The 144,179-nt window shown below is 43.0% G+C and overlaps 2 protein-coding genes and 1 non-coding gene across 7 annotated transcripts; 1 reads left to right on the forward strand and 2 right to left on the reverse strand.

Moving 5' to 3' along the window:
• Nucleotides 1-26,106: 26,106 nt before the first annotated feature.
• Nucleotides 26,107-26,270, forward strand: LOC135173743 (U1 spliceosomal RNA). The gene has a single exon (XR_010301413.1). It is a non-coding gene; the product is annotated as a U1 spliceosomal RNA (small nuclear RNA).
• Nucleotides 26,271-31,714: 5,444 nt separating this feature from the next.
• Nucleotides 31,715-40,159, reverse strand: ISCA1 (iron-sulfur cluster assembly 1). Its single transcript, XM_064140252.1, has 4 exons — nucleotides 39,922-40,159; nucleotides 38,457-38,510; nucleotides 36,841-36,946; nucleotides 31,715-34,109 (listed from the first exon to the last, which is right to left on the reverse strand). The coding sequence occupies exons 1-4, from the start codon at nucleotides 40,000-40,002 to the stop codon at nucleotides 33,961-33,963; spliced, it is 390 nt and encodes a 129-aa protein (XP_063996322.1). The 5' UTR covers nucleotides 40,003-40,159; the 3' UTR covers nucleotides 31,715-33,960.
• Nucleotides 40,160-44,947: 4,788 nt separating this feature from the next.
• TUT7 (terminal uridylyl transferase 7) lies at nucleotides 44,948-89,490 on the reverse strand. 5 transcript variants are annotated; one of them, XM_064176276.1, is made up of 29 exons: nucleotides 89,229-89,484; nucleotides 86,742-87,265; nucleotides 82,618-82,793; nucleotides 81,924-82,040; nucleotides 80,840-81,017; nucleotides 80,296-80,384; nucleotides 79,285-79,336; nucleotides 76,981-77,050; nucleotides 75,995-76,121; nucleotides 75,178-75,297; nucleotides 70,084-70,215; nucleotides 69,211-69,391; nucleotides 67,712-68,835; nucleotides 67,437-67,587; nucleotides 65,392-65,478; nucleotides 63,932-64,032; nucleotides 63,427-63,484; nucleotides 62,615-62,718; nucleotides 61,549-61,638; nucleotides 61,350-61,463; nucleotides 61,164-61,241; nucleotides 60,462-60,639; nucleotides 59,781-59,828; nucleotides 59,578-59,669; nucleotides 59,015-59,130; nucleotides 48,770-49,095; nucleotides 47,272-47,348; nucleotides 47,028-47,091; nucleotides 44,948-45,966 (listed from the first exon to the last, which is right to left on the reverse strand). In XM_064176276.1, exons 2-29 carry the CDS (start codon nucleotides 87,232-87,234, stop codon nucleotides 45,899-45,901), a joined length of 4,611 nt encoding a protein of 1,536 aa, XP_064032346.1. In that variant the 5' UTR covers nucleotides 87,235-87,265; nucleotides 89,229-89,484; the 3' UTR covers nucleotides 44,948-45,898. The 5 variants fall into 5 exon arrangements, with proteins under 5 accessions (XP_064032346.1, XP_064032344.1, XP_064032345.1 ...); XM_064176274.1 differs by having other exon boundaries at nucleotides 86,730-87,265; XM_064176275.1 differs by lacking the exon at nucleotides 89,229-89,484 and adding an exon at nucleotides 88,236-88,542 and having other exon boundaries at nucleotides 86,730-87,265.
• Nucleotides 89,491-144,179: the final 54,689 nt, after the last annotated feature.

A 144,179-nucleotide genomic window follows, 5' to 3' on the forward strand; every position in this document is an offset into this window, starting at 1 on the left:
GCTCATGGTCTGCTTCTTCCAGTGGATTCTGCTGGAGTAAATGGCTTCAGTGGTTTCCAGGCACTCGTGGATTACTGGTTCCCCGTCACGGCCTTGGAGAAAAGAGGCTGGATTGACAACATTGGTTACTTTTACTTCCACCTTCCACATCATCTTGCTCCACCAACATGGCCTGATATTTAAGAAACCTTTGAGGTGACAGACAATGGATCCGTTTTCCTCCAGGGCTGCTGACACTGTATAGGACACCAACACCATGATCTTCTGTCGTGGTAGTGAGATCCATAATGATCTTATTTATTGCTCTGAAATCCTAAACCAACCTATATCCACTCTCCAGCTTCCTTACTGGTAAAATGGGTGTGTTACAGGCAGATTCACATTCCTTCAGTAGTCCAAAATATACAAATTTCTGGATTATAGGCAAAATCCCTTCCAAGTCCTTTTTCCTTAAATGATACTGCTTGATTCGAATTGGCTGTGCCCCTTCTTTAAGATGTATTATAACTGGAGGGGCATTTTTAGCTTTACCTGGATGGTCTGTGTCCCATGCTTTGGGGCATACCTGATCTTCTGTTTCCTTCCTCTTACTCATTTTCTGAATAGATGTTCTATAAGGGCCAAACTCAAAAGCTCGATTAATTGATTATTTCCCATTTTAAATTAAATATTCCCTTTATCAACTTTGATTTTTGCTCCCAAGGCTTCCAAAAGATCCCTTCCCAATAGTGACTTAGGTGCTTTGGGCATATACAAAAATTTATGTATGCCTCGAGATTTCCCCAATTTATACTTAAGAGGCTTCAGAAAGTAAGCTTTCTCAGTTTGGCCAGTAGCCCCTGCCACAGAAACACTGCTTTCATCAAGAGGTACCAAGGTGTGGTGGAGGGTCACAGACAGGCCCCAAATGACCGTGTTTACAAATCTATTCATGCCCGGACATGTTGTCCCCCCAAAAGGTGTTGTCCTGCCCAAACCTGGGGAAAACAAATCAAGGGGGACAAAGGAGCACAATAGCACTGGTGCCTTCGAGTCTGGGCTGCCTGCTTGCAAGATTGAGGTAAACAGGTTGTGTAAGCTCATGTGCCTAGGGTGGGGACCCACCTGAGCCTTCTTCATATTTGGGGGTACCGGACCCGTGGACTTCACCTTATTTGGTATGTTTTGGCCTGCTGCCAGACCCTTATTGGACAGAACTGTAGCCAAGGACCATCAATCTCGGGCACACTTATCATAAAAGGGACAATTCAGTGTTCCTGCTACCTCTTCTCTCCTCCACCCGCCTCTCCTAGCCGCTTTGCCGCTTCTGGGACCATCGCCGCTGTGTGATTCTGACGCACAGCGCTTTGCATCGGCCCAGGGAAAATTCGACTAAGGTGCTCCTGGCTAGCTGCTGCCCCAGCCCATCGTTCCCGTCTCGATCGTGCCCGTGGAACCTTCAGACAGCGCGCCCCAATAATCCCTGAACCGAACTATTTAAACCCACGAGGGTCAACAACGTGGCTTTGCCGCACATATCTGGGATCACCGAAACTGACTCCAGCCAGTGAGTAACCGAGCAAACTCGATTTAAACCAGCATAGACTTTCAGCAACTTTACCTGTGGCACTCCAATGCCACAGAACTCTCTATCTAAATCTTCCCAAAACCTCTGCTAAATTTCTGATTTTTGCTGTAAATAGACATAGAATCCACATAGAATCCACATAGAATCAACCAGGTTGGAAGAGACCTCCAAGATCATCCAGTCCAACCTAGCACCCAGCCCTAACCTATCAACTAGACCATGGCACTAAGTGCCTCATCCAGGCTTTTCTTGAACACCCCAAGGGACGGTGCCTCCACCACCTCCCTGGGCAGCCCATTCCAATGGAAAATCACTCTCTCTGTGAAGAACTTCCTCCTAACATCCAGCCTATACCTACCCTGGCACAACTTGAGACTGTGTCCCCTTGTTCTATTGCTGGTTGCCTGGGAGAAGAGGCCACCCCCCACCTGGCTACAATGCCCCTTCAGGTAGTTGTAGACAGTAATAAGATCACCCCTGAGCCTCCTCTTCTCCAGGCTAAACAACCCCAGCTCCCTCAACCTCTCCTCATAGGATTTGTGGTCCAGGCCCCTCACCAGCTTTGTTGCCCTTCTCTGGACATGTTCCAGCACCTCAACATCTTTCTTGAATTGAGGAGCCCAGAACTGGACACAGTACTCAAGGTGTGGCCCGGCCAGTGCTGAGTACAGGGGAAGAATAACCTCCCTTGTCCTACTGGCCACACTGTTCCTGATGCAGGCCAGGATGCCATTGGCTCTCTTGGCCACCTGGGCACACTGCTGCCTCATCTTCAGCTTACTGTCTATCAGTACCCCCAGGTCCCTTTCTTCTTGGCTGCTCTCCAGCCACTCAGTCCCCAGCCTATAGCGCTGCATGGGGTTGTTGTGGCCAAAGTACAGAACCCTGCACTTGGCCTTTTCAAATCTCATCCCATTGGCCTCTGCCCACCCATCCAGCCTGTCCAGGTCCCTCTGCAGGGCTCTCCTACCTTCCAGCAGATCAACACCTGCTCCTAGCTTGGTGTCATCTGCAAACTGACTGATGCTGGACTCAATGCCCTCGTCCAGATCATCAATATTGAACAGAACTGGGCCCAGCACTGATCCTTGGGGAACACCACTAGTGACAGCTGCCAACTGGATGTGGCACCATTCACCATCACTCTCTGAGCTCTGCCATCCAGCCAGTTCTTGATCCAGCACAGAGTGAATCTGTCCAAACCATGAGCTGCCAGCTTGGCTAGGAGCTTGTTGTGGCAGACAGTGTCAAAGGCTTTGCTGAAGTCCAGGTAGACTACATCCACAGCCTGCCCCACATTCACCAGGCGGGTAACCTGATCATAAAAGGAGATCAGGTTGGTGAGGCAGGACCTGCCCTTCCTAAACCCATGCTGGCTGGGCCTGATCCCTTGGCCATCCTGTAGGTGCTTTGTGATGGCACTCAAGATGACCTGTTCCATGCCCTTGCCTGGCACTGAGGTCAGGCTGACAGCTCTGTAGTTTTCTGGCTCCTCCTTACGACCCTTCTTGTGAATGGGTATCACATTGGCAGCTTCCAGTCTTCAGGGACCTCTCCAGTGAGCCAGGACTGCTGATAAATGATGGAGAGTGGCTTGGCCAGCTCAGCTGCCAGCTCTCTCAGCACCCTAGGGTGGATCCCATCCGGTCCCATGGACTTGTGAGGATCCAAATGACGCAGCAGGTCCCTTACTGCTTCCTCAGGGATTAGAGGGGGACTGTACTGGTCCCTGACTCCATCCACCACTTCAGGAGTCCAGCTGTCCTGGAGACAACCTGTCCCACTATTGAAGACTGAGGTAAAGAAGGTGTTAAGCACCTCTGCCTTTTCCTCATCTGTACATTCTGTAATATAATTTCACAACCGCATAAAAGAAGTTGTGTGGGGTTAGCTGTATATAGTTTGGGGAAGGGGGGGGGGGTTCCTTGTGTATATAATATTAAATTATTGAAACCCTTTTAAATTCGGCCTCATATTTCATCTCCCCAAACCCCAGACAAACCTCCTTCGCAACACAAGGCTTGATTCAACACTGAAAAAGTTGCTCCTCTATCTACTAAGAATTCTAGTTGTTTTTTCCTTTTTCCCTGGCCTTATTACAACCAGTGCTAGGGTAGACCCTCCTGGTCCTCCCTATTCTGCTTCTTCCATTTATGCTTGCAAATGCCGCTTAGACTTCTTTGTCTCTGCGCATTCATTTTTCCAGTGCCCTCTCTTTTAGCACAATGCACATTGATCCTTTTCTAACCTTATTCTTGTGACCTTTTGCTTATTCACTCCTCCTTGTAGTGCTACTACCAACATCTTTTTCTCCTGCCTAGTTTCATCCTCTCTGTTTGAACATACTCTCCAAGCTACATACAGTAATACCTCCAGGTCCCTTCCCTCCCTTGCAGGCAGCTTTTGAAGTTTTCTTCCAATGTCACTAGCAGCCTGTCCTATAAATAGTGACACTAGCTCCTGGATCCGTACATAAGAACCTGGGTCCAGATGTGTGTGTTTCCTCATAACCTCCTTTAATTTGTCCAAAAGTTCAGAGGGTGTTTCTGTTGGTCCCTGTTGTACTGAATACAGCACTGACCAATTCATTGCTTTGGGTATTGATTCTTCGATTGCTTTAGTAACAATATCTCAATATTGTCTTAACCGCTCACAACCTGCAGCTTGATTCATGTTGCACCCAGGGTCTTGTAAATAAATAAATCCCTTGGGTTATGCTGAGTACCCTCAGCCTTTTCAGTGGCAATTTCTAATATTTTTTTAAGAATCAGCTGCTTCTCAGTTTCAGTCATTTGTTCCAATGGCAACTGCACATTGTGCCAGTCTGGGTTATGTTGCCAGATCAAAACCCAAAAACATATTGCTGTTCCTATCAGATCATTTCTATATTCCCTAGTTTTCACCCTCCAACTGTCCAAATCTTGGGTGGTAAAGGTTATTTTTAGCCAAACTAGTTCACCGTCTGGACCAACCGCCTGTTTTAAAGGTGCCTGGATAACTGGACTTTGTGCCCTAGTGTGTGCTGCCACAGGGCTTTCCTACCTCTGAACTGCTCCCTTCATCTGCACTATCAGTTTCTTCTGGCCCCTCAGCCCCCCTTACCATATCTTGTGCTTGCGTTGGGGGCTGGTAGAATTCAGACAGATCCCTGGGATTCTCCCTAGAATTCTCTAGTTTTAGACACCTCTGTCCAATACTGCATGCTGAAGAACGCCTCTGTAATCTAGCCCTTTTCTTTCTTTCGGTTATCTTTTTCCAAGGCCAGAACCAGTGGGACATATGGAGCTCTGAGCCCATAATCTCTCTGGTATTTAGGGCTACAGGGCTTCTCACAGATTAGATAAACGATAATCAGTGTTAACAACAAACAGACTAACATCAATTTCTTAATCCCTTTTAAGATAGTGGTTTTCACTAGTTTAGGCAGGAGAAAAAAAACAAGACTTTCTCTAAGATTGCCTGGTTTTCACCCAAATACATTCATATGCTGGCCCTAATTTAGCACCAAGCTCACAGTTACAACCGGTCAATTAGCATTTAAAAGCATTTAGCCAGTCACTTTGGCAGCAGCTGACAACTACCCAACCCCTCCTCCTCTTTCTCCTTGAAAAGGGAGAAAAAAAATCTTTCAAACTGCTACTGAGAACCCAATTTCCCCTCCTTTACTCTCCCCAAAAGCAGTTTCCCCGCACAAATGGGAGAAAGAAATGAAAGAGAAAAAAATTCCAAGCAGTGTCTCGTTCACTCCCTTTCACTTCGTCTTTTCTCTGGCCGCGCCTGTGGCGAGACAACGGAACGGCAGATTGAGACTCTGCACTTGCTTCATAGGCAAGTGTCTCATTCACACTCACACAATCCACACTTTCAGAGCTCTGGCTGGTATTTCAGTTTCTTCACCGGGGAATAACCTTCCCTTTGCTTATGCAAGGGGTCTTAACTCGTTTCAGAGACCCGCTATATCACCACCTATGGCTTTTTTACCAAGGACAGAGGAACTGCTCTTACTTCAATCAAGGAGGTTGGAAGAGACCTCCAAGATCATCCAGTCCTAACTATCACCCAGCCCTATCCAATCAACTAGACCATGGCACCAAGTGCCTCATCCAGTCTCTTCTTGAACACCTCCAGGGACGGTGCCTCCACCACCTCCCTGGGCAGCCCATTCCAATGGAAAATCACTCTCTCTGGCAAGAACTTCCTCCTGACATCCGGCCTGTACTTCCCCCCAGCACAACTTGAGACTGTGTCCCCTTGTTCTATTGGTGGTTGCCTGGGAGAAGAGACCAACCCCCACCTGGCTACAGCCTCCCTTCAGGCAGTTGTAGACAGCAACGAGGTCACCACTGAGCCTCCTCTAGGCTAAACACCCCCAGCTCCCTCAGCCTCTCCTCATAGGGTTTATGTTCCAGGCCCCTCACCAGCTCTGTCGCTCTTCTCTGGACATGTTCCAGTATCTCAACATCTCTCTTGAATTGAGGAGCCCAGAACTGGACACAGTACTCAAGGTGTGGCCTGACTAGTTCTGAGTACAGGGGCAGACCTTCCTCGTCCTACTGGCCACATTGTTCCTGGTACAGGCCAGGATGCCATTGGCTCTCTTGGCCACCTGGGCACACTGCTGCCTCATCTTCAGCCTACTATCTATCAGTACCCCCAGGTCCCTTTCCTCCTGGCTGCTCTCCAGCCACTCTGTCCCCAGCCTGTAGCGCTGCTTGGGGTTGTTGTGGCCAAAGTGCAGAACCCTGCACTTGGCCTTGTTCAATCTCATCCCGTTGGCCTCTGCCCACCCATCCAGCCTGTCCATATCCCTCTGCAGGGCTCTCCTACCTTCCAACAGATCAACACCTGCTCCTAGCTTGGTGTCATCTGCAAACTCACTGATGCTGGACTCAATGCCCTCGTCCAGATCATCAATAAAGATATTGAACAGGACTGGGCCCAGCGCTGATCCTTGGGGAACACCACTAGTGACAGCTGCCAACTGGATGTGGCACCATTCACCACCACTCTCTGGGCATGGCCTTCCAGCCAGTTCCTGACCCAGCATAGAGTGAATCTGTCCAAGCCACGAGCTGCCAGCTTGGCTAGGCGCTTCTTGTGGCAGACAGTGTCAAAGGCTTTGCTGAAGTCCAGGCAGACTACATCCACAGCCTTCCCCACATTCACCAGGCAGGTAATCTGATCATAAAAGGAGATCAGGTTGGTGAGACAGGACCTGCCCTTCCTAAACCCATGCTAGCTGGGCCTGATCCCTTGGCCATCCTGTAGGTGCTTTGTGATGGCACTCAAGATGACCTGTTCCATGACCTTGCATGGCACTGAGGTCAGGCTGACAGCTCTGTAGTTTTTTGCTTCCTCCTTTTGACCCTACTTGTGAATGGGCATCACATTGGCCAGCTTCCAGTCTTTGGGGACCTCACCAGTGAGCCAGGACTGTTGATAAATGATGGAGAGTGGCTTGGCCAGCTCAGCTGCCAGCTCTCTCAGCACCCTAGGGTGGATCCCATCCGGTCCCATGGACTTGTGAGGATCCAAATGACGCAGCAGGTCCCTTACTGCTTCCTCAGGGATTAGAGGGGGACTGTACTGGTCCCTGACTCCATCCACCACTTCAGGAGTCCAGCTGTCCTGGAGACAACCTGTCCCACTATTGAAGACTGAGGTAAAGAAGGTGTTAAGCACCTCTGCCTTTTCCTCATCCTTTGTCACTATATTCCCCTCTCTGTCTAATAGGGACTGGAGGTTGTCCTTGGCAAGTAACACTTTTTATTCTCCTTATCAGCAGTGGCAGCCTAAGCTCCAAATGGGCTTTTGCCTCTCTAATTTTTTTTCTACAAGACCTAGTAATATCCTTGAACTTTTCATGGGACACCTCCCCTCTTTTCCAAAGGTGATACACTCTCTTTTTAATATCTAATTCCTTCAGCAGCTCCCTGCCCATCCAGTCTGGCTGCCTCCCTCATCAGCTCGTCTTCCGGCTCAATGGCACTGCCTGCTCCTGTGCCTTCAGAAATTCTTTCTTGAAGTAGATCCAACCTCCCTGGACCCCTTTGTTTCTAAGGGCTCTTTCCCAAGAACTTTCTGGGTTAATTCCTTAAATAGGCTGAAGTCTGCCCTTCAGAAGCCCAGTGTGAAGGTTCTGTTAATGCCCCTCCTGGTTTCTCCATGTGTTGAAAACTCTATAATTCCATGGTCACTGGGCCCCAGGCAGCCTCCAACCACCACATCCCCTACCAGCCCCTCTCTATTTGTGAGCAGCAGGTCAAGCAGGGCTGCCCCCCTGGTAGGCTCACGTAACAGCTGGGATAGGAAGTTGTCTTCCACACATGCAGAAACCTTCTAGACTGCTTCTTCTCTGCAGTATTTAAGTCCCAGCAGATATTTGGCAGTTTAAAGCCCTCTCAACAAGCCCAGCCAGCTCATGTGCCAGGGTGCTTCTCCCTCTCTGTGCCAGTTGTATCTCATCTGTTGCTTGCAGACCTGTGGCCGTATAAAGTTCCCCAAGATCAAAGAATCCAAAGTTTTGTTGGAGGCACCAGCCTCTGAACCACTTGTTAATCAAATACGCTTTCCTATTCCTCTCTGCATTCCAACCTGTGACTAAGGGTAAAGATGAAAAGACTACCTGTGCCCCTGCTCTCTCAACTGTTTTTCCCAGTGTCATGAAGTCCCTTTTGGTAGCTTTTAGCCCTCTGTTACTTCTTGTATGGAGCATCCTCCATGACTAAGAGAATCCCCTTTTTTCCCCCCAAAAGGTACCTGTTTTGCACTGATGGTCCTTGTCTGTCCCTGTGGTGAGCTGTATGAACTGGGGAGCTCTCTCTAAAAAACATCTTTGGGAGGTGCCTTGAGCGGTCCTGGTCTCAGCAGATCATACAATCAGACAGAGAACATCCCATTTGGAGGTGCCAGAAAACTGACCTGTGAAATGAACCCCAAAACTCATGCAGAGTTATGAAGTAGATATATTTTATTACAGTGCTGGGTGCAGGCAACATATCTCCATCAATCCTGCACACCCCATGATGGCACAAGCCACAGTTTATGTTACAAGAGCATGCATATTCATAATAAGAGGTAGGTTTATTAGAATTATTTCTTGGGGTTCATTAACATAGGTATTTTTCCATCTCTGCCCTGGTTCCAATCCACCCCAGTGGTCTTGAATGGTTATCTGTGATGAGCACCAGCACAGTCTTTCTCACAGGGTCTTTTCATCTCTGGTCAGCAGACCCCTCTTTATTGGTCATGTCAGGATATCTCTGCTTCTCCTTTAACTCCTTCCTTGTTTCCTTAGTCACTACAGGCCTGGATCTTTACAAAATTACATATCACAGATCTCCAACAAGTAACTGCAGACACTTCTGCAGTAGCCATTGTTTAGGTTTGCATATTATCAACTGAGTACTATAAACAAATATTTCTACAAAGTTTGGTATTCTGTGGTTTGCCACAGACACCCTTGAAATGTGCATCTGGTCTTTAAGGCCTTTTCCCAGCACTCCTTGATTTTTCTTGTATCGTAACCATGTGTTGATTCATAAAACCATGAAGCTCAGAAAACAGCTTGTTCTTCTTTGTCAGTAAGATAAGAAGACATTAAGAGTAAACATCAATAAAGTAATAATCAGGAATAACTGTGTAAACAGAAAAAAATGAGGACTGTCTGCAGGTGCAATCACTAATTTAATTTTGCCCTGCTTGCCAAGCAAGCAAGCAAGCAGATAATATTTCTGGAGACATAACTCCATTATTTTTCTGTGTCTTGTGAGACTGTCTTAAGGAGAGACAGTTCTGTCCATCAGATTGGGATGGATAGAAGGGGAAACAGAAAGATAGAGAAATTATTGATAAGTTTCAAAAGTCTTAATTATAAAGACTGACTCTGATAGAGAGAGTGAAAATATTATTAAGCCCAGTACTGTCTGCAGTATGGAAGCAATGAGAATAAATTAATGTAATGAAGTTAAAAAATACAGCATGATGTAGTCTACAAAAAAGTGATTAAAAAACATTTCAATGCATTGGCAATTGGCAGAACTAGTTCAAAATGTTTATCAGCAGTCACCACTTACCAGTGCTTTGGAAAATATTCAGTAACTGATACTGGCAGAGAGAGAGTTGTGAACAGCTCAGATGCTGCAGAGCAGTATATGAAAACCAAAACAAAGCAAAACGAAATGCTCAGTTCATAGCCATCATTTATTTTGCTATCAATTCTTTAAACTACAATAATAAACAGTCTTTCAGGGTCTTGGGTCAACTGGTCAAGGGAGTGGGCGCACAGGTAATATTCTTTCTATCCTCCCTGTTGAAGGGACTAATTCAGAAAGAGTGAGGAGGACTCACCTGCTCAAATCTTGGCATCGAGACTGGTGCCTCCAGCAGGATCTTGTTTTTTTTGACCATGAGTTCCCCACATGATGCCAGGTCTGCTGCCAGTAGATGCAGTGCACCTCTCTCCAAGTGGAAGATTTGTATCACAGGGGTTGGCTTGGCTCATTAATCATGCTTTAAACTATATGCTTTAAACTAAGTTGAAAGGGGGAGGTTGAAAGCCAGGCTTACTATAAGCAAGCTTGAGACAATTGTGTGGTGATATGTCAGCTCTACAGCTGTCTCAGGGGAGGTAGGTAACAATGAGTTGTGTGCTAGAGAGGGTACAAGACATGGTACATCAAGGTGGGAGGCTAACAAGAGCCTTCAGCCTGTTACCTTGAAGCATGCTGGGGACACACAAGAACTCTTTAAGTCTTACAGAGATGGACTACAGGAATCAAGTATGAGGAATCAGCACATGCAGAGTTCACTGCTAGATTGGTGGACATGGAAGAGACTGGGAATGCTCAGATTGCATGAGTGAAAGCCAGTAGATTAACTCCCTCCCTGAAATGCCTATGTACCAATGCCCGGAGCATGGGCAGTAAGCAGGAGGATCTGGAGATTTGCTTTAGGCTGAATAACTATGATATAATTGCCATCACTGAGACACGGTGGGACAGCTCCCATGACTGGAATGTTGTCATGGATGGCTATGTACTGTTCAGGAAGGATAGACCAGCAAGACGAGGTGGGGGAGTTGCTCTCTATGTACGAGAACAACTGAAATGCGCCCATTGCCATGAAAATCTGGTTGTATTTACACATTTTGTATCTTGTTTTCTCTTTCCTATACATTTGTAGCTTCCCTACCTCATATACCTTTTATTTATTGTCAAACTTTTCTTCTTTTAACTTCCAAATAAAAGTGAGATTATTCATTTGAGTGTGATTACCTTTTCTCTCTCTACATCTAATTCCTTGTCTTTGAGAAAGGAGGGGGAAGAGGGAAGTGCATCCTATAAATTGTTACTAGTTCTGTTAACTGTATTTGAGTCTCTGGGAGATTTAAACTAGAACTGAGACATACAGAAACACAACACCCCTCCCAGAAGCCAGAGTCCCCAGAATGGGCACCCAGACACCCTTCCATCCTCTTTCCCCCCATTACCTTATTCCAGACTTTGCCTTACATGCAAGGTGAGTTTGGAGGATCGGACAGGGGAGTTAGAAAGCAGAAGGACTAGTTACATGGGAAGCAGACCAGGGGAGAAAAATAGTGACACCAGCTGCAACAGATTGCCACTGCACCTGTGTTATCTGTAGAATCATAGAATCAACCAGGTTGGAAGAGACCTCCAAGATCATCCAGTCCAACCTATCCCCCAGTCCAATCAACTAGACCATGGCACTAAGTGCCTCATCCAGTCTTTTCTTGAACACCTCCAGGGATGGTGCCTCCACCAGCTCCCTGGGCAGCCCATTCCAATGGCAAATCACTCTCTCTGGGAAGAACTTCCTCCTAATATCCAGCATATTTTGTGTTCCTGTTTTTGTAACTCTCAGCAAGCCTATGAGTGAAGTAGACATCACCACTGTTTCCTTTTTACAATTTTTGATTCTTCTCACCAAAATATTCCAGATAGTCTCAAACTAGCACAGTGCTGTTTTTTGACTTGAAGATGTGGATAAATAAATTAGAAGATTTAACCCATGTGAAAGGTTGTTCTTAAGTGTGAGCCTACTGTGTTTCCAGATGGTGACTAGTATGTTTATGTGGTGTTTCTGGTATCTCCATGAATGGTCAAAACTAATGCTAAACACTCTCAATATAATTTTATCTTTTCTATTTTAGAAAATCTCTTCTAATTTTGCATTGTACTTTTTTCCCCCTGCATTAGCTGAAGTACAAGGATGTACAAGTATTTACCTTTCTAACATATGGCGAAAGAGGTATAGCATGTTTAAGATCATATTGTTACTATTAAAAAGGAATGGGTCAAATTCTGCTCAATAAGCCCTTCTTGATTAGCTCAGGCTTTTCTGAAAGTTTATTAAGATGTATTACCTCAGTGACTTGGACTTCGAGTACATCTCAAATACAAGAAGTGTTTTCCATAGTTCTATGCAATCTTGTACGTTACCTGAATTCCCTAGTGCCTTTTAAATGGATTGTAGCTGTGACTGTAAGAGCTGTTGATCATGCAAGCAGCTAAGCGCCTCTTTGATCTGCATTTTTAAACTTTTGAGAGATGTGGGTGCAGCTTTTACTTCAAATTCCATACTTTTCTGCCTACTTGTTAGGAACTGAGGTTTGTTGGTTTGTTTTTTTTTAAGTCACATTGCCTTGTAGTTAGAAGTGAGAAATAAACATCTTACTGTTCCTTACAAAACTAGCAGTTTGATAATCTTGATCCTGAGAAGTTCACTCACAAGTTCCTTGAGCTTTTTCCTGACATTCTTTGTGGTCCTTTGTACATGCATACAAATTCATGAAAATGCCTTACTGCTGTAACCAAATTTGCTTAGGTTCATTGGAGTATTTATGTTTCAATCCATATACTCCCACAGATTGTTGTGAGCTCCACCTCTCTTACCACCTAATACTAGAGAAGCACTGTAGTATTGGAGAGAATACTCTGCTTTCTGTCTTTAAAAGATATTTGAAGTTTTGTTCTAGCCACACTGATAAAGCAACAAAACATTAGTCTAGTAGAGAAAGAACAGACATTAAGCTGAGAGAGCTGGCAGCTGAGCTGGCCAAGCCACTCTCCATTATTTATCAACAGTCCTGGCTCACTGGAGAGGTTCCTGAAGACTGGAAGCTGGCCAATGTGATGCCCATCCACAAGTAGGGTCAAAAGGAGGAAGCAAAAAACTACAGAGCTGTCAGCCTGACCTCAGTGCCAGGCAAGGGCATGGAACAGGTCATCTTGAGTGCCATCACAAAGCACCTACAGGATGGCCAAGGGATCAGGCCCAGCCAGCATGGGTTTAGGAAGGGCAGGTCCTGCCTCACCAACCTGATCTCCTTTTATGATCAGATTACCTGCCTGGTGAATGTGGGGAAGGCTGTGGATGTAGTCTGCCTGGACTTCAGCAAAGCCTTTGACACTGTCTGCCACAAGAAGCTCCTGGCAAAGCTGGCAGCTCATGGCTTGGACAGATTCACTCTATGCTGGGTCAGGAACTGGCTGGAAGGCCAAGCTTAGAGAGTGGTGGTGAATGGTGCCACATCCAGTTGGCAGCTGTCACTAGTGGTTGTTGTGGAGGCAGGGAATTAATGTGGCTGAGTCAGGAATTTTTATACAAAAATAGAGTTATTTTATTTTCCCAAAACCTGCCCCCAAAACTATATATACAAAGATTAATTTAGTTTAATTAACAGATTCAGTTGCTTGAGAATATCTACAGGGATGCCATTGATAATCTGACTGTTTTGGCAGTCAGAAGTTTTAAAAGGCTTTAGCTATTAATTAATAGCATTTTCTTACTAATAAAGTTGAGCCAAAATAACTCACGATCAGGCTGACTTCCTCCTGCGGCCTGGCCCCCTGTTCCTTTTCAGCAGCTGCAGGTGGATCGTTAAGGGTGGTTAGGCTTACAAAGGGTGTCAATGGGTGAAGCAGTCCTTGAAGCTCTTTCTGTATCCAGGCCAGGCAAGAGCGGGGGGGGGGGGGGGGGGGGGGGGGGGGAACTCTCAGGCCGGCATGAACGTCCAGGCAGTAACGAACTCCAAAGCGGGAACCCCCAAAGGCAGGAAGCCCCCAATATTTGTACCCTCTCTAGACAAAGAGCAAAGTTACCACTTCCTTAGGCACGAAAGTGCACAGCCAATCCCAGCCCGATTCCAGCGCAGGTACTGCATGGGGCACTCCTCGTGCAGGCAGGACCCCTTTGCTCACCCCCTTCATGCCTGCAGGGCAGGCGAGGCGGGGGGTGGGGGGGGTGAACCAGGCGGCTTTTCCTCTCCCATTTCAAGCCACAGAGGGAGAGCAATTTAGGGGTATACAGGACAGTGGTGTTCCCCAAGGATCAGTGCTGGGCCCAGTTCTGTTCAATATCTTTATTGATGATCTGGAAGAGGGGATTGAGTCCAGCATCAGTAAGTTTGCAGATGACACCAAGCTAGGAGCAGGTGTTGATCTGTTGCAGCATAGGAGAGCCCTGCAGAGGGACCTAGACAAGCTGGATGGGTGGGCAGAGGCCAATGGAATGACATTTAACAAGGCCAAGTGCAGGGTTCTGTACTTTGGCCACAACAACCCCATGCAGTGCTACAGGCTGGGGACAGAGTGGCTGGAGAGCAGCCAGGAAGAAAGGGACCTGGGGGTACTGATAGATAGTAAGCTGAAGATGAGCCAGCAGTGTGCCCAGGTGGCCAAGAGAGCCAATGGCATCCTGGCCTGCATCAGGAACAGTGTGGCCAGCAGGACAAGGGAGGTTATTCTTCCCCTGTACTCAGCACTGGTCAGGCCACACCTTGAGTGCTGCGTCCAGTTCTGGGCTCCTCAATTCAAGAGAGATGTTGAGGTGCTGGAACATGTCCAGAGAAGGGCGACAAAGCTGGTGAGGGGCCTGGAACACAAACACTATGAGGAGAAGCTGAGGGAGCTGGGGTTGTTTAGCCTGGAGAAGAGGAGGCTCAGGGGTGACCTCGTTGCTGTCTACAACTGCCTGAAGGGAGGCTGTAACCAGGTGGGGAGTGGTCTCTTCTCCCAGGCAACCATCAATAGAACAAGGGGACACAGTCTCAATTTGTGCCAGGGGAAGTATAGGCTGGATGTTAGGAGGAAGTTCTTGCCAGAGAGAGTGATTGGCATTGGAATGGGCTGCCCAGGGAGGTAGTGGAATCACCGTCCCTGGAGGTGTTCAAGAAGAGACTGGATGAGGCACTTAGTGCCATGGTCTAGTTGACTGCATGGAGCTGGGGGATAGGTTGGACTGGATGATCTTGGAGGTCTCTTCCAACCTGGTTGATTCTATGATTATATGAACCTTGATTCAAATTCTATCTCTGCCATTGTTTTTTGTGCAGGTCTGGGTGAGTAATTTGAAATCTTAAGTTTGAAAATTAAGGTCTGTCTCATAGCCAGAGAAATAGCATAGAGCTGGTGTATAGTGCATTTTGGGAGTCACTTTTCACTTTTGTATGTGTATATCTATGTATAGATATACACATATATATTTGCCTTGGCTCCCTCTTGACCCACACACTCATACTGCATACCAGCACACCACGTGGCAGCCACGAGGCAGAGACACCATCACATTGCTCGGGTTGTATCCATCCCTTTTTTGTATTTTGCTGTTTTCCCTTCCTTATCCTTTGTAAACTCCCCTACCTCCAATACCTTTTCTAAGTTATTGTTAAACTTTTCCTTTTTAACTTCCAAATCGAGTGAGATTGATTTATTGGGGTGTGCTTATCTCTTTTCTCTCTCCCTGTCTTTGGGAAAAGGAGGGGGAAGAGGGGAGGGCACTCTATAAATTCTATAAATTGTCATTGGGTCTATTAAATTTATTAGAGTCTCTGGGAACCTGCATTTGAACCCAAGACACAGCATTAGTGGGATTATTTGCCTGTCCTCCTGGGATGCCTGCCAACCCTGACATGTTATCATTGTTGCTAGGATCATTCTGATTTTGGGTACCTGCCTGTGCTCCTGGGACTCCTGCCAAACTCTGCGGATTGTTATTGTTTACATTCCCTGTGGGAACATTGGCCGTGTTCCCAGAAACTGGAGAAGGAGGGGCAGAGGCTGGCAGGGGGGAAGCAGATAACTGTGTTCCCTTGTTTTGCTGTGAAAGAGACTGCTTTTGAGACACAGAATTTTTCCTAGTTCTTACAGAAGCTGGTTTTGAATTTTTCACAAATAATGCCAAAATTAATATGAATATTAAAATCATAAGAGCCATGATAATGCACAGCAATCCCACCACGATTTCTTTTCTGTAAAAATCCTTGCAGGGATCTGGCATTTCAGTCTGGTGCTGGATGACCCTCATGAGAGCAGTAGATAAAGCAGAATTCCAATTGATTGTCACATTATTGATAAGTGCTCCTGTAATATTACTGGTAAGGTTTTCAGAGACATTAAAACCAGCATAACCAAGGATAAAATCACCCCAGCTCCAGAAAATGCTTGAAACTTTGGCTTTAGCCTTCTTATAAGCTAAATCAATAAAATAAGCAACAATTTGAGCCTTTATCCAACTAAATGCCAAGAAAACAAAACCAGACCAGAGTAACGCCCCACACAAGTGCAATAGCTGCCTTATTAGCTCCATTTTTAATTCCCAGAGCCAATTAACAGTCACTAAAAAAATTTAGCCCCACGTTGTGAAAGCCAATTAAAAATGTGATGGTTTGGGCTCTTACCCGCCCCCCCACACTTCCTGCCCTTGCTTCCCCCGTCAGCAGAAGGGTGGGGCAAGCCAGGACACATTTTAGGCCTATTGGCCTTCCACGACAAGCTCTCACAAGTCACATCTGATAAGAAAAGAGGAAATGGCATCAAGTCATACTAGGGGAGGTTTTAGTTAGATGTTAAGAGAAACTTCTATATCAAAAAGGTTATCAAAGACTTGGAACAGGCTGTCCAGGTGAAGAAAAACATGGCTGGGCTACACCAGGGCATGCAGCATCTCCCTTTATTACAGCCAGAGCTACTTTTATACCATCCTATGGACAGCATTAAAATAATACAAATTATGTACAACCATGTTTTGAATGGACTCCTCTCCTTTCATCTTATTTTTCCTGAACCATCTGGCTCTTTATCCTAGCTCCCACTTCTCTCTCATGGGTGAGGTGTCTTGTAACTCCTGGGAATCAACACTGTTCACTCTCTACACAGCTCATTATTTTTCTTTCTTACATTTCTCTTTCTTGTGTTCCCACATCCAGGGAAGTGGTAGAATTTCTACCCCTGCATGTATTTAAAAGCTGTCTAGATATGGTGTTCAAGGATAAGGTGTAGCAGTGGCACTTTAGATAGAGCTAGATAATGGTTGGACTTGCTGATCTTAAAGGTCATTTCCAGCCATACTGATTCTGTGATTCTGTTCCATCTTTCCCTTGGAAGATTAGATGATTTCATGCAGACAGACACAGAGGTGTAATAGTAGTGCCACTACTACTATCACTGAATTTGTATAGAAAAAAACTGGCAAAAGACTATTCAAAGCAACAGAGATGAGTAGATCATGGGTGGCACAAAAATGTGATCTTGTTGCTGTATCTTAGAAGAGGAAGCTACCCAGCAATTGAAACACAACTGTGTGTAGGGGCTCTGCTACCTTTTGCCTGATTCTGGCATCCTAGGACTAACTTCTGAAGTCAGTTCATACTCATTTGCACAGCCATGGACTGTCTTAGGTCCCATAATAAACTGCACATAAGCCCCTTTCATAAGCTAGCTGCCTTGCAGCACAGAAAAACACAGCTGCCATGAAATGGTCTAGGAGCTCATCAAATCTGCATGCCATCTACTGCACTACCCTGAATAACTCTTTGTGGCCACCACTTATAGAAGTGCAGCCAGAGCTGGCTCTGATCCAACATTCAGCAGCTCTAAAAATAATGCATTTAAAATAATATACTCAAAGCAAGATTGTGACAGCCCACTGGAGCATAGCTCAGCACAGGCTGTCTCTCTTGGTGCCTGAGGAGCAGTGAGAACTAACTGCATTGATCATTTCTCTTCCTTGATTACATGAACATGATTTTTAGAGCCTGGGAGCAGCTGCAAGCAATTACAGACCTGAAAATGAACCTGTTTCTGCCCCAGAATACTCCAGGACATTGGGAGAGTATAAACATGTTCTCACTTTTTTTTTTCCCCCTCATGGCTGCTTGTCAGTCCTCCAGTTCTGCAGACCTACTGTTGGTCATGATCTGTGTGCCACTAAGCCAACTAATATTCGTCTCCCATATGACAAAGAAGGAACCTCTCAAAATATATCCTTGTACCAAAACAACTTCAGCAGGAAAAATAAATACCCCCAAACATTAAAAAAAAGGGATTTCCTAACTAAGCCCATAGTATTTTCCTCTGTTTGCATTCTGAGTGATTGCCATTTCAGGTGGAAAAGAGAATCCAGGTTGCCTTGAGGTGTCTCCAGTTCCTCCTTCTCTATACAATGAAGCATGCTTCCATGAAGCAAATGGAAGAAGAGCCTAGCAGCTATCCTTCTGTGAATTTCAGTGTATGGGTTGTGATCTCTGCACTTCTCTAAGTCTTGCCGTGTTTCAGGCTGTCTGGATGCAAACCACCTTGTGAGGGCGTGATTGCATCAAGACTAAGGAACGTCTCAACAAAGATAAGCTCATCTCTGCCCACCCAGACAGCAGCTGCCCTGAGGTGGGGGAGGGAGGGGGATGGAGGTAGGGTGGAAAAACCCTCTGGAATATGCAACAGAAGTAAGCACATCCTGGCTCTATAAGCCCAGGAGGTGTGGTGAACAGGTGGGAGGTGAAGTAGGGTCACTCTGGCACATGACCCCTGCAAGAACAAAACCTCTTGGAGGTAAAACCTGGACACACATGCATAATAATGTAACTTAGGTGAGGGGCCAGAGGTAGTTGTGACAAAAAAAAACCAAACAAAAACAAAGAAACAAAAAACAAACAACTGTATGAAAACTCCAAGTGATGCCTGCTCGAGGAGAACACCACTGAAAAATACATGCTGGAGGCTGGTCAGAGAAGGGAAAAAATATCATGGAATCCACTCAGACCCCTCCATCTGCTCTCCTCTGGCCGACAACACAAACTGAGAAAGGACTTGGACCCTCTCCCTCCTTTCCTCCAAGCTGAAGTGACTCAGCAGCACGCTCCTCGGACCTCCTCTGGCCGAAGACAGAAAAGCATCCTGAGGGTGATTATATAATTCCTTTCCTGTTCTCCCTCCCCTCCTCCTCCTCCTCCCTCTTCTCCTCCTCCTCCTCCCCCTCCCCCTCCCCTCTCCTCCTCCTCTCCCTTTTCTCCCTTCCTCTGTTTCATTTACCTTATCCTTTAATAAATAGCTTTGCTTTTGGTATTTGGCCTCGTTTCTGCCTTAATTTCACACACACATGAATGTTTTTTTAAAATTAAGTCTCTTTCCCAACTTCCAGACACAGGCTCTAGCATGGTTTTCAAAAACCTGCAGCCTCTTACTCTATGTCCTCCAGAGAAGAGACCAAGAGACCACAAATAGGACTTGCACCTGTGTTACGCAGAATTTATAGCTGTTAGTTGTGACAATCATTTATGCATGTGGCTGCTTGCTCAACCATGTGCAGGGCCTTCTGCAATAAAGAGAAGCATGTGTGTTATGTCTGCCATGAAGCAGCCTGTGTTTTGCAAGGCAGAATAACAGAGACTAAACACCATAGGTTTTCAGTATTATTTCCAGCTGTGATAGTTTGTGTGACTCTGGGACAGCAGATTCTGTATTTAAGTCTCCATGCATGTGTTTGTCCCTTACAGTGGCTGTAACGCTTTTTAGCTAGGGAGGTCAGTAGCTGTCCAGTGTGCATGTGTGCCATGTGTATAACACAATGGAACTGTTAAGCTACCACATCATACAAAACAAAACAAGCACATTGACAAGCTAAAACTAACCAGATGGGAGCGCTTACTTGTACGCTGAGAAAACAACAAGAAGAAAAAGATATTACCTTGCAAATGGTTTTGAAACTCTCTCTTATGCTCACAGTTTGAGTTACCAAGAACCTGTTTCTGATAACCTGGGGACGGCCAGTGAAATCTACACTGGGATTTCTAAGCAAGTGCATGTGTGCAGAACACTGTCACTGTCAGGCATTACTTAAAAAACAGTCACACAAACTAGCAAACAGTAGGAACATGTCAAAACAACTTATTGCATATTGTAACTTGTTAGATACTACAGTACTTCTGCACAAGACAGATAGTTCCTCCACTGGATAACAGAGGAAAACTTCTGCTGCATCACACCACTACTGCACGTTACTCTTAAAATAGAATGATGAAGTAAGACCTCAGTGAGGACTGTGAAGTTTTGATGCATATGGACCACTTCTTTCCAATGTTAGAAATGCCCTTGGTTCTTTGAGTTTTATACAGAATTCACAAAAGGTCTTATTGTTCTGTTCCCCTTGTGGTGTAGTTGTATGATGAAGCTGTGCTTTAGATGTGAGAAAGAACAACTGACTGGGACACAGCCATTCCCAAATAGACAAGCTGTTAGAGTGCTGATCACTGAGGAGAGAAAACTGACCTGTTAGGTCTGAAACAGAGGCAGCCTAAAGAGACAAAAAAAAAAACACCCCTATTTTGTTTTATGTATTCTTTTTGTTGCATGAGAACTCACACCATGTTTGCAATCCTGAAATGTCAGAGAGAAAACTTGGATAGAGCAACTGAGGGGGAAAGAGGTTTAGGATTACCTTTAATGATATAACTTCTAATAATCTTGCTGCATGACAGAATTAAAGACAGATGTTAGATAGTGTCTTTCCCTGCAGTGCACAGGTAGAGTGCAGTGAGCCAGCTCCAGCACCTCTGTGGATAAAGCACTTCAGAATTAAGCATCTAACATCACTACCATCACTGAAAGTTGGACTCATATCTTTTAATAAAGGCAACAACAGATAATGAGTAATAGCTCAAGTAAGGCCAAAAAGGGCACAGCGGGTAGCAAAAGCTAGAAAAATAAATGGGACTCTACTTCTCCCTCATAGCTCTCAGTTACTCAGTTTCAGAAATTATGTTAGAATAATTAGTATTATTAGTAAATTAGCATTTATTATTAGTATTTATTAGTAAAAAAGTACTGCATCAATAAAAACACTGGTAGAAAACGCAGGCCAGAGCGCCTTCAATTTCATTTGCTTTCCCTTCACAAACTTCTCCAAACACTTATGTGATTTTACTTGTTTTAGCTTGTCCATTAATTTTAAGCATCATAAATGAAAGCACCCTAAGCTAACTTCCTATAAATTATGCATTTTTTTGTTTGTAATAGGAAATCTATCCTTCTTGCAAATTGAACAGTGAACATTTGTGGTAGTGATACAACTGAAATACAAGCAATTTTATAAGCACTCATTCTAAGATCTACAGAAACTTTAATGTGTTACATATTTGGCTTCAGTGGTATGAGTTCATTTGCATAGAGATAAGATTGACATGTTGAGTGTGTTTTTATATGCAGAAGAATCATAGTTATAACGTCATTTTTATCATTCTGTAGGTTACTACAAGGGAAAGACTCTTCAGTGTCACACCACCATCAGTCATGTGAGAGTCTCCAGGAGCTAAGGCATAAATTTGCCTTTGGGCAGTATTAAAACACCTCCTTTATGTATAGGAATAGCTTTTACAGCAAATTTGTATCACGCTCCTTCAACCAGAACCCTTTTGCATGCTGTTTCTGAGGAGCAGTGCTTTCTCCCAGCAGTGTATGTCTGGATAATCAACCCCCATGTCCTTTTAAACTAAAATTCTGACGGAAAGACAGCTATTATCAGAAAATAGCCAGGATGCTCACTGAAGAGTTAGTTATTTTTGTTATGTTAGGAAAAATCCATTTCATGCTTTATGATCCTAATCGAAAGTTCTGTGAAGCCTGGAGATTTTCATTAACTTGGTTAGATCACTTAAAGTAAACACCACTACCAACAAAACAACCCAAAGTAGTACTTCTCAACCTATTTACCGGCTTCCAGATGGGAATACAATCAAAGTTGAGCAGAACAGAACCCAGCTGAGGTTTTCACTTGGCTCTTTCCCACACCCCTTATGCATCTGAAAAGAACATTTTACAATTGCAGAGTAAATCTGGAATCCTTACGTGGCTCTCACACAGTGGGGTTCCTGAAAGAATGACTAGTGGTGGGTAGCTAAAGCAGCTTTTCTATTCTCTCCTCAAGTATCTTCACCATCCTTCTGGTGCAGCAGGACTGCACCCATGCTTAAATCTCACCCCCAAAGAAATCACTGCTTTCTTAATTGCTAACAGTCACATGTGCCTTCAGGGAATGACTTACTGTTGTGGAGGCAGGGAATTAATGCGGCCGAGCCAGGGATTTTATATAGAGTTATTTTATTTTCCTGAAAAGCCACCCCCAAAACTATATACAGAAATTAATTTAGTTCTAATTAGCAGATTCAGTTTCGATTGAGAAGATCTACAGGATACCATAGGTAATTTGACTATTTTGGAAATCAGAAGTTGGAAAAGGCTTTAGCTATTAAATTATAGCCTTTCCACTTAATAATAAAGCTGAGCCAGTTACTCACAGGTGAGCCAGGCTGGTTGGAAGAAGGGCGGTCCAGCTGCTTGTCCTCTTGGGTTCTCTTTCAGAAGCCACTGGAGGGGGTGCTAATGGTGGGAAGCCTCCTTCGGAGTAGAGCGCCAGGGGCTCCTTCTGCAGAATCTATCCAGGCGAGGGGAGAACTCTCAGGCAGGCAGGAATGCTCAGGCAGGGGCAAACTCTCAGGCGGGAGCCCCAAGGCAGGAGGTCCCCCAGTATTTATACCCTTCCTAGACAGAGAGCAGAGTTACACTGCCTAGGCGCGAAGACCACAGCCAATCCCAGCCCGCTCCCAGCGCGGGCACTGCACGGGCACCCCTCGCTCCGGAAGGGCCTCTTGCTCCCCCACTTCACGCCTGCAGGGCTGGAGGGGGGGGAACAGGTCTTTTCGGCCTTTTCCTCATCCATTCAAAACACAGAGGGAGAGGGATTTAGGGGTATACAGGACTCCAGGACACTTACTTGCATGAAGAAGATTGAAAAAGAGCACAGTTGCCAGGTAGCTACCAGCAGCAGAGACCCCTGAGAAAAGAGTGTTTGTGGGTGTTATGGGCACCTGGAAGGAACTGAGTCTTTTTGGCGAGACAACACTACTGGTTAGCAATGACAGCCAGGTGAGCCAAATATGTTGCTAACTCTTGGAGATAGGGTTGGTCTGGCAGACAGATCTTTTCATAATCAGGGCTGAAAGAACCCTGTCATAGACCCGAAGAACTGATGTCAAGGAGATCTGAGGTAAAGGAGAATGGAGGAGGAAGGAATGCAAGTGGAAATTCATCCCTGAAACAAGTCAAATGTAGAGATTGTTCCCTGGGCATTTGGAAGCAAAGAGTGCTTCATGACCGGCAAGAACAGACTGAGAAAAAAAAGTGATTAAAAACCCTGAAGATTTAGAAAGACCGTAAAAGACAGTGGAGGAATATTTAGAGAGGTAGAGTCTTGCAGAAATAAGGAGAGAGAGAAATAAAAGGGTGAGAGAGGAGAAAGGACAGGTTTGAATTCCTTAACCCGGGCAGGTGTCATAGGTTGGGAACCATAGAGTTAAAAATCCTCCAGGGGCTAGAGGAGTCAAGGCTGGACACAGGAAAATGTAAAATTGTTATTCAGTCCCCAAATTATGCTTTTTATAAGCTGGCAGCAAGGCTGGCTCATTCTCCTTCCCTTGCCCTCCTGCCTGCTGTCTCTGGTGGGAGCTACTTGTCTAGGCAAACATGTAGGGAGTGGGCCTGGTCATAGCTGCAGAGGCCTTGTTTGGGTCTATGGGCAGCAGAGGCACTGGCCAGGGGAAGAAAAGGAGCATTGGGGATTGTAGATTAGTTTCGGGTTGGGGGAAGGTTTAAGTGGGTTGCTATGCATCCTGTGTATGCTCTGAAAAAACATGTCAGCAAGGCACAACCTCATTAGTTAAATGGTTGACCTAGAACATGCCTGCTTCCAGGATCACAGCTGGCTGACCTGACAGCAGTTAACTGAGCCAAACTCTCTAGAGTGGGAATTGTATTGAATAGGGAGTGATGCACTACTTGTCATGTAAAAAATAAGATGAAGAACTGCATGTATGATGTCTGAAGACTAAAGTTCATAGAATCATAGAATCATAGAAGCAACCAGGTTGGAAGAGACCTCCAAGATCATCCAGTCCAACCTATCACCCAGCCCTATCCAGTCAACGAGACCGTGGCACTAAGTGCTCCATGCAGTCTTTTCTTGAACACCTCCAGGGACAGTGACTCCACCACCTCCCTGGACAGCCCATTCCAATGGAAAATCACTCTCTCTGGCAAGAACTTCCTCCTGACATCCAGCCTGTACTTCCCCCAGCACAACTTGAGACTGTGTCCCCTTGTTCTATTGCTGGTTGCCTGGGAGAAGAGACCACCCCCCACCTGGCTACAATGCCCCATCAGGTAGTTGTAGACAGCAATGAGGTCACCCCTGAGCCTCCTCTTCTCCAGGCTAAACAGCCCCAGCTCCCTCAGCCTCTCCTCATAGGGTTTGTGTTCCAGGCCCCTCATCAGCTCTGTCGCCCTTCTCTGGACACGTTCCACGAGTGCTCAGCATCTGAGGAACAGTGAAACATCTGGGGGAAAGAGTCATTGTAGGAGCATGAGGAGGCCATGCTCCAGGCTCAAATCCAAGACACTACTACATTCTGAAGAACAATTAAAAATAATTATAACTTTTTAGTTGCATACAGCACTTACCCAGAGTTTTGTTTGCTTTCTCTGCCGAGGGGCAGTCATTCATATTCCAATGCATGATGCGGAAGAGGATATGCAGGATAAGTAGAAAATTGTTTAATCCTTAGAAGTCAAAGGGAGGACATGGTGTGTCTTTCATAGAATCATAGAATCAACCAGGTTGGAAGAGACCTCCAAGATCATCCAGTCCAACCTAGCACCCAGCCCTATCCAGTCAACTAGACCATGGCACCAAGTGCCTCATCCAGCCTTTTCTTGAACACCTCCAGGGATGGTGACTCCATCACCTCCCTGGGCAGCCCATTCCAATGGGAAATCACTCTCTCTGTGAAGAACTTCTTCCTAATATCCAGCCTATACCTACCCTGGCACAACTTGAGACTGTGTCCCCTTGTTCTATTGATGGTTACCTGGGAGAAGAGGCCACTCCCCACCTGGCTACAATGCCCCGTCAGGTAGTTGTAGACAGCAATGAGGTCACCCCTGAGCCTCCTCTTCTCCAGGCTAAACAGGCCCAGCTCCCTCAACCTCTCCTCATAGGATTTGTGCTCCAGGCCCCTCACCAGCTTTGTTGCTCCCTCTAGTATCTTGAAAGGTCTGCAATTTGCTTTGCTGAAAAAACTTTGGAGTGACTCTTTCCTCTCCACAGTGCCTTTATACTACTTCCACTGTGGTCCTCTCAGATTGTGGAGGATCACACATGACATTTCTAGTGGTGGCATCAAAATATGTGTTATGTTGAGGCATATGTAATGTAACTATTTCTCTGAAGTGGGAGGACACTCTAACAAGGAAAGAGACTGACATTTGCATGCTATGAATTCAAGCTGATGTTCAGAATCCAGCTCTTTCACTGAAGTATTGTGCTAGTTTAAAGCAGGGTAGAATGTTTTGGTGAGAAGAACTAGATCATAGGCTGTGAAAGAGAAACAATGGTGATGTCTGCTCCCCTCAGAGTCTCGCTAGGGAGTTTGGGAAGAGGAAAGGAAAACATTAGATAACACTCTCACCATTTTTTTTTACTCACTCTGCTTTGGGCTTCTGACTGAGCTGCATCTCCCTAACCTCACCTTCCACTCACCTTTGCTTCTTAACCTCTTGGCCGAACCTCCATTCTTTCTCAGGACTGGGGTAAGGTTGAGAGGGGCATGGGGAAGGTGCAGGGGTGGTTGAGAGCCCCTCCTGGGGACTCAGGTTTCTGGGAGGGGAGTTGTGCTTCTGTATTACCTTTTACCTTGTATATTTCTGTATTTAACTGTATATACTGTAAATATCTGATTGTATATTGTGCTAGCTGTAAATAAATAGCTTCATTTATATTCCCAGAGCTGGCTGAGACTAGTCTGGGTGACTTCTAAAGTGTGGGGGGTGGGGAACACCCAAACCATCACAAGTAGGCACAACAGTAAGCACCTAGGTGGCTTGTTATTGTTGTTTTCCAGAAAAAAAATATAGGCCTAGGCCTGCATCCATTGAGACAGAGATTTTTACTGATTGCAATGTCAAGAGGAAAAATAGTTTGCATCACCATCTCAGTTTGGCACTCACATTGCCACTCTCAGTCACTATTCCAAAAAATGACTGTGCATCAACACCTAACAACTCCACACTTTCACAGATGCAGGTTACTGGCAAACAGAGAAGACAAGTTTCTACTGGTGATGCCTATGCTGCATCTGCTATTTGAAGTAAAAAGCAGTTTATTTCAGCTTCTTTCATTCTTCTCACATTAAAATACTTACCTGGCAGGGGAGACACCATGATCAGGCAGGTGGTTTTCCCAGGGCGAGGCTCAGCCTTTGCACTCCGGGTGTGCTGACCTCTGCGATTTCCCCAAATGTGGGAAACTCGACTGCATAATTTGTGGTAGTGGGGGACTGTGTTCACACTCTCCCCTGATTTTTTTTGATGTTGAGGTGCTGGAAGGTGTCCAGAGAAGGGTGACAAAGCTGGTGAAAGGCATGGAACACAAATCCTATGAGGAGAGGCTGAGGGAGCTGGGGTTGTTTAGCCTAGAGGAGGCTCAGGAGTGACCTCATTGCTGTCTACAACTACCTGAAGGGAGGTTGCATCCAGGTGGGGGTTGGTCTCTTCTCCCAGGCAACCAGCATTGGAACAAGGGGACACAGTCTCAAGTTGTGCCGGGGGAAGTATAGGCTGGATGTGAGGAGGAAGTTCTTGACAGAGAGAGTGATTTGCCATTGGAATGGGCTGTCCAGGGAGGTGGTGGAGTCACCATCCATGGAGGTGTTCAAGAAAAGACTGGATGAGGCACTTAGTGCCATGGTCTAGTGGATTGGCTAGGACTGGGGGGATAGGTTGGACTGGCTGAGCTTGGAGGTCTCTTCCAACCTGGTTGATTCTATGATTCTATGATTTTATGATTCTGTGAAAGCCTCCTTGGACACCTAGGCATGGATTTTGTTGCTGATGGCTTCTGAGGAACATCTTGGAAGAGACAGTATAAGAACCAGTTGAAACTATCTGCCTAAGCAGGCTGTCAGCTTCTTGAGGGAAGTGGATGTTATGGCAGTCTTCAGGTGCAGACTCTTCTATGCTGTAGTGGAAAGCATACAGCCTCCACCAAAATGTTCAAATCTGAAAGCTATAAAAAATCTAATTTTCCCCAAGTTATGCAGGAAGGCCACTCAGAACCATTAACTGGTGGTGTTCACAGATGTGTGTGTACACACAGGAACACACACAGAGTAATCTATGATAGAAACTATAGAGAACCCTGAAGTAATTTGATGTCCTGAAGATGGGGAGGAGCATACAAATACAGCAAGTGTTGCTTTGGGGCAGATTCTCCCCGCTTTGATGTAGGATCAAGATACTCTGCTGTAGCCTTTATTTGTGACACATTTACAGTTCTGGAGCCCCCAACACAAGAGGAAGCTGTTGGAGCGAGTCCAGAGGGACAAGAAGATGATCAGAGGGCTGGAGCAGCTCTGCTATGAGGACAGGCTATGAGAGTTGGGAGTCTTCAGTCTGGAGAAGAGAAGGATTCAAAGAGACCTTATAATGGCCTTCCAGTATCTGAAGGGGGCCTACAGGAAGGCTGGGGAGGGACTATTTACAGGGTCTTGTAATGACAGGATGAGGAGTAATGGTTTTAAACTGGAAGAGGGGAGATTCAGACTAGATGTTAGGAGGAAGTTCTTTACAGTGAGCATGGTGAGACATTGGAATGGGTTGCCCAGGAGGCTGTGGGTGCTTCCTCCCTGGAGGTGTTTAAGGCGAGGTTGGATGGGGCCATGAGTGACCTGCTCTAGTGGGACGTGTCCCTGCCTGTGGTGGGGAGTTGGAGATGGATGATCCTTGAGGTCCCTTCCAACCTAGACCATTCTCTGATTTTATGATTCACATGTGCCTGCCTCATCACAATGCAGGCCTGTTAAAACCAGTTTAAGTACAGTCCTGGATTGCAGATTTCAGTAAGATTCAAGATGGCAAGTGCATTGTCTAACAGTTTTCTCTGAAAACTCTCAAGCCTGAAGTTCAGAAGTGTTCTTCTGAGTCTTCTAAAACTGCTTTTGTCACATTATGGGTCAGATCCCAAAGTCTGCCTATTTCAGAGCCTCAGGTTTCTTACTGGAACTGTTTAACAAAATTATTGTTTGCCTCTTTTGCAGTGCCTCGGTAAGGACTTGCACTGACACATGTTCAAAAGGTCAAAATAATCCATGAGTTGAATTTATTAAAGTGACAAACACAACAGTTCTGGGCTTGCTAGTGCTAAATGCACTTGTTGCAAGAGATTGAGCTCAAGTTCATAAATCCCAGGTAACAGCTGACAAAGATGGAGACACAAATCTTTGCAACAGTGCAGAGCTGTAGTAGGAATGCAGCAACAATAAAGCTGTGTTTGAGTGCAGAGCTCTTACCAAGGTGTCCCTGTTCTGCATGGAGGAAAAGGAGCACAGCCTGTTGACTGCTCTGATTTGTGCTAAATCAGAAGTCTTTCCCTGCTCAAAGAGATGTTCCTCACATATTTTTATACCCTAACACCAGCTGTCTCTGCCTTCTAGGTGGCAGCATATTTTGGGTGGAGAGTTAAGTAACATAGTCATCTACGTTTAGCATGTACTCTGTTTGGCTCATTATCATACTGGGGGGTGTCAAATTTAATATTAAATTTGCAATTGACTAGGCAAAGGTATTTTCTCAGGTACTGCAGACTTTGAAATCTGTTTGGAAGCTGCATATTTTTGTTGTTTTAGCCTCGCTTCATTAGTTTTTGCAGAAACACTGACATCTTACCTTCACAAGACTCCCTCCTCTGCCATTTGGTAGGTCAGCTTTGCAGATCTTATTTCCTTAGAGAACATAGAATGGTTTAGAATCACAGAATCAGTCAGGGTTGGAATGCACCACAAGGATCATATAGTTCCAACCTCCCTGCCATGGGCAGGGACACCTCACACTAGATCAGGCTGTATAGAGTCTCATTCAGCCTGGCCTTAAACACCTCTGGGGATTGGGCTTTGACCACCTCCCTGGGCATCCCATTCCAGGGTCTCACCACCCTCATGCTGAAGAACTTCTTCATAACATTCAGTCTGAATCTATGCACTTCTAGCTTTGTTCCATTCTCCCTAGTCCTATCATGACCTGACATCCTAAAAAATCTCTCCCCAGCTTTCTTGTAGGCCCCATTAAGATACTGAAAGGCCACAATAAGGTCACCTTGGAGCCTTCTCCTCTCCAAATTGAACGGCCCCAAGTTCCTCAGTCTCCCCTCATAGGAGAGGAGCTCCAGCCCTCTCTGGACACATTCCAGCGCATCCATATCCCTCTTGTAATAGGAGCTCCAGAACTGGATGCCATACTCCAGGTGGGGGTCTCACCAGAGCAGAGGGGGAGGATCACTTCTCTCGAGCTGATGGCCACACTTCTCTTGATGCTACAGCCCAAGATCTGGTTGGCTTTCTGGGCTGCAAGAGCACACTGCTGGCTCATATCGAGCTTCTCATCCACCTCTCATCCAGCTGTGCTGCACCAGCAAGGGAATTTTGTTACCCTAAACACTATAATAATTGTCAGAAACAAATGTGCAACAATCTGAAGCTGGACACAACATTAATGAAGTACAGTACCACACTACTAGGAGTGGTGAAAAAAAACCCCAATGCTTTAATAGCCAAAGCTGTTCAGAAAGCTCTGCCTCTGCATTCCACAGTTCTGATGTGATTTGGTGTTTTATTTTCCTGCAGTCTTCTGTCATCCACCAGGAACAGTTAGCACAGAATACAAGAGCAAACAGCAGAGATGAATAACAGTTTTCATCAGTTTGAGCAGAAGTATTCCAGTATTCAGGAAGCGTGATAGGAAGTGTCAGGTAGCAGGCAACAGTTGAGTCACCTGTGAAACAGGAATGCTGAAGACTTGCTACCACTAATTGTCCCTGTCAGCCAGCATTTCCAGTTGCATCTTTGAAGAGAAGCAGGGACCTTGCCTCGAGACAGACGTGGGCTGGAACACCTGGGCTTGCACCCTGCAAGGAGCTCAAGAGGTGCTGTTGCCAGCTGAGGCATGCACAGGGTGAAGAAAAGCACTCTCAGGGGGATCATAAGGGTCGAGGGTGAAGACCTTGCTTAAATCCATTGGTTTATCTTCCCTTGCTGTACCTCTCTCTAAAGAAAATGCCACATACTGCATACAAAAATTGATATTAAAATGCTGCTCCACCAAAAATGCTCTTGGAATTCCATTAAGCACTTGCATTTTTGTTGCCCACACTGAAGGAGCCTCTCTTAGTGTTTTAGAAGTGGCAGTGAATACAAAGCAGGATGAATTGTTCAGTGACTGGCAGATCACTCATCAGACAAAAATTTGTACTGATAACAACAACAAAAAATGTCTCTTAATACTCTGTCTTAATACTGGGTTTTTTTTTTTGAGACAAACACAAAGGTGCACACTCATGCTCTGTATCAGACAGCTGTGGAGTTATTCTGCCAGAGAAGACTGCAGAATTGTAGCATAATGAATTCTGCAATACATGGCCAGGCAACCGGTGTAGGCACAGGAGTAGCACTGTTGGGTAATTTTTCTACTAGTGAAGGAACTGATTTAAATAATGGGGAAAATAATAGTTACAATTAAAATAGTCAACCAATCAACAAAAAACTCAAACCAAGCAATAAACAAATAACCTTTCCCGCAGCCCAAAAAAAACCCACAAAATCCGCTATACCCAAACAAACAACATACACACACCTCCCCCAAAAAACCCAACAACCACTTCCTGAATCTACCACCATCTGTTACCATCAGTCTGGTTTTGTATATATATATTTTGTATTTCATTTCTCTTCCTTATACTTTTGTAACTCCCCTCACCTTAAATACCTTTTATTTATCATAAAAAGTTTTTTCTTTTGACTTCCAAATTGGAGCAAGACTATTCTTTGCGTATTTTACCCATTTTCACTCTCTGTATCCAATTCATTTCTTTCCACAGGGGGAAGGAATCCTATTATTGTTTGTTCTGATAGGTTTTTGGGCTCCAGAAAGCTTAACTAGACTCTGTACACCCCCCAAAAATCAAACAGCAGAAGCAAAGTATGGCAGGTGGAATCCCACCTGAAAAATTTCTTCATTAAATTTCAGTCCCATTACCTGCATCTAATTTTTTTTATTTTGGAGTTCATATTTTGTCAAATCATTCTCAGAATGACTTTCATATGGAACCATTCCCTGTTTTTCTAAGCTTTTCTTCTTGAGCCATTCAGAAAGAACTATAAAGATGAGTGGACCAGAAATACCAACATGCTACTGTGTTTCACAAGTTCAGTAGGAGCACTAACAGGAAGGTGGTGTTTCCTGGCTTCTGAATGCATGAAGGACCTAAGTTCCCTCTCTACCATCATGAACATGCAATTGTTTTAATGATCTCTAGCACTTTTCCAGCATTTATAACTTCACTTCTGTTGCACAGAATCTTCAGGTAACAGGACAAGCCTCTCTGTGTCAACAGCTACTTTGGAATCTTTAACCTGCATGAAAACAAATCACTACAGCTTTCTGGTATGTGGAAGTCTGAAATATCACGCCCATTCGGATTTTTACCCTGAAAATGATGTGAAGTTTAGCATGAGTCTGCATTAGCAACCTGTCCTTCTTTACATGTAAACACCTCTATGCACATGATACTGTTTGTTTTTTTCCCATGTATTTCTATGCTATTCCAATGCAGTGAGCATTTGGAAATGTTTAACATTTCTGGAAAATACTAACTCATGTAACAAAACTACTGTATCTGCTTATCCCAGAACACAAACCTATTCTCTCCCCTTAGCACTTGCTTATTACCATAAACAGAATCAGCCAACATAGCAGTATTTAATGTCTACCAACAGGCAGTATTTATTGTTGTAACTGAGAACTTGACATACAGTATTGCACAAAATTATAATGGATCAATCAACAAACCGATATTTCTATGCAACTGTAAGTAGCACTTTGACAGAAGTTTAACACATTGTGCGTGAAGTGTCTTAGTAAAGTGTCAATTTAGAGGATTATTTCATGAGAGCATAAAAGTGTGAACTTTCATTCAAGGCATATGCATGAAAGACATGAAAAGGATTGCTATCCATGCCACAGGTCTGAAAACAAACAAACAAACAAGAAAATCACAAATCAATCCCCTTCACTCCAAAATACACCAAAACAAGTGAAATAAGTACTAGCGCCCTTAGCAACCACCAGTGCTACCACATTTGAAATCTTGCCCTCTAGCAATCAGGAAAATGCAATCTAAAGAAGTGTCCCTTAACCTGGACTTTTAAAAAATCCTAATCCAGTTACATCACATTAACTGCTTGCTTTGTTTGGTTGGGTTTTTTTCCATTTGGCAAGACTGTAAGAGTTATGGCACTATAAATGCTACACAGATGGTGTATAACCATTAACTCCTTAATTACTGTATGAAGTAAGTGTGTACAACTGACCGGTGAAGGAAATGGTATTTTTCAATCAAGAGGTGATAAAAGTATACAACCAAATTCAAGTATTAACTGCAAGTGTGAAAACTCTAACATCTTCCTCTGCACTACATAAAACAGATCAGTATTTTAATTTTTATTCTTTCCTCTACATCTCAGAAAAGGTGCAGAGGAAAGAGGTGTAGCTGCAATTCTACATCTTCAGCACATTACTGTTACAAAGTTGATGACAGCCACATGTGTACAACTGTACAAACCAACATGACCTCTGGATCTCTCAACATGCAGCCTTACTCCCATTTAACACTTGCCCATCCTTTACTGCAAGACCCCAGTCCCTGTTGTTGCCCAGGCAAACAAGTTCTCTTCTGCACAAGTGCGCAGCTTAGCTGCACAACTTAATCTCTGAACAACTGGAGAAACATGGAGATAAAAGGAAGCTACGGTACTTCCCTCATACTAGAGGCCTTTGAAAAGGCCTACTGAGACATTCACAATTGTGCCTGAACAGCAGTGAAGAAGAGTGAAAGACTTCATATAATCTTGAAAAAAACAAATCAGTGGTTTCCAAACCAGAATTTTGATTAGGAGAAAGCAAGTTTAAATTCCAAAGAAAAAAGGGCATCCTATAAATATAATAATTCATTTACCAATTACTAAATACTAGAAGTTTTAAGATTACAAATTCTGTCAGGTTACCAAATTACCTTCAAGACAGGAGTTTTGCCATAAGCTTTAGTGAAAATGCCTAGTGCCTACAGTGTTACAAAACAGAATTCAAGCTGCAATGAGATTAGTAGAACTACCAAACAAAAAGCACTGAGAACAGGGCATTTCTGTCTCAAAAAGGTGTTCAATAGCTTTTGGTGCACAGACAGAACAATCCACGAACACGGGCTGCTTAACCAACTTTACAATTTAAGTCAAGAAATGTGTAAAACGGAGCCTGAGTGTATCTTGCTTTAATAGCCTAGTGCTTAAACGTATTTCATCTCCTTGAAAATGAAGTACAACAGAGTCTGTGTCTTCAACAAGGGAAAGTAAAACTGGGTTAGGCCATTTTCAAGTATTTCTTCAAGCAGTGCTATGGTAACCTACCTCTATGCTAACATGTGAGCTTGTTTTTTAATTTCTCTGTGTTTATGAGAAAATAGATCCCCAGAAAAGAGGACTCTGAAGCTGAAGACTCTGTGACTGTGTACATAAACCCTTAATGACAAACATAGCGAAATGGTTTAGTTGTTTTCTGGTTTTGCCTCCTCTGCCCTCTCCTGGCCCACATCAAAGCGGAAAACACAGGCAACATATGCTTGCAAATGGCTTTTGAATGAGGAAGTATGAATAGACAAAGGAACAAAACAGTGAGGTTTTATTTCCTTGGCATGTGCAAGTACAGAGATGTTACCACAGCACTCACTGTTCTTACCTTTTGGATTCAAACTGAGCATAAATTATAGCATAACTACATCAGTGGTGGAATATAACAAATCAATTTACATTTTCAGAATCAATTATTTTTCTTAATGGTATCTACACTTTACAAACCCTATGAATCTGAAGAAAATGAATTTGCTTCCAAAATCTGTAACAATAAATGTTCAGGGGTGTTCAAAGTCAAAGTAGTAGTCCTGAGACATCAGATGTTAAAACTTTCTCCACAGCCACAGGTTCCTTTGATGTTTGGATTATTGAAGACAAATTCACTGGACAGTTTGTCTTCTACATAGTCCATTTCAGTTCCTAGAAGTGTCAGCTGTGCCTTCTTTTCAATAAACACTCTAACCCCTTGAAGACAACAAAGAAAAAAAAAAATATCTACATATACAGCAAAATAATTATTCACTTGAAATTCTTTTTCAATCAGTGTTACAAAAAAAAAACCTAAGTATGAAGACCACCAGTCTAACTTGGTTCACCTGGCCTAGCATGAACTTTCAAAATACCATAACTTTCAAGGATCAAGAATTGGTGTTTTGCCTCAGGATCTAGAAAGAGCTCCCTCTTCTAAAACATACAATGTGTCTACCTCTCTGGAAAGTTACTTGAACTTTGAAACTGCAAATATGGCAAGAAGATGCAAGTAGACTGCTTCAGCTGTCCACAGACTACAGATTAAAAATAAACAAGCAAACAAACAAAAACCCCAAACCCACCCAAAACAAAAAAAACAACCAACTTAAAATTGTACCAGTAAGCAGGAAAAAGAACTAATGTCACGAGAGACTACTAGAAAGCACTTGTAGCGTAACAGGCATTGAGACGAAAACATACAGGCTCTGCAAAGAGATCTGGACAAGTTGGATCAATGGGCCAAGGTCAGTTGCACAAGGTTTAGTGTTAGGTCCTGCAATCCGAGGTCACAAGAAGCACAGACAAACCTACAGGGTTGGGGCAGAGCTGCTGTAAAGCTGCCCAGTAGAAAAGGACCCACGGGTGCTGGCTGACAGTCAGGAGAACATGAGCCAGCAGTGTACTCGGGTGGCCAAGGCCACTAGCATCCCAATCTGCATCAGGAACAGTGTAGACGTCAAGAGCAGGGAAATGATTGTACTCCTGTACTTGACACTAGTGAGACCACACCTCAAACACTGTGTTTGGTTTTGGCCCTCTGGCTACAGGGACATTTAGTTTTTGGGGGTTGTGCAGAGAACGGCAATGATGATAGTGAACAGTGTACAGTGAGGAGTGGCTGAGGAAACCAGAATTGGTTAGTCTGGAAGAGTCAGAGGGATACCTCACTGCTCTCTACAACTACCCAAAAGAAGGCTGTATAGAGGTGGGAGTGAGTCTTCTTTCTCTAGTATCAGGTGATAAGAGGAAATGGCCTGAAATTGTGCCAGGGCAAGTTTAGATTGCATATTAGGAAGACTTTCTTTATGGTCAGGCATTGGAATAGGTTGAACATGTTGTTGGTGGAGTCACCGTCCCTAGAGGTGTTCAAAAATTGCATGGACGTGGCCCTTTGGTACACGGTTTAACGGCCATGATGGTGTTAGGTCCATGAGGATTATTGAGCACAGCTATATAAAAATTCATAGCCTTCACTGGCAATCTCTCTAGAAGCAACTAAACCAAAATAAAAGCATAGAGACACACCTGAAACACGTCTGGCTTTGGAACTTAGAGTCTCATATACAAGAGAGGGAAACTGCTTTTAGCATCCTTAAGACGTGAAACAGGGAATGTCTTCTGAAAAATGTGTTTTCAGCACTGTAAGCTAGGCCAGCTCTGAGTCAAGCATAAGAGATAACTCCAGAAGTCAGATAAATTTGAAATCAAGAGGCATCTGCAGAATTAGGTGTTAGTCTTCATCTCACATACTCCTAGTTCAATTTACTAACTTGCTGAAGTTTAAAGTAGTTCTCTGTATAAGACAGTAACATTTTTGAGAAGGGTGACAGGTGGAAAATAAGCTCTACCTGGCTAGAAGTATTATTTCTTTTACTTTATGTAAGAAAATAATTTGTTATCCCACTTACATACCAAAACAAGCACAATTATCCTTCTATAAAAATCTGTATTTGACAGAACACTGACAAAGATTCATAAAAATTAGAACATCTTACAGAACTGTGCTGGCTTTGGCTGAGGTAGGATTGATTTTCTTCATAGTAGCTTGTATGGGGCTACATTTTGGATTTGTGCTAGTAACAGCATTAGCAATACAGGAAAGTTTTCCCTACTGCTGTACAGAGTTTACCCAGTGTCAAAGAGTTTTTCTGCTCAACTCATCACCCAACCAGCAAGTAGGCTGGGAGGGCACACAGCTGGGCCAGCTGACCCTAAATGACCAACGTTCAGATGGATAGCATTTGTCTTCTCAAGTACCATTACATGTGATAGAGCCCTGCTTTCCAAAAGATGGCTGAACTGGAAGTGGTGAAAGAGCTCTGTATTTATTTGCCTTTGTTGGCATGCATGGCATTTGATTTACCTATTAAATGGTCTTCCTCATTTTGCCATTCTTTGTGGGGCTTAATTATTGGCTGTGTTTAAATCATGACAGGAATTTTACTGATAGACCTATCACAGAATGCTCAATGAAATTATGAGGCAGAAAGCTTATGAAAACAATTTAAAAACATTCTTAAACTAACATCACAGAACCTGCTGTTACAAAGCAATTTAAAAGTCAAATGCATGAAGAAGTTAAAAGGAAACGACAAATAAGTGAAGGCAACTAGCTAGATTGAAAAAATGCTTTGCAAATAACTTCTATGCATTGCCAAGCCTTGTTTTGGGTATGCCGATAATCATTTACACATCCCTTGTCCTGCTTGTCATTATCTCTCAAAGTCTGCTATTAGCCACCTTCAAAAACATGAACGATGGACTGCAGATTTTAACAAACTGGTTACTTCAAAACAGAAACCAAGGTGACAGCAATTCCTTTAAAGAAGTGTATGACCCTTTGCTATAATTTGTTACTTCAGGCAAATCCTAACCTAACAAACCTGTAATTAAGTTGTTTTTCCTCCCCAACACAGAAGTTTTCTGTGCTGCATCAGAAACTCACCATCTTGAACTACTTCTTCATCAGAGTCTCCCTTCGATTTTGTATATTCTAAGGTGTAAGAAAGTCCATTGCATCCTCTTGTGCGAACACCTACTTTCACACCTACCTAGAAACAAAACCAAAGAAAACTCCATCACATTCATGACTTTTTAAAAACTGATTCCAAAATAAAACAAAAAGTATGCAGAACAAAACGCTGACATTTATTTTTCTCCACTGCATAAAGCAGAAATTGTCTTAATGGGTTAAGAGGTAGTATTTTTCTCTCTTACAAAACTGACTGCAAAGGTAAAAGCAAGCACCAGATATTTGCTACAGCAGATGAGGTATGCTGAAGTTTAGACATACTAAATTGTTGGCACTCCTGTAGATGCCTGGTCTCACAATGTCAGTCAGATTTCAAAGATGGGTATTTTTGTGACTTCAAATGAAGCTCTACTTAGATGCTAACTCAAAAGCTATGTTAAGATTGTTGACAGTAGCATATGAAGCTGTGGGAGCAAGACAAAGACTTTTACTAAATTTTCACAGAATGACTGCAGTTACACTGAACAGAAACTCAATCCACATCAAAGTTTAGAAAAATCTACTTCAATGACTTCATTACCTCTAATGCCCGTCTCACTTAAAAAGCAATACCCTCCTTAAACTGAGTGTGCTTATTTGCTGCTTTAACTGACCTTAAAAACTAATACTGTCAATGTGCAACATTCATATTATCTAACATGTCTGCCAAAAAGAGCATCTCCGTAAGAACTGAGAAAAGGTTTCAAGGAAACAGAAAACTATTTGTGCACAGCAATCTTTCCAACGTATCTGTATCACTCTACACACCAGTGCTTCATAACTGAGGAGGAAAATCATTGTCTAACTTAATAATCAATGTTACAATAAAAATACAAAAAAACCTAACTTCTCATCAAGTAATCTGAATCTCAAGCAGCATTTGGTCTTTTCAGAATAAATACCTTCCTGACCAGGAACTGACAGAAATAATGGGCTGGAAAACACAGCCACAATTTACATCAAGGGCATGACAGACCAGCTAAGCTGTAGGCTGACCGTTTCTTTAGGGCAGCTTAGAACATTAGAATAAAGAGTCTAGTTCATTGCAGATTAACCTTCTCATTTTTCGTTCTCTTCCTCATCCCATTGGGAGGATGGTGGAGGAGTGGCCAAGTGGCTGTACAGCGCTTAGCTGATAACTGGGGTTAAACCATGACAAAAACTTACTGTAAAGAAGAAAAGCTAATGCTTGATTTATAATTAATCTACTACTGAATACTTCACAAGTATTCCTACAAGAACTTAAACAATAACTTAATACCAACAGCTGATGATGTCTTTCCCTGCCTGAAGTAGCCACTATGAGATACTAAAAGGCTTCATTAAAATATAGCTCAAAAATACGTTCAAGTTTTTTCAACTTTACCCACCTTAACTGCACAGTGAAAGATCATTCGTCAGTTACCACCTACATTTCTTTTTATACAGAAATAAAGCTTGATATATAAACAAGCTTACACATTTCCCTCCCAGTTAGCTAGAAATACTTTTCAATCATAGGCTGTGCTAACTCCTTAGCACACTGGCAGGCTGGTCCTGTTTATACTTACATGCTCAGGTTTATCTTTTAGAAGCTGTTTTATCTTCTGAACAGCTGATGGAGTCTGAAAAAAACAACAACAACAAAAAAGATGCGAATTTGAAATGTTAGGGTTTTTTTGTTTATTTGCAGTGAGTGCTTGCACATACTAAAGTCTGCAACATGCTCAGTTGTAATATAAAGTATTTCTGTTTCAACACTAGGGACTCAAATTTTGTTTACATTTGAGTCCTATCTACGAAGTCCACCTTCAACATCAGCCATCTGTCAGTACTGACTAGGCTCTGCTCTGCTTGAAATATCTGAAGACACGCACTGTGCTGTAAAACAGATAGCTGAATGGAATCTATGCAGAACACAGTACTTCTTCACCCCATTCCACACCCATACTGCCAGCAGAGAGCTCAAGAGTTACAGTCCTGAATGTTAGGATTTTTTTTTTCTTTTCCCTACAAAATCAGTATGATAATTCAGTTAAGTAATTTTTCTCTTGCAAGACTTTTGTCACATACACCTTAAAGAACATAAACTGAAAAAAGGAAAAGCTTTGGTAACATTAAATCCTCACCACGAGCAGATTTAAAACACATAAAGGTTTGCAATATGCTTTTTGAATCACTGGTATTATTTTTTGTCACAGAATTGCTATTAAACAGGAATTACCTGCTCTGACAAATTACTTAATTATAAGCATTTAATCTGAAATTACTCCTGAAAGGGACTGCACTTATTCTCTGAAACTCCTCTACAGAGAGCAGCCTTCTCAATGCCGCTGCTCATAGCAAACACACTTAAGGATGCAAAGCCTTCCTGAAAATGGCCTACTCGTCGGCTTCTGCAGATAAACTCTTTGCGTTTGCGTTTGTTTTGTTGTTGCTTTTTAGAAAAAATAAATACACTGTGCAAAAAGGGACCACACTGATGTTCCCCTTTCTCTTAGCAGCCCTTGACTTTTGCAAAGGCTGCCACAGAGTGCACGGGGCCTTCTGCCCAGTCTAACTATCAAGGCGCAACAGCTCCTTCCCGGTAAAATCAGGAACAGGTTAAAAGCCGCTTTCAGTCTCCCCATAGCCCTTTCCTACCAAGTAAATTCCATCCGCAGAGCACAGCTGGCAACCTGCAAGGGTTAACGGCGCTAATCCTCGCCCGCTCCTCCACTCCGAGAGTCTCACCCCCCCACACCTCCGGCACGGCCCGAATCAGAGGCGCCTCGCCTGCTGCATACTGGCAGGTCGGGCGGGCAGCGCCGCGCCGCGCCCGAAGCAGACGGGCGTAGCGGCCTGCCCTCGGCCCGTCACCGGCAGCCCGGGGCTGGATGTACTACCTGCCGCGGGGCAGGCAGACAGGCAGGCAGGCAGGGGAAGGCCTGGCGAAAAGGCTCAGCACTCGGCCCACGGTGCGTCTCCTGCACCGGTGAGGAGGCACACGCTACAGGGGCCCGCGTCCTACCGCTCCCACCCGCCGCGGGCACTGACCAGGGTGAGGGCGGCGCGCGTAGCCTGGATCTTCCGCTTGCTGACGGCGCGCACCGTGGCCCTCACCACCGACGAGGCCATGATCCCCCTCCGCCCTGTCCTCTACCCTCTGCCATGGGCACCGCCGACGTCACGCAGTGACGCCACGACGCACAGCACGCTGCCGACACCCGCCCCTATTGGGCGTCTGGCTGTGATCGGCAGGCAGCGGAGGTTCCGCCGCTCTCAGCGCCGCGGCAGCAGGGCTGGCCTCGGGCTGCGCCGGGCTGGGCAGGGCAGGGCAGGGCAGGGCAGGGCGGGTGTGGCGCGCAAGAGGCTTGCGCCTAGAGATAACAGCGGGCTTGGGCAGCGAGGCCGCGGCAGGTGTTTTCTGTTAGTGCGGGCTGCCAGGGGAGGCGACAGGCATACAGTTCTCTGCCTCTGAGTACATAGTGCCCATCCACGGGGAAGTGCGGGCTGAGAACATGAATATTTATTGATGGTCGCACAAACAAAACGACTTTCCGTGAAGCGATTACATATGAAGCATTGGCACTGCCAGGGGGCAGCGAATGGAGTTAAATCTGGTTGGTGGAGTGGCATTTCCCAGAGCTGAGTTTCGGGGCCAGTCTTGTTTAATATCTGTGTCGGTCGTCTGGATGAGGAGATCAAGTGCACCCTCATTAAGTTTGCAGGTGACACTAATATGAGAGGGAGCGCTGAGCTGCTCGAGGGTAGCAAGGCCGTACGGAGGTACCCGGACAGGCTGGATCGATGATCTGTGGCCAGCGGTATGAGGGCTAAGTGTCAGATCTTGCACTTAACGTCACACCAGCCCCATGCAATGCCACAGGCTTGCCAGAGTGGCTGTGAAGTCGGCTGGAAGAAAGTACCTGAGGGTGCTGGTTGACAGAAGGCTGAACATGAGCCAGTACTGTGCTCAGGTGGCCAAGAAGGCCATCAGCTTCCTATTCTGTATCAAAAGTGTCCAGCACGGGTAGGAAGGTGATAGGCCTCTGTACTCAGCACTGGTAAGGCTTTGCTTCGAATGATGTGTACAGTTTTGGGTCACTCACTGTAAGAGGGACATTGATTTCCTGGACTGTGTCCAGAGAAGGACAACAAAGCCGGTGAAGGGCCTCGGTGGAAAGTCTTTCTGAGGAGTAGCTGAGGCAACTGGAACTGTTTAGTCTGGAGAAAAGGAAGGTGAAGGACTGTGACTATTACCGGAAAGGAGACTCTAATGAGGTGAGTGTTGGTGGCTTTCCGCTGGTAACAAATGATAGGACAAGAGGAAATGGACTCAAGTTGCATCAGGGGAGGTTTAGGTTGAGTATAGAAGAAACTTGACTGATGTGGTTATTAAACACTGAAACAGGCTTTCCCAGGGAGGTGGTTGAATCACCATCCCTTGAGATGCATAGATGTGGTGTTAAGGGACATGGTTTAGCACCAGACTTGGTTGAGTTAGATAATGGTTAGACTCAACTGACTAAAGGTCTTTTCTAACAGAAATGATTCTGTAATTTTGTCTGTGGAGTGCTCTAGTTCATACAAATCCCACAGTGAAGCATACACAATATAGAGTCAGTGCCCAGTGGAATCTTACAGGAGTAAGACACTGCATGTGTGTTTTTAGCTACCGGCTTCCTCCCTTCCTTCTGGGGAAGGGGCTGTGCAAGAGCTCTGTGATTGGAACCCAGCTACTGTTGTGGGACATAGACTTGCCTGACAGCTTGGAAGCAGCTTGAACTGCCCTGCCATTCCCAAACTGGGAGGCAGGCCAGGGAGGTACACTGCAGCAACTTCTGGGTATTTGTGAGAAACCCTGACAGCCTCAGTAGAGGAAGACTATCCCATTAATTTAAACTGAGCGATGGGTAAGTCAAAAGGAAAACAAGTAACCTCAGCTCTTCTGATACGGCTGGCATGAGTCTTTTTTCAGCTGTTTGAATGCCTGTCTCAGTGGTCAAGAGAACCTGGAATGGCCCTTCCCAGTAATGGGCTAGTCATGTACTTGCAGCTTTTTAGTAAGACCTAATCTCCTGGTTTAACCTTATGAATCTTAAACCCCAAGGGAACTGATATGGCTAGCAACCTTTGGATCCTCATTTCCCCTAATCTTTTAGCAATTCCCTGAACATATGTTCCTAGGGTGGTATGCATTGTTTCTAGTGTGGCCCCTGCTTCCTGAAATAGGTAGGGTAACCCATATAGCATCTCATAAGCAGGTAACCCTGTGTCTCTGTGGGGTTGTGTTCAAATATTCAGTGAGGTCAGAGGTAAGCACTTTACCCATGACAGTTGTGTCTCTACCATTAGTTTAGTCAGTGTTTGCTTTGAGGTGTGATTCATTCTCTCAACCTATCCTGAACTTCAAGGATTCTAGGGAGTATTATAGTATGATAGTCCCATCTAATTCCTAAGGCCAAGGTCAAGTCACTGATGATTTTAGAAGTAAAATGCATACCTCTGTCTGAGTTGATTGCCCCAAACCGAGGGACGATTTGTTCCAGAAAGCTGCCCTGGCAGTAGGGTGTTCTTCCACCCAATGGGTTAACTGATCTACTGTCACCAGGAGATATTTTCACCGACTTACTGGAGGCAATTCAGTGTAATCAAACAGGATCCTTTCAAAACGCCTGTATGCTAACTGCCTTCCCCCACCAGGGACCTTCTTATTTACCTTCTGGCAAGTCAAACAGTCATGGGTAATTTGCTTGGCCAATTAAAAAAAATCCAACACATCTAAAATTTCTCAAAAATTGATCACAGAGAGCCCGGATTCCATAATGAGTGCATTCATGAATGCTTTTTAAGGTCTGCCTCTCTACAGGCTTGGGAACCATTTCCTGTCCATCGTTCAGAAACCACTTTCCTTCAATTTCACTTGCCTCTGAGTCCTTCATTACTTTTAACTCAGAATACCGAATTCTGGTATTAGTTTCCCTGTGTCCATCTTAACTTTGAATATCTTTATTTCCTCTCCTTCTGCTGCTTCCTTTGCTGTCTTATCAGCCAGATTATTTCCCCTTATTTGGAAGGCCAGCCCCTTTGATGTCTCTTTACAAATACAACAGCTACTGCACTAGGCCACTTCAGTGATTCCAGTATTCATTCAGTTAATTCCCCATGGACCAAACCCTTCCCCTGGATACTGATTAATCCTCACTCTTTCCAGATTTTGCCAAAAGGTTGGACTACCCCATAAGCGTATTTTGAATCTGTATAAATGTTTCCCTCTTTATTATTTAGTGACACCAAAGTCCTCTAGAGTGCATGTAGCTCACATGCTTGGGCTGTCTTGTGAGTGTCTGAGGAAGCTGGTTTTACTCTGGAGAAGAGGAATCTGAGGGGAGTCTTCATTGCTCTTTACAACTACCTGAGATTGTAGAGGTGGATGTGAATCTCCTCATCCCCAGGTGACAGGATGAGAGAAAATGGCCAGAGGAAGTTTATATTGGATATCAGGAAAAAAATATTTATGGAAAGAGTGGTCAGGCATTAGGATAGGTTGCCCAGGAAGGTAGTGGACCCATTGTCCCTGGAGGTGTCCAAATGTGTATCTTTACTGATAAATTGCAGTGTATCACAAATGGAACAGAGTATACATAAATCTGATTTATTAATGGAAAAAAAGGTTTATGTTTGAGATTATGCCATAGTCCCTTAGAGACTTAAACACTTCATCCTCATCAGCAAACCTGAAATTTACTGTACAGCAAACCTGAAATTTACTGTAAACAGAGGGCTAAATCAGAGTCACATCAACCTGGGTTTTTTTTTTTTTTTTTTTCAGGGGATAAGACTGAAACAGTAGAAGAATGAACTTACTTTGAGCGAAAACCTGCCATAATTTCATATGCTGAACGTAAAAGGTTAACCCTCCTGGGCACACTGCTGGCTCATGTTCAGGAGGGTATCAGTCAGCACCCCCAGATCCCTCTCTGTCTGGCTGCTCTCCAGCCACTCCGACCCCAGCCTGTATCTCTGCATGGGGTTGTTGTGGCCAAAGTGCAGCACCCTGCACTTGGAGCTATTGAACCCCATCCCATTGGACTCTGCCCATCTGTGCAGGCGGTCAAGGTCCCGCTGCAGAGCCCTTCTGCCCTCCAACCCAGTCACATCTGCCCCCAGCTTGGTGTCATCTGCAAACTTGCTGATGACTGACTCCATGCCCTCATCCAGGTCATCTATGAAGATGTTAAAGAGGATGGGGCCCTGTCTTGACCCTGACCCCAGGTGGTCTTGGCCTCTCCTAGGGGGTGGGTCTGAACACTGCCAGGTGTGGTGGTTAGCCCACTCCCACTTCCTGTCTAGGAAGCAGGGGGACTTCCTGTTTTCTCTCTCTCTGCCTTCCTGCTCACCAGCAACCACCATCCTGTTCCTGGTTCTCTTTGTTTTACCACGTGGCCATCACTCATGAGGTGGACAAACCGTTGCCATCAAAATCTGGTTGTATTTACACATTTTGTATCTTCTTGTCCCCTCCCTATACCTTTGTAACTTCCCTACCTCAGATACCTTTTATGTATTGTTAATTTTTTCTTAACTTCCAAATTGGAGTGAGATTATTTATTTGGACGTGCTTACCTTTCCTCTCTCTACATCTAATTCCTTTTCTTTGGGAAAGAAGGGGGAAGAGGGAAGGGCATCCTATAAATTGTTACTGGTTCTATCAACTATATTTGAGTCTCTGGGAAATTTAAATTAGAACTGAGACAGCTGAAATACGTTTTAAAATTTGGAATTCTCTTCTGTTTGTTGCTGGCTCACATTTTGCTTGAAAATATGTTGAGGGAAGAATGTAAAGAGAAAGTGTTTGTGAAAGTTGCACATCTCGAAGTTAACAGAGAGCTGGCTACGGATGAATAAAAATCAAAACAGGAGTTAGGAGCCCTGTGCCCTAAGACCACTGCAGCAGTTCTAGCTTTCAACTTTAATAAAAATAGATGGGTAAGGAAAAAAATGAAAACATGACATTTCTGTAAGCACACATGACATTTCTGAAACTAAACTAAGGAGAAATACAGAAACTTAAGGCTGATTGAAAAAAAACTCCTTTTTTGTTAAAACTTTATTTCAGAAATAAAGTCATAAATAACAGTGGTTTCAATTTTACAATGGAACTAATTCTTTCCTGAACAAGATAAGACAGTACATTACCAGCTCTGGAAGGATTTCAAGTAAAAGTCAAGTTCATACTACAAATTAAATTCTTGGCTGGTACACGGATCCTCTTCACTTTTGATGAAAATGGATGTGTGTTTTCCTCAGTTGCCAAATGTAATACTTCTATTCCTTAAAGTATTTTGTGTCTATATCCCCAAGGCCTTGAAGAAGATTCTTAGCAGCATCAAACAGGACTGTCCTGTTTCTTAGTCTTTCTTTCTTCTTGTACACAAGCACAGCAGCAAATGAACTCCCATACAATCACATAACAGAAAAAAAACCACAAGAAATCTCAATGGCACTGTTTGGCTAGAGACTGTAAAGTATGTTTACTAGCATCTATGTTTTCATTCATCTACAGGAAAAAAAGGCAGCAGTCTACAAACATTTCTAACACTTGTACACAAGGATTCAGTAAACAACATTAATAAATATTACTTGCTTCTTCAAGAAAAAAATGAAGAAAATATAATGTATTTGGCTTGCACACAATTTAGTGCATTTCAAAATGGTCAGGTGAACAATAAACCCTTGAACAGTTCATTTTTATTTTCTGCCTTTTCCTATATGATATTACCAAGTAAACAAGTGAAAACCATCATGGCTTCCTAATAAAATGCTCAAACAATCTATTTAAGAGCAGGGGTCCATATTAAATTCCACAGTTGCTTGTACTAACAATCTAAAATAAGTCTAATTAAATATGGGTGTTTTAAGTCAAAGTTTGTCTGTGCTGCTGTTCTGTGAATCCAGATGCTTTAGCCAAAGACATTTTTTTAACATGAAGGAAGGGTCGGTATTGCAATTTAACAGTGCTTGATATCCCTCATGATTCTTGTGGGGTCCTCTTCTGTGAGGCTTTGCCCTGAGTCATGTATTTATTGGAAAGGCTGCCTAAGATTGGGAGGAAGAAAGTGTCACATTTTAAAGGTTTGGAGAAAAAAAAGAATTAAAAAAAAAGACATAAAACTGCTGAAACAATGAGACAGGACAAAATTACTGTTAAGTCAAACTATAATTTAAGTACACAGCTCAACTTTAGATCGTTACCTGCTGCAGCACAGTAGAAAATACTAGAATACAAAATTGAAAACTAGCATTTTTTTTCTAACTAAATGCCTAATGGCTTTGTGTTTAAAATCCCCAAGCTCAGACTTGGAAAAGCCTTGCAGTGAAAACAAAAACTACTGTGTCTTTTCCCAAAAAACCCGAGAATTTAAGATGCTTCATTGCAGTTCAGTTTTCTAGAGTTTGTAAAAACTACTTAGGTGTCCCTCTGGGTCATGCAGAACGATATATGTAATTACTGAAAAAAGCTCAAGCTGCTAAAAGGTTTGCAGTTATATTAGAAACTGATAGTAACTTAAAAAAGCAGTTGGTTTCAAAATCTTCACTGTACCTGTCTGTAAGTATGTGAAATTACTGTAAGGAAGCTTCATTTTTAACAAGGCATGTAACACAAAATGTGTCTTTGATCCAGAGAGTACACAAAGACCTCTATATTAGCATCTGACTGCTACTTGTAAGTGCAATTTTAACTTCCTTGCATTTTGGCAGCTCAGATCAAGGATGTGCTTTGACAGCCTCTCCAAAGTTAGATGATCATGTGGAATTTTAGACAATTACTCTGAGGAAGCCTCAGAAGAAAGCATTCTACATGTCACCCCAATGAAACACAGAGCCACACGTATGCTAAACAGGAGAGACTGAAAACAACACACCATATCCATCTGCAAAATAAAAATGTGCAGAAAGGACATGCTTGTTTTACTTCCAAAACAAATCTGAAATACTGCAGTTTCCCAGGCTTCACTTCAGAATTACCCAGCAACATATCCATACTGCTGTGGTGCTCAGCAAATAAAGCAGAGTTCCTGTAAGAGCTGATGGAGAAAGCAAATTAAAACTACATGCTTTTATGCAGAACTGCTGAACTGAAATTAAGATACACAAACCTGACTGTGGACTCAAAAATATTTTTCCTTTTTGCTTCTTTTTCTCTTCATGGATAAGCACTCCCTATAAACAACATAGACACACTGATGAACCAATAAAACTGAATGATGTAATTCCACAATTTAAAAAACCCAACAAACTAAAATGTTTTCCTAGAGAACTTAAGTGAAGCTATTTTCAATTAATTTATGTGCACTTTAGAAAATTAAAAAATATCAAAGCCAAAGGATACTTTGCTTTTACCTGATTTAATCTACCAGCATGTTTGGCTGCACTGGGTAAAGAAGGGGATCCACACAACGCTTCTGGTTTTGAACCACCTGAAAAGATCGTTTGAAACTAGTTTCCATTTCAAGAACCATAAGGTTGAAAAAACCCAAATACTGACACTCTATCTGCATAATACACAGGAAGTAGGACATTGTTTTTCCTCAATTTTATAATTTTCGTGTGATGACTGTTATAGAATATGTCGTCACTGACTACAGAACATACTCCACTTAAGAGAACTCAGTATTGTGACAAGTGCTCAACAAGACAAAGTTGAAGAAAAAGAATCTCAGAAGTTAAATTTAGACTTGACATACACCAAAAATGTTAGATTAATAAAACGTGGTTTCAATTTTTAAATATCTTTTCTGTCCACCCATCACTTCTGGAATATTTCTGAATACTCTGAAAGTTCTGAACGTATTTGCATCATTTTCCTCCAACTTTGAGTACTCTGTTAACACAGTATTATGCCTTCTCCCCCAGCTGCATCCCAAGTCTCCTGATCTAAGCCAGACAGAATGCTCTTGCTAGTAAGGCTGGTTTGAAATTACGTTTATACAAAGAGGTCAAGTCATGAGTAACTTGTAGATCAAATGTGTCCAGCACGAATTTAAATCACAGTATCATAGAATGTTGGGGTTGGAAGGGCTAAGAAAAATCAGTTAGTCCAACTCCCCTGCCAGAGCAGGGTCACCTAGAATAGATCACACAAGAATGTATCCAGGCAGACGCAAATACTCTGAGTTTACAATAATACTGTGTTCTTTTGTAAGCTAACTAAAGATACCACTCACTATCTTAAGCAGTCTCAGTTTTGTTGTAGAATGATTTTCCTTTACAACACAAATGACACAGGATCTGTCTTATCTGAAAGAGAGTGTTACGCATTTCATTGTTTCATTCACGTTTGACGGGATCTGAATTTGGGGGTATTCTTGAATTTTTTTGTTAGCTCTGTGAAAAATAGTACAGATTGTTGTATCCTGACTACTGACTTGGCATGAACCTTATTTTACTTGAGTTACAGAATTCTATCTGAGCAATCTGCACACTTTCAAAGCAACTTTAGTGTCTTCTGGATTAATTCTGGTTTAGATGTTGCAAAGAGCTCCAAGGCTAGCTTTTGCTGCAATTATGATACACTAAAAGAGAAGCTATAATTTGAAATGCTGACAAACTGTTAGTAAGTACAGTAGAAGCAGTTCCAACATATTAAAATACACTTATACCCTTTTTGTTACAAACATCTTGCCAACTAAGATATCATATCAAATATCCTAGGATGAAGCAAAGTTCTGAGAGGTGAGTGACAATGAAAGGAAAACTGACTAAACAGGACTACCAAAAAAAAAAAAAAAAGGCATTTACATGATGCCATTTAAATCGTAAACCTTATCTGAGAGCTCACCCTATTAAGCTGACCTCCCTATAAGCTCTGTTTAAAGTACACAGCCTATCAATTTCATACCTGCAGCTCCTTTATACTGTGGGCACTCCTTTTTGATATGACCTTCCCTTCCGCAGATAAAACAACGTTTTTCTCTTAAATCTCTGTCTTCCAGGCGCTTCCACTTCTCTGCTGATTGCCTAGGGGTCTTTTCTCTTGCAGTTTCCACTATAACCCTTGCTGGTTTCCTTTTTGGAGGTGTACACAGATGCAACTTTCCCTCCTTGATTGAGCTCTCCTTTTCTGCTGTTTTGTTTTGAGTTTCTTTGTCCTCTTTGCTTCTTTTCTCCTTGCTTTCTGTGTACCTCTGGGTTTTTGTATCTTCGTAATCACGACGTCGTCTTAGCCTAGAAGAGTAAAAAACTGCTGCAGAGTTCATAGATCTTAGACATACAGCTTCAAAAAAATAGGCCAAACAGAACCCAAGACCAAGTGCTGTCAAGTGCTAGCTACAGACAACAAACACATTTCTTAGTGGATTAAAAAAAAAACAACACTGCAACACCCTTGTTATTAACTTGGACAGACATGGATTTGACATATGGACTACTCAGTGGGTAAGAACTGGATGGATGGCTGCACTTCAAGAGTTGTGGTCAACAGCTCCACATCTGTGTGGGGTCCAGTGATGACTCATGTTCCCTCAGGGGTCCAAACTGGGACCAGTATTATTTTAACATTTTTGTTGAGGACATGCACAGTGAGACTGACTGTAGTGTCAGCAAGTTTAGGGATGCTACAAAGCTGACTGGTGTGGTTGATGCTCCAGAAGGAAGGGTGACCATCCAGAGGAAGCTTGACAGACTAGAGAGGTTAGAAAGGCTGGAATTGTATGAACACCACTGAACTCCATGAAGCTCAACAAGGCCAAGTGAAAGGTCCTGCATGTGAGTCAAAAGAAGTCTCAAATGTGGAGCAGTCAACATGGTTTTACTAAAGGGAAGTCATGTTTGAGCAACATGATACCCTTTTATAAGGACATAATGAGGTGGATAGATGATGGCAGAGCAGTGGATGTAGTTTCATTTGATTTCAGTAGAACATGTGACACCATCTTCCACAGCATCCTTGCGGTTAAACTGAGGCAGTGTGGTCTGAATGGTGACGTGGATTGTGAAATGGTTGAAGAAGTCAGAGAGTTGTGGTCAATGGTGAGGAATCCAGTTGGAGGCCTGTAGCTAGTGGAGTCTCTCAGGAGTCAGTACTGGGACCACTACTACTCAATATATTTATGAAAGACTTGGCTGAGGGCAGAGAGTGCACTGTCAGAAAGTTTGCTGATAACACTATACTGAGTGGAGTGGACGAAACACCTGAAGGCTGTGCTGCCATTCAGTGAGACTCAGACAGGCTGGAGTGTTGGGCAGGAAGAAACTGAATGAAATTCATCAAGGGCAAATGTAGAGTCTTGCACCTGGGAAAGAACAACCCTGGTATCAGTATAGATTGGGGACTAACCAGTTGAAGAGCAGTGAAAGGGAAAAGGAGCTGGGAGTCCTAGTGGATGGAAGGTTGACCATAAGCCAGCAATGTGCTCTTGTGGCCAAGAAGGTCAATGCCATTTGTCCTGGAGTCCTGTACCACTAAATTCCTCTCCTGCCCGGACTTCGGGGGGAAAGGGGAAAAGCCACCTGGTTTCCCTCCCCCCTCGCCTGCCCTGCAGCCGTGAAGGGGGGGGAGGGCTGCCCCATGAGTTCCCACGCTGGAGCCAGGCCGGGATTGGCCGTGCGCTTTCGTGCCTAAGGTGTGGTAACTCTGCCCTTTGTCTAGCGAAGGTTATAAATACTGGGGGTCTTCCTGCCTTTGGGGTTCCCGCTTTGGAGTTTGCCTGTGCCTGGCCGTATGTGTCTGCCTGAGCTCACACACTCCCCTTGGCTGGACTGCAGAGAGACCTTCAGGGATTTGCTTTCCTATTGACACCTTTGTGTGCCTAATGACCCTTAACGACCTCTTAACGATTCACCTGCAGCCACTGGAAAAGAAGAGGAAAACAGACCACAGGAGTCAGCCTGAGTGAGTTATTTGGCTTAGCTTAATTTAGTAAGAAACCGCTATTAATTAATAGCTAACGCCTTTTCCAACTTCTGACTTCCAAAAATAGTCAGATTATTGATGGTATCCTTGTAGGTTAATTCTCATGCAACTGAATCTGCTTATTAAACTAAATTAATCTTTGTATATATAGTTGTGGGGGCGGGTTTTTGGGAAAATAAAAAATAACTATTTTTGATAAATTCTCGACTCGGCCACATATTAATTCCTGCTCTCCGCAACATTATGGTGCAGCGTATGCAGGGTAGTTCAATCGTAGAATTTCTACATGAAAAGGGATGCCTAATCACAGGACTTGATTTAATTTGGGCTCAGCAAAATTGTAAAAACCCAGAGAAAATCCTGGAGAAATTAGCTGAGCGCTCAGACCCTGTGATAACTGAGTCTCAAACGGAGCATTTCTCTGTTGTTCTGGGGTCAGTCGTGACCCAGACTCTTGCTGAATTAGAAAATTATGAAAAAAGAATTCAGGCCTTGGTAAAGGATTTATTAGCAGAAAAAGCTAAGAGCCAAAATATCTGGGAAAACATGCTGGTGCAAAGAGCCTGACCGCGGCACTGACTGCCCAGATGAAAGAAAGGCTTGTAATGCCTGCAGACACTACCTCTTCACTCTCCATATCTGAATGTGAATTGAGTGATTCGCGGGAATCGGGGAGAAAAGCAGAGAATGCCCCGAGGGGCTCTTTGGGGGAAAGGAGTTCCCCGAGACCAGGCAGAAAAGACTCTGCAAGTGACTCAGAGAATTCCTCTGCACGTGCCTCTGTGCGGCAGAAAGCCTCAAAGCCACGCAGAAAGCGCAGGTCCTGACTGGACTCCCCCGTGGCTAGCGGAGAAGAGAGCTCCGGTGAGGAGGGCGCCATGGTGCAGAAGCACGTGCTGCCGGTAATAAGGACTCAGTCCGTGAAGGGCAGAAAAGGCGGTGCAGGGACCACCGTTATCAAAAAGTAGTTTACAGACGCACAGCTCAGTGACTTACAAGTCAAATATGCGAGAGATCCTGGGGACTCAGTCGCTGACTATGTGTATTGAGTGTCCCGAGCCGGTGGGGACCGAGTCCTTCTAGACTCGCAGGAAGCGGCTGGAGACTGGGGGGGATGATGTGTTCCTGACATGTGAACCCGAGGGGACACACAGCCTCATCACCCGTATAGCTTACTGGGCAAGCAGCGTCCACCCAGCCTACCGGGGGGAGCCGACGGAACTAAGGGTCACCAGCTCCTCTGAGCTCATCACTGCTCTCCGCAGACTTGCCTGTGTCCAGGCTATATATGATAAGGGAAATTATGATTGCCCATTTTATGCCCCTGTGGACCCGGAGAGACTGCACCCTATTATGAAGGGTTTGCCAGCAACTCTGCAAATCCAAACAATGAAGAATGTTGAGAAGATTCAATGGGTGATTGCAAAAAATGCAGAAGACGATGCCAAAGAGCATGTAATGACTTGGCCTGAACTGTTAACCGACTTAAATGCCCACGGGCTGCAGTTTGGGTTTGGGTCTCCTGAAGGAAAAGGGGCTGGGGAGAGACAGTCTTGTGCTTCTCCCCCAGAAAATTCCAAGACTCTGCGCAGGCAGGTCCGGCCAGTGCAGGACTGCCCCCCCAGGGGGACAGGTCCTGCAGGCTTCTCCCCGAGGGGAAGGGGCAGAGACCAACAGAGTGACTGGAGACCCAGAGAAAAGAACAGTTGGTATCTACAAGCCCTGACTTTAGGGGTACCAAAAACTGTCTTAAAGCAGCTGGCAGATTGGCAGCTGAAGGATTTAGTGCAGTGCCTTCAGAAATCAGCTTCAAAATCCAGAGGCAGCCGCGAGAAGCCCAGGGCCAGCGGCAGCGGCACGCCCAGTGGTGGCTCCCGGAGCGGCACGCCCAGAAGCGGCAGCCCCCCCGCGATTGTTTCAGCTGCGTCTCCGGGCAGGAAGGTTAACTCTTCCTTACTTTCCTGGCAGGAGTCAAAAAACTAAATGAGGCAGTGACTGCGTCAGGCCTCTGTCACCGCTTTGTAAACATTTGCCAATGGTCTGACAATGACGAACCCTTTATCCTAATCCCGACTGGACCCAGTAGAACGGCCGTAAAATTCCTAATTGACACAGGTGCTCAAATTAGTGTTTTAAACTTAGAATTGGCAAAGAGCCTGGGGATACAGCCATCCCGTAAAAGGATAAGAATATAAGGTGTTACACGGGCACCTGATAGCTGCTACCTAGCTTAAACAAGGGTATGGCTCCCAGGGGACAAACGCAGCACCTTGGTGGAAGTTGCCTTAAGCCCCTACCCGGGGAATATATTGGGTTTTGATGTGCTGGCTGGCAAGAGGTGGCATCTTCCAAATGGCTCTCTTTGGAGCTTCGGTGCCTATGGGGTGGAGTCAAGGAAGGTGAGAACAGCCCATGTAAACACCTTGCAGTTGGCTCCAGCGTTACCTCAAGCTGGCATCACCTATGCATCTCAATATCCCTTACCTGCAACAGCCAGGCAAGGCATCTCTGAGGTGATTGCCGACTTGGAGAGGAGACAGATAATCTGTAGGACTCACTCTCCACACAATTCTCCGGTCTGGCCCGTTAAAAAAACAGATGGACACTGGAGACTTACTATAGATTATAGGAAGCTGAATGCTAACACTCCTCCCCTCGCAGCAGCAGTGCCTAGCCTAACCTCAGTGGTCACAGCCATTCAGGCTGCATCCCACTCGTGGATGGCTGCCCTGGACATCCGGGATATGTTTTTCATGATTCCCCTGAGAGAGGAGGATAAGCCTCAGTTTGCTTTTACTTGGCAGGGGATTCAGTACACCTTTAATCGTTTACCCCAGGGGTACAAGCACTCTCCTACCATTGCCCACAATGCACTGGCAGCACTTCTGGACACCATCAAGGTCCCAGAAGGCATTGTCATTTATCAATATATAGATGACATATTAGTGGGTGGGGACAACAAAGACCAGGTGGGCTCAGTAGCAAAAGCCATCTGGGAACTGCTGACCCAGAATGGGTTAGACATCCCCTCTGCCAGGTGCCAAGGCCCAGGACAGGAAATCAAATTCCTTGGGGCCTGGTGGATAGCAGGAGCAGTGGCAGTGCCTGCTGACACCCTGGAGGAAATTGAAAGGGGCCAAATCCCCGGGAACAAAAAAGAACTGCAGAAATTATTGGGAACCCTTGGATATTGGAGGAAGCATATTCCTGGCTTCTCAGTGATTGCCAGGCCACTATATGATCTGCTGAAAAAGCACAGGGCCTGGGACTGGACAGCAAAACACAGTGAGAGCCTTAAAACCCTTAAGGACGAGTTAAAGGCCTACCAGAAACTGGGCCCATTACACCCACAGGACCCCTTAAGGGCAGAGTGGGGCTTCTCTGAACATGCTTCCTATTGTGGAATCTATCAGAAGGGACCTAAAGGCCCCACTAGAGCCCTGTTGTTTTCCTCTACAGCGTTCAAGGACACTGAGAAGAGGTATTCTGAACGGGAAAAGGGGCTCCTTTCCCTTACAAGGGCTGTGAAGGAGGCAGAGAAGCTTTGCACCACACAGGATATTGTGGTGCAAGGACCTTCCTCTTGCTTAAACCAATTCTCAAGGGATCCCCTCCACCAGAGGGGATAGCCCAAAAATCCACTGTAAGAAAGTGGTATGCCTACTTAGAGGGAATTGCCCAGCTCATGCCTCTAAGAGAGGGCCCGGCCAAGGTGTCCAAACTCCAGCAACCAGTAAATCCAGATACAGCTTTACTGGGACAGCCCTACAAGCCATCTCCAATAGATGTAGCTCCAGAGATAACCACAGACTCTGACACTGAGGGAGTGTGGTTCACAGATGCCTCTTCCCAGAGAGTGGGCTCACAGTGGCACTACAAAGAGCAGCTTTAGAAATCAGTACAGGCAGGACTGTTACTGAGGAGGGTGAAGGCAGTGCTCAAGTGGGTGAACTGCGGGCCCTCATGTTAGCTGTAGAAAATGGTGCCAAAGCCATCTACACAGACTCCTATGACAGCTTTAAGGGAGTTACGGATGGCCAGTCTCACTCTCAACATGTGAGACCATTGTTTCAGCCTGTCCACAATGCCAGATAAGGCTGAAGGCCAACCACCCAAACCTTGCACCAGCCCAGCATATCCGCCAGGACAAAAGTCTCTGGAACACCTGGCAGGTGGATTATGTGGGACCCCTCAAGCCATCGCATGGAAAAAAAATACATACTGGTTGGCGTAGAAGTGGTCTCTGGTCTAACCATGGCCACTGCCACCAGTGCAGCCTCGGGAGCTCAAACCGTTGAGACTCTCAAACACTGGTTCGGCATCTTGCCAATGCCTGAGTGCATCCAGAGCGACAATGGATCGTACTTCACTGCAACCTCAGTGCAAGACTGGGCACGTAGTGAAGGGGTGAAATGGGTGTTTCATACCCTGTATTACCCCAGGCAGATGGAATTGTCGAGAGGGCAGATGGCCTGATAAAAAGACATACAAATGTGTCTAAGGGTGGCTGGGACTCGCGTTTGGCCCAAGCAGTCTTTACAATCAATAATCGTTGGGGAAGCTATGGAAGCCCCAAGATTAAGGCCTTCTGCCCAGGTGAGCCAGTAGTGGACAGTGACCTTGTGCCAGGGAGAATTAAGAATAAATCCTTGTCCCAGATGCAAGTGGAGCAACCTGTGCTTGTCAGGCTACCCTCTATAGGGGTGGTGCCAATGACACTGGGTAAACCCAGAGGCTTATATGCCTGGGAAGCCCCAGATGCAAATGGGAAAGGCCACCGGATCAGTGCACGGTGGATCGTCCCCAATTATTAATTGTCAAGCCTGGCCTTTATAGGCCGAGGCAGGTTTTGTCTCCTTACAGGTTAAGGTCGAGGCAGAGGACCAGTTCCTGACCACCTGACCAGCACCTGGGAAAGGGAGAGCCAGCTACACGAGAGATGGAGTCTTATCACGGGGGTGGCCAGTGGATGATGGCATCAGGACCCAGACTGTGACCTCCAGCCATGGACTCAGAGCATCTAAGGCTCTGCCATGAACTTGATTGCTCTACCAGGAACAGAGCAATTTCCAAATTGACTGTGTAACTTTATTTAATACTGTTTGGGGCTATTGTTAAGCCTTGTTAAGTGTTAAATATTGTTGGGGCGATTAATGTGTTATATATTGTTAATGTTGGAAAAGGCTAAGCTATATATATATATTAATAAGGTTACTAAATTGAAGGGGGATCCCTATCACTCAAGTTCTAGACAAAGATGCTCATTACCACCGGGGTGGGATGTCCTGGAGTCCTGTACCCCTAAATTCCTCTCCTGCCCGGACTTCAGGGGGAAAGGGAAAAAGCCGCCTGGTTTCCCTCCCCCCTCGCCTGCCCTGCAGCCGTGAGGGGGGTGAGGACTGTCCCGTGAGTTCCCACGCTGGAGCCAGGCTGGGATTGGCCGTGCGCTTTCGCGCCTAAGGTGTGGTAACTCTGCCCTTTGTCTAGTGAAGGTTATAAATACTGGGGGTCTTCCCGCCTTTGGGGTTCCCGCTTTGGAGTTTGCCTGTGCCTGGCCGTATGTGTCTGCCTGAGCTCACACACTCCCCTTGGCTGGACTGCAGAGAGACCTTCAGGGATTTGCTTTCCTATTGACACCTTTGTGTGCCTAACGACCCTTAACGACCTCTTAACGATTCACCTGCAGCCGCTGGAAAAGAAGAGGAAGACAGACCGCAGGAGTCAGCCTGAGTGAGTTATTTGGCTTAGCTTAATTTAGTAAGAAACCGCTATTAATTAATAGCTAACGCCTTTTCCAACTTCTGACTTCCAAAAATAAGTCAGATTATTGATGGTATCCTTGTAGGTTAATTCTCATGCAACTGAATCTGCTTATTAAACTAAATTAATCTTTGTATATATAGTTGTGGGGGCAGGTTTTTGGGAAAATAAAAAAAAACTATTTTTGATAAATTCCCGACTCGGCCACATATTAATTCCTGCTCTCCACAACACCATTCTAGGGTGTATTAGAAGGAGTAAGGTTAGTAGGTTGAGGAGGAATATTGTGTCCATTTCTGGGGCCCTCAGTTCAAGAACAACAGGGAACTGCTTGAAACCATATCATAGGCTGCGTCAAAGGAAGCGCAGCCAGCAGGTGAAGTGAGTTGATTCTGCTCCTTAGCTCTTATGAGAACCCATCTGGAGTACTGGGTCCCAGCATAAGAGAGACATGGGCCTAATCAAGTGGCTCCAGAAGAAGCCAAAAAACTATCTTTCTAAGTGTTGTGTTTTGCAGTACTGTAGATGGACGTTGTCAACGGCCATCTGTGTTTTGGCTACTGCTGAAGAGACACCCAGGCTGTGCTTTTCCAGCATTTCCCTGCCCCAGGACTATGCTGAGGGGTGGGCAAGCTAGGCCATCTGACCTAAACTCAAAGGGGTATTCCACATCATATAATGGTTAACTCTGCTATAAGATACACGAAAGAAAGTAGTGGGAAGGATATTAGTCCATGGTGCCTGTCCTCTAGAGCAACTGTTACACAAAGCCCTGCTTCCTGCGAGTAACTGACCACTGTGTGCCAATGGGAAGTAGAGAACAACATCTCAGTTTGCCTTTGCTTGTATCTTATTACAGGCCTTTTGTTACATTTTCCCTTCTCCCCTGTCCTTTTAACAAAGGGAGTCATAGAGCGGCTTTGGTGGGAATTTGGCCCACAGCTAGGGCCAAACCATCACAATGGCTTACAAAATCATTAAGGCAGTATCGTTACTAACTACATCCACAAGGCTATGAATGAAATTGACTTTAAACAGATCAAAGTACTACTTCACAAATCAGTTAGCATACTTAGGGAACTGGTTGCCATAGAAGACTTCAGGAAAAGAAGAGAATCAAGTTCAGTGAAAAACAAACAAAAATGACAGTCATAAACTACTTCAGTCTACAACTGAGGACCAGAGCAGGCACATCCCCCAACACCTCTTCCAGAGCATCTGCTGGGGAGATACACAAAAAGATTACAGCTAGTGTGTCCCACATAGACAGCATCTCTGACAGTAGTGGCTTGGCTGAGGACTCGCATGTAGCCATGGTCTTATCTCATAAGGCATTTTATGTTCTTAGATGCAAAATCCATTGATATTTAATGTTATCGCTGTATAGAACACAGCTGTGTAGGTGCAATGAAGTGCACTTTATTCCAGAATGTAAGATTAAAAATCTGTTGCATTTGAGACAATTTAAGTTCACAATTCTCCATCATTGGAGAAAAGCTACAGCATCTGATCCCATGTCAGTACCTTTTTAGCTGTTTACATGAAGTGCCAGTGGTTTTTCATTACAACTTTTAACACAGGCTCTAAAACAGAGATTAGATTTTGCCATCCACCTTACAAGCAATCACAAAGGATTTCAAGACTTCATACTCTTGAAATTTTACCACCAATTTTCACTATTTTGTAGACAAGAAGTCACTGAAGAGCTTTATCTCACATAGGAAAAAATCAATCAATGGATCAAGTTTAGACAGGTAATAATAAGATCAGAAAGGTCACTTTAGCGTTCATATGTTACATGCAGATAGTTGCTGAATTTTGGACATCTGGTTACACAGGATCAAGAAACCTCTCAGGTTTAAACCATGACATTGTTCTCATGTGTGCTTAAGAAAAATAACACTGTGATATTCTTGTCTTGCTTTTTGACATGAGTTGCATGTCATAAAGCACTTGATTGCTGGGATTCACTTCATGATCATCCACTCACATTTCACTGGATTCCGTGACCATGACAAAAATGGGGTTTTTTTGGGATCATCAAGATTCTGGAAGTAGAAGCTATTAAATAAAAATACACAAAATGTGTTCATGAGTGCTTTTCACGGCAGATAGCTCCTCAGCTCTGCAATTACATTCTCTTTGACTACTCTCTCCTCTCCTATATAATGAAAGGCAAAATCATCATTATTACCTTAATATAAAGTAGTTGTCATCTTCTATGAAAATATTCCATTAAAAAACACTACAGATGATCATGGCAAAACTTAAGCAGTATCTCAACAGAGATCAAAAATGTTTAAAAAGTCAACAACATCCACCACTGCCAAAAACAGTATGGATACATTTCAGTTCAACAATAAAGGAAGAAATCTGCAGCATGTACAAATCCTACTTCAGCATCACTGTTGTAATCTTTCTTCTATGCAAGCCCAAGAAAAAGTTCCACACAGAATCCAAAACTATACTCACTTTCTTCTCATGGGACAATCTTTCATAAAATGGCCAATTTTACCACAAATTCTGCAGCATCTATCATTTGGTGCCAATTTTCCTTCCGTTAGTACTTCTGGATCAAAAAAGTACTCCTGAAGCAGAAATTGTGAATTTCAAATGAAGATACATACACTTAGGAATCACAACAGATAAACAAGTTTTAAACAGCAGTAAGAGTTATAGAGAATAATAAACCTGGTGTGTGCATCTGAACTCCTGAAAGACCCAAAGAGAGTAACTGGGCATCGACTTCTTTAACGGTACTCAGACTGCAAGCTCTTTCAAAACTGCTGTTCTAGGAAATGGTGAGCTGCTTTTGATAGGGAATAAAATACCTAAGCCTGTACAATGAAGCTCTGAATTGCTTAGCATTGCATGCCTGCTGAGACATTTGACATGCAAATGACACTCAATAATAATTCCTGTAGCAATTTTTAGAGGACTTTCGATGTTTAAAAGAAAAGACTTAAAAAACAGTGTGCCAACTGATAAATCACACAGCCAAGAACATGCAGATACTGCTCTTAGAAACAGCTTACCATTTTTGATGGGTATTCTTTAGGAAATATTTTTATAGGAGTACCAAATATCCTCCTGCCATTGATAAAAGCCTTCATTATAAAATTTGTCACTGGGAAAGAAAAAAAAACACACAAACATAAACCATCATCCAAACCAGTAACAAAAGATCTCAGACAATATCTTCCCAGTTGTGCCTAGTATCTGTGAATACAGGACTTACTTTTTCTTGACAATCCAGCTCCCAGATTGTGGTTCAAATCAAAGGGGTCTGTACAAAAAACAGGCATTAGTCAAATCCAGGGCAAGATCATCAATGTAATAAAAAACTCAATGGAGCTATTCTTTATGAGGAATTAATATACTGAAATTGAACTCTCTGGAAATTCACTGAAAATAAATTAACTCCACACTCAAAAGACCACAATCATTCAGCTCTGAACTGACTGAAGTCCTGCAGAAGAAGTTGCATATGCATGTGAGAGTGTACAGATTCTTTCCACAGAAGTCATATGGACAGAAAGTGATTCAAAGAATATTTCTAACACATGTAATATTATTTTCTTTATAGAGACCATGGTATTACTTATGAGTGTAAACATATACAGGGTTAGTCAGGTAAATAACAAGTCAGGTAAACTTGTGAGGAAACCTCAGCTGCATTACAGGTAAATAATGAAGTGTCCTTTGCAGCTTCTTTTTAGTAGAAAAAAAAAAAGGCAAGAAAAACCCCCACAACCTTAGAATAGTTTTTAGCACTACTGAAACAGGATGGAAATTCTGCAATTATTTCAAAATATGATAGAAAAAATGTAATAGAAAAATAATTGTTGTGGAAAAGACCAAATTTTTCAAGTGAGCATTAAAGAAATTCAACTTTTTTGTGTAATTCACATGTTTTTACCTTCAATTACAATATATTTGGAGGTCCACTGCTTCTTGAAAGTTGTAAGCAAATTTTTTCTCCTAATGCAGATGACATGCTCTTTAAAGTCAAATTCTTCTGTATAGAAACGGAGAAGCCCTAGCCACAGCTGCCCAACAGACTCAGTGTTTTTGCCACAATCTGGCCAAACGACAGACTGAAAACAACAGAAGTATTTTTACTTCCAGTACTTATATTAAACAGAATAACTTTCCTACATTGGAAATTCAAACAACTCCCTTCCTTTCACAATTGGCAAAATAATCCACTAATGATTTAAAAATGGTACAGTTTAAAAAATATTAACAGGAGAATTAGCTGTCACCGGTTCTAAAAATGAATTTATTAGTTCATTTTATGTGCCTACTTATAAAATTATTCAACAAGATTAACCAGCTATTACCAGATATGAAGCTGGCATTTGTACTTCTCTACCTGGAGCAACACACAGAACAATTAATCACCAGTAAAATACTTTTTTAAATTTTTTTTTTCCTCAGATGAATTACAGCCAAATGTATTCTTTAATGTTTAGCGCATGGGATTTTCAAAGTTAATAGCTACACCACTTCCATATCTATATTTGATCAACATATCTGAGGTCAATATTTCTTACAAAGAATTATTTTTCATTTGCAAAGCTACATGTAATATCATTTTAAATCAACCTGATTTACTCACCAACTCCTCTATCTTATCAAAGAAATAAACATTCCAGCCATCAACTAAAATTTCAGGTTTCTTTGGTTCTTTGTAGATCTGAAAGGATAACGTTAAATCAATCAGAAGAGCTCTTGAGATTCAGCACTGACAATTCTTCTGGTCAATATTGTGCACAGGTATGAGTGTCTTTCTGATATACTGTACCTCTTGAAGAACAGGGATGACGGGTGGATTCCTCTGTTGAAGGAAATAAAGCACCATAAGAGTATATGCGTAAGAAGAAAGGCTTCCTCGAGATGCATCTCCAATGTCACATATCTAGAAAAAGAAACAAGGTTTCTCATATGGTTGTAGTCTTCTGCTGCAGGCACCAGTGCTTCTAGAATGTCTAAAATATACTTACTTTTGTAAAGACTTTCATTGTATAGCACAGGTATTTTACTCTAGGATCAATGGCTGCATATGATGACAGGAGTTTTGTGTTATGCAAGGCCTACAAGAATGAGAAATTAATAGAAAATACAGGAGCTCTGAAGAAATGAAATAACAAGCTAAAAACATGAAACCCAGAAACTCGAGTACACAACTTAAATGCAGATATGAAGCCTTGAATAGTGATGTTGAGAAAGGAAGCATTCAACAGGTTATCACTTGCTCTGCTAAGTAGCTATCAACAACCTTAATCTGCACAGAAGTGGCAGAAGGCAGCATTCATTCACAGAACAGTACTTTGAAAATGCAGTAAAGTATTTGTTAAGATGGGTAAGCCCTTGCACTAACAGACTTAGGACAGAAATGTGAGAGCTATCAACTGGCCATAATCTACATGGGCCCCTAACTTCAAGAAGAAAATTTTCAGATGCACTTAGCAGTATATCTTTTCTCAAATCTCCTCTTGGGACCGCATGAAAACCTCAGCAAGTTTAATACTTTAATAATAATAAGCTCCAAAACTTATTCTCCTTGATGTTTCAAAGATGTGGCTTGTGAAGTTCAGAAGCATTGAAAGAACCCTCAGACATTTAAAAAAAATCTTAAGACTGAAACTTGTGCTGTTTTGAAAATTCTAATATGTGTTCCAGTTCAGGCAAGTTGGGTTTGAAAAATCACTGTGAAAGGTCTCAAGGCTAAGCAAGAACTATCATGAGAAGTAAAGTGCAGGAAAGCTGAAGTTACATTATTTTGTCTTTCTCATTTACAGAAAGACTTAAACAACTAAAATGCTATTTTTTTATTATTACTTTAGAGCTAACCTATTTTCTTAGGGAAGTGACAACTCAAAAGTTGTAACTATGCAACTGATTCCATTCATAGCCAAATTAAAAAGAAAAAAATGTTGTTTGGAAATCTAAAATCTACATCAGGTTGTAGGAAACAATTGATTACTGAACCTCAATAAAACTCTCACTTAAATCTCCAGAAACAGAACTACATTTTTATGTTAAAAGAGAAAAAAAAAATAATCTTACCAGAGTATTATATAAACTGATGTCTACTTCCAGACCACTTCTAACATGGAAAAATTTGACAATTGGTACTTTAGCGGTTGTGATAGGCAAGACATTTCTCAAACCTAGGACAAAATGATTTAATTAGTGAATGACTGCAATACAGTTCTAACAGTACCAAATGCTCTATGAGTAACTCCAAACTGTAGTAAAAAGATTACAAAACAAAACCTTATTTGAAACCAAAACTGTATTTCAGTTATATTCTAATACAAGATTTTAGGCATTTGTCAAACATGATGAATTTGCTAAGCATTATATATAAAGACATTTAGCCTCCCAGTAAAACAAAGATCAGTCTATATGTTATAGACAACTATGCACAGGAGATCATTGATAGTTCATTCTAATTATATTAAATTCATGGGAAAGACATCAAAAAAAGCACTGTAAAATTATAATTTCTTGCAGGAAAAACAGAATTCTTATTGCAAACTTGTACCAAGCTGCCTTTGCTATTAACTTATTAGATGCTGACCATATGAATAAAACATAACTCAAAGCCTCAAACTTTGAGATTTGTTCTTACATGTGTTAGTTATAATGTCATTATCTGTCCAATTCATTTGTGGTCCTATAACACTGTAACTCATCGACCTACCTATGCAAACAAGAGCAAATCCAAATGTTAAGTACCTATAACTTCATTAAAATTAAGCTCTTTGGTAGAGTTTTATTCTAATGATTCTGCCCTGCAGTGTCCCAGAATGTTGTCACTATAGCAACTGAAGTCACTAAACAAAACCACTTATTTTAATTTTCAAGAAAGTTACCTGACTGTTTCTTGAGAACTTTTGCTAAATCTTCAATGATTCTGATGCAATCCAGCCCCTAAGACATCAAGAAATAAAAATAAGCTGAAAAGTTGTTCATGCTACAAGTATTTTAGGCAAATATTTTCTTACTTGTCATTGAGCTTACAGCTGTGTAAGTCAGTTTCATGTTTGAAAAACTAACACTTAAATATTTTATCATAGGCTTTTTAAAAGTTTAGATTAGGTATGCAAGGAGACTGATGTTCTTATCCACTGTTTCACATTTCTACTTATTCGTGCAACAAAAGTATTTATCTTCAGAGCTAATTCTAGAGGAAGTGCAGAATTCAGGAGAAAACTGACTATTGAGAGTAGTTCTTAAAAGTCAAGTGTAAAGGCCATATCCCCTAATTTGCCTTTGTGGCACCTACTAATCTGAAAGACTTTCACAAAGTAATGATTCTGTTACACTATATACACAACATAACCATAACATTTTGCATTTAGATTTTTTTCAAATTACCTCAGCTGTTTCTAGCCCATCCATTGTCATACAGATGTCAAGGTCACTTTGTTTGAAGCCAAAGCCATTTTTTGAGGAGCCAAACAAATCCAGCTTCGTTCCTGCAAAGGTTGCAATGCGTTTTAGCCACATATTAACACAGAATCTCAAATTGTGTACAGCTTCAAACTGCTACATGTCTTTTCACACAGGCATGAAAACATTACTGGCTTCCTATGGTACACCCAAATTTACTTTCTTATGAATCTTGTTGATGAGGGAAGAATCTGTACTTTCATTGGTACAGCTGAGCAGTCTGAAAGATCCAAAAACAAGCTATATTTCTAATAATTAAACCAGGTCCAAGCTGAAGTATGATTAAAAAAAAATAAAATCTAACATTGCTCTCTACTAAAGATTTTTCATGATATGGGACATACCTGTTCCCATACTGGGCTCCAGCCAAAAAATATTTTCCCAATTTTAAAAGACTTTGAAGTCAAAGTTTACAGGTAACAACTCCAGAATCAGGAAAAAAGCTGAAATAGCTACTGCTGTCCTTGCATTTTAATGTAGTCCAAAACCAGTAAGTTCAGTTGGAAGAGCTACAAAAACCTTGTTGTTTGCAAGAGCAGATACAATAAGGAGCAGCCTGGCTGATGAATATGGCTAACATGGCAATTATAAAACTGTTCTACTACTGCTTTGGTAGCTTTCTCTTTAACTTGCCATTGTTCCTCACTAGAGTGTTGTACATAAGACTAATGTGCTAGTTTGAAGCAGGGTAGAATGTTTTGGTGAGAAGAACTAGATCATAGGCTGTGAAAGGAAAACAATGGTGATGTCTGCTCCCCTCAGAGTCTTGCTGAAGAAGAAATGAAAACACTGGATAACATGCCATTTTTGACTCACTTTCTGGCTGGGTTTCTGACACAGTTGCATCTCCCTAACCTCACTAACCCACTTTGCTTCTTAACCCCTTGGCTGAACCTCTATTCTTCTTTAGGACTGGGGTAAGGTTGAAAGGGGCAGGGGGAAGGTGCAGGGGTGGTTGGGAGCCCCTCCTGGGGACTCAAGTTTCTGGGAGGGGAGTTGCGTTTCTGTATTACCTTTTACCTTGTATATTTCTGTATATAACTGTATATACTGTAAATATCTGCTTGTATATAGTGCTAGCTGTAAATAAATAGCTTCATTTATATTCCCAGAGCCGGCTGAGACTAGTCTGGGTGATTTCTAAAGTGTGGGGGGGGCGGGGAACACCCAAACCATCACAACTAAGTGAAAAACTACTTAAGACTAAAGCCTTAAAAAACATGAGAGAAATTAACGTAATGAAGCATAGCTGTGCTTGAGTAACAACACAGGTTGAATACTCAAAACTGAAGTGCTTATTATGCTCAGATAGTAGGTTTTCTTGGCACACTCTCAAGTATGAATATATCAAAGTATAAATAAAAAAGCTAGAGCTCCCTAGTTACCTGGGAAATCCTGTCTAATGAAGTTTTCCAAATTTTGTCTTATATCTTCACGAGCCTTATCCTCCACAATATTTGGAGCAAAATCATCTTAAAAAAAAGACAACTATTTAGGCAAACTGATTTGTTAGAAAAAGTCAATAGCAAAGATTCAGTTGAAAAAATATGAGGGGTTTACAGTAGGAGAGAAGAGAGATAAAGCAAGAGAAGATTCACATGTGAAGGAAAGAAAGCAAGGATGAAGTAGAGGAGAAATACCTGTTCAAATAAAAATATTAATTAGACAAATAATGCATTTTTTCTGGTCAGAAATGGCAAGAGAAAGAAAGAAAGTTGGGTCACTCTGAAAAGAACAAAAGTGGAGAAGTGTTACAAAACAGTATTTTGACTCCATCTTTTTGACAACATCGAAGTCCTTATTTTCTAGGACCCACAAGTTTAGGTACACTAACAAAATCAAAGTAAAGAGAAATGTAAAAGCATCAACCAAAACACCCACCCAAATTTAAAGTCTCAGAAATATTAAGATGCCTGAGTAATTAGACATCCAGTGTGTGGAAAATAAGCCTAAACATTTTGCATTTCTCTAGATACAAACTGCTCATTAGTCCTATTTGAGCACTTAAAAATCATAGCCTGGGAAGACCATGAAGCAGATCCACTTAGGAGGTCTGATAAACCACATAGAGGACAGAGAGGCAATTCAAAGCATGGCTTTACTACAGGACAAGTCCAGCCTGACCAATCTAGTAGCTTTCTAAAATGGAGTGACTATCAGTGGACAAGGGAAGGACAATGGATGTCATCTCTCTGGACTACTACAAGGCATATGATGTGGTCCCCCACAGCATCCTTGTAAGTTGCAGAGATAGAGTGGATTTGATAGGTGGACTGTTCAGTGGATAAGGAATTGACTGGATGGTTGTATTCAAAGAGTAGTGGTGAAATAGCTGAATCTCCAGATAGAGGTGGGTGAAAAGTGGTGTCCCTCAGGGGTCTGTACTGGGACCAGTGTGGTTAATATTTTCATCAGCAATGCAGACAGTGGAACTGAGCACACGCTTAAGAAAGTTAGCAGATGATGCCAAGCTGTGTGGTGTGGTTGATATGCTAGAGGGACATGATGCCATCCAGCAGGACCTGGAGAAGTTGACCCAGTTGAACCTCATGAGGTTCAATAAGGCAAAACCCAAGGTCCTGCCCTTGGGAAAAAAAAAGTCCTTGTTGTCAATGCAGGCTGGGGGATGGTGTGAGAGACAGCAGCCCTGAAGGTAAGAACATGGGGGTATTGGTGAACAAAAAGCTGGACATGAGCCAACAATGCACACTTGGAGCTCAGGTCAGTTTCATCCTGGGCTGCATCAAAACACGCATGGCCAGCAGATTAAGAGAGTGATTCTGTGACTTTGCTCTGGGGAAACCTCACGTGGAGTACTGTGGTCCAGCTCTGAGGCCCTCAACACAAGGGATGTGGACCAGGTGGAGGTCCAGAGAAGGGCCACAAAATGATCAGATTGTGAAGCACCAATCCTACAAACACAGGCTGAGGGAGTTGCGGTTGTTCAGCCTGGAAAAGAAAATGCTCCAGAGACCTTATAGTGGCATTCCAGTATCTGAAGAGGGCCTATAAGAAAGCTGGGGAGGTCTGTTTACGAAGGCTTGTAGGAATAGGAAACGGAGCAGTGGATTTAACCTAGGTAATTTAGGTTTAAATTGGACATTAGAAAGCTCTTTAGCATGAGGGTGAAGGAACAATGGAACAAGTTGCCCAGGGAAGCAGTGGTGGCCCCATTCCTGGAGATGTTCAGGGTCAGGGTTGGTGGAGTTCTGAGAAATCTGATCTGGTTGACAATGTCCCTGTTTACGACAGTGAGAAAGGACTAGATAACCCTTACAGGTCTCTTACAACACAATGCACTCTGATTCTATGGTTTGAATCTGATGCAGTGTAGCAAAGAAACTGGTCCTCTATAACACCATTGGCCTGTAGCAATTTCATTACTTTTTACAGTTCTACCACACAACAATATTCAAAGGAAAAAACTTACGGTAACATTGGACACAAACTTGGTCTAGAATAACTGAAAATTTGGGTGTCAGAACTGGCAGTGGATCAAGCTCAATTTTCTTGAAGTCTTCTGGGCAATCCCTCTTTAAATGACCTTCCCTTTTGCACAAGCTACATACTACTGTAGGAGACTGCATGAACAGAAAGTAAGATTGGTTTAAAAAAATCATAACACTTCAATGAATTTGAGCAACATTTTGATATAACTGATAGCAGAACATAAGCAATATGTTCATGTTCTGATAGTTTGCTTACCTTGCCCTTTGTAAAAGCTGTTTTACTGAACTCATAAAAAAGTTCAGATTGTAAACATTCCTCCACTGCTGTGTTCTCTTCAGAAAGGCCTCTCTTCTCAGTATGACCCTCTTGATACAAATTGATCCTCAGAAGTTCATCCACATTGTCTTTGAAATGTTTGTTGTTATATTTATTTGAGAGAGAAAAATCATCTCCTTCCTCTGACAGTGCATCATCATCTCCAGATCCAGTGTATGTGTTACCTAGTTCATCGCTAGTTGTTACAAGACCACTCTCGCTCTGGTTTAGAAGACTTTGTTCTTCCTCCTCTTCCTCCTCATAATCTGAGTTAATAATTTGGGACAATTGCCTCTGTGCTGAACACATGAATATTTTTGGGGATTCTTCCAACTCATCGGAACCTTCAGTGCTTTCCTCATCAACATCAATCTTGTCATCCATGACAACACTGCAGTCTAAACCAAACTCATCATTCTCTGTAAGTGCAGCATTTTGAAAACCTTCTGGGTCTGAAGTACTGTATGTGTCTATATCATGCTCATTCACTGTAACAGGGAGATCTCCACTATCACTGTCTTCATCTATTCCCTGCTCAGTAGTCAGGATATTCCATCTTCTTTTCTGTTGTTTATGCTCCTCTTCATCATCTTCATTTCCACTCTCTGTCTCTTCACAACTTGGTTTAAAATCTTCATTATCTCCAGAAATAACTTCCTCAATTATACAGTCTGAATCCTCATGGGCAATTCCCAAATGACTTGTATCATCAGCCAGCTCTTCTTCTGTGAAGCTTTCTGAGCCATCACAGAGTTTTGAAGCATCAGTTCTGTATGCTGGGGGTATAACTGTAGTCTCCATTATGCAATCTTCCACTACTGCTGTGTTTGTTCTACCATCCAAGTCTTGCAACTCAGAATTTTCATGCTTTATAGTTTTTCCGTGGTCCAGCATTTCAGATTTATCTTCACAGGCATCTGGAGAGGATTTTTTGCTCAGTTGTGCATTTTTTTTGTGAGGCAATGCAAAATATTTGTAAGTTGCTCTCAAGCAGTGAAGAATATACTCATACACCAGCTGGCTGTTCAGAGTTCTTGCCACATTCCTTTTGACTGAATATGGATCTATCAAAAAGAAGAAGTAAGCCAGCAGTGCAGGAGTTAAAAAAACATAATACACTTTCACCTTTACAAAATCTGAATATATGATTGTTAGTTGCTCCAAAACATTGCGTAGGATTGTAACATCTATGAAGTGTGCTGATGACAAATTTTAAGTCCACTTAACTAAAATTTGTAACATTACAAAATACCCAAGAGAAATATTACTGTAACTGATTTTTCAGAAAAGCAGACTGTACTCTGTTACTGAGAATCAGAGTTCAGTATTAAAAAAATTCTAAATCATAACACATGATGGCAACAGCCAAGACAGTACCCTAGAAAATTACATTATCAGGCCTTTGCAGTTAGTTGATGTACATATATATATGTATGTACCTTCCACAGCAATGCGCTTTTTAGGCCAGTCCTTTGATTCACGAGACACCACTTCTTTGAGCCGTATGCTAATAACCAGGTCAGCCATGTTGAACTCCAAGGCATAGAAGCGAAGCAGTTCCACCCAGAGCTGACCAGCAGGTGCTGAACACTGCTGTCCTGAATCAAATACTAAGGGAACCTGTCAAGCACAAACCAGAAGCTTAAATGTCTAATGCATGTGTTAGCTGCTACAAATTCTCGTACTGCAAAATTTATAGTTCCTTCTATGCTCCTACAACTGCAACAAAAAGTGTAACAAAAATTGGAAGAGATAGCATAAACAAAGATTATAAAACTTCAAAATGAAGACTATAGCAATGGCAAGGAAGAGCGTTGATGATTAATAATAATTTCTTGTTTCTGTGTTTATGCTGTAATTTATAGATTTCCATGAACATATCGCACCCAATCTGACTGGACAGAATAGATAACACAGACTATTTTTTAACAAATCCTAAGATGCATTGTTAGCTGTTGCAATGTGGCATCATATACTGATACTGTTTCTTTCAGAGTTGTTATGCAATAATTTGCAAGAATAGTTCAAATCCAGAGAATGTGTTTTTTCATATGCATAACCTAATTCTGTGATAGAATTGCTTCTAGTCTATGAACTATATTCTCCCTTGAGAAATTAAAGCCCATACTCTTAAAGAGCTTGAAATAGCATTTATTTTGCTGTTAGGTGCTTTGCACAAAGAGGCAAGCAAAGCACAGTAAGCCATTACTAGGCAGTCATGCAATCTCCTACCTGTGCTTATGTAAACACAAAACAAAACCAAAATATTTTTCAAGAACAGCAGTGACAGAAGCAAATTAAACAGTTCAGACCTTGCCTCTTCTAGGGGAAGTTTCTTCTGGCAAATCACCATCATCAGTGAGGTTATGCTCCCAAACTACAGCATCGTTCTCAACCTCTTTCAGACGAAAATTAGTTAATTTGTTTAATGAGAATCCACCAATCTAAAGGACAGAGAAAGCAAAACATACAGTTAAGCATCATGTGAACTTTAAATCTCACCCTACTCCATGGTAGTAAGCCAAATCGATACAGAATGAAGTTTAAAAATGGCTGCTTGAGACCTAGAACATGCCCCAGTCTGCTTCTGTCTCTTCCTTATTATACTTCTCTACAGAAAGCTTCCGAAACTTCAGTGCTTTTGTAAGGGTATCCATATGTCACAGAATTTTGTCTTTGGATGTTAAACAAACGTATTTTTAAATTGTATGACCATATACTACAGGATGTTTCTCTTACTCAGTGCAGAGGCTTGGGGAGTGAGTCAGTCATGTAACATGGAAAGTTTTTAACTGCATGAACGTTGCAGGCTTAAGGGCCATAGAACGAGGAAATCCTCTAGGGACTAGATAGTCAAGGAAGTGGACCAGGAAATTGCAATGTTGTTATTCAATCCTGTAATTCTGCTATCTAGGGACTAGATAGTCAAGGAAGTGGACCAGGAAATTGCAATGTTGTTATTCAATCCTGTAATTCTGCTATCTAAACTGGCAGCAAGGCCAACTCTGTCTCCTTTCCTCTCTCCTGCCTGCTGTCTCTGGTAGAAGCCTCTTATCTGGTAGACATGCAGAGAGTAGGCCTGTTTATGGCCTGCAGAGGCCTGTTTAGGACTAAGGGTGGCAGAGGCACTGTCAGGGCAAAAAGAGGAGCGTTGTGGAATGTACCTTAGTTGGGTTGGGGGAAAAGTTTAAGGGAATTCTCATGTATTCTATATTTATATATAGGGGGTTAAAGATTTATATGCTTTTTCTCTGTATCTTTTTGAAATAGAATTCTGTATTTCTGTCCACTTCAAGAACATTTTATTTTACTCTTACAGGGAAGTAAAATTACATTCTGTCTGCTCTTTAAAAACTACAACAAAAACCCATGTAATTGTTATGGAAATTGGAACATGCACATGAAATGTGACAGGTGACTAAAAAAAGAAAAAGACACTATGAATATAACACCTGAATGATGTCATGGAGAATTGGATTCTGCATTGGTGCCTCTCTTGAGTTTGGCTAGGAGAGGGTTAGTTTTCTCAATAGCTGAGTATCCTGGAAGATTAAGTGATCATAACTGAGACTGAGTGGCATTTCAGAGACACAAAAGAATACAGGTGGGCCTTTGGTGCAGCTGCTTTGGAGATGGAGGGAAGTAAATGTTTGTCCATCTTTTCTGATCTCTTGCAGGATACTTCCGTGATGGGGTTGGTGAGTGTTAAAGAATAGGAGCTGCAAATTGCTATCACACTGGTGCACTGGTGGCAACATCGCACCAACTTCTGAGACTCACTGATTTCCATCCATAAAGTAATTAATCTATTGGAGAGCAAAAGGGTGATTAACAAAACTCTCTAATCCTCCAACAGCCCTACATGGGCAGTGTTAAATTCCAATGGTGAATGGAGATCAACAGTAAACTGCAGTGGCCTGAATAAAGTTACACCAGTAATGAGTGCTGTCATACTGTACATGCTAGAGTTTCAATACCAACTGGAGTCGAAGGCGAGCCAAGTGGTACATCACAACTGACATCACTAACACATTCTTCTCTATTCCTATAGCACCTGAACACAAGCCACAGATTGCTTTCATTTGGAAAGACATCCAGTACACTTTGAATCAAGAGTTCTGGGGTGAAAACATAGAGAACAGTTTTGAGAAAGGGAAGAAAATAGTGCAAATCCTTCTGGCCAGTTTTGCAAACAAAGTAAGATCAAAGGACCTGCCCAGGACATCAAGTTTCTAGGGATGAAGTGGCACTGCCAGAATCCAAAATTAGCAAGACAGCAGTTATGTCTCCACTCACTAATAAAAGGAAAGTCAGGCTTGATTGACTGTTATAAGTTTCTAGGTTGTGCACGTCCCAGACTACAGCCTAATTGCGAGCCCTCTATCAAGTGACACAGAAGCAGGATTTTCAATGGGGCCCTGAGCAACGACAGGCCTTGGTACAAATTAAACAGCAGACTGCATGCAGTAGTCCTTGGTGCAGTCTGGGCAGGACAAGATGTTAAAAAATGTGATCGATACCACAGTCAGGAAGAATGGTCCTACCTGGAGCCTCTGGCAAACTGCACCCAGGGAGACGTAAGGGAGACCCTAAGATTTTGGAGTCAGGGGTACAAGGGATTGGAGATCAACTGCACTCTGAGAAAGAGATACTGGAAGCATATGAAGGAGTTTGACTTGCCTCAGAAGTTGTTAGTACTGAAGCACAGCTCATCCTGACACTCCAACTGCCAGTGCTGGGAGGGATGTTTAAAAGAAAGGTTTTCTCTACAAAGCATGCACCTGGAGTGAGTTGCACTTATAATGCAGAGGGCACAAATGGGCAGCCCTAGCCACTCAAAAATCATTCAAGAGCCCACAAACTGGCCAGAAGGCAAAGATGTAGGAATGGTGTCAGAGGAAGTGCTGAGGAGGCAGCACCATATAACAAACTGCCAGATAACAAGAAGTGAAATGCCCTGTTCGTTGATGGGCCCTGTTGCGCTGCTGGAAAACACAGTGAAGGTGGAAGACTCCTGTGTGGACTCCTATACAAAAGTCACCAGACTACTGAGTAAAAAGGTGAATTGGGCCAGTTTGCAGGGGTGAAAGTCATCCAGCTGGCTTCAGATACTACTGAGTGAGAAATTATGGCATGATATTGCTGCTTGGATAGAATCGTAAAATCATAGAATCAGGCAGGTTGGAAGAGACTTCCAAGATCATTCAGTCCAACCTAGCACCCAGCTCTATCCAATCAACTAGACCATGGCGCTAAGTGCCTCATCCAGGCTTTTCTTGAACACATCCAGGAATGGTGACTCCACCACCTCCCTGGGCAGTCCATTCCAATGGCAAATCACTCTCCCTGGGAAGAACTTCCTCCTAACATCCAGCCTATACTTCCCCCGGCACAACTTCAGACTGTGTCCCCTTGTTCTACTGGTGGTTGCCTGGGAGAAGAGGCCACCCCTCACCTGGCTACAGCCTCCCTTCAGGTAGTTGTAGACAGCAATGAGGTCACCCCTGAGCCTCCTCTTCTCCAGGCTAAACAACCCCAGCTTCCTCATAGAGAACCTAGTGGTGAAAGTATGTCATGTGGATGCCCATGTACCCAAGAGCTGGGCCACTGAAGAACATCAAAACAACAAGCATGTGAATCGGGCTGCTAAGACTGATGTAGGTCTGGTGGATCTGGACTGGTAACGTAAAGGTGAATTATATATAGCTCAGTGGGCCCATAAAACTTCAGGTCATGAAGGATGAGATGCAAAATATAGATGGGCTTTAGATCATAAGGTGGATTTAACCATGCACACAACTGCACTGGTTATCTATGAATGTGAAAAATACTCTGCAATAACTCAAGGTAAGCAGTTAAAGACACTGTGGTACAGAGGGCGACGGCCGAAATACAAATATGGGGAAGCCTGGCAGATTGGCTACATCACACTCCCACAGACTTGCCAAGGCAAGTGCCATGTGCTCACAATGGTGGAAGCAACCTGTGCTATGCCACTGTCTAGAACACAATCTTAGGCCTTGACAATCAAGTCTTGTGGCAACATGATACCTCTAAGAAAATTAAGTCAGACACCAGGACTCATTTCAAAATAAAAAAAACAAAAAAAAAACCCAAAAATCTCACAGACACCTAAGCTAAAGAGCCTGGCATGAGGTGGGTGTATCACACCCCCTACTATACACCAGCTGCCAGCAAGACTGAACACCACAATGGACTGCTAAAAACTACACTGAGAGCAGTGGAGGATGGGGCTATTAAAAAGTGGGACAAGCATCTGGCACAAACCACCTGGTTAGTCAACACCAAAGGATCTGCCAATCAAGCTAGCCCCACTCAATGAAAACTCCCATCTACCGAAGAAGGGGATAAAGTCCTCATAGCACACATGAAGAATACCTTAGGGAAGACAGTCTGTTGTGTATTACAAGGTCATCTAAAGTGAGAACAGCCAGGTAATTAAATTGTATAATGCTAATTGTTAAATACCTTTGTTAGGTATGATCCAGGTAGTGTAAACTAAGGGTGTGGATAGTGTCCAGAGTTCAGCTAGGACAGGGTTAATTTTCTTCACAAGAAGCTCAGAGGTGCTACACTTACCATAGCCAGGTAAGTGGGTATTCCATATTATACAACCTCATGTCTATGAACTGGAGGAGGTTGGTACAGGTGACAGTGTTGCATTCTACATTACTCACTGTTATATATTTACTTGCATTACTGTTGTTATTTCTATTGTGCATTAGTTAGATTGTTCTACTAAACTCTCCTTATCTCAACCCACAAGGTGTTGCATTTTGCTCCAGTTTCTCCTTCCCATCCTATGGGGGTAAATGAGTAGGCATGTGCAGTGGCAAAACTGTCAGTGGCATGTAGTGCCCAGCTGCCACTGGGCTTGAAATCATGAGTAGGCTTAAAATCACAAGTGTCCATAATACCACTTCTGATAATTAAGATGCACTTCAGCTTCTAAACCTTAAAAATACATGTTCTAAATCTCTCTTATGGTCCCTTGGGCAGGTACTGCACCAGTGCACTCAGCAAGTGTGGTCTACATTTTTAAGACTGAGATGTCAAAACCTAAGACACTGTTTTGTGATGTAGCTATACGAATCCCAAAGTTCTCAAGAACAACAAATAGATTATTATGAAGTACATTATTCAATGCCAGCTCTCCTTACTCACAAGAGAGGCCACAGAGCATTTAATTCAATGGCCACAATTGTGAATTGCATCCTTATGGCCAAGTATACAAAGGTTAGGAGCAGTTTGGTTGAACTCACATTCTTCCTGAATTCCTGCAGAAATGTCTGGCTTATTGCTTGCACAGAATAGCAAGAAACTGACATGTTACACCCCACCACGACTGTCTGGTTCTCTCATAATCAATGTATTTACACACATACCCATGATCCCAAATAGACAGGCAGGAAAGGCTGTTTCCTCTGTTGTAGAAAGAAAATAACCATTAAAGCGAACACATAAGGTGATAAGCCTCCTTCTTCAGGACGATCGACACAGCACAACTGTAAAAATAAATAGTGCAGGCATTAAGATTTCAAACAATATTATTTTAATTACGCTTCTGAAGTCTGTCACATTAAATACTGACTGAAACTCAGCCATCTTTGAGCCCTTACGAGATGGATTTTTCTCTCAAGGCCTGCAATTTATTGGACTCACGCTGCTACCATATTTTCAGTGCAACAGCCATAACATGCAGACTGTCAAAACAGCATACAGCATATTTGCAAAAATGGTGACTCATTTTATGTACATATAGTACAGGTCAAAATTTTAAAAATCTTTTTCTTAAATTCTATTTTAACTGCAGGCCTGAGCAGTTACTTTAGTTCACAAGAACATTTTCATCTACATAGGAAAACAAGTAGCCTTTTCCTTTGAATTTTTTTTCAGCTGAAATGGTTATTCCATTTCATATACACTCCTCTAACTTGTTTGGTAACAGAGCAGGATACCTGCAGTCTGCACACGACTGGCTGAAGCTTGAAATTACATTTTGGAACACTGTAACACAGAAATTATAGTTATATTTTATAAAATTTACTACTTATATAAAAAAAATACCTTTTTTGTAACTCTGTTTCTGAAGACAGTTTCAATAACTGTTTTCTAAACCATACCTTATAGTCTTATCAGCAAAATATTAATGTTAATTCAGTGTTTTTTCATAGATGAGAGGGAAATATAAATGACTCTTGCCTTTGCCCAGTATCTGAAGGCAACCACTAAAGGTACAACAGTAGGTTCCAGTTTTCCAAGTGTTGCCAGGTGGTTTGTTGTCAGACAAGCATTCTCATTCCCTGCACTCACTTTACAAATAAGGCCACTGAAACACAAAAACAAAGAAAGTGAAAGATCTTGGAGGTTTTGTATGAACTGCCATAACTGAGGTAACATCTCCCAAAACAGTGAGGCAGGAAATACTAAATGGCCTGTATCTACACTATATCTACAACGAAAGAGGCATAGAAGACCAATTTAATTTATGGTTAGGTTGAAAATGTATGCATTGTAATTTTCCGTGACTATGTTTATAAATGCCAATCAAATTAAATTGCTTCTTATTGCATTAGTTCACTGTTACAAGTTAAAGTAGCAATTTGTTTCATGAATCAAGAAAAAAATCTTCTCATAACCATGCTCATCAGAAAACAGTTTCTATGCTATTTCCACAGGACAAGAAATATTTTCAAACAGTGAAAAAAATCAATACAACAGCAAATAACTAGCCATATTTCTGTTTCAGTAGCTGTTTATAAAATGTTTCATGAATCTTAATTGATATCCATTAAATGGGCAAAATAAAATGTCCTTCACTTGTTTTCAAAATACTAGGGAAGCTAAGCAAGATGATCGTGCACTTACAAAAACCCAAAATTTAATATGGCCTCTACATTACCTATAGAGAAGGAAAGTTTCTGCTTAAGCAGTTATCCCAAATGAAAGGGTAAAGGCACATGCTGGAAACCATAATGGTTGAAGGAACCAGGAAATACACAGCTGAGGACAGAACAACCCTTACCCTCTTATTCTAGGCTAGGAATGACTTGCCCATGAGTGTTAGTTTGAGTTTCAAGATCCATGGAACTGTAATAATTTAGTACAGAAACGTCATTTCTCAGATGTTGGCACATACAATTTACATTGCTAAATACTATTAGAACACACAAAGTGACAACCAAGACCTTTGCTTTTCTCTGCACATCACCACTGGTATTCTAGCATGGAAATCTGCATCAACGTCAGTAAAAGATTCTAGGCAGAAAAAAAGAAAGCACATTAAACATCAAAAAATATATTAAAATGGATGCTACTAGAGGAGCATAACTAGAACCAACACTTATAAAATAACAATAAAATAACTAATTTTGAGACAAATAACACAATATATCTGACATATTAATCCTGTCAGTATTTTAAAACAAGTTTTTCATAGGGGAAGAGTATGGTCTATGATAAACAGTGTTACAAAGACACAATCAAAAAAAAAGACTTGGCTTTAATTAAGTAGGTCTATTTTAGTTAAGTGCTGGCTTTAGTAATCCAGGCATATGGACCAATGATATCTCATAAAGCAATGTTTGTGTGAAAGATGTAAAAGCAGAGTGTTATGTCAATTGTAGAGGGAAAAATGGTGTCAAGGTTTATTTTCCCTGGTAATCCAGAAATGCTGTATGCAAGTAGAAGAAAGAGTTACTGACCTGATGTAATGTCTCCTTGCTATGCTTAGTTTTTCCCTCTCTTAAAGTTTTCCAATACAATTCTGCTAGATTTTCATGTTATTTGGTTTGGTTGAGCTGAAGTTGATTCTCCTCAACACAATCTTTCTAGTAGTGTGTTTGGCAGTGCTGTAGCTAGTAATAGACCAGCGTTTTGCCTACTGCTGAACAAGCATCCAATATTTGCCTGTGCCAAGAGTGTGCTGGGGGTGGACAAGATCTTGGCAGGGGACACAGCTGAGCCAGGTGATCCAAACTGGCCAAAGGGTATTGCATGCCATATGACATCAGCTCAGATGTAAGCACTAAGTTAAAGAAAGAAGTGGTGTGGATATTCACTGACGGTGCCTGTCCATCAGAGTAACTGTAGAGCCCTGCTTCCTGAGACTGACCACCACCTGATGATGGGAAGTAGAGAACTACATCTCCCTTCACTTTTGCTTTCCACATATGGCTTTTGCTTGTGCTTACTGTTATTATTATTAAACTGCTCCTATCTTATTACTGGCTTTTGTTATATTTTCCCTCTCCTCTGCCCATCGAAGAAGGGGAGTGATGGAGCAGCTCTGGTGGGCATTTGGTCCTCAGCCAAGCCAAATCACCACATTTCATCTTAAGGCAAAGTAAGTACAGGTGCCATTGCAGTACTTTCTCCAAGGAATTTATTGGTATAAAGCGGGCTTATTTTTTGAAGTCTCACTTTCCACTGGGCCACGAAACAGAAACAATTTTAAATGCCTGGATCAAAAATTCTGAAATCACAAAGTTTTCTTGATGTTATCAAGTCATTTGGATATTTGACATCTCTGAAAAACATCTTGCTTTTGCCACTAGGCTTGTCCCTGTATCTTCTGACTCACAGAAGAATGCTGTACACAAGATGTCAGTGCAAATATTTCAAAATATTTCAGAATTCCTAACTTCTTATGGGATGTGGTTTTTCATTCCTCCAGTCTGGTTTAACAGTAACTCCATTCTCAAAGACTATTATGATTTTTATCAGACAAGAAGATGCATAGACTATTAGGATGGGGGTGACAATAAGAAAAATCTAGGTCAGTAAACACATGCATATTTAATACACACATTTGGAACTATATGGTCCAATTTCTCAACTGTGAGTATAAAGCAAGGCAGGAAAGTAGTAAAGCCACTTGTTTTTCCAATGCAAATTGTAAAGAGTTTCTTTCTCCTTTTTTTTTGTTTTGCCTGCATACGTTTGAATTGGTTTGAGTAAAAGCATTTTTAAAAGATCTTAAAGTTTTATTCACTGGTACAGGCAAGTAAATTGGGCTAATTATCTGAAAAGCCCTGTGCATCTGTATGCAGTCATTTGTACCGGGCTTCACTGAACCAAGAGGCACGTGCACATAATTACAGATAAGGTCACAATCTCAAAATACGTTACCAAGCTTCTGGTCATACGTTAGAAATGCTCAGGATATTTTCTGTACTATACATGGCTAATAAAGCAGTCTGGGGAAAGACAGGCAACAGAGTCTACCTCAAATTTAATGACATCTTGACTTGTAATGTAGATGGAAACCTCACTAGGAATTTCTCATATCAACAGAAATAATGGGACTATATGAGTCATAACACTGAATACCTAACCAAAGCTAGCTCTGCCAGTGTATTGCTTGCTGTAGTACTTTTCAGTCTTGCATCTTTCTAAAAGAAGAATAGCATGGTTTACCTGTTCCACAAAGATAGAATTAAACAATATGATGCACTAACAATTTAATTGAGAAGACAGCAATTCTTTCTTACCACTGTTCTGGAGACTTTCTTGAACAAGTAAAAGAACATCTGGTTGAGCCATCTGCCAATAAAAGTAATAAAGTTGTTTCCATAGCTATCAAGAGGTGATTTCCCACAAATAACAATAAAAAAATTTAAAACACTGTCCCTCTTATTTCTAGAGAGTGCAGGAAGAAGGAAATAAAATAACAATAACCAAGGAAAAACTTTTCTTAGTCTTTGGTTATTACTACATTATGTAACTCTTATTTTGAAGGAAAAAAATTAATCCTGAAGTAAAACTATTTTTATGTCTATCGAAGACTTGGTTATGGCAAAAAAAACCCAAACAAAAACCAAAACTGCAAACAGAATCAACTAATTCAGTATTGCTTAAATATCATTGTCTTCTGACATTGAGGATCTATTTCAGCTTTATTTAAAAATAATATTCACATTATGAACTTGGATCATTTGTTCTTACATTTCCATCTTTGTCTTACATGAAATGCTAAATTTTAACCATGAGACCAACATAACTACAGCAGGAACTTTGGAATACAGAACTGTTCAGTCTGTATTTTTTTCTCGATGTTCAAGCACAAAGATGGATAGAAATAACTAGCACAACAAATCAAGACTTTAAAATTACTTCATATAGAAGTGACATGAGGGTCTCATGAATTAAAGAAAACACCTCACAATCAGAAACTCTGATGTGCATATATTGGCACAGAAACAAGATAATGGAACTGCAGTTTAATCCATCTGTAAGAGAAGATAACAATCTGTTTCCTAGGACTGATAGAAGTACAGATGTTTTAAGTGTTTCCCGTTTCTTCAGAAGGAAGATCTGTTGGAAGACGAAGTTGCATTATACTGACTGATGATGGTGTACAAAGCAAGGAACATTAAGACCCTTTTAATATGATAGCTCTGCTTTACTCAATGGATCTCTAAATTGTGTTTCAGCTGTAAGATAACATAAAAGTGCAAACATTCAAACTACTTAGACATAGTTAATAAAATGGTCTTACTTACATTGTCAGGAAATTGAATATCTATGTTTATGTCTGAAGTTTTGAAACCAAATCTGCTATAGGATGAGCCATACAATCTTAGTGAGCACTCTACAACAACAAAAAAAAATATATTGTATTTCCTCTGTATCTAGGTCTGTAGCTAATTTACATTATTGTCAGTAGATCTTAAACCTCCATCTAGTTTTGAAAACCACAGGAAATGATGAAGGATCTTCCAACAGCATGGAACAGTGAACAGTGAGAGTAAATCCAGCCTTCCATGCTGTTGCTAGTAAACACCTTTCTACATTATGTTACCCTTCAGGTTTTAGGTCTGTTCAGGTCACGAGTGCATTATAAATGAATTCTGATACAAGTCTCTATTGGCGTATCACATTGTTCAACAGACTAGTAACTATGTACAGATTTAGAATTTAGCTAGACAAGGTTTTAGATACCTTTTTTGCTTTATGAGTGGTTTGGGGTTTTCTTGATGTTTACATATAACAAAGATCAGGAAAAAGTTGACATATCCAGCAGTCAAAATGAATTGCAAGTAATACCTGGCATTTTCTGACGCAGCAAGTTTTCCATCACTGTTTTAATGTTAAGCCTTTCTTCCAGGTCTTCATTATTTAAGCCAAATTCTTGCACTACCTTTTCAATAGCAACACCAATAGCTTCTATCTGAGATGGCACTGGAGGAGGCAGAGCAGTCAGCATCTCCTCTTCTTGCTTTTCCTTTAAAGATAATAAGACTGATGTTCTGATGCTTTTCTTGAACGGCTTAATGTGCCAAAATAAACCACCACAGGCTTTCCAGTTAATAGGGGTAACTGGGAGCAAGAACATCAAGACAGAAATTGTGACAGATGTAAAGAATTACATATTTCAGGAGGCTTCAGTAACCTGCAGAGGTATATACACATGGGTTTGGAACATTAGCAAAGGTCACCTATGAGATGGGAAAGGGTAGGAGTTAAAGAGGAATACATAAAAAAGCCTGCAGAAGACAAATACTTTTGTTCATTTCAAGCTGAGAAAGAGGAACAGAAGACATTTAATTAAAAAAAAAAAAACACAGAAAGTAAAACTGAAGTTATGCTGGGAGATATTTCAATGTTTATATTCAGAACAAAACCATGTCCTTTAAACAAGTTTTTAATACTCCCTAACCTCTTAATTTTTACAGTGTTTCTGAATTTAAATCTTCATCCTGACATACCAAACCTAAGTCTCTAATTCTGCTATACCAACTGTATGCTTGCAGCTGCTCCTCAATATTCTGGACGTGATCACTTAGCTAGTCTATCAGAAGAATTATAGAATAGCAAAACAGAAGAGTCAGTTGGTGCAGCTTTTTTTATTATACTGGCCACTCAAGCCAGTTAAGAAAATATTACTGAGTTATACTTTAAGTGAGGACTTCTTTTTGTAAAACAGGCATGAAAAAGTAAATTCCAAAGCTGAAACAGAAGCAAAGCCCAGATGCCAAGTTCAGTCTTTTTACCAATATCGCTAATTATTATTTTTAAAGAGGATTCAAACACAGTAAAAAAGTGGAATGATTCTGGAAGCAGTGCAGTTTCACTGTCATTAGTAGGTGAAGCCAGTTTCATTTTATACTTTTATTTCCCCTTAACTCACCTTTAGAATTTTCTTGTGCCTTTTCTCTTTAATATGTTTATGAGCAAAAGCCACAGACTCAATCAAAACATCACACAATTTGCAGGTGTATTTTGCTGATGGATAGCTTCGAGGTTGCTGAAATAAAGGTATTAAAAAATTCCAAAAACACAGAAAGATATTACCTTAATTTCATTTAATTCAATACTGTTGCTAAGCTGAATGACTAACCCTGAAACTTAGAAATACCCACTTAACTTCCCTGACTCCTTCAGTCAAAAAGGCTGAATATCAAATACAGTGTGAGAACAATAGTGGTACAGGGTCTACCTATCAAGCCAAACACTTTGCCTTTAGCAGCAGAAAACAGCCAATGCCCTTGGAAGCACATAGTAACTGAACAAACCTACAATAAAACTCTGCTGGTCCACTGCCCCAGCAGGTACTGACCTGATGTTAAATCATGAACTAAACGAGCAGCAATTTTTTTTATACTTAAAAAAAAAAATAATCTTGTTTTGGCAGCAATTTAACAGCAAACTAACAAATGATAATCTGCCTTCTCTTGACAATTCATTTAAAGCACTTATTTTGTACATTACATCAATTCTGGACTTTCTATCTACAGTTGGAGAAACTGCCCAAGTGTATCCTCTACATTATATTTACAGATAACAAAAGTAGAGAAGGACTACAAAAGTAAAAACAGTGGCACCTTCTTCAGTCTATAAATGCAGTCTCGCTTCAATCGTTCTTCAGCCTGATGCAACCCTAGAAGTTCTTTTGCTGACAGCATTGACTCATCTATGACCGGACCATCCACTTCATCTTGATCGTACTCATCTCTTCTAGTTCTTTGCAATCTTCTTGGTTTTTTGAGGGTCTTCATTTCTTATAAAGAGTTATGAGAGCAAATATGTCAAATAACTTTGGAGTACCACATAGCACTTTAGGTTTGTTTTTGTTTGATGGTTCTTCACTTGGTTGGATTTTTTTAATTACTGTTCTACTTATATGCGAGTCAAAGAAGATACAAATCATCTATTAGCCTCCATGGCTTCAAAAGTTGTTCTGTGCAAGCCTGTTAATAGCGGGAGTATTTGTTTTATCACACCTTATAGTACTTCTGTTCCAAACTACTAAAACCCATTAATTTGTCCCACTGAAGTCACTCACTTTATTTAGATAGCTTTGTTAAAACTGGCAAAACCCCAAAACTAAACACAGCAGATTTCGCTGCCTAGTTGAGACATACCTGTACATTATCAGATTTCAGAACACCTGCTCAGGCTTAGGTAGACAAACAATCTAGAAAGTGAAATGACTCATAGACCACTACAAATACCACATAGGCCAATCTGAATGATTTCTAAGAGGCAACAGCACTATGATACAGCACTGCTGTGTCTTAACTGACATAAAACAACTTATTACCAACACTAATAACTGCCTGTTAGCATCACTTGCCTTTTAATTCAACCAGTATATGGATCAGTATTGCCTTCACACTATTAAACAGATAAGTGGGAAAAAAAAAAAACAACCAATTCCTAAAACTACGTAAATCAATAAATAATGAACCTGGTAATAAGTATTTGCACACATTGCTTAATAAAGCTATAAGCTGGCAGAATAAAAATGCTTAAAAGGCTTGTTATGTATACAGCAAAAGTCCCGGAACAATTCATGTAAATATCACTTCTACTTTCAAGCAAGCTTTGTTGTAATTTCCAAGCAGGAACTGCAACTGGTTCAAAGAATACCTAGAAAAAAAATCACCTCAGGAACAAATATACACAGACCAGATTTTTACACAGGACTTCAGATCACATCTTACCTTTTATTTGAAAAGCTATACTGGATGTCCAGATGCATGATATTTCTGAAGTGTCCTGCTTCTGATAAAGTTTCTGCAACTGCCTTACACTCTAAAAGCATGAGGCTTTCATTTGCAATAGTTAAACCCCATCCCTTCACAAATGCTCTGTCAAATAAAACTACAATGTTTCTTTGCTGTGACCAGAATTTTGGCAAAAAGAAACAACTTGGCTGTGTGTATTTTCAATTAATCTCACTCAGTTCAGTAAGCAGTGTCCATGTGCTAGTCTTGTGAAAAGGACAAGGACAAGCACGGCAATATAATATCTTTTAGCAGCATCACAAGTTTATGCCGGAAGAAAGAGAATTAAACCTTAACAGGCTGCAGGGAAAGAACTTCAAAGGAAGGTCCAAGGAGGAGAAACAGAGATCTGAGCCTCAGAACCTTACATACCCCATGGATTTTCCACACTAACTCTCCCGCTCAAACCGCTAAGATCTGCCACAGTCGTTTGACTGTGTTTAGTCTACTAATTAGTGTAGGCATAATTTGGAGAAAAATGTGTATTAAATCAATGTCTTTGAGGGACATTCGGGAACTACCTACTTACCAATTATTTCTGCATCCACTAAGTAACTTGTAAAAAACTCCAAAGTAAGTAAATACTTCTAATACTTGGCACTTACAAGTTAATTACAGGTTAATGACTAAATAAAGTTGAAGCTTGTGCAGGAAAGTCAGTGCCCTCTTATTTGGTAACCTTCTTTATGAGCTACAGTGAAGAAACATAAAGGAAAGCAACAACTGCATAAAAGATTTCAAGGAAAAGTAAATGCTAAAAGAAATATTTTTAGTAATTGTTTGCTACTTGACATAGAATTAGAGCTTCTGAAGGGACCTTGATGTGAGCTACACCAAGCTTTTGCTTTGCAGCAGGAGAAAACGAACTTTGTCTACCCTAAGTGATGCTCACCTAACCTGTTCTTAAGGGCGTCCATGAAACGCCCAGACAACTTCTGCAGTTCTTCCCTTGCTTTACCATTAGAAGCTTTTATTTCTTTGTCCAAGCCTTTCTTGCTCAGTTTTAGGCCCACTGTTTTGTATCTTATCTAATGGACAAATGCAAGGCAGATTTCTCCATTATTTTTTTAATAACCCTCTACAGGTGAAGGCTTTTTATCATGCCTCCTTACATACTCTTTAGAGCAAGACTGGGAATTATTTACAGTTTGCGTAGTGCCTGTTTTCTGTGTGCCCTGTTGTTATTGCTCCTTTGGACTGTTTCCATTTTACCTATTCAAGTGGGGTGCTAAAGACAGACAGATGACTGCACCTAGGATTCACCAAGACTTCAAGAAAAAAACATATTTTAGGCTACCATTCTGTTTACATGCCTCACAACACTGTAACACTGACTACTTATGATCATCATCTTAAGTAGAGAGATTCTTCTCTGAAAAAAAAAAAACTACTTTAAAGCAACTATTTCCCCTTCACTTGTACAGTTGACAGTCCTACTTAAACGCTGACATTTGCACACCTTTCGTATTGCACCCTGTATGTACGCGATTTCCCCAACTGTGTTGTTATTTAAGTTGAGCTTCCTCCTTTTCCACATTCAGTTCCTATCAGTTCAACAGCACATTCAAATTTGAAAGCACACAATTAATAACCACTCTATCTTCATTCATCATCATAATAGTGTAATAACTGCATACGACAGAATCCTGATAGATGCTGGCTCAGTGCTTCCTGTCATTTTGACAAAACCTGTGGTATTTTCTGCGTGTAGTTATCTAATCAGCTCTGCAAGTCTCCTGCACTTATTTCACCCCCAGAACTCTCCTCCACTTTACTTACTGAACCATCATGTAAGGGTGTCTGAAGTACTACAGTAGCGAAGTACTAGCAGTACCTACCAACTGCTTTCTCCTGTCCCAAAGAGACTGATCTCTATTTCAAACAATTAAAAAGACTTGACAAACTTTTCACTTCACAAATCCAAATTAGCTGCTGTTCAACTCCAACTATTTGAAAGGTAACATAGTAGGTTGCATTGCTTCTACCAGAACATATTTCCAACATTAAAATTGCATACCACTTTTAAAATTCCACTTCTACGAGATGCTTGCCCTTTCCTGTATGCCAGTAGCTCATTTCTCCTGAGTAAGTTCTTATGTATGCTTGCTGGTGGTTCCAAAAATCTACTTCAGTGAGTTCCTGAAGTTTCACAGAAAAGAGTTCAACAGACCCAGCAAATTCGAGGACAAACTTGCAAAATCATTCTACTCTGCAGTGATCTCTTCATGTGAAGTTGAGCGTAAGTTCAATTTACTCTTACTTTCGTCTTTCTTATTTTATCTAATTACATTGTTCATTACAGCTTCCTCTTTCTGCTTTCATCTGCTTACACTTCCTTTTAGTACTCACAAGCAATGAAGATCTAGTATTGATCACTTTGTCCTCCTTTGGCCTGGTCTTCTTACACCTATTTAGGGACTGCACCATCATTACTAGTACTAACTGCCCACAGAGGTTCAATATGCAAGGAGAATTAGTTTCACTGTTATTGCTGTATCAGTGTTGCTCAAGTTAAGTTATCACAATACCTGTGAGGCATTGCTTTCAACCTTCATTAAGGTATGTTGTTATTGACCTCACTGATAGCTCCAAAATCTCACCCTGTGAATCAACTTAGCTGAAACATCCCTTATCAGCCTCAACAGATTGAATCAAATTGCACCTGGAAAACCACAAATAGGGACACTACACAGATGCTGCAATGTATTTACTCCTACCACTTATAAACTAATTTATGAAGATGACACAAGTTATAAAACAATTTCTGTAACAATCCATTAAAAGTGCTGCAGTATAGTACAGTCAGTAGTTTGCAACATATGACAGAACAAAAATGTTTTTTTCTGGTTTAACCGTCTTAAAACTTTGCTTTTCAGCAACACATACAGAGACCTACTTTACTGGATAGCTATGTGAAAACAACCAACCATGTTGATTACCAGAGCCTCCTTTCTGTACATCTGGCACATTTTCATTCATTAAGTCTTCCTGAAGTTGTCGTCTTACACTTCTGTTTCCAGTAGCTTCAACTTCTTGAAATGAGTCCTTTCTGGTCCTGCTATGCACAGGAGTCCAGGCAACAGATCTGTGTTCTCTCCAGCTGTCAGAAGTGCCATGGTGGTCATCAGATGACCACTTCTTCATTTGATCTCTCCGAGTATCATGTAACTTTGATCCTTGACTGTAAGTTGTGTTTTTAACTGAATTTTGGCTACTAAAAATGCTACGTGGCCCTCGCCTGGGACTGCTTCCATAATGACTTGGTGTTCCCTTTTTCTTTTGCAGGCTGGTATCTGTTTTATTGATATGGTCATTTCCATGTTCATCTATGACTCGATATTCCTTTTGTAAGGGACTTCCTGTTAATTCTTGACATAAAATTTCCTGATCCTTACTCGTTTTGCCAAAGCAAGGCTTTGCAGCATCTCCCATTTTTACTGCTGTTCAATATAGTGAATTCCACCTAGAAATTAAAAAGTTAAAATATGTAGTTTAAATTCAATCAAGCAATAAACATTGGTTATTATTTGTTACTGAAATCTCAACAAAGCCCAGGATCTGAAATACCATCAAGGCAAGCAAGTCCTAGTGGACAACAAAATCAGCTCCAATCAAACAAAAGGCCCTTGAAACTCAGCTAGGTTTCTTTTCTTAAAATATCTTGGCACCTACAGGTGGTTCATAAAGTGCAGACACAGCCTACAGTTTTTATTGTACATAAAGTTTACATGTCTTTAGGACAGATAGTCTCAGATCACTAGAGGAAAGCTTTAAGGAATGACTGAATATCATGTAGAATATGTGGCAGGCAGTAACAATGATAGCCCCAAAGCCATTTCACCACTGTAGGCACTGTTTACCTTGTAAGACAGAAAACTATTCTCAGAGGAGATAGACTTTTAAGTAGAGTAGCATTCTCTCTGTCATGTAAAATCACACAATGATTAAGAAACAATGGTGCACTCCCAGCGCACACTGAACATTTCACTTAAGACAAGCGTTCTGAGGTCTCACATTACTTTGTATTAAGCACTCATTATTTCATACGATTTTAGTGTTCTCTAAAACATCTGGGCTACAAATTTGCTCTCTTCACCTCCTCTCTTCTGCCTCACCCCATCCTAGTCATGTCCATGTCCTTATTATAAAACATTTCGAGAGAGCAGTAATTCCAGTGTTTGCATAAACTCATGTGGATTACGAAAGCTGTAGCTACCTGCAAGAGACTGGCTAAAAACAAGTAATCAGCAGCAGTCACATCGGCTACGAATACCATATCCTTTAAATACAGCCACATACAATGAAAACAAACGTGTTTTCTTTCAAAAGACAGGCATATGCTAAGGATGCAGAGAAGGCTATGAAGCATTTGCAAGAAGCACATAAAACATCAAGATATGCCTTTCTGTTGCTGTTATTGTCGAGAAGGGTACCTGATTTTCTTTTAAGTTCTGCAGGCCTTGAAGGCATTCTTAGCCATCTCAGCGTCTGCTTTCTGAAGCACCTGAGGCACTTGAGGCTTTTAGTGTATATTTCTCTCTTAAGCAAAAGACCTTTTTTAGCTCTTACGTGAGTGACAAAACAAGTAGGATGCCTTTTCTAAAGACCTGAATTCAGTGGTAGTTATGTACGACCGTGAAGATATAAGTATTACAGCTAAGAGCTGAAAGAAAAGTTTTAAACAGACAAACTGAACTTGCTTCCTATTTTAGCAAAGAAACTGCTACCACATCTGAATTTCAGAGTGACCTAGAAACAGCACGTTTTAAGAGTCATCCCCAGAAGCACCACCCACACCCAGCCGCTAGGCTGAATGACGACACGTTCCCTCCACTGGCAGGGAGCGGAGAGTCAAAGTTCACACTCGTCTCTGGCTCTTAACCAAGACGCGAGGCGCTGGCCTGGGCGGAGGGGCAGTAGCAAGGCAGCTAGGGAACGACAGTTTCCTGCAGAACCAGACGCAGGCAGAGGCTGCCAAGTTGCCGGCGGGACGCGGACGGTGGTAGTACGGTGCTGGCCCCGCCACCACCACGCAGGAAACACGCTCTGTGCGCGGGGCTCTCCTGCTCGCACGCGGCAGCTCCCGGCCCTCTCCATCTCCCACCTGCTGATCAAGGCCTCCAGCCCCCTCCTGCCTCCTTGCCACCCTCCGAACAACAGAAGGCCCGAGGAACCGCCTGGCGAAGGCGGAAGGGCGGCCAAGTGGCTGGCGCAGGGGAACCGTTGGGATTGTGGCGCATAAACCTCCCTAGCCCTGCTCGGCCCTATCCCGCCGCCGCAGCCGGGCAGCCTGCGGGCTGAGGTGCCGGCGAAGGAGCGTGCTGGCCACAGCTCGGAACGAATTGGGATTGGGGGTACCAGAAGACGGAGCCCGCTGCCAGGGAAGGCCTCGCCCAGCCACCACCCGCCTCGATAAAGGCACTCACCCGCCGCGGCCGGTCCCCTGCTACCGCCGCCCCGCCATTGTGCCACAGCGGAAACGCCGCCGGTGCCTCCGCGCGACCGCCCCCGCGCAGGTCCTCTGGCGGCTCAGCCCCGCCCCTCGCCGGCGCCGGGCTAGGGCCGGGCGGGCGCTGGGGCTGTGGTCAGTGGGTGGGCCTGCGCCGCGGGCGGGGGCGGAGGCGCGCCCCGAGGTCTCGCCGGCGGCAGTGCGGGCCGTCGGAAGGGTCTCCGGTGGTGAAAGTGGCTCGTTAGGGCCAGGCTTGATGAAGGACCTAAGAGTGGGCGTGGAAAACTTCTTCCTGTAAAATCCTCCTGGAAACGCAGTGGTGCATCAGCGGAGCGACACGGACGATCGCGTACGAGCAGCTGCGGCAGGGTGGTTCCTTACTGCAAGATCGTTCGCTCCTCCGCTGGAGAACTAAGAGAGCTGCCACGCCTCTGGGTGCCAAACCCAACCTCATACCGTCTACCTGTCTCATCACACTAACCGGCCCAGTCGAACCGGCTGACGTTCAGAGCAAATTACTCACGGGAAGCAGAAACACAAATTACAGAAAAGAAGAAAATCCGGGTCAGGTGAGGAGGTGGACACATACCTGGTTTTCTGGTAGAAGAAAAATTTATTACTAAATAAGGTAACCTTGCCACTGAAAAAAAGTGATCTGTGTATTTTGTGTCTTTTTGCTTGCACTTGCTCAGTCTCTTTCTGTCAAAACTTCCTCTTATTTCTGCCTGCCCTCTTCATTTTTGAACGACTGCCTAGTTAGGAGAGTCTTCCTATTGCTCTTTTGCACCCGTATTTATGGCAAAGAGCTGCTCTTAACCAAACTCATGAAATGGACCTCATGAGAATTCACCTTTCTGTTCCAATCCAGTATTCTTTTGCAGAATGTGTGAAAGTATGCAGATTTTGAAGGAGGGTAGATAGAGTTCCTGAAATTTCTTACGGTACCATTCAAAGACAACATTTCTATAGGTACATTAGTGGTAAAAAGAAGACTAGGGAAGGTGTGGGTCCCCTCAGAAAGGAAATGGGTGAATTGGTGACAAGTGACATGGAGAAGGCTGAGGTTCTCAATGATTGCTTTACCTCAGACTTTACTGGCAAGGGCTCCAGCCACACACAGAGACTCACTATGGCTAACACCACAGGCTGGAAGAAAGAACTGCTCATTGTGAGTGAAGATCAGGTTTGTGACCATCTGATGAACATGAAAGTATTCAAGTCCATGGGACCAGATGGGATACACCCATGAGTACTGAGGGACCTGGTGGATGAGATCACTAAACTGCTCTCTTATCTTCCAAAAGTCATGACAATCCAATGAAGTCCCCATGACTGGAAAAGGGGAAACATAACTCCCATTTTTCAAAAAGGAAAATAAGGAAGAACTGGGGAACTGTAGGCCAGTCAGTCTCACCTCTGTGCCTGGTAAAATCATGGAGCAGGTCCTCATGGAGGCACAGCTGAGGCAGAAAAATAATGAAGAAGTGATTTGGTACAGTCAACACAGCTGCACCACAGATATATCATGCCTGCAAAACCTAGTGGCTGTCTATGAAATGTTCACAACATTGATAGACAAGGAATGAGCAACTGACATCATTTACCTGGACCTGAACAAAGCCTTCAACACTGTCCCAGAAAACATCTTGGTCTCCAAACCAGGAAAATGTGAGTTTGATGGATGGACCACTCAGTTGATATAAAACTGCCTTGAGATGGCTGTACCCAAAGAGTGGCTGTCAACAGGTCCATGTCCAACTGCAGGCCAGTTACCAGTGAAGTCCCTGAAGGATCAGTACTGGGACCAGTCCTGTTTAACAACTCTGTTGGTGACAAGTGCAGTAGCACTGAGTGCAGCCTCAGCAAGTTTGCCAGTGACACCAACCTGTGTAGTGCAGCTGACATGCTAGAGGAAACAGATCCATCCAGAGGGACCTTGACGCACTGGAGAGGTGAGCCCAAGGCAACCTCATGGAGTTCAACAATGCCAAGTGCAAGGTCCTACATTTAGGCTGAGGTAATCCCAAGCATTGATATAGGCTGGGCAGTGACTGGCTTGAGAGCAGCCCTGAGGAAAAGGACTTGGAGTACTGGTGGATGAGAAGCACATGAGCTGCCAGTGTGCACTTGCAGCTCAGAAAGCCATCCTGAATCAGATCCTCCTCTACTCCACTCTGATGAGACCCTACCTGGACTACTGCATCCAGTTCTGGAGCCCTGTTACAGGAAAGGTATGAATATGCTGGAGCATGTCCAGAGAAGGGCCACGAGGATGATCAGAGGCCTGTCTCACCTGTGGAGACAGAGAGAGTTGGGGCTGTTCAGTCTGGAGAGGAGAAGGCTCCATGGAGACTTTATTGTGGCCCTTCTGAAGGGCCTATGAGATCTGAAGAGGGTGAGGGACTTTTTAGGATGAAAGGTGGTGTTAGGTCTATAGGGAATGGAGCAAAACTGTAAGTGGGTAGATCTAGAATGGATGTTGGGAAGAAGTTCTTCAGCATGAGGGTAGTGGCACATTGGAACAAGTTGCCCAGGGAAGTGATGGAAGCCCCATCCCTGGAAGCTTTTAGGACCAGGCTGGATAGGGCTCTGAGCAACCTGATCTAGTGTGAGGTGTCCCTGCCTATGGCAAGGGGGTTGGAACTTGATGATTTTGAAGGCCCTTCCAACCCTGACAATTCTGTGCTTCTGTGAACAATATTATTTTGTTGCCTTGTGCTTTGCATCTTAACATGGAAGATAATGTTTACCTTTGTTATATGATCCTTTATAAGAAAACCACCAACATCTCCTGCTGTGGTGCTGGTTGTGTGCAGAGGGCCTGGCATGGAAAGATAGTCTAACTTACCAAAATGATTGCTGTGAGCAGGTGTGGCTGGGATGCCAAACAGAAATATTTCTGAAATATTTCTTAGTGCTGTTCTCCCTCCTTCTTCCATAAAACTGAGTGGCTGCAGGCTTAGTGTGTTTCATGTCATATTGACTGCCATGAGTCAGATAATGTTTGGTCCTGTGGAAGCTCCTCACTGATGTACCCATGCAAGATAGGCTCAAGCTCTTGTCTTTTTTATGAAACTAAGATTGCTGCTGTTTTTATGAAACTCACAGATTCTGATTTAGATTCCAGTTAGATAATTGTATACTCAAATACTAGCATTTTCAGTGATCAGATAAATAAAAGAGGAAGCAAACTAAAAGCATCATATGCCTAAATACACATGATACTTGGAAGACCCAAACATTCATTAGCTGAGATTATTTTCTGAATAGGTTGCATGTATCTTCATGCAACCTATTCAGAAAAGATACAATTAGCTTCTATGAGAAAAAGTAAATGGCATGCTGAATGGAAAAGGGGAAATATAATGAAATGGGAAAGGGAATTAGCAAATATTCATTTGGAATAATGGAAAGTAGGAGACACAAAAATGAAAAACAACTCACTCAAGTACAATGAACCATATACATATAAATATAAATAAAAAGGCTGACTATAAAGGACTAATAGTATTTGACATCACAGAACCATGTTTAATTTTTAAGAGATAAAATATCTGGAATTTTATGAGCACTGCTCTTGAATCTGCCATAGATTTTTTTTTTGTTTCATCTTAAAGCAAGTCATTACATTTTGAGTTTCTCTGTAATAACATTTACTTAGCTCAAACAAACATTCGGTAATTATTCCTTTTTTTTTTTTGTGTGTGTGTGTATGTCGTACAGCAGATACTGTTTTCCTTTAGGGAAGCTTGTCCACCAAGAGAAAAAAGACCGAGGTTTTCTGTGGGTTTGTGAGATAATCTGGGTCAGCCTGGGATCAGAAACCTGCCATACTGTGCTAATGGGGATGGGATTGCCCAGACGTAGAAGTGGTAGGAAGCAGAGGTGAAGTGCCTGTTTTGACTGTGACTCAGACGTCTCTTGAAGTCTCACTGCCCCATGTCTTCTGTCTTTGTCACCTCAGTGTTGGGACACTCTCCAGCTTGAAAAGCTACTATTAAAAAGTTTGCTGCTTATCTGCATCAGATGTCACTTGTAGATAAATCAGAGAAGCTGTCTGCCTGAAAAGCACTTGATCAAGTGTCTTTTCCCCTCACAACTTGTGCACTCCAGCCTACTTGCTGATGGGGTGGTGTAAGAAGAAGGTAAGTTCTTGATGCTGTGTAAGCATTACTCAGCAGTAAGGGAAACATCCCTGGATTGTCAATATTGTTTTCAGCATAAATCCAAAGTGTAATCCCATACTAGTTACTGAGAAGAAATTTAACTCTGTCTCAGACAAACCCAGTACCTTCACCCCTTATTCCATGCAGTGTTCTGGTCCCACCCTGCTGCAACATGTCCTCATTAACCATCTGTTTCCCCATAAAATGTTAATGAAATATCTGTAAATATCCATAGAATGTCCTCTGAGTTAATTTGATCTGTGACTTTGGCCTTCCTCTGTTATGGTGGCCACTTAGAACAGGTGAGGTGGTGTGTTTCATGGAGTCATTGGGAAGTAGTGATCCAAGCTGGAACACTACTGCATTTGCACTGCTTGTGAGGTTTTGCCATTTATTGGTTCAGATCTTTTCTCCCAAAGTACTTCCTGTAACATGCAACTCAAATCAAAGGTTGCAACAGTTTCAAGATCATAGAATCATAGAATGTCAAGGACTGGAAAGGACCTTGAAAGATCATCTGGTCCAGCTCCCCTGCCAGAACAGATCACACTGGAACACATCCAGATGGTTCTTGAATATCTCCAGAGTGGTAGACTCCACAACCTCCTTGGGCAGCTGTTTTCAGTGCTCTGTCACCCTCACAGTGAAAAAAAATTCTTCCTCAGGGTAACATGGCTGCCCCTGGTTCCTTTGGACTAGGATTTAAGTTTTAATTTTGCAGGAAATTCCTCCTCTTCTCTAGGTTGACTAGCAGTAAGTGGTTTGTGCTAACATACCTTAAATATGTACAGTGTCATGTAACACTGTCATCATACAACTCAATCGATTATTTTTGCCCAGGTTTAAATCCCCTTGAGGTACACATTGGACTTCCTCATTTTTCTGCATTAGTCACCAAGTATGCTCAGATTCTTGGGCGAAAATGATTCCACCAAGGTTACTCTTTCCTAAGAAAGTTACAGCTCAGACTGGTTTTCCTAGCAAGTTATTCTTTACATGTACTGTAGGGACCACATCTCCTTCCATAGTGCACAGAGGCTTTGACTGAACAGGAGCAGATAGACAGGGAGATCCTCTAGTGTTAATTTCCCAGGCTGCTTCTGCTAAATGTGTTTCTCAATGCCCTAGTGCCCCTTGTTCTCATTGTAGGTTTTTACAGCTGTAAGAGGGAAGAATTAGTATGTGGCTGATTTGACTTAGGGCAACAGGCCAATAGTTGCCAGGTTACCAGAGATAAGATCCAAGAAGAACAGGATCTGTGAGCTCTCATGTGATAAATCTAAGGAAAACTAAGTCTGCAAGTACCATCCCTGTAATCAGAGGTCAGAATGTGGTGTTGCCTAAACAGTATATGGAGCCAGCAATGACCTTGAAAGGCTCTGCAGAGGACAACCAGCTGCAAAGGGAGCTGAAGATGAAGACTCCCCTTGCTAGGGTGTTGCGTGATGACTGAAGCCAACAATGCACATGGGCAGTAGAGAAAGTCATTAAGTAACAAGTTGTGAAATAAAGGAGGAGCTTGGTTCTCCTTGGTTCAGCCTTCTGGGACATATTGGCCACACGCCACAGCATTCTGAGCACATATAAACTGAGAGCATAGGTGGCTGAGCTGTGAATGGCACCGGTCTCACCAGTGTAACAGGTGCTAGTCCATGGTGGGGACGCCTGCCTTTTGAGATGGTAGCTGACCAGCTCTGCTGTCTACACATCTCAGGAGCTTTGTTGGCCAGTGGGATAGGATGAGTATAGCCTGCCCTTTGATCAATGGAGCTATTTGGGATTATTTGTCATATCATATTCACCACTGTAGTTTCTCCCATGTACCCTTCCCTCCATGGCTGTAGCATGTGAGCCATAGGTATTGTTGTTTCCAGTGTACCTTTCTCATTATGGTTTTAATTTTTAAGCTATAATAAAGTATTGTAATGATACCCAGAGTGGGGTACCCATGTGCAAGTGTGTTCCCTGGTCCTCAGAGAACTCACTGAAACAACAGGCCATTCAGCTGTTCATCTTTCACAGGCTGGTACATGAGAGGAAATATGATACACCTACTCAGTGTTATGCTTTTTTGGCCCAGGTGTCTGGGCTGTTGTGGAAATGAGTCCTGTTGTTTGACTCGTTTCTTTCTGGGGTCACTATACATGCTTTTCAAGGCCCAGTACAGTGTTCAAACCATCCATTAGTCACTTCTACCACTGCAAGCACATGGTGCTTACTGTGGCACACTTGCAGTAGTGTGATAAAAAAGAATTGCCAGATGTCCCCATACTGATATTGCAGCCATCATCCTCTATACAGAAGATTTAATTGCTTCACTAGTTCAATTATGGTGCACACTTTATGTTAATGGATTACCTGAGTGTACTGGTTTGATGCTAATTGGAATATTTTACAGAGAAATTAAATTCTTAGCTATGAGAAGAAAGGAAAAAACCAAACAGTAACCTATATCACCTCTTCTTCTGCTGAGAAATGCAACTAGACAAAATATAGACAAGGTGCTCACTTCTCACACACTTCTCATTTAATTGTCACTTGTTCTGTTCCTTCTCTCTGGTGGCCTGTGAAGTTACCTCTGCCTTAACTTTAATCCAACCTAACCCTTTTTCCTCTAACCTCCTTGTCATCTTTTTGACACCTTACCTCAGATCTCTCCAGATTTATCATGTGAGATATATGGAGATTGATATAGTTATTTCTGAAAGGAGAGAAAGAGGAGGGAGGGGGGATGAGGTTTGGGTTGGGAGCCTCCTGACAATCTTAATGTTTTGGGAGGGAATTTGTGTTCTGTATTACTTTTAACTTGTATATATCTGTAAATATTTGTGTATATGTATGCTTGTAAATTGTGCTAAGCTGTAAATATAGCTTCATTCCTCAACTCCCAGCTGAGTCTAGTCTGGGTGATTTCTTAAGCATGTGTGTGTGTGTGTGGGGCGAGTAACTCCCAAACCATCACAATGAGTCATGTTGTCAGTGATCAAGTCCTCAGACATGAGCTGATATGTATATTGTGGCGCTTCCTAGATGTTCTTATACGTCATGGCCTCATCAAGCCATAAATATCTCACCTTCATGTTCCCAGTCCAAATCCACCTGAGCCACCTCAGTCTTAGAACCTGGACACACTGCCTTGGGAATTTTCAAATTATTTTTTGGAGGGATGCCTTGTAAGGAGTCCTTGGCAAAGACTGAAGAATCTTGCCTTTTACCAATCTCTTAATCAATGTCCTAAAATTTGGGAAGGGATTCCAGCTTCTAGGCTTCCTTATTCTCTCATTTCTGACTAGAGGACTCAGTATTCCAACATGGGAATAACCAGTTGAGAATTTGCTCACCTTGTTGATGGATAAAATCTTTTCATGTATATTGCAGCTCATTTAGGTTTGGATGGTTTCCGTCTTATTTATGATTTCAGTCTCTTCCTCCTCCTGTTCTTGTGACTGCTCTGCTGCAGAACAGGCTGTCGCTTCTGATTCTTCTCCCACTCCCTCTTAGAAGTGTGAGAGCTCCTTTTTAATTGAAGGAGTGCCTGATAGAGTGTCTGTTTAGTCATAGGGTCTGTTGGTATATTTTAAAATCCAGAGACCCTCTCTCTCTTCCTTGAAGGTGCTGAATAATACCAACCAGTGTTTGGTAGATACTGGCTACAGCTCAGCACACTGTGATTAAGTTGAAGTTGTGCCCCTTTGGAACAACAAGGACATTTTTCACTTTTTCAAATGTTCTGTCATTTCATCAGGATCTGTACTTGTTCGGGAGTGAAGTTCCAGACCATTGGAGATTATGAGTTTCCTAAATAGCTGCTTATATTCTCCCGCATAACCACAAGGCCACAGTATTATATTCCTACATAGTTTATAAACCTTAGAAAAATCCAAAACAATATTAAAAGAAAAAAAAAAAGCTACCAAAGGATGTCCAAGATACTGCAAAGTTACTGTAATGAGGGAGAAAACATCAGCAAAGTTACCGAAGGTTCTATTCTGTATTTCCTCCACAAGAAATTGTTGTTTTTGTCAGTTGGTACTTGAAGTATAGTAATGGCTTCTGTACAGAGCTCAAGTGTCAGATTTAGGTCAAAGATACTGCTTTAATGATAAACCTCCAAGGCAAAACATCATTAATTGCTACAGAGCACAGCAAACTGCAAAATCCAGCACCAGTCTTCAATATGTACAACAAAAGAAGTAGCACGACACAGAAAGCATAAAATGATATCCAGGACAGCTTTTAACCAGTATAAGTCTCATCTAATATACTCTGCTCAAACCTGCTATTATCTCAAGGCCCTCATACTCCATGATGCTGTTACAAATAAAGAGAGATAAAGCGAGAAATTAATAAAAATATAAATAATTTATTAATTTGTCTCTGCCTCCTATGTAACTATATACAAAAGGTATTAAGGGTTATAAAGGTTTGATATTTGGTTGAGAATATCTTCACAATATAGGAATGGTTACAAATAGTTTGAGAAACAGTATTTGGAAAAAGAGAAATCTAAAAGCATTATGTTACCCCCTATTAACAACAAGCAAGAAGTTCCCCGAGACCCTCGGAATATATCAATTACTCACAATTCTGCATGCCAGTTGTGGAAATTCCTCTTTTGTCTCTATTTATTGGAAAATCTTCCTCAAACTTCTGCTGCTGATAATCCACGTGTGGAGGGCGAGAACCCAAATGAGAAGAGCCTTGTGCTCTCTGCAGCTCACCTATTTTATACAGATAATGTTTTTTAAAACTGTCACTAGAAAAGGCTAGATCTGACAACCATCAGTTATCTGCTCAAACATGACTAAAACATCCCCAGACTTGACCCTGCATGGAGTCTGTGCCTGACTTGTGGGGAGGGCCCATGTGAATTCCATTGATCCACAGGCCTGGGATGGAGAAGCATCTCTCATTTGGCTTCCTTCATCCCAGTCTTTTTGTTGCCCTCTATCCCATCTTCGTGGGGCAGGTGAAGGGGTTTGGGGAGCACTGCCACAAATGGGCACCAAAAAGGACTGTCATGTTTTAACCATCGCCAGCAACCAAAACCCATGCAAGTGTTCAAGAAAAGACTAGATGGGTCACGTAGTGCCATGGGCTAGTTGATTGGATAGGGCTGCGTGATAGGTTGGACTGGATGATCGTGGAGGTCTCTTCCAACCTGGTGGATTCTATGATTCTCTCCATTCACTCTTCCTCCCTGGTTGAAGGAGGGAGAGAATTGCAAGGGTAAAATAGAGAAAACTTATGAATTGAGGTAAGGAAAATTTAATAATTTAGAATTATTACTATAATTAATAAGAATAGTAATTTACTATTTTAAATTTAGTAATTATTATTATTGTTATTATCTTTATTGTTAATAACAGCAGCAGCAACAACAACAGCAACAATAATAATAATAATGGTAATAATAATAATGGAACCCCCAAAATGAAACAGAGAGCAATAAAATACAAGAAAAGGTAAGTGATGCAAATGAAACCCACCAACTGGCTGAATTGGTTGTGGCAGTTGACAAGGCAGGAATTATAAAATACATAGTTATTTTTATTTCTGGAAAGCCCCACCCACAACTATATACAAATTAGTTAATTTCTGGGTTCTAATTTGTTTGGGAAAATCTTTACAAGGATGCTTATTGGCAATATAGTAATTTAGAAAAATCAGGAAAACTGGAAAAGGTTTGGCCACAAAAAAGGCCTTGCCCTACTTACAAATGAAAGGCAGCCTGGAGCCCTAGGAAACATCTGTGCTACTCATGGCAGTGGAGTAGGAATTTTTATATGGTCCCTTGGCTCCTTTGGGCAGTGTCTGGATCTGCTAATTGTAATCCAGTAGTGGATCAATGTGCACAGAATCCAATGTGAGTGAACCTGCCAAAGTCCAAAATGACTATACATGGCTTCCACAGACAAAGATCATGGGGCAATGCAGGGAGAACCCAGGCTGCTCCATGATGTTCCTGCAAACGATGGTGGTTTGTGGCAGAGGCAAGTCCCTGCAGCTGGAAGTCAGGATGCAACAGTCTGAAAGTGGGGAGCATGCACTTTCTCATAACTGTTCTTTCAGACACTCCTCAAGATCCTCCTCAAGGTCCCCCTCAAGGTCCTGCTAGACAATGTGTCCAGTTGCCATATACATACATGCTAGGGTGACTTACTCTTCCTTGCTCAAACCTGCAGGGGTGGGGGTTTGAACGTGCCTACTTCTTTCCGCATTCTGAACCCCCAGAGCTGGAGGTGGGTGGGGAGTAAAACAGTTTTGTACCCCATTCAAACCTCCAGTGGGGTGGGAACTTGAGTGTGCCCTGCCACACTGACCAATTCCTTACCAATCACCAAGCTGTAGCCTCCCCTTTTAACCTTCCCACTGATTTTATTGCTGAGCATGATGTCATACAGTAAGAAATATCCTTTTGGTCAATTAGGGTCAGGTGTTCCAGCTGTGTTTCTTCCCAGCTACTTGTGCACCTCCAAACTACTTTCTAGCAAGTGGTGTTAGGAGCAGGAAAGGCTTTGACTTTGAGTATTACCTATCAATAATTAAACCATCCCCATATTGTCAATGCTATCCAGCATAAATCCAAAACAGTGCCCCTTACCAGAGGAATTTAACACTTTTCTCAGCCAAACCCAGCTCTTCTAGTCAAAATGTTGGGCATTCACAACTTTTTTTTTTTTTTTTTTAAGTGAGATGTTCAAACATGGTTTTACGTGAAGAGAGAAACCTATAGGGTGTTTAGAACTTTCCACAGTGAGTCTCAGGGCCATGATCTCATTGCAGTTACTAAGACATGGGATGGCTCTCATGACAGGAACTTTTTGATAAAGGAAAGGTGGTAGAATTGCTCTTTATGTGAAAGAGAAATTGTAATGTATTGAGTTGGTCCTGGGGAGGGATGAAGAGTGAGTTGAGAGCTTGCGTGCAAGGATTAAGGGGCTGGATAATGTGGCAGAAACCATTGTGGGTATTTATTACTGGTCACCTGATGAGGATGAGAAAGCTGATGAGGCCTTCTGCAGACATCTAGAAGTAACCTCATAAACACAGACTCTGATTATCATGGACATCTTCAATTATGCTGACAATTGCTGGAGAAACTACACAGCCAGGCACGTGCATTTGACAAGGTTCCTCCAGTGCATTGACAATAACTTCACAGAAATACAGAACATTAGGGATTGGAAAGGACCTTGGAGGATCATCTTATCCAAACACGCTGTCAGGACAGGATCACCTAGGGTAGGTCACACAGAGATGTGTCCAGGAGGGCTTTGAATGTCTCCAGAGAAGGAAGCTCCACAACCTCTCTGGGAAGCCTGTCTCAGTGTTCTGTGACCCTCACAGTGAAAAAAGTTTTTCCTTATGTTCACATGGAACCTTCTATGCTCCAGCTTGCAGCTATTGACTCTTGTTCTATCATTGGACATCTCTTAAAAGACCCTGGCTCTGTCATCCTGACACTTGACCCTCATTTACTTATAAAAATGAATTGTCTTTCTCCAGTCCTCAGGCACAGAAGAGGTTTCTAGGGACTGGAGGAAGGCAAACATTCCTTCAAACTTCAAAAAGGGTGAGAAAGAGGACTCAGGCAACTATAGACCTGCCAGCTTCACCTCCATCCCTGGGAAGGTAATGGAGCAGCTTATCATTGGTGCTGTCCTTAGGCATATCAAGGACAAGGGAGTCATTAGGAGCAGTCGGGATGGTTTTACCAAGGGGAAGTCATGTTTGACCAACATGATAGCCTTTTATGAGGCATAACCAAGTGGATAGATGAAGGTAGAACAGTGGATGTGGTTTATCTTGATTTCAATAAAACATTTGACACCATCTCCCACAGCATCCTTGCAGCTAAACTGAAGCAGTGTGGTCTGGGTGAACTGAAATGGATTGTGAACTTGTTGAAGGAAAGAAATCAGAGAGTTGTAGTCAATGGAACAGAGTTTAGTTGGAGGCCTGTAACTAGTGGAGTCCCTCAGGGGTCAGTACTGGGACCAGTTCTGTTCAATATATTCATCAAGGACCTGGCTGAGGGTACAGAGTTCACTGTCAGCAAGTTTGCTGATGACACCAAACTGGGTGCAATGGCTGACACACCAGAAGGCTGTGCTGCCATTCAGCAAGGCTTGGACAGGCTGGAGAGTAGGGCAGGGAGAAACTGAATGAAGGTCAAAAAGGGCAGGTGTAGAGTCTGGCACTGGGGAAAGAACAACCCCAGGTATCAATATAGGTTGGGAACTGACCTGTTGGAAGTCAGCAAAGGCGAAAAGGATCTGGGGGTCCTAGTGGATGGAAGGTTGACCATGAGCCAGCAGTGTGCTCTTCTGGCCAAGAGGGCCAATGCCATTCTAGGGTGTATTAGAAGTGGTGTGGCTAGTAGGTCAAGAGAGGTTCTCCTGTTCTCCTGCTCCTCTGCTCTGCCCTGGTGAGGCCATATCTGGAGTATTGTGTCCAGTTCTGGTCTTCCCAGTTCAAGAATGACAGAGAACTGCTTGAGAGAGTCCTGTACAGAGCCACAAAGATGATTAAGGGAACGGAACATCTTCTTTATGAGGAGAGACTAAGGGAGCTGAGGCTTTTTATCTTGGAGGAGACTGAGAGGTGACCTCATCAATGTTTATAAATACGTGAAGGGTGAGTGCCAGGAGGATGGAGCCAGGCTCTTCTCAGTGACACCCGATGACAGGACAAGGGGCAATAGGTGGAAGTTGAGGCATAGTAAGTTTCACGTAAACATAAGCAAAAATAATTTCACTGTCGGTGTGACAGAACACCGGAGCAGGCTGCCCAGGGGAGTTGTGGAGTTTCTGTCTCTAGAGATGTTCAGCGCTTGCCTGTACATGTTCCTGTGTGGTCTGATATAGGAGATCCTGCTCAGAACCCCCCTGCCCCCGCCGGGAACCTGGCGGGGGAAGCCAAGCGGCCACTTCCTGCCACTTAATCCGCTCACCAGCCTCCCCAGACCCCAAGCACACGCCGGGACTGGGCTGGAACCAAACTATAGTCTGGCCCCCCACAGTGTCTGAGGGACAGTGAAACGGCCCCCTGTTTAAAAGCTTTGAGGACCCCTGGTCTAGATGATCTTTCGAGATCCCTTCCAGCCCCTGACATTCTGTGATTCTGTGATCCCCTCAATCTCCTCCTCTCCAGACTAAAGAGATCCAGCTCCTTCAGCCCTTCCTCATAAGACAGATGTTCCGCTCCCTTAATCATCTTTGTGTCTCTGTGCTGGACTCTTTCAAGCAGTTCTTTGCTCTCCTGAACTGAGTGGCCCAAAACTGGACACAATATTCCAGATATGGCCTCTCCAGGGCAGAACAGAGGAGGATGAGAACTTCTCTTGACCTACTAACCACACCCCTTATAATATATCCCTGGATACCACTGGCCTTTTTGGCCACAAGAGCATATTGCTGGCTCATGGTTATCCTATCGACCATGATACCCAAGTCTCTCTCCTCTGCACTGCTTTGCAACAGGTCAGTCCTCAACCTATACTGTTTGATAGAATTGTTCTTTCCCAGGTGCCAGACTCTACCACTGCCCTTGTTGAATTTCATCTGATTTCTCCCCACCCTCCAGCCTGTCCAGAACTTACTGAATGGCAGAACAGCCTTCAGGTGTGTCAGCCACTATTTACCATTTTGTGCCACCAGCTAACTTGCTGACAGGGCATTCTGTGCCCTCAGCCAGATTGTTGATGAATGTATAGTTCCAGAATTGACTCCTGAAGGACTCCACTAGATCCAGGCCTCCAACTAAACTCTGTTCCATTGACCACAGCTCTCTGACTTCTTTCTTTCAACCAGTTCACAGTCCATCTAACTACTTGATCATCCAGACCACAGTGCCTCAGTTTAGCTGCAAGGACACTGAGGGAGACAGCGACAAATACTTTACTGAAATCAAGATTAGCCACATCCACTGCTCTACCATCATCTATCCACCTGTCTGTGTCTCATAAAAGGCTTTCACATTGGTCAAACATGACTTTTCTCTGGTAAAGCCACTTTGACTGCTCCTAATGACTGCCTTAACTGTGATATGCCTTGAGAGGGCACCAAGGATAAGTTGTCCCCATAGCCTTCCCAGGGATGGAAGCGAGGCTGACCAGTTTATAGTTACACAGCCCTTTTTGAACACTGGAGTGACATTTGCTTTACTCTAGTGCTCAGGAACTTCTTGACACAGGTGGTAAAAGAGCCAAAAAGAAAAGAAGTGCAGCTGGACCAGAAAGAAGTACTGACAAACAAAGAGGAAATCATCAATGACTGAAGGTAAGTGTCAGCCTTGGCTGTAGTAATCATGAGGTGGTAGAGTTTAGGATCATATGCAGTAGACAGAGAGCCATAAGCAGGATCACAACCCTGGGCTTTGGAAGAGCTACTTTGGCTTCTTCAAGGAACTGCTTGGAGAAGTCCTGTGGGATAGGGCTCTAGAGTGTAGAATGGCCCGAGTGAGCTGGTTAATATTCAAGCGACGTTTCTTCCAAGCTCAAGATTGGAACATCTCAAAGATTAAGAAATCAAGTAAGAGAGCTAGAAGACCTTATTGGTTGAGGAGGAAGTGACTGAATAAACTTAGAACATGGAAGAAGGGGCTGACCACTTGGAGGACTAAAAGGATGTTTACAGAGTATGTAGGGATGCAACAAGGCAAGTTAAAGTCTCTTTAGTACTAAACCTGGCAAGGGAGATCAAGGACAATAAGAAAGATTTTTTCAAACATGTTGGAGTTCAAAGGAAGACCAGAGAAAAATGTGGGCTCACTGCTGAATGACAAGGGTGCCCTGATGACCAAGGAAACAGAAAAGGTGGAGTTACTGAATGCCTTCTTTGCATTGATCTTTACTGCTAAGGCCAGCCCTCAGGAGTCCCAGATCTTCAAGACAACAGAGGAAGTCAGTAGAAAAGAAGACTTTGTGTCTGTTGAAGAGGATTGGGTCAGAGATCAGTTAAGCCAAACTGAACATCCACAGATCCATGGGCCTGGATGGTATGCTCCCATGGGCATTGAGGAGGCTGGCAAGAGTCATTGCTAGACTACTCTCTATAATATTTGAAAAGGCATGGAGAGCAGGAGAGGTCCCTGAGGGCTGGAGGAAGGTCATTGTCACTGCAGTATTCCAAATGCGCAAGAAGGAGGTGTGGCAGGGCACATCCAAGTTCCTGCCACACCAGAGGTTTGAATGGGGTGCAAACTGTTTTCCTATCCACCCATGTCTGGGTCCAGGGGTTTGGAATGAGGAAAGAAGTAGGTGTGAGTTCAAACCCCCACCTCTGCAGTCTTGAACAGGGAAGAGCAAGTCACCCCAGCATATATATATATGGCAACTAGACACATTATCTAGTCAGACCTTGAAAGGGATCTTGAGGAGCATCTGGAAGGATGGTGACAAGAAAGCGCACGGTCCCCATTTTCGAACTGCTGCATCCTGACATCTGGCTGCAGGGACTTGCCTCTGCTGTAAACAGCTGCCGTTCACAGGAACGCCCCAGAGCACCCTGGCTTTTCCCTGCGTTGCCCCACGATCTTTGCTTGTGGAAACAGTGTATAGTAATTTTGGACTTGGGCAGGTTCACTCGCGTTGGATTCTGTGCTGTGTTGATCCACTACTGGATTGCAATTAGGAGTTCCAGACGCTGCCACAAAGGAGCCAAGGGACCATCTCAAAATTCCTACCCCACCGCTGTGAGCAGCACAGATGTTCCCTAGGGCTCCAGGCTGCCTTTTATTTGTAAGTGGGACAAAGCCATTTTTGTGGCCAAACCTTTTCCAATTTTTCTGATTTTTCTAAATTGCTATACTGCTGATAAGCATCCTGAATGAATTAAGAACCCAGAAATTAACTAATTTGTATATAGTTGTGGGTGGGGCTTTCCAGAAATAAAAACAGCTATGTATTTTATAATTCCTGCCTCATTAATTGCCACAACAAATTCATTATAGTGCAGCGAGTAGGGTAATTCAGTTGTGGAATTTCTTTACAAGAAGGCATGCATTATCACAGGAATCAATTTAATCTGGGCCCAGCAAAACTGTAAAAATCCAGAGAATACTCCCCAAAAATTAGCTGAGGGTTTTGACCCTATGATTTTTGAGTCTACAGCAGAATATTATGCTGTAGTCTTGAGTTCAGTGGTGGCTTTATGAGGAAAAAAATGTACTAACAGAGGAAAAAATCAACTATCAGAGGAAAAAATTTGACTGGAGACAAAAAATAGACTGAGGGGGAAAAAATCAACTATTAGAGGCAAAAATCAGATGTTGGAAAAGGAATTGAAAAAGGCACAAAGCCAAGGCCTATGGGGAGCCATGAAGGAGCAGTCTAAAGCCTACACAGATACTCTAAAAACCCAAGAGCAGACAAAAAACATGTTGGGTTTCCTCAAATGCATGTTCAGTGACTTCCCTCTCTGCCTCTGCCTACGAAGTGAGTGACGCGGAGCCATGTGCCAAAGATAAGCCACCTAAAAGGTCCAAGTCTAAACCAGAGAGAGACTTGCCCACAGCAAGCAGTGAGGAAAGTAGTGAAGAGGACATTATTGGGCAGAAAAACGTGAGGCCAGTGCTAGAACCAAGGTTTTGGATGGTGAAGGTGGCAAGCGTGGCCCCATCGATACCACAGTCAGCCAGAGCTATACGCAGGCGCAGCTAAGTGCGAAGTGACCTGCAAGTCAAATATGCGAAGGAGCCAGATGACTCGGTTGCAGAGTGTGTTTGTCGAGTCTCACAGGTTGGCAGGGACAAAGTGTTTCTGGACTCTGACGAAAGAGCTGGTGACTGGGTGGATGACATATTCCTGACCCGGGAACCTAAGGGTTCACATATCCTGACAGCGTGGGTAGCTTTTCGGGGAAGTAGTTTTCAGTCAGCCTACAGAGGGGAGCCAAATGAGTTAAAAGTCACCAGCCCCCCGGAGCTGAGTAGTGCGCTTTGGAGGCTTGCTTGTGTGCAGGCAATATTTGATAGGGGAAAACATGGCTGACCCTTAAATGCCCCAGTCGACCAAGAGCGGCTCCACCCTGTCCTGAAGGGGTTGCCTGCAAGTCTGCAGATCCGTGCCTCAAAGAATATAGAAACAATTGAAAAAGCCATTGAGAAAAACTGCAAATCGAAAAAGGGTCCGCAAGGGCATGTCATGATGTGAGCTGAGCTCTTGATGGATTAAAAACACCCAGGGGCTTCGGTCCGGCTTTCACCCCCACAGAGGCAAAAGCTCTGACGAAAGGAGCCGTACTGGCTCCCGTAATGACAGAAGCACGGCGGCGCCAAAAGGCGAGCAAGTCCCTGCCGAGGAGACTCTTGTAGCAGCTCACGGTACGGGGCAAGGCGCAGAAAAAGCGGGGCGATTTCATGCGTAAATCCGAGCAGTCCCCGAGAAATAGTTGGTATAAACAAGTAGTATGGCTGGGGATACCCGAAACTGTTCTAAAGGACTTGCCTGATTGGAAGATAAAGGCCACGGTGTTGTCTTGAAAGATAAAGGTAGCCGAGACAAGCCTGGGAGTGGGCTGCCGCTCCCCTCGGAAGTTTCTGCCGCATCTCAGGGAGTTAACTCATTCTCGCCTACCCAGCAGAAGGCGGTGGCTGCCTCAGGCCTCTGCCACGGCTTTGTTAATGTCTGCCAATAGTCTGATAATGACGAGCCTTTTATCCTAATCCCGACTGGACCCAGCAGAACTGCCGCAAAGTTCTTAACTGACACGGGTGCTGGAATTAGTGTCCTAAATTTAGAACTGGCAAAGAGCCTGGAAACACTGACATCCCACAGAAGGATAAAAACACAAGGTGTTACAGGGGCACCTGGTAATTTGTTACCTAGCTAAGACAAGAGTGTGGCTCCCAGGGGACAACTGCAGGAGCTTAGAGGAAGTTGTCTTAACCTCCTAGCCAGGAAACAGTGGGTGCTGATGTGCTGGCTGGCAAAAGATGGCATCTTCTAAGTGTCTCTCTTTGCAGCTTTGGCTCCTACGGGGTGGAGTCAAAGAGGGTGCGAACGGCTCATGTAAGCACCCTGCAGGTGGCTCCAGCGTTACCCCAGACTGGCACTACTTATGTGCCTCAATGTCCCTTACCTGCGGCAGCTAGGCAAGGCATCACTGAGGTGATTTCCGACCTGGAGAAGAGACAGATTATCTGTAGGATTCAGTCTCCCTGTAATTCCCCGGTCTGGTCAGTTAAAAAAGCAGATCGGTGCTGAAGGCTCATTATAGGTTATAGGAGGCTAAACGCCAACGACCGTGTTGCAGCTGCAGTGCCTAGCCTAACCTCAGTGCTCACAGCCATATAGGCTGCATCCCACTCGTGGATGGCTGCCCTGGATGTCTGGGATATGCTTTTCACGATTCCACTGAGGGAGGAGGATGAGACTCAGTTTGCTTTTACGTGGCGGGAGATTCAGTACACTTTTGTACCCAGGGGTACAAACACGCTCCCACAATTGCCTATAATGCACTGTCAGCAATTCTGGACACCATCATTTATCAATACAGAGATGACATACTGGTGGGCAGGGACAGCCAAGACCAGGTGGGCTCAGTAGCAAAAGCCATCTGGGAACTGCTGACCCAGAATGGGTTAAACATCCCCTCTGCCAAGTGCCAATGCCCGGGACAGGAAATCGGATTCCTTGGGGGCTGGTGTGTACCAGGTGCAGTGGCCGTGCCAGATGATACCCTGGAAGGAACTGACAAGGGCCAAATCCCTGGGAACAAAAAAGAATTGCAAAAATTACTGGGGATCCTGGGATACTGGAGTAAGCATTTTTCCAGCTTCTCAGTGATTGCCAGGATGTTGTATGATCTGCTGAAAAAGCACAAGGCCCAGGACTGGCCTGCAAAGCACAGTGAGAGCCTTAAAACCCTTAAGATGAGTTAAAGGACTACCAGAAATTTGGCCCATTACATCCAAAGGATCCCTTAAGGACAGACTGTGGCTTTTCTGAACACTTCCTACTGTGGCATTTACCAGAAGGGACCTAAAGGCCCCAATAGAGCCCTCCTGTTTTCCTCTGCAGAGTTCAAGGACACAGAAAAGAGGTACTCTGAATGGGATAAGGGACTCCTTTCCCTTAAAAGGGCTGTTAAGGAAGCAGAGAAGCTTTGCACCATGCAGGACATTGTGGTGCAAGGACCTTTCCTCTTGCTGAAGCTGAATCTTAAGGGATCCCCTCCACCAGAGGGGATAGCCCAAAAATCCACCGTAAGGAAGTGGTATGCCTACTTAGAGGGAATTGCACAGCTCATGCCTCTAAGAGAAGGTCCAGTGAAGGTGTCTAAACTCCAGCAACCAGTAAATCCAGATACAGCTTTACTGGGACAGCCCTACAAGCCATCTCCAAAAGAGGTAGCTCCAGAGATGACCACAGACTCTGAAACTGAGGGAGTGTGGTTCACCGATGCCTCCTCCCAGAGAGTGGGATCACAGTGGCATTACAAAGCAGCAGCTCTGGAAATCAACACTGGCAGTACTGTCACTGAAGAGGGTGAAGGCAGCACACAAGTGGGTGAATTGCAGGCCCTCACACTGGCTGTGGAAAATGGTGCCAAAGCCATCTACACAGACTCTTATGCCACCTTTAAAGGAAGTACAGGGTGTATTTGCCAGTGGGAAGCAAACTGATGGGAAATTTGCACCACTAAAGTTTGGAGAGCTGGAAATTGGCAGGGACTGATGGAGATAAGCCGGTCAAGACCCATCAAAACGGGATGGGTCAAATGACACTCAAAGAAAGAAACCCCTGCTGCAAAATGGAACCAGCAGGTTGATCACCTAGCATGTATCCATGTTGTGGGCAGTGGGGAGAAAGACTGGGAGAGATGAGCTGAATGGCTACACCTTAAAAGGGGCCACTCAAGCAAAGCTGATCTTTACTTTGCAGGACTCGTGAATGGCCAGTCAGCATGCGAGACCACCATTTCAGCCTGTTCACAGTGTGAGATAACACTGAAGGCCAACACCCAAACCTTGCACCAGCCCAACATAGCTGCTGGGACAAAAATCTCTGGAATATGTGGCCAGTGGATTATGCGGGACCCCTCAATCCATCACATGGGAAAAAATATGTATACTGGTTGGCATAGAAGTGGTCTCTGGCTTAATGATGGCCACCGCCACCAGTGCTGCCTCAGGAGCTCAAACTTGCTCAAAATTGAGACCCTCAGACATTGGTTCAGCATCCTGCCAATGCCTGAGTGCATCCAGAATGATAAAGGATTGCACTTCACTGCAACCTCAGTGCAAGACTGGGCACGCAATTAAGGGGTGAAATGGGTGTTCCTTACCTCATATTACTCCCAGGCAAATGGAATTGTTGAGAGGACAAACGGTCTGATAAAAAAAAACATGCAAATGTCTCTAAAGGTGGTTGGGACTTGTGTTTGGTATAGGCAGCCTTCATAGTCAATAATCATTGGGGAAGCTATGGAAGCCCCAGGATTAAGGCCTTCTGCCCATCTGAGTCACTAGTGGATGCTGACCATGTGTTGAGAGGGACCTAGGACACATCCTTGTTGCACATTTAAGTGGGCCAACCTGTATTGCTCAAACTGCCCTCTATTGAGGTTGTGCACATGACCCATGACTTTGGCTAAGCCCAGGGGCTCATATGCCTGGGAAGCCCTGGATAATAATGGGAGGACCCACTGCATCAGTGTATGATGGACTGCCCCCAACTATATACTGCCAAAATGGAACTCATACTGTACCTCACTGGACTAGAAGGGGTTATTACTCATCTCTCTAAAGTCCTAGACAAATTTGTCCATTGCCGCCAGGGTGGACTGTGGCACATCCATATGCCTGCCCCACCAGAGGTTTGAATGGGGTGCAAACTATTTTTCTCCCCCCCACCCTCTGGCTCCAGAGATTTGGAATGTGGAAAGAAATAGACATGAAGTTCAAACTCCCAGCCCTGTGGGCTTGAACAGGGAAGAGCAAGTCACTCCAGCATATATGTATATATATATATATATATATATATATATATATATATATATGTCAACTGGACACGTTGTCTAGTAGGACCTTGAGTTCGACCTTGAGTCAGACTTTGAAAGGGATCTTGAGAAGCATCTGGAAGGATGGTGACGAGAAAGCACATGGTCTCCTGCTGCAGGGACTTGCCTCTGCCATAAACTGCTGCCATTCACGGGGACACCACAGAGCAGCCTGGCTTTTACCTGTGTTGCCCCATGGTCTTTGCCTGTGGAAGCAGTGTATAGTAATTTTTTACTTTGGTGGGTTCACTCACATTGGATTCTGTGCCACTACTGGATTACAATTCTCAGTTCCAGACACTGGATTACAATTCTCAGTTCCAGAAACTGCCTTGGGACCATCTCAAAATTCCTACTCCACCGCTGTGAGTAGCACAGATGTTCCCTAGGGCTCCAGGCTCCCTTTCATTTGTAAGTAGAGCAAAGCCACTTTTGTGGCCAAACCTTTTCCAATTTTCCTGATTTTTCTAAATTGCTATGCTGCCAATAAGCATCCTTGTGAAGATTTTCCCGAATGAATTAAGAACCCAACATTAACTAATTTGTATATAGTTGTGGGTGGGGCTTTCCAGAAATAAAAGTAACTATGTATTTTATAATTACAGCCTCATTAATTGCCACAACCTCTGCAGAAGGATCTGGGTAACTACAGGCTGGTTAGCCTCACCTCCAACCCTGGGTCACACAGTCAGTAGGTCAGAATCTGGTTGGAAGTTTTTGGTTAGTGGTGTCCCCAGGGGTCAGAACTCTGTTCAGCCCTACTCAACATATTCAGCAATGACCTGGACAAAGACACAGAATGCAGGTTTGCTGGTGATACGGAACTGGGAGGAGTGGCTGACAAGCCAGAAGGCTGTGCTGCTCTTCAGCAGGAGATAGACAGGGTGGAGAAGTGGATGGAGAGGAACCTAATGAAATTCAGCATGGATGAGTGTAAAGTACTGCATCTGAGGTCAGTTCACTTTGGGGGCTAATCTGTTGGAGAGCAGCTCTGGGCGAAAGGACCTGAAAGTCTTGATGGACAAGAGGATGACCATGAGCCAGCAATGTATAGAATCATAGAATCAACCAGGTTGGAAGAGACCTCCAAGATCATCGAGTCCAACCTATCACCCAGCCCTAGCCAGTCAACTAGATCATGGCACTAAGTGCCTCATCCAGTCTTTTCTTGAACACCCCCAGGGATGGTGACTCCACCACCTCCCTGGGCAGCCCATTCCAATGGGAAATCACTCTGTCTGTGAAGAACTTCTTCCAAACATCCAGCCTATACCTACCCTGGCACAACTTGAGACTGTGTCCCCTTGTTCTGTTGCTGGTTGCCTGGGAGAAGAGGCCACCCCCCACCTGGCTACAATGCCCCTTCAGGTAGTTGTAGACAGTAATAAGATCACCCCTGAGCCTCCTCTTCTCCAGGCTAAACAACCCCAGTTCCCTCAACCTCTCCTCATAGGATTTGTGTTCCAGGCCCCTCACCAGCTTTGTTGCCCTTCTCTGGACATGTTCCAGCACCTCAACATCTTTCTTGAATTGAGGGGCCCAGAACTGGACACAGGACTCAAGGTGTGGCCTGACCAGTGCTGAGTACAGGGGAAGAATAACCTCCCTTGTCCTACTGGCCACACTGTTCCTGATGCAGGCCAGGATGCCATTGGCTCTCTTGGCCACCTGGGCACACTGCTGGCTCATCTTCAGCTTACTATCTATCAGTACCCCCAGGTCCCTTTCCTCCTGGCTGCTCTCCAGCCACTCAGTCCCCAGCCTATAGCGCTGCTTGGGGTTATTGTGGCTGAAGTGCAGAACCCTGCACTTGGCCTTGTTAAATCTCATCCCATTGGCCTCTGCCCACCTATCCAGCCTGGCCAGGTCCCTCTGCAGGGCTCTCCTACCTTCCAACAGATCAACACCTGCTCCTAGCTTGGTGTCATCTGCAAACTTACTGATGCTGGACTCAATGCCCTCGTCCAGATCATCAATAAAGATATTGAACAGGACTGGGCCCAGCACTGATCCCTGGGGAACACCACTAGTGACGGCTGCCAACTGGATGTGGCACCATTCCCCACCACTCTCTGAGCTCTGCCATCCAGCCAGTTCTTGATCCAGCACAGAGTGAATCTGTCCAAACCATGAGCTGCCAGCTTGGCTAGGAGGTTCTTGTGGCAGACAGTGTCAAAGGCTTTGCTGAAGTCCAGGTAGACTACATCCACAGCCTTCCCCACATTCACCAGGCGGGTAACCTGATCATAAAAGGAGATCAGGTTGGTGAGACAGGACCTGCCCTTCCTAAACCCATGCTGGCTGGGCCTGATCCCTTGGCTATCCTGTAGGTGCTTTGTGATGGCACCCAAGATGACCTGTTCCATGACCTTGCCTGGCACTGAGGTCAGGCTCACAGGTCTGTACTCTTGTGGCTGAGAAGGCCAGTGGCATTCTAGGGTGCGTCAAGAAGAGTATGGCTAGCAGGCTGAGGAAGGTTAACCTTCCTCTCTAATCCGCCCTGGTGAGGCCACATCTGGAGTACTGTGTCCAGTTCTGGGCTCCCTGGTTCAAGAAGGAAAGGGACTTGCTGGAGCGGGTGCAGAAAAGAGCTACAAGATGATTAGGAGTCTGGAACATCTCTCTTATGAATAAAGACTGAGATAATTTTTAGTCTGAAAAAGAGAAGACTTAGTGGGGGATTTAATAAATGCTTATAAATACTTAAAGGATGTGTGCCAGGAAGATGGGACTAGTTTATTTGTCTTTTTTTTTCAGTGATGCCCAATGACAGGAGAAGAGGTAGCGGGCATAAACTTGAACATAGGGAGTTCCATCTAAATATGAGGAGAAAATTCTTCAAGGCTGACAGAGCACTGAAACAGGCTACTCAGAGAGAATCATAGAATGGCTTGAGTCTGAAGAGATCTCCAAAGGTCATTGTGATGGTTTGGGCTCTTACCCACCCCCCCACACCTTTGGAATTGCCCCAGCTAACTCAGACGGCCTCTGGGAATATAAATGAAGCTATTTATTTTACAGCAGCAAATATACAAGCAGCTACTTACAATATATACAGTTATATACAGAAATATACAAAGGATAAACAATACAGAAGCACAACTCCCCTCCCAGAAACCTGAGTCCCCAGGAGGGGCTCTCAAACCACCCCAACACCTTCCCCTTGCCCTCTCAACCTTACCCCAGTTTTCAGAAAGAAGAGAGGTGCAGCCAAGAGGTTAGGGAGCAAGGTTAGTGGGAGCAAGGTTAATGAGATGTGACTAGGTCTGAAGGCAAAAGCAGAATGAAAGACAAATGGAGAATGTTTTACTTCTTCTTCCCAGAGTTCTCAGCGTGACTGTGAGAGAAGAGACACAATTGTTTTTATTTCACTGCCCATTATCTAGTTCTTTTACCAAAACATTCCAGCTTGCTTCAAACTAGCACAGTCATCTAGTCCAACTTCCCTGCAGTGAGTAGGGACATCCTCTGTTAGATCAGGTTACCAAGAGTCCTGTTGAGCTTGGCCTTGAGTATCAATAAGGATGGGTTCTCCACTACCTCCCTGAGCAACCTGTTCCAGTGTTCCACTACCCTCATGGTAAAGCACTTCCTCCTAAAGTCTAACCTAAATCTACTCTTCTCTAATTTAAAACTGTTGCCACTTGTCCTATCACTGTAAGCCTTTGTTAGCAGTCTTTTTCCAGCCTTCTTGTAGGCCTCCTTCAGGTACCGAAAGGCTGCTATTAGGTCTTCCCAGAGTGTTCTCTTCTCCAGACAACCCCAGCACCCTCAGCCTGTCCTTGTAGAAAAGGTGTTCCAGTCCCTTGTCATTTTTGTGGCCCTCCTCTGGACCCACTCCACCAGATCCATGTCCTTCTTGTGTTGAGGACACCAGAACCGGATGCAGTACTCCAGGTGAAGTCTTACCAGAGCAGAGTAAAGCGGTGGAGTGTCCATCTCTGAAGACAATCAACACCTGCTTGTGTGACTTTCCTTGGGTGAACCTGCCTTGTTGGGAATATTGGACTTGATGATCTCAAGAGGCCTCTTCCAACTCCTGACATTCTGTGCTAATGTATAAGATAAAGGAGGGTTTATGTTAACTGTATCTTTACATCTGGCACACTACTGTGGAAATATGTGCAAACCCTACCATAAACTGCACCATGACATAGAGAGACAGTGGGACAAAATCCTGCATGTTAGGGCATCTACCACCTCTCTGTGCAAGCTATTCCAGTGTTTCACCACCCTCATTGTACAAAAGTTGTTCCTTCTATTAAGTTTAAATTTCCCTTCTTTTATTTTAAAACGACCTCTCCTTCTCTTGTCATCACAGGCCCTGCTAAAAAGACTGTCCCTGTCTTTCTTAGAAGCCCCTTTTAACTACTGACAGGTCTCCTCCCATCCTAGGAGACATTCAAGATGGAGTTGGACAGTGATCTGGTTGAAGATGTCCCTGCTAGCCTCAGTGGGGTTGGACTAGATGACCTTGAAAGCCTAAGCATTCCTGCCCGATTTAGAATCATAGAATCAACCAGATTGGAAGAGACCTCCAAGATCATCCAGTCCAACCTATCCCCCCAGCCCTATCCAGTCAACTAGACCATGGCACTGAGTGCCTCATCCAGTCTTTTCTTGAACACCTTCAGGGATGGTGCCTCCACCACCTCCCTGGGCAGCCCATTCCAATGCCAATCACTCTCTCTGGGAAGAACTTCTTCCTAACATCCAGCCTATACCTACCCCGGCTCAACTTGAGACTGTGTCCCCTTGTTCTGTTGCTGGTTGCCTGGGAGAAGGGACTCACTCCCACCTGGCTACAACCTCCCTTCAGGTAGTTGTAGACAGCAATAAGGTCACCCCTGAGCCTCCTCTTCTCCAGGCTAAACAACCCCAGCTCCCTCAGCCTCTCCTCATAAGGTTTATGTTCCAGGCCCTTCACCAGCTTTGTTGCCCTTCTCTGGATACGTTCCAGCACCTCAACATCTCTCTTGAATTGAGGGGCCCAGAACTGGACACAGGACTCAAGATGTGGCCTGACCAGTGCTGAGTACAGGGGAAGAATAACCTCCCTTGTCCTACTGGCCACACTGTTCCTGATGCAGGCCAGGATGCCATTGGCTCTCTTGGCCACCTGGGCACACTGCTGGCTCATCTTCAGCTTACTATCTACCAGTACCCCCAGGTCCCTTTCCTCCTGGCTGCTCTCCAGCCACTCAGTCCCCAGCCTATAGCGCTGCTTGGGGTTGTAGTGGCCAAAGTGTAGAACCCTGGACTTGACCGTGGTAAATCTCATCCCATTGGTCTCTGCCCACCCATCCAGCCTGTCAGGGTCCCTCTGCAGGGCTCTCCTACCTTCCAACAGATCAACACCTGCTCCTAGCTTGGTGTCATCTGCAAACTTACTGATGCTGGACTCAATCCCCTCATCCAGATCATCAATAAAGATACTGAACAGGACTGGGCCCAGCACTGATCCCTGGGGAACACCACTAGTGACAGCTGCCAACTGGATGTGGCACCATTCACCACCACTCTCTGAGCTCTGCCATCCAGCCAGTTCTTGATTTCTTGCCACTAGGTGGCAGCAGATTCCAGGGAATCGCTGCCAGCCTCCGCTGCAGGCTCCCAGGGAAGCGGGATTCCCAGGCGTGCTGACGCCGTGAGATGCAGATACGACTGCATGTTTCGCTAGTTGGGGTAAGGATAACGAGTGGTGTGGGTGGTGTGCGGAAAGGCAGCTCGGCTCTGGGATTTCAGCCATGCCCCAGGCTTAGCACATTAAAGCTGGCACAGCTGTGCCTACCTGTGTCACGTCCAGGTGCTCATTCTCTCTGTCAATAGCATTCAAGACAATATTTTATAATTAGCCTGGGAAAGACTTCCTTGTTCTGATGTATTCTCAGGTGATTACTTTCTTTGCCCTAAAGCATAGAGGGTACAAAAGAGAGAAAGATGTAATATATTTAGCTAAGTAACATAATTATCTTTAAAAGGCCTAGATGACCACCACCTCTGACCTTCTCTTGAGAATGGATTCAGTTGCCTCAGGCATACAGCATGTATATACTTGTTACAAAACTGAAAACTGGAGAAATAAATGGCCCGAGGAAAGAAATCATAAGTGGAAAAGGTAACATCTGCTGTCATAGATGGAGTTAGAAGAGATGTCTATCCAAGGATGTCAATCCGTAAACTTCATTCTGGTTTCCAAAACCTGTTCCCAAACAGCTACTGTTACAGAACCAGAGACTAGTTGTGGTTGGAAAGAACCTTCTGATATCACCTAGTCTACCCAACTCTCTTAAGCAGGCTCACTTGGACCAACTTGCCTTGGAAAATGTCTAGTTGAATTTTGAGTGTCTTAGAAGGATGAACATGCTGTAGTCTCTACGCAACCTGTGCCGGCCCTTTAGGCAACCTGTGCTAAACTGACTGCCTTCATAGCAAAGAAGTGTCTTTCTGTATTCAGGTGGAGTTTACTGGTTTAGTTTGTGCTCACTGTCACGTATTCTGTCAGTGAGCATCACTGAAAGGAGCCTGGCTTTCTCTTCTCTACACTCTCCCATTAGGTGTTTATATGTACTGATGAGACCTTGAGCCTTCTCTTCTCCAGTTGAACAATTCCAGCCTGATTATCCTCTTCTTTTATGAAAAACAGTATCACAGTATCACAGTATCACCAAGGTTGGAAGAGACCTCACAGATCATCAGTCTCCTCATTATCTTTATGGATCTTCACAGGATTTGCTCCAGTACATCCATGACTTTTTTGTTTTGGGCAGATCAGAACTAATGGTATGTCTCACTAGTGCTGAGTAAAGATAGGATCACCTCCTTTAACCTGCTCTCAATGTTCTTCCCAGTAAGCGGTTGACTTTCATTGCAGCAAGGGCATGTTGTTCGCTCATGTTCAGTTTGGTGTGTGCCAGATCCCCAGGTCCTTCTCTGCAGAGCTGCTTTTCAGCTGATTCAGCATGCCACATGTACTTATGTCTGGGGTTTTTCCTCCCCAGGGTCTGGACTTTGCACTTTCATTTGTTCAATTTCATGAGGTTTCTCTGGGCCTGTTTGTACAGCCTGTCCAGGACCCTCTGTGGTATCAGTCATTCCTTGCAGTTCTGTACTGTCTGCCGACTTGGTGAGGGGGCATTCCATACCAGTGTCCAAGTGATTCACAACCATATTGAACAGTAGTGATTCCAGTATTAACCCTTAGGGCATGTCACTAGAATCTGGCCTTCAGCTGGACAAAAGATAGAGGGCGAGAGACAGCTATGTTGGCAAATACTCCTATCAGAAACTTACATGGCAAACTCGTGGTGCAATATAAACAGCAAAATAGTTCACATGCTGGCAGTCTGCAGTCATTCCCAATATGAACTAAATGATGTTGGCAAAGGAATGTTGTAGTCTGTAGAATTGTGTCTACAACAAGACTTTGGCTGGCATAAGCAGAGTGTGTGATTTTTCCATGGCACTATAAAATTTAAACCAGGCTTAAAGTGTGAAGGGGTAACGAAGCCTCCTTCTGATGCAGTGTCATGGCAGGCATTCCAAGATATGTGCACACCCCATAAAGCAGATGTCTCTTATTCTCAGAGCAACCAGGGGATTTTAACAAGATTTCTTATGTTAAGGAAAACGTTAAGCAATAATCCCTTCCATTGACCTAATTCCCAGTTCCTTAGCTAGCTTTTATTTTAGTGGGCAGTTTTACGACCCCCACATGTTTAGTTCCCAGGTTGTTATAATAAATTGGAGGAACACAACATGATAATTTTTCATTGTGAGAATTTCTTGCTGTAAAACATGTACAGAGTGTATACTATATAGATAGTATTTATTTTCCTAATTTACCATTTATAAGAAGCATTACTTTGTAAAAATAATGAAATTAAATGCTTGTGTTAAATATAAACTACATACATGCAAATAGATGTACAAATACATGTGCTTACATGAAAAGGTAAATATGAGGTGTCAGATACTGCGTTCACTTGAACCGAGGTACGTCATGTTGACTTAGAAAATAGAAAATAATCATAATTCAGGAAACATTGTGGGCTAAAGATCCCCTCACATAATTTTTTTCTCAAAATGATTGCCTACGTCATCTGGGCTGTAAACCTCAAAGTTGTAGGCAGAAGTACTGATCTTCCTTCAGAAGTATTAATATTCCTTCACCTGCTGCATTCAGTGGTGGTGCTTAATACCTCTATCAGGCTGAGTGTGTAAGATCAAAGTTATCTTTAGGCATTTAGACTGGAAATGTTTGCTCACATTTTAAAGTAAGCTCTTGCTATGGGTGTGCTTTTGTATTATGGGCTGTTATAAGCAAGAAGTGACAGGAACATGAATAAGTCTTTGTAATGTTTTTTAATTTTGGGAAGGCTTCCCCAAGTTTTTCCTCCAAAGGCCACTTTTGGAGCACTAACAATTATACAGTGGTACAAGGCCTAGAAGATTCTTCAGCTAAGAACACTATCTTGTGTGTTACAAACAGTGCTACAGGATGGGGACACAGTGGCTGGAGAGCAGCCAGGAGGAAAGGGACCAGGGGGTGCTGGTGGATAATAGGTCAAACATGAGCCAGCAGTGTGCCCAGGTGGCCAAGAGAGCCAATGGCATCCTGGCTTGCATCAGGAACAGTGTGGCCAGCAGAACAATGGAGATTATTCTTCCCCTATCCTCAGCACTGGTCAGGCCACACCTTGAGTCCTGTGTCCAGTTCTGGGCTCCTCAATTCAAGAGAGATGTTGAGGTGCTTGAGTGTGTCCAGAGAAGGGTGATGAAGCTGGTGAGGGGCCTGGAGCACAGCCCTGTGAGGAGAGGCTGAGGGAGCTGGGGTTGTTTAGCCTGGAGAGAGGAGGCTCAGGAGTGACCTCATTGCTGTCTACAACTACCTGAAGGGAGGTTGTAGTCAGGTGGGGATTGGTTTCTTCTCCCAGGCAACCAACAATAGAATGAGGGGACACAGTCTCAAGCTGTGCCAGGGGAGGTATAGGCTGAATATCAGGAGGAAGTTCTTCCCAGAGAGAGTGATTTGCCTTTGGAATGGGCTGCCCAGGGAGGTGGTGGAGTCACCATCCCTGAAGGTGTTCAAGAGAAGCCTGGATGAGGCACTTAGTGCCATGGTCTAGTTGATTGGATAGGATTGGGTGATAGGTTGGACTGGATGATCTTGGAAGGTCTCTTCAAACCTGATTGATTCTATAGTTCTATGAGTCTATGATAGCAGACCAGCATATATGTGGGTGAACAGAGCTGTGTGGGAAGCAGTCCCCAGAGGCTCATGTGAGGTCCCATTCTTTTCTGTGTGACACCAGCCCCTGTGGTGGGTCAGCACCTCCTCTCTGTCTGTGCTCCTGTCTCTAGCTGCTCTGGATAAACATGGAAGGATGTGCTTTCTTCTGTAAATGCATTGGAGACCATCAGCCCTGTGCCTAAGGAGCATGTAAGGAGTTGCCAGGTGTCTATTGGAAGAAAGAACTGCCTCTCTGTTGAGTCTATCAGATGCCTGAAAATGGAATGTAAATATCCAAAGTCCCCAAAATCTAACCAGAAAGTATTTCAGGCCAAAAAAATTGAACATAGCTGAGAAAATCAAATAATGGCTCTATTTGGAGGTAACAGAAAAGAATAAAGAGAACTACTGTGTAAGCTAAGTGGTTTGGACTGCTTTTCCCTTGGAAGTCTGTGTATTCTTAAGAGGGCAGTTGACATGAGGAAACATGAATTTATCTCCAGTCAACTCCAGCTGCACAGTGCTGGCATTTAGGAAATTGTTAGCATTATCAGAGGGGGCCTTTCCAAGCAGTGGAGACACATTGTCTCTATGTGGAAGAGATCAGCCTTCTTCCTAAAGGGAACTGGACAACAGTTATGCATAGAAGATAAACAAATTCCACTGTATCTTTTGTATCCTTATCATAAAGTATTTCCAGAAGGTCCAGTATTAGAAATATGTTGTATTATCTTTTTACATGCTTCAAGTGATTTGTATTAAGGTGAATTTAAAAGCCTCTTGAGTATATGAGCAATTTAGAAAGACATAAATATTTCTGAAATGGGGAAAGTGGGCAGTCTTAAACCAGAAGCTTTAAGATTGCCTTTCTGCTGTTTGGTCATTAGGTATGTGGATTAGAGGATTATTTGGAATCAAACAATGAAGCTTTGCTTCAATATATATTGATATATATATTACTGTTTGTAGTTTCTAAGAAGGTGTGTTGCCAAACTGTGTTTGGCAGTTGGTTGCCAAAATCAAACATGCAAGTTGTTACACACAAAACTGCTGGCTTGTTTGATATATGTACTTGCATATGTGCCCTTAGTCTGGAGCAAACTGTTTCTGCCTTTAATAGTTCCTTTGTGACATGTAACAGTGAGCCAACATTATAAAAAAAAACATGGAGTGGTTTAAGGCCTCTTTGTGGCATAAGCAAAACTGAATTCTCTGTGGGTGAGAGCAAGATAGCTCTCTGAGGGCAGAAAAAGGTTGGCGTTGTCATCGTGTTAGAACTGTCTCCCTGGAGGAAGGTGCAGGTAGGGATCAATTGGAAGCAGAAGAGGGGCTCAGAGGAGCCCCTGGCAGTTTCAGGGAGCTGTTGCAGGGGAAGGAGGCATGAGTGGCATTTCAGGAAAAGCTTGAAGAAATATGGCACAATGGCAGACACTCAAGCTGTAGGAAGGATGTGAAGATGTCACATTTCTGCGTAGTTAGCAAAGGTGGTGGTCAGTGGAGTTAAATTCAGCTGTCAGCCAGTCACAAGTGTGTCCCTCCGGGCTCAGTGTTGGGACCACTTCTGTTTAACATCTTTATTGATGACCTTGATGAAGACACAGAATGTGTCATCGGGAAGCTTGCAGATGACACCAAGTGGCAGTGTTGATGTGCAGGAGGGTAGAGAGGCTCTACAGAGGGACTTGGATGGATTGGATGGATGGGCCAATGTTAATGGGATGAGCTTCAACATAGCCAAATGCCAGGTCCTGTGCTTGGGCTACAACAACCCCAAGCAACACTACAAGCCTGGGGCAGTGTGGCTGAAAAGCTGTCTGACAGAAAGGGACCTGGGGGTTGTAGTAGACAAGCAATTGACTATGAGCAAGCAGTGTGCCCAGGTGGCAAAGAAAGCCAGTGGAACCCTGGCTTGTATCAGAAATGCTGTGTCCAGAAGGAGTGGGAAGGTGATTTTCCCCTTGTACGAGGCTCTGGTGGGGCCATGCCTTGAGTATTGTTTTCAGTTTTGGGCACCTCATTACAAGAGAGATGTTGAGGTGCTGGAGTAAGTGCAGAGGAGGGCAATGACGCTGAGGAAGGGCATGGAGAATAAATGTTATGAAGAGTGACTGAAGGAGCTGGGGCTGTTTAGTTTGAAGAAGAGGAGGCTGAGGGGAGAGCTCATTGTTGTCTACAGCTACCTCAAAGGATGTGGAGAGGAGCAGCAGCCAAAACAGCTATGGGGGGAGATAGCAGTGAGCACAGCCGAAGCAGCAGAAGCAACCAGGGGAATTACAAGCTGTGATTCCACATGTAAAGTTCTTGATGTTCCAATGAAATTATATTAACTTATCTATTGTTGCCATTATGTGGCCTATCTCTAGAATTAGAGCTTCTACTTCTAAGTTTCTCTGTTCTGAATATTTTTTATGTCTGAGATTGTGGCTCAAATGGCCACAATCCACCCCTTTAATATAATTCCCATTGGAGCATCAAGTCATTCCATCTAATTAGGGACAATATCAGTGTCATGGACAGTAGCAGTCCAGGCTTCAGGTGTTTTTTTTCCAATTCCTGGTCATCCGTCTCCTCATTCCTGTCTGTCTCAGGTGTTGGCTAGCTCAAAGGTTTTCAGGAAACAGTCAGATGTTTTCTTCAGTGAATGGGATGGAGCAGGACTCTCAGCACTCACAGAGTTCATGCTCACTTAAAGTGGTTTCTTCATGGATTTTATGGGCAACACAATTATCTGCAAAAGAACTCATAACACCTTATATCTACATTCTCTCTGCTAATGCCAAGTTCCTTTGTGGAATACATTGTATTTCACTATTCTTTTGCATAAGTCCGTATATATGACCAGGTCCTTTGGTAGAAATCACCCCTCAGACAAGCGTAGCCCCCTCTGAAAAGGAGAATACCGAAATGGACTGACCAACAAATTCTTCTCACAAACGACAGAAACCCTGTCACCTTCTACCTTTTGTAACGCATTTGAATGAGCTGGACCTGCTCAGTTGGCAGAACCTCTGCTGTTCACTACTCAGGTAGCTTAGGCTAGAAGTTCCTCCCCACGTTGCTCTTAAAATTGTTTTTGGCAAACCATTGTGACATCCAGTTTTGCCTGAGGCAGGTGCATAAAAGGGGATGTGGTATATCCACTCAATGCAATGCTCTTTGGCCCAAGTTTTTACGAGATTATTCTTAAAATGAGTGCCATTATCTGATTCACTTCACTCTGGAGTGCCATGTTGCCACATGATTTGTCTTTCCAAGCCAAGAATGGTGTTACATGCAGTACCATGGGAAACTGGGTAGGCTTCCAGCCATAGAATCATAGAATCAACGAGGTTGGATGAGATCTTCAAGATCATCCAGTCCAACCTATCACCCAGCCCTATTCAGTCAACTAGACCATAGCACCAAGCACTTCATCCAGGCTTCTCTTGAACACCTCCAGGAATGACAACTCCACCACCTCCCTGAGGTGCCCGTTCCAATGGCAAATCACTCTCTCTTGGAAGAACTTCCTCCTAACATACAGCCTATACATCCATCTGGTGCTTGCTTCTATCATGGTAAGCACATATTGCTTTCCAGTCTGAGAGTGAGGTAGAGTGATGTAATCAGTCTGCCACTCTTCACCATATTTGTACTTTGCCCATAGCTCACCATACCACAAGGGCTTCAGACTTGCTTGTTTAATAGCAGCACAAATATTACAGTCATGTGTAACCTGTGTTATAGCATCCATGGATGTGTCGATTGCTTTATCCTGTGCCCATTGGTAAGTAGCATCTCTACCTTGATGTTCCAAGGAATCATGGCCCCACAGAGCTAAGAACAGTTCACCTTGGTGTTCCCAGTCTAAATCTAAGTTATAGTTTGCATCTGTTTGAAACAACTTGGCATCCAAATCTGCATGATGGTTGTGTTGATATTCCTTGGTAGCTTTACTCTTGGGCATGTGAGTGTCTATGTGTTGTAGTCTTACAGGAACTTTCTCTAGATGAGTAGCGATGTCCTGCCACAAGTTAGCAGCCCAAATTGGCTTTCCTTTCCATTCCCAGTTGTTTATTTTCCAGTCCTTTTGCCAACCCCATAAGGCATTGGCCACCATCCACAAATCAATGTAGAGGTAAAGCATGGGCCAATTCTCACACTCAGCCACATCAAGAACAAGTTGGATAGCTTTTGTCTCTGCAAATTGACTCAATTCACCTTCTCCAGCTTTTGCTTCAGCCACTGCTCACACAGGGCTCTGAACTGCAGCACTCTATTTTCGCCTGTTTCCAACAAGGTCACAGGAACCATCTGTAAATAAAGCATAGCTACTTTCTTCTTTAGACAAATCACCATAAGGAGGAGCTTCTTCAGCCTGACTTCCTCACTCCTCTTGTGCATTTGTACAGTTTGTGCCTTCTGGCAAGTTGGTGATCATCTCCACTCTGCCAGGTTGTTCAAAACTTCCCATGCGTGCTCGCTGTGTTATGAGAGCCATCCACTTGGTCCAGGTAATAACATCAGTTGCGTGATGTGGTGATGCCCCTTTTCCTTTAAACATCCAGTTCAATACTGGTAATCTGGGAGCCAAAGGAAGTTGAGAGTCTGCTATGATTACTTCAGAAGCATCTTTTACTGCTTCAGAAGCAGCAAAGATCTCTTTCTCTGTTGGTGTATAATTTGCTTCTGACCCTCTATATCCTCTACTCTAGAAACCAGGTGGTTGGCCACGTGTTTCCCCTGGATCTCTTTGCCACAGGCACCAGGTTGGGTCATTATCACATGCAGACATGTGCAGAATGTTCTTAATGTCCGTACCAGTTCAAATATGTCCCAATCCATTGCATGAACTACTTCCTGCTTTATCTGATCAAAGGCTGCTTGTTGTTCTGGTCCCCACCTAAAGTTGTTCCTCTTTTGAGTCACATCATACAAAGGTTTTACAATTTGACTCTATCCAGGGTTGTGCAGCCTCCAAAATGCAACTGTTCCTAAGAAAGATAATGTATCTTTCTTATTTGTGGGATTTGCCATGGCAGAAACTTCATCACATCCATTGGAATGTGATGGTGACCATCTTGCCAACTAATTCTCAGGAACTGAATCTCTCCAGCAGGTCCTTTCACCTTGTTTCACTTTATGGCGAAACCTGCCTTCAGCAGGACGTCAATTATTTTTGTTGCCTTTCTGTCATGGAGTGTAGCAAAGCTCTTTTGTAGGGCCTTTGCTGTGCATATTGCAGTGTCTCACATTGCAAGGCCAAAGCATCGTAAAACCCAAAACAGTCTTCAGTACCCATGAGAAGTTTTCTCCCTAGTGAAGATAAAAGGTAAACATCGGCCAATGTTTTCCTTTTACTGGCCTTGGTTCTCATGTATGCTGACCACCTGTCAATGGGCCGAACTCGGGGTGGTCTTATAGGTTGTTTTTGGTAAGAATTGTCCAATTGTGCAGGTTGATTATAACTTTGTACCAATCTGTAAAAATAACGTAAAAATCACCTGAACTGGTGAGCACACCTCTTTTGAACATTATAAAATGGCGTGTCTGCCTTGATCAGGGGCTCCGCTTGCTCGCTTGCTCTGCTCCAGCCTGCTGCCTGCTTCAACTTGCTCCAGCCTCAGCCTGCTGCTCCCACTCCCGTGCAGTGTCTGAGTCTCAAAGGCCAGAGGCCCGCTTGGGCCCGATCCTGACAAAAGAAGGGACAATGCCCAAGTTTCAAACCCTGTTGAACTGAACTGCTTAACAGTGAGTAAACCAAAGGACTCTTTTACCTAAAGACTGGATAGCTTCTGAAGACTCAAAGAACTCTTAAAACCACAGACTCTCTTTATTTGCCATTTTCTGAAATGTTACTCTGCAACCTCATAATGAATCTACGTGGGTAATCTAGTTTCGGGAGGGGGATCTCCGTATTTGAGCAATAAATCACTTGATCTTTACAAGACAGCCTCGTGTGTTTTCCCCATAATTCTCCCACAAACTACCTTCCATGACACTTTCTCAAAAGCTTCTTGTGTTATGTTCACCCAGACAGTGATGTCATCAATGAACTGCAGGTGCTCTGGAGCTCCACCTTTCTCCAACACATCATGGATCACTGCATGACAGATCATTGAGCTGTGCTTCCACCCCTGGGGCAAACAGTTAAACATATACTGAATCCCCCTTCAGGCAAAAGTAAACTGAGTCTTGCATTCCTCTGCTATTGGAATAGAGAAGAAAGCACTAGCAACATCTGTGGTTGCATACCATTTGGCCTCTTTGAATTCCAGCTCATACTGGAGTTCTAAAATGTCTGGTACAGCAGAACTCGTGGGCAGTTACTTCATTTAGGCTGTGGAAATCAACTGTCAACCGCCATTCTCTGTTTGCCTTTCACACAGGCCTTGTTGGACTGTTGAATGGTGAATAGACTGTTGAAGGTGAATGGGTATTTTTAATGACATCTTGGCACTCCAGATGACAAATCAGATCATGTATGGGCACCAAAGAGTAATGGTTTGTTCTATATTGCCTATGGTGTACAGTTTGAGTAGCAATTGGCAACTTCACATCCTCTATATTATGCTGTCCAGCAACTGCAGATTCATCTGAGAGCTCAGGCCTAATGGACAGCTTCAATCTGTCTCTAATAGCTTCTACAGTTGCTATTCCAAAGGTCTATCCATAACCCTTGGGATCTCTGAAGTGCCTTTCTCTCAGAAAGCCAGTTCCCAAAATGCAAGGTGCATTTGGCATGCCTTTGCCAATCACTCCCTGATAAACTTAATTCTGCCTTCAACCTTGTAAATTCCAGGGAACCTCCTGTAATTCCAGAAGTAGTAACAGACTACATTCTTTTGTGATTTGAGTGCATTAGTGTACATTGAGCACCTGTGTCCACTAGAGCCCTATATTTCTGAATATTCAAGGTACTAGGCCATCTAATATATACATTCCAATATATCCTGTTATCTTCCTGGTCCCTGGCCTCTGCCTGGGAAGAGGCAAGGCCGCTGTAATGTTGACCATTGCAAGTACAATTGGCACAGTGCTTAATAGGATTGCCTGAATCATTGCCAGAACTGTTTGAGTCATTTGGGGAAACTGAGGCAACTACTCTTTTAGTCTTGTCATTTTGCAACTCTCTCACTTCTTTCAGGAGAAGTGAGGTAGGCTTTCCATCTCACTTACCCATTTTTTCACCAAATTTGTCATGTAAGATTACCCAAAGAGACCCACGTGACTGCTGTCTATTTCCGAGTGAGTTAGTTTTAATTGGTCTTCTGGAAGGACACCAATCTCTGATGGCTGATACATGTACCCACTCTGATGGTGAAGAGGAAAGCCATTGTCCTTTGCCAACTGGTATATGGAGGTTTTACATTCCTTCTTGAATTGTTCCATTTACTGTTAAGTTTATGCCTTATTGGACATTGTCTACTTCTGATTGCGGGGTGGAATGTAGGAGGGAAGAGTTGGTTTGTATTTGATCAGAAGTTACAACAAGCTGATAATCACTAGGTTACTAAAGATAAGATCTGGGGGAAACAGGGCTTGCAGGTATGTGCATAAGCAGTAGGGAAAGATGGTAAGATTCCAAAATAAAGGAGGAGTTTGGTTCTTCTTGGTTCAGAATTCTGGGACACAATGGACACACATCACAGACTTCTGAACACACATAAACCAAGAGGGTGGGTAGGCGAGTTGGAGCGGCACTGGTCTTACCACCATGATGGTGCCATTCCTGATGGGGATGCCTGCTTTCTGAGGTGGCAGCCGACCAGCTCTGCTATCTATACAGGAGCTCTACTGGCCAGCGGGATAGGGTGAGTATAGTCTGCCCTTTGGTCAATAGAGCTACTTGGGATTGTTTGTCATGTTTTATTCAGCACTGTATTTTCTCCCTATGACTGTAGCAGGTGAGCCATAGGTATTGTGTGTATACCTTTCTCGTGATGGTTTTAGTGTTTAAGTTATAATAAAGTATTGAAACTGTACCTAGAGGGGAGTACCTGTGTGTGAGAGCATTCCCTGCTCCCAGAGAGCTCACTGGAACAACTTCTATCCAAAATCGTGACTATAGAATCTTGACTATATATATCTGAAAGCTATATGAAACAGTTGTGTCTCAATACTCTTTGTATATATTGGGTTATAATCTGCAGTATCTGCCTTTATGTCTATGTGATACTGTAAAGTCAGTTTCAAGATGAAAATAGAGCAATGATAGTAGTATTTCCCAGGAATTTCAGTAGTTGCGATGGTAATAAAAACGGGCTTGAAACAGCTCTCACTCAGATTACCATCATCGTTGTCCTTCCCTTGTTTGGATCTGCCCGTGCCCCTTGCACGTTCTTGCCTGCTGTTTGTTGTATTCGAGATGGCGCAGGGATGGCTTACTGCGGCCAGACCACAAGAGGGACCCAAAGACACATCCTGCTTTCTAGTAGCGCCTGTGGACTGGAAGCATCATACGTTACCAACTTGGGTTTTCAGAAAGCTCTTTATTTTCTTTTAGTTTCCAGATTTTTTTACTATGGCTTACCTATAAGATTTCTGATGGAAAGTCCAAGCTCTTACTAAAAAGATTGCTTTAGAAAACAGATCTTCTGAAACAACTTTGCAATGGCTGCCTAGTGCCCTGAGAAAGGCTGCACCTACACCACCAGTCATAAATCTCAAGAAGGCATTGGGAGGCATCTGTACTCCTATGTAATACTGTGCAAATATACAAGGAAAAAATATTTTGGAAAATTAGTATCTGGAATTTTTCCATTTTTAGTATTTTTGAACATTTTACCAACTGGAAAACTGCTGATGTGTTGAGACACTTCAATAAACCAGAGGAAAGCTGCATTAAAAGTAAAGCTGCTCCATAAATATGGTAAATTTGAGACACTCTCTATCACGCAGCTTTGCTGCTGCAGTAACTTAGTATTCTTCCAAAAGCTGTGCTGTCTCTAAAGCATACACTGCATGTATAAATGGGGCACCTCTTCTGTTGCAGTGAAAAACATCTTTGATATGGACTGGTTTGGTCTGGAAAGAACAGCACTACGTCTATTTCGGCTGCATCATTGGTCTCATTAAACAGTCCTGAGAAAAGTCTTCCTTAGCAGAGAGATTGCAGATGCCCTCTCCTTGGGGACTGCTGCTCTTCAGGAGGCATGAGGCAGGGCCTGTACTATTTTAGTCAATGTAAATAATTGCTGGTTTTCTGTTTACCAGAGTAACTTCCACCAGGAGAGTGATGGAAACAACTCGGTGCTATGTATCTTCAGTAACAGCTCCTTGTTCTTCAGTTAAAAACCTAATCCTAGTGAGTACTGATGTGGTATTTTGACAACACTGCAATGTAAGAATCCTGCAAATACCATGCAGCATCTGGATAGTGCCTTCAGTATGGGATCCAGTTGAGTTCCTAATGTTAACAAACCCACCTGATGTGTTCTTGGAGGATGTAACAAAGTTATTCATGATTTGCTGATGGGACAGATGGTCCAGAGAGTGAATTCCTTGTGACCAGGGAGTGAGTCAAGAGCAGGACTGAGGTCAGACCCCTTCTTGGCCAAAGAGGAGGGGAGGTGATCTTCTCCACAGCCTTGCACTTCTTCTTTCGTCACCCTCCAAGCTACCTCCCCAGGCTGAGAGGTGCCACAAAGCCACATATATGCTTCAGATGTGCAACTACTGCAGAGTTAATTCAGAGACTGTTCTGTGTCCTGTATTTGCGACAGGGTGTGCTGAATTCTGCCCAGTGAGAGAAGGCTGCAAGAAGTCAGTTTGCATTTTTATGTCCGTGCTGTACACATGGAATATGAAGTGCAATGATAGACTGATATTATAGGCGGCTCCCTTCACTCTCTGCTTTTTCTGGCAGCAGCCGAACATGCACTGACAACACACCTTCCATTACTAATATTTTGAAACCTAGAGCAGGAGAGTGCCTCAAACCACAGCCTTATAACGTAATGAAGAATACACACAGCTGCAGTAACAACCACATAATTATTTAATTAGTTTTTGACAGCTTCAAATTGCACAGGCAAAGGAATGCACGAACCACACATGGAAGCCTGCCAATGGAGGTTTTACACTTCTACAGATGGTTCTGGCTATTGTAAGCTCAAAGCCAGGTTGCTGCACTTCTACTGCAAAACCTAATAACACATCATGCAGAAGTTACATCAGGGGAATAAAAATGGTATATATAATTATTTCTTTCCTCTTAGAGTTTCTTTCATTTTATATAACTTCCCATAACTGACCCCTACAAGACTAAAGGCTATTTTAACACTAATTTGTGTAACCTGTAAAGTAACAGTTTCTTTGGGGTTTTGGTTTAAGCAATTATAATGCCACTTATTAATGCTGCATATCACTTTCTATTTTTAAGTCTTCTTAGGTATATTAATTAATTAACACATCTTTTGGGAAAGCGAAGTATTGGTCTTTTTATTTTGATTAAAAAAGGAAAGAGAGAGAGGAATGAAACTCAGAAAGGTGTAATAATTTGCCAGAGGCCACAGTGTGATTCAGAGACATCAAATTCAGGATTTCCTCAGTTTTTATTTGACTTTGTGGAGAGCTAGGACAAGAAATTTCAGTATAGAAATGAAGGAAAAATAATTGCCTGCAATAAAATGGATGAGGAGGCCACTAGCATGAATATCAATTTGTCTTTGGAAAACAGATTATTCCAGAGGGGAAGATAGTAATTTAGAAGTGAAGCAAAGCCTAATGTACTGTAAATATTTGCTCTTCCGCTGCTGCAAAGCCAAGACATATCTCCCAAGTCACTCCAAAGTGTTTATAATTTCCATGTGTTGTGATCTCCATGATTTTATATTAGAAAGGAAATTATTTCTCCTGAACGTACCTAATTAAGGCTTAACAGTTAAAATAAAACACAAATTAATTAAAAGCGTCACTCTCCACTCTAAATGAACACAAACATTGAGGTTTAAAAAGTAAGTCCCTATTTTTTCCATATAATCATAGATTTCATGTTTTCTAGCCTTTGCTTTTTATGATTCTGGATGGGATAGGAAATGCTAAAAGCCCACAAGAAAAGACTGTTCCCTTAGAGCTGTGCAAGATATTCACAACAAAAACCCAAACCATGTGGAACACATGTGGCTACAAGTTTCACAAGAAAGTAAAAACCCAGACTCTGTTTGCTGAAGTTTGTAACAAGGTTTAAAGGAAACTGGCCCCACTTTCAAGCAAAGCTGGTCTGACCCCTGATTTTGAGTTGAAACCATCCAAGATTTGTGGTTTGGCAAGGTCTGAGAAGTGTTTGGGTCTGATTCTGCTGATGCTTTGCTGTGGACCTGCTGTGTAGGGATTGTTCGTGAAGGGGACAGCAGTGCTGTAGTGCCCAGCTGATGAGAGAGGAGCACAAGGGTATTGCCTGTAACTTTGGGACTAGGAAAAACAAGCACAGCATTGGTAGTTCCGTGATACAGAGGTCTGTGGTCAAAAACAGTAGTGTGAAAGTCATATGGCTCTTGTCCTGTGTGGGAGACCCTGGAGAACTCCAGCACATCCCTAGAAAGGACACCTTACTTTGTCTTTTCGTGTATTCCCAGTAAAAGCCTGAGAATAAAGGTTAAGCGATTCCAAATACTTCAGGACTTCATCCACCATTACCTTGTGTTTTGTAGGATTCCTGTGTCTATTATTTCAGCCACAGGGAAAGTAAAGCTTTGTTTTACTTACAGAGATCTCTCGGACTAAAGAAGTGAAATACCAGGATTTTTTTCTTGTCTATTCCTAGAAACATCTTTAGCTGACCTACTAATGCCACTGGAAATTATTGGAATGGAAATGTTTTAAAATCAATCTCACCTTTATCATTCTTCACTGCTAATAGTTTTTAAATTTTCTATCACAGCAAGCAGTGAAAATTGGCTGGAAAACTTATAATCAGGATTTTTATAATATGATTAGAACAGAATATTGCCTTTATAGATGGATGTATTCATTGATCTCAAACACATAGGTATCAATATATTCACCCACACATACTGCTGTGTTTGAGAGTACTTAGCTGAGAAAATAAAACCTGTGGACTTTTTTCCTGGTGTTGGCTTTTTTTTTTTTTTTTTTTTTTTTTTTTTTTTTTTTTTTTTTCCCCTTGAGCCCAAAATTTAAGCAAAAACCAGAGCAGGTGTCTTCTGAATACCATGAAAACCAGCATATGCCTGTGTGTAAGGTAACACATCCAGATCAGAGTAGTGAAGAATAAGTGTAGTTTCCCTGCTTTTTCTGATGATATTTTGTATGTGTGGTTTTGTGAGTTCTGCATTGTGGGGGCAATTGTTATGCTTGCAAATGAAATACATCTCATTTTAACTCAATTTCTTCCATCTGCTGTCACTTTGATTAAATATTTGGCTTCAGATGACATGATGAAGTCACTTTCACTAACAAATCTTGTAACGCAGCATAATTCTGCTCTGAAACTTAACAAATGTCCACATTGCATAACTTTCATTACTCATGCCTGCTCTTGTTCCTCTTAATAAAATACTAAAGGAAGCTAGAATTCGAACTAAAAATATTGTCATTTGACCGTCCTTCTTCCAGCATGTTCATATGTCCTGAACTTGACAGTAATTGAGTTTTCAACTCTTTCCTAACTGACAAACAAGTGCCTTTGTGGTTTCTGTCATGATGCTGTTCTCTTTTTCAAAAAGAACTTGTGGGAAATGAACTCAAACCAGTCTTGTTTTGTTGAACACAGTCCTTTCACCTGGTGCCTGCAGGAAGCAGACAGCAGTTCAGATCTGAGAATGCTGAGACTGCTAGCAAGTTATTCCCATCCGGTACTTATTGTCTATCTGCATCCACTTCTAAACTCTCTCCTTTGCTATAAAATCTCTGAGGGGAAAGCTACCTGGGCAACAGTAACCCCGCTGCAGTAAGCTGTGAAGCGGCATCTGCCACAACATGAAGGTTCAAGTCTAATGTTATGCTTATCTTCAAGTAAGACCTCCTCCGGCACATAGTGCTGACTCTGTGCTGTGCATGCACCCAGTGCGCATCTGCTTATGCCATTCCTTAGCAGCGATCACAGAGTTACAGCATAGGCACAGCTAGAAAGTGCTACAGGGGTGTCCAAAGGGTTTTATGGGGCAAAGCTGGTGGGCAGGAATGAGAATTGCAAATGCCTATCTGGGTTTTGCTATTAGGGACAGTGGCCTGAGAAAGTTGCCATGTGAAAGCTCTCTTACAGTCATAGGATGGTGATGACATTAAACGTCTCCAGGAAAAGAAACAGATAATGTAACAGAGTCTAGTTTAGTTTACCATGTCAGAGTGCAAATGGAAAAGTCTATCTGTTCTGTTTCTCCGCTAGAATTTGCTTTATACTAATTCTACAATATTTGTCAATGTAACTGTAAAAAATAGAGAAGAGAAATTCAACAAAAGCCCAGGAGAGACATGTTTTTGAAAATGGTATTTCTTTTTTATTGTTGCATTGGAGAATGGAAGTATTTCTGTTTGTGAAGGTTCTTAGTTCCTAGGTTCAGATATGTTTAGTTGATAGTATTTAATGATACAATCAGTAGATTTAAAAAAACAGGAGAGAAGATGACGGAAAACAGAAGCTGCTGTGGAAACTGCCAAAATGCTTCTTGGCTTCACAAAATCAATCAGACAGGCAAGATTCCCACCACAAAATCAGTATAAATATATTTTCAAATTACTTACACTTCCTCCTTCCTTCCTTCCCTCCTTCCCTCCTTCCCTCCTTCCCTCCTTCCTTCCTTCCTTCCTTCCTTCCTTCCTTCCTTCCTTCCTTCCTTCCTTCCTTCCTTCCTTCCTTCCTTCCTTCCTTCCTTCCTTCCTTCCTTCCTTCCTTCCTTCCTTCCTTCCCTCCTTCTCTCTTTCTTTCCTTCCCTCCTTCCCTCCTTCTCTCCTTCCCTCCTTCCCTCCTTCCCTCCTTCCCTCCTTCCCTCCTTCCCTCCTTCCCTCCTTCCCTCCTTCCCTCCTTCCCTCCTTCCCTCCTTCCTTCCTTCCTTCCTTCCTTCCTTCCTTCCTTCCTTCCTTCCTTCCTTCCTTCCTTCCTTCCTTCCTTCCTTCCTTCCTTCCTTCCTTCCTTCCTTCCTTCCGAATTCTTTTCTTCCAAATTAATTCCTTCCTTCCCCCCACCCCTGCTTTTCCCCCCAATACTCTGGTAGCAATCTTTAGCTTATTAAAAAAAAAAAAAAAAGTTAAAATACATTTCCCTTCAAAAGGTGATTTTTTTTTTTGATGTTTATTTATACAACATATCTTTTGTATTTCTTGATGCTTCATCAAAAGTCCTGGCACAGCACTGGCATTCTTTTGCCTCTGGAAAGCCTGATTCTGCCTCCCTTCCTCAAGTTACCTGGCTTTTTTTTTCCTTTTCCTTTTTTTTTTTCTTTTTCTTTCTTTTTTTTTTTTTTTTTTTGACAAAAACCTTCATTCATTTCATCAACTTGGTGGAGTTAGACATGGCACAATAACACCTTTAACAACTAGTGCTTGTTTGTTGCCTGTTTTTCCCCAACAAAACTGAAATATCACTCTTTCACAGATGTTTGCAGTTGTAGTTATTGTGTGGAGTTGCACATTTAGCTTCACTGCATGTTTTAAAACTATTTGCAGTGCTTATTTGGGATTACAACTAAACAGCAAGTTTGAAAGAATGGTTGTGAGTCAGTTGTTAACTACTATATGTGCCGATGTGATGTGCTGGAAATAATTGCCACTGGCAGTTTTACTTTGTAGAAGCCTGTTTCAGAGAATTTGTTGTTTTGGTTTACTGGAAAAAGTGAATAAAGACAAGAAAATGTTTTCAAAATTATCATCTTCTAAAAACATCAGTAATGACTTTGCATAATTCATATCTGGGCTCGGTCCACTTCTCCTTAATTAGCTACAAATGCAGTGCCTGCTGCCATGTCTCAGATTTTCACTCCATATACCTCTTAAAGTGGAAAATTATTTGTACTTTCAAGATAAAAAATATTACTTAAGTGGTTAAGTGGATTTAAAACTATGGCATTCCTTGTGCTATAAATAGTACAAAGTACTATTTATCAGCTTTTAAAATCATGGCACTTCCATTCTGGGGTGATCACAATGGCTACAGATATTTCACAGGCCAGTAACCAGTAAGTCACAGAGTCACTCAGGCCTTCTGTTCATTCTGTAAATACAAAGATTAAGGTGAAATAGTGAATAACTTTAGCTTCTCTGAGTCTAATGTCCATATGACTGCCTTTCACGTTTCCCTTGTTAAGGCTGGGTATGATATTAACATCTGTTGGAAAACCTATGCTGCATTTATATCAAGACACTCCAGTTAACTGACCCATACTTCTCCAGAGGTGGTATCATTGTCCAAACAATGCAGTCAACATGCCCCAGAGTTGCTCTGACACCTGGGGTAAAGGATAGATGAAATCATACATTTTGTCTGCATTGGGAAGAGAAAAACAGGTCCTCCTCAAACTTGTGTTATCAAAGGAGAATGTGCCCCACTAAAAAAAGAGTCATGTAGGTACATTAGTAGCATCTTCCATCCCTCTACCATTACCAGTTCTCATTTCTCATTACATAATTCATGTATGTATGTCTTCCAGTCACACCAGGACAGGTTTATATTTGATAATAGAAAAAAATCTTCACTGAAAGAAGAGGAAAAGGCTCTACAGTGATGTAGTTGAGCTATCATTGCTGGAGGAATTTAGGTATGTAGGCATTGTGCTTAGGGGCATGGACTAGTAGTGGACTGTGTGATGTTAGGTTTGTGGTTGAACATGATGATCTTAAGGGTCTTCTCTAACCCAAATCATTCTATGATTCTGTGACCCTATGCATCATTGTTCAGTTATAGCATCTCATTTTTACTGACAGCCACCCAAACAAGAAATACTAGAGTGTCCATTGGTGTCCCCACATCAGTGTTGCCATTGCCATCCCTCAGTGCTCTCTTGTCTGAGCCTGTGCCAAACTCTAGCTTTGAAAAGGTAGAAAATATCTGCTCTTGAAGATAATTTGTTCTCTTTTAAATTCAAAGGTGTAAGTGAAAACAAAATGAGATGATTTCCTGTGTCTGTCTCTGATTTCTTTTTCTTCCCAATATTTAATCACTGATGCATTGTTAAAGGCATGATCCTACTCACAGCCAAACCAATGCAAGCCTTTCCAAGGGCCTGAGAACATGAGAGATCAATATCTAAATGGAAAGGCAGAAATGACTTAAAAGCTGATTTTGCTGAAGACAAGGAATGAAAACCCATTTGGTGCTTAGACTAAAAAAAAATGTGGTTGCTAGGTTTCACCTTCATTTCTAAATCCCTGGGAACAAACTTGATAAGCTGTTGTTCTACTTCAGCTCTTGACTACAATGGACAGAAAGTCCTCAAACCTCAGTTTCAGGTCTGTGTGCAGGCATCGGAGGATCTACTTCACAACCCTCCCATTCCCAAACTGAATGTGCTGTGTGCCTCTTTGTGAGGGCAGATGCAATAATGTTTGCAGATAATACTTTGCCCTGAGCACTCCTTTGGCCCAGAAATGGTGTAATTAGAATTAAAAAAAACCAACAAACCAAACAAACCCCATAAAACTCCAAACCAAACTAATTTGTTGAATCTTTTGCTTCCTGATACCCTAAGCTATGTAAATCTGACACAGCTCTTTGAAAATCAATGGAGTTATGTTGCTGTAACTGTAGGACAGGGCTTCAAAGACCAGTTAGTTCCTTTCTTGCAATCCATCATGCAATGGGAGCAAGGTGGCCTGGGTTTCTAAGAAAGGAGCACTGACACAGGCAACCCCACTGCATTTGTTGTCACGTGTGGAGACTTAAGTCTCTAAGAAGCACAGAGTACAGACTTCCAAGGGGTCCAAGGCATCCAGGGGTGGACAAGAAATAGTAATCTTTTGGTACTTTGTTCCCATAGTTCTGTTATCTTACTCTGTTTAAGCTGACAGCAAGGCCAGCTCTTCCTCATTTCCCCCTCTCTTCTGCAGGGAGGCACACTCTCTTATCTGGTAGCATGGGGCAGTATCACAGACCTCTTCGGCGTGACTAATTTCCCCCCCACCCTGCACAATCGTGGCCTGTTTAGGCCTAATGCCAAGGAGCAATGGTGGGAGGCAGGGTGGGTGGGGAGTTCAGGCCTGACTAGCCTGAGCTAGCCCAGCAATGGGGGAGGAAACAAAGAGCCCTGGGAAGCTCTCACTCCAGAAACATCATTCCGTCAAGAGCACTAAAACTTGTATGACTTTGACAATCCAAAACGTACCTGCCTGACCTAAATGTAGAAAAGAAAAACACCATTAAACTTTGCTTGGTAAGAATATAGGTCATCCCAGCGGAGTAATTTGTTGCTATTTCAGTTTTGATGAAAAGTTTTTACCCTGACGTACAAACACACAAGGCCCCTCATGTTTCTTACTGATTTCATGCTCCGTTGGTGCTGGTTTTTGAGCAGATTTCTAATTCAGCAAATAAACTAAGCACTGTAAAGGAATTATGCTGAAAGCCTCAAAACTGTTGAGCTCAATTTGTTCCTGAGACAGAAATGTGAATTATGCATGCTTGTTACTACCTGTGAGCTGTTTGGAGCTAATGGCAGGCTTTTAGAGCTGCAGTGCCAGCCTGGCAAAGTTACAGCAGCAGCAGGCAGCTGCCGTATTTTCTGGCTCCCAGCAGTATGTGGGTGAAGAAAAAATAATGTTAGCATTTGGCTACCATCACATGACGGCTTTCTAAATATCAATTCAGCAGGCTTCTCTCATCCAACAAGAATGGGCTATTGCTGAGTATTAGCGGTAACACACACCCACACCCATAATCGGTGGGTGTAAAATATGAAAAGGATGTTTGCCAGGGAACTTTCGGATCCAGAGCTGTGAATGTGAAATGCATGCTTGGAAAGGAAGCATGAGAACACTCTTGCTATTTGCATCCTTTTGTTCCTCTGACATTTTGGGATTTTATGTGGGTGTCATGACAAATCCCTCTAAAGCCCGCAGAATAAAGTCATGGTTTTCAATGCAAGCTACCAAAGAAGGATTGCTCCTGAGAAACACAGCTGGAGGAAAATCAAATAGCATGGTCTGGTATGCACTGGAAGGATTAAATTGTGCCCAGGCTCCTCTACCTCGTTACACTTGAAGTTAAAGCAGAAGGGGAAGCACTTCAGCCCACTTTCCTTGCTGCCACTCTGCCTATATCTGATTGCTGGCTATTCCCCTGTTGAGAGCTTCCCACCAGATGTTCACAGTCTACATAGATAAGCACATTAGTGAGCTCATATCTGTACAATTGCATTACTGTTTGCACAAAAGCATATTCTTTCTGTCTTGAACTGAGCTGTAGCAGACATGGAAACAAGCTCCAAAACATTAGGGATGCTGGTCCAGGAGGATCTGCATTGAAGGACCTCTTCTGGCAGTAGTATTGAACTTTGCATGCATCTTCAAGCATGACCTGAGAGATGGAGAGAGTGGGGAGATTGCAAGACTAGATGAGCATAATACTTTAGCTTAAAACAAAGTATGGCAGGGAATCAGGATGAGAACAGGGGAACACAAGTGTGGGAACCCAGCTTGGAACATTGTCTCAGAGAGGGTTGTGCAGCAGAGGTCAAGGAAGGGCAAGCATAGTAACACAGACCACTACCTAAATGATATTTGAACTGGAACACTTCATAGTCCTGGGAAGGACAGTGAAAGCTGGATGTTCTAATAATTCTAATAATTATCTACTAATTACTGCAACAGACTTAGCAAAGGTCAAAAAAGATGTGTCTTAGGTATGGAAACATTACTTGCTCTAGGGGAACTTCAATTTAATATTATCAAAAAGTGGGCTATGAGATTTAGGTGAGACTCACCCATCAAGTGACGAATTTCACATCTGAAATTGCCATCTGTCAGTACTAGATGCACTACAGTCTACAATGAAAGAAAATGTCTATTGACTGACTGTAGATGGAAAAAAGAGTAGAATTCAGTTGGAGAGGACCAGGCTGTGGTGTTTAGGTTTGAAACACTGCAGAACACTATGGGCTGAGAAGCCTATATCTTTCACAAAGAAAAAAAGAATCCCTATGAATTTAAAACCTCAAATAAAGCATGTAAAAGAAACAATAATTTAGAGAAATATCACTGAATAGACAGAAAGAAATCAGAATCTCTAATAAAACAATGCCTGAGAGTTTGTAATTTTGTGACTGTTCTGCAGAATTACAATTCCAGCATGTAGATGATTGTGCTGGTACACAGGATTTCAAATGTGTGATCCCTGGTATAGGAAGGTAAAAATGGACTTCCCAACACTTTAGGTCATGTTGTCTTTGAACTAGGCTGGCAGTGGAGGAGATAAAGAGACAAAAAGAGTAAAACAGAGGTAAAATGAAAACAAACAAGCAAACAAACACACAAAACCCACTAAATGAATGATAAATTAACTCCCTTAAGACGTAGGAAAACCTGCAAGTGGTGAGATGGAAGAAAAATATTAATACAAAAATAATGGAATCCAGAGCTGTAGAAGACACTCTTTAACAAGTTTTCTGACTCTGACAATTTTAATGTAGAGTGACCTTTGTTTTCTTTTAGTTGGAGAAAGAGAAAACTCAAAATCTGAGCCTCCATCATGTCCCAGAAAGCATGGTGGGCTTGAGGACTGTTTAGCTTGAGGAGGATCCTTCTCTCAGAAGGCCTGCCCCTGTAAAGTCATCACAAAGGGCTCACAAATCAAAATTATTCTTGCACTGAGAAGGAATCCAGATGCAGCTTCTAAATGCACACATAACAAAGCAAAGAATTTTTAACTGTTCTAGAAATGATACAATGCAAATGTTTATGACTAGGATTAAGATACTATATTATTTATGGACTCAATACAGATATTTTCTCCTCTACAATTTATTGGACACTAACTGCTATTTTTTGTTACCTCTTTGACTACTTTATTCCTAATTTTTATTGTAAACCTCAGACGTGTTTAATCTAGAACTGCTCCTATAGCAATCTTTTTCTGACACCTCCGTGTTTGCAGGCATTTGTTATCATTAGTTAAGACCCATGCCAATATCTTTGGCTGTGAATATTAATGCTATTAAATAGTACACCTTCTAAATGACATCGTCATCTCCCTTAAATTACTCTTTAAAGCGTGACCTCTGGGTTTTATTTTTTTTCCACAGGTTTGATGATTCTGGCACAGCTAAGTGATCTGGTATTGCTTGTTGTAAGCCTTACGATACTTACTATGGAAAATCCACCTTAATGTTTTTCTCCCCTAGATTGTACTCCAGTTTATGTCCTTGTTTGTTTAGGTAATTTGTGTTAAAATTAAAAATTCTCAAGGCACTCACTTTTCCTCAGAGAACGCTGCCACTGTCTAGTTGCATCAGTGTCTCTTTCCTATCTGATTTCCTTTCTGAGACTTGGTAATATATTTTATAAACTACTTTGGGAGTTTTACTCTCTCTGAGATATTGGTCCTTTGTAACTGACCTTTACCATTTAATGAAGTCTCTCCAATTGTAAAATATTGCTTCTTTCCAACTTTCCAGCTCCTTTTCTGAGTGTCGAACCTAACAATCACAGCTGCTGCCAGTCAGTGGCATGAGTCCTCTTTGTAGGTGAATTAACACGTTTCTCAAGACTACATCAAAACTAGTGTCCTGTCTGTTTTAACCTCCTCCAAAGAACATATACCTCAAATGTTAAAAAATCAGGAGTTTACCTCTGGGGACATGAGGGTAAACTCTAGCAGCAGAACACAGACTTCTGTTATGAAGCTGAAAATTTCCTTGTCATTAGCAGCCTCAGGTTGTCCTCCCCTGTGTAGCTCCTAAATGAAATCCAGCAGTAAGGAGAGGAACAGTAGGACAAGAAGATGTGGTTATTCTCTGGGCTGCAGAGCAAGCATGCATACCACCTGCCTCTGCAACAACCTGTCTCCCCTTGTTCCCCTTGGCTTCACACTGTCTTTATTCCCAACCTCTCTCTGGCAAGTTTGACAGCAACGGAGGTTCAGCAGCAGATATTGCAGGTTCCCAGACTGCTGGAGGCTGGGCAGGCTAGTGGGACCTGCTGCTGTGGGAAAAGGAAACTGCACGAGAGACTTTCCCATTCCATATCCATGAATTAGCTTTCTGCTCGTTTTCCTTAGTTGTCTTCTGTTCCTCTTTGCTCCTGCACATCTCACCTCTGTCCAAGCCTTCTGGCCCAGTGAGCCCCTGTCTTGATCCAAGGCCTTTCTCCAACTAGCCTGCTGGCTTCTCAAAATCCTTATGCCTGGTCTCCATTATCTGCATAGCTCTAGCTCCACAGCTTCATTGCCTTCCAGAATACACTCACCCTGCTTTAGGCCTCTAGTTGTGTCCTGTCACAGCCTACGTGGCCAAACACCACCCACTTCCCATTCTGGCATGCAGCATCAGTGCCTGCTGCCAGCCCCCACCTGGCTGTCCCATTTGAAACACTCATCACTTGACATGCCAGGACACAGCTGGCATTTTAATTACATGCAGAAATGGCCATTATAACTGCAAATGAGCACATCCTTTCTGCAAGCAGTGTTGGATGGATTTAAATGCTTCTTGTCATCACCTTCTAGCTCAGAAGGAGGAGGCCCTGATGCATCTTCCATCACAGTGGATTTGCATACATATCTGGTGTATGTCAGAGAAACATTGTGGAGGCCCTAGGGGTAACACCCTTACTAACTAATGGGAAATCTACCCCTCAGCTCTTTTATCAAGCTTCTTGCATCACTGCTGCTGAATGTGAACTGTCAGTTGGGCTCCTCCCCAGAAATCCTTCCAGGTGCCTTTGTGACACCAGTCTTGTTTTAATTCCTTGTTTTGAGCAGCTGATTTAGCCTGGTGGTGCCCAGGAGAAGAGTAGGTGTGTTTGACCTGGCATCCAGATTTAGAGGCTATATAGCTCACTTTGTACTGCAGATCTCTCAGGGTTTGGGGTGGCGGGGAGCATAAACGAATCTCTGTACAAACCTTGCTGACTGCACTTAGATCTCCTGCCATGGGCTGTGTATTTGTTGTAAACTTAACTGGCTGTGATTAGAGTCTATTTTGTGTCATAGCTCTTGAGGTTAGAAATTCCTTGGTGCCTGGAAAACCTGCATTCAGCAGTCAAGTGTCCTGCCTGTGGGGCTAATGATGGCAGAAGCAACTGCTTCTGTACCAGCCACCCTTCAATAACTTCAGTGAAGAAGAAACGGCAGAGGTGAGTTCAGAGCACAAATCCCAGCACCAAAGATTTTCCGGTCACTAGGAACCTGCTAGGATTCCTCTAGGTGGCATGAAGTGCACAGCCCACTTAGAGGAGCCCCTGCCAGTGCTGCCGGCTGCATGGCTCACTGCACACAACTCCCCAGCCGCAGGAGTTTATGAACTTGTGAGAGTATAAGTGAGGGTTATTCTGAGACAAGGATTGTATTTTAAGAGTTGCTTGCCCACCAGTAATCTGACTGACAGGCCCTGACCACGGAACTTATTTGCTCTGTACCGCAGGCGTTTGGTTTCATGCTAAGGTTAGCCACTAAGCCATTCCCTTCCCTTCACCCTGGTAATGCTGCCCAGGGTTTGCTTACCTATATAACTAGAAGAGGTTTACATGTTTTTAAAGTAATAAAGTCAGGTTATAGCAGGCAGATATAATGATCAGCACATAAAACTGTTGCAGCCTGTGTGCTGACTCTACAGAGTGTGCTAAAAAATTGTTAGTGTGAGTTTTAGTGGATGTGAATTTAAGGCACAAATCAAAGGGTTTGATGTTTTCCCCTTGGCCAGAAACTCTTTATTTCTCTTTATCCCAATGCATTATACAGACAAGCACCAGAACATGTTTTTCAAATGGGTCTGAGCATTAGTTTACAGTGTCAAAATGCATAAGTGACTGTACTGAATGTGAACTGATATAGTGTGGTCTAGTTTGCCACTGTGACCAGAAGGGAAAACAAGAGCTGCCTTTTTACCCCCATTAGTTCTCAGCTGGTCAGGAGCTGACACAAACTCTTCTCTCATGTAAGGGTCTTTTCTGCCCTGTCTGCTTTGCACCTGCTAACAGTCTCCCCTCCAGGACGACCCTCTTCCTCAATGCTCTGCCTCTGGTCTCAACCTGAATTCCAGTTTCTTTCCCAAAATTTGCCTGCCCTTGCATGAATTGGCAAGCAGATGATGAAAAGCTGTGCACTGCTGAGGAACTCTGCTTTATCTCCTTTATTTTTCAACTGAAGATGTACCTTTGAGCACTTGCTTTAAGGTCTCAGTTCTCCTCTAAGCATGATGAAGACAATCTCAGAAAGGCTGTGGGTCTGGGTGTTTGGTGTAGACCAAGTTACTGGAGATTAATTTTTTGGCCCATTTCTTAGGATTGCAATTAACATGTACATGGGGAGTTCTTGTTTTTAAGAACAAAAAGCACTATTCTATTTTTTTCTGTGACATCAGTCAATTGGAATCATTCCAGTATGCCTTTAGATGCACCATCTATAAGGATGAAGGAGCTTTTTTCCTGAAATGGTGCTACAGGCTGCTTAGATGAGGTACATAATGATGACACAAAACCTTCCTAGTGAGTAAATTGTCATCAGAAACTTAAGAACAATAAATACAACTTGCTTTATTTAGTTAGAAAAGGATGTTATTTTCATTGCAGCTGTATTGAAACTCGTAATTATTCTAAGTGATATTATGAAGACTTGTAGTTACTGAAATAATTTCAGATGGGATCAGTAGAAGTACTATGCATGTACAGAGTGACTGCCAATGCAAAAAAGTCAAAGAGCTTTGCCAGCATTACTCTCATCTCCTAGCATCACCATCCCAAGCAATGTGTAGAGGAACTAATCCCAGTTTCTAAGATATTCTCAGATTTGCAAAGAACAGAATGCTGATGCTCCTGCTCAGATAACTTCCACTTTCTATGTGTAAGGTAATCACCTGATCATTCAAATAACCTGATATATAAAAGGTTCTGGTATTGAGTGAGGGGGGAAAGCTTTCACAATGCACATCTGTGTATAACTAATGAATTCAAAACTAATGCAGTATCAGGTTTGATGTATAACTCATTAGTGATTAGACATTTCTTCTATCAGAAATCAGGCCTCAAAGTACAGGCACCTCGCTCTGTTCTGTCACCTTTATTCACTCTCTGTCGTTGGTCAAGACACATCCCTCTGATAGGTCATGAACTTGTAAATAAACATCATAGAATCATAGGCTGGAAAAGATCTTCTAGAATGAGAGCAACCATTAACCTAACACTATCAAATCTGCTACTTGACCATGTCCCTGAGCACCATGTCTACATGTCTTTTTAATTCTTCTAGGGATAATGAATCAACTACTGCCCTGGGCAGCCTGCTTCAACACCTGGTTTCAGTGAAGATATTTTTCCTAACATGCAATCTAAACCATCTCACTAAGACTTCCCTTCAGGTAGTTGTAGAGAATGGAGACATCTCTCCTCAGCCTCCTTTTCTCCAGATTAAACAACTTCAGTTCCCTTAGCCACTCCTCACA

Source organism: Pogoniulus pusillus, chromosome Z (assembly GCF_015220805.1).
Source record: "Pogoniulus pusillus isolate bPogPus1 chromosome Z, bPogPus1.pri, whole genome shotgun sequence".
Taxonomy (NCBI): Eukaryota; Metazoa; Chordata; class Aves; order Piciformes; family Lybiidae; genus Pogoniulus; species Pogoniulus pusillus.

Bases quoted from the DNA above. Each gene is read 5' to 3' on its own strand.
- ISCA1 (XM_064140252.1), bottom strand. From the start codon at position 40,002: ATGGCCTCGTCGGTGGTGAGGGCCACGGTGCGCGCCGTCAGCAAGCGG. The intron at 36,947-38,456 runs GTAAGTATAAAC...TTTTGTTTCTAG, and splicing joins TAAAAGATAAACCTGAGCAT to GTAGGTGTGAAAGTAGGTGT. The intron at 34,110-36,840 runs GTGAGTTTCTGA...GTTGTCTTCAAG, and splicing joins TGAAGAAGTAGTTCAAGATG to GGGTTAGAGTGTTTATTGAA.
- TUT7 (XM_064176274.1), bottom strand. From the start codon at position 87,234: ATGGGAGATGCTGCAAAGCCTTGCTTTGGCAAAACGAGTAAGGATCAG. The intron at 68,836-69,210 runs GTACATACATAT...TCTTTTTGATAG, and splicing joins AAAGCGCATTGCTGTGGAAG to ATCCATATTCAGTCAAAAGG. The intron at 61,639-62,614 runs GTAAGATTATTT...TCATTCTTGTAG, and splicing joins TCAGTTTATATAATACTCTG to GCCTTGCATAACACAAAACT.